This window comes from Nansenia antarctica, assembly GCF_963989245.1.
Source record: "Nansenia antarctica genome assembly, chromosome: 1".
Taxonomy (NCBI): Eukaryota; Metazoa; Chordata; class Actinopteri; order Argentiniformes; family Microstomatidae; genus Nansenia; species Nansenia antarctica.
The window spans coordinates 105821318-105965496 of NC_137674.1; the positions used below are offsets into that span (position 1 = coordinate 105821318).

The following is a 144179-nucleotide window of genomic DNA, read 5'->3' on the forward strand; positions in this document are numbered from 1 at the left end:
TTGATCTTCGACCAAGACAACACTAGGAAACCGAGATGACTGCTCCTTTCTCGTCAAACCCAGATTCTCTGTCCTTTTTCTATGGCCACAGTGTTATCATCCGTCAGGGGACACGGCACTTGATTAGCCTATTTGTTCTGTGCCACTTGGTTCGCAGGCTTCAATTGTGCCCTTCGTATCGTAATGGGACAGACCTTTGGCTCCTATTGTGTTTGCATGACTGGAGAGAGAGAGAGAGAGAGAGAGAGAGAGAGAGAGAGAGAGAGAGAGAGAGAGAGAGAGCCCTGCAGTACAGTGCTGACGTGCTAATCATATCGTGGCTCATCATCCTCAACTCGATGCAGAAGAAGGGCATCTACTGACTCTTTGTCCTGGCTCAGTGACGTTGTTCATTCTGACCTTAGATCCGTGAAACAAGGCTTTGTTTAGCCCATGTGTAGGTTATTTCCATTGTCTGAACATTGCTGTTATGTCATTCTTTCGAGCCCACCCAGGTTAACCTTGCAGATCTTCACCAGAGACAGCTGCAATATGCAGTCAGCTGAAACAGCCTCCAGCTGGCACCCCTGAGGTTACCTCAGGCCAGTGGAGGAGTAACATGCATCCAGGAGGCTCTATGCAACTTTGGGTCGTGGTTAGCCCGGTCAAGCAGAATGACAATATCATTTAGGGCCCTTTGTGTGGAAGCCTACAGTATGGGTCATATTATCAATTAGGATCAATTGTTATGGTTAGGGTCAGTTTACAAGCAGTAAGTGTGTGTGTGTGTGTGTGTGTGTGTGTGTGTGTGTGTGTGTGTGTGTGTGTGTGTGTGTGTGTGTGTGTGTGTGTGTGTGTGTGTAATGTACTCCCAGTATCAAATATGCATATTGTAGTAGTGACTGGCCTTGACAACAGCAGGCAGAGAGGGTTGGTGAACGTGTACTCTTTATGATGTGTGTGTGTGTGTGTGTGTGTGTGTGTGTGTGTGTGTGTCAAGTCTCTCTCTCTCTCTGTCTCTCAATCAATAGTTCCACAGTATCATGTTCTATCACACACAACAGGGCTGTGACATCAATATGACTGCGGGGCAGAGAATGCAATTAATAGTTGCAATTCTCATGAGCCTTTAGCTTTATTCATCTCAAATGTTGCGTTTTATTACCTTTCCATAGCACTTAAAGAAGGATGGGCTGTTTCCATAGCAACCATACTGTAGCACAGCTTTGACAGGCCCGCAAACATTAATTTTGTGCTATCTAAAGTATCGTCCTCTGGGGGGTGATTTCAACCACACCTTTACCCAGCATGCTTTGCAACGCCAACAGGAGCAAAAAGGACACGACAGATAGAGCCATGTTGGGGAACAAAAGCGAGAAATAGCCATCACCTGACTGACACAGATATGTCAATGCAATTAATCCTTTACCACAGGGCAATTAAGATGGAGGGACATTGCAATAACACTGGCCCGTGTCCCAGCTCATGAATAATATTCCTTTGATAGGAGAAACAAAATGGGCAAAATCAACCAGCTGTGGTTAATTCCCCCAGGAACGTCCCACATGCCCAGTATCTTTACCAGGCGTCGCTCAACCATCAGTGGAGCTGAGCCTCACATACACACTGCTTTAATGCCTACAACAATGTCCAGAATAATAAATGTGTTCCACGTCCCCCACTTTGAAATGATAAAGAGATCTCTAGTTAAAGGGGCTGCCGCTGATGTGTCGCCATATGTCTACACACATTATACAGACATCCGGGGGAGGGTTTTGTAGAGGCGTGATGCATAATTATCTAGCACCTGCGTTATTTCAACAGACAGCTTTGCTTATCAGTACGTGTAAATGTAGATAACAAGTGCAAAGGAATGCAAGTCGTGACGAAAAAAAATCCACCATCAGTGATCACCACTACCATTCCATTGTTATACCTCCCTCGTTATTTCTAACCCAATGGGTTTTCAAAATTGATTTGCCTGTATCTGAGTTAGATAGATTTTTCCAAGCTAGGGAATTGTCCTTTGCATAACACACTCTGTCTAGCCTTGACATGCATAGGCTTTGAATTAACAACCATCTGTTTGTTATTTTGTAATTGCGCTTTTGCCCTTTGAGTGAGGCTGTGCCTTTTGGTTCAGGCTGGTGTGTGGAGGAATACGGAAAGGGAACGCATAAAGACAGGAAAATCAAACTCATAATGCAGAAAGACCATACAGCTCCTGCACGGCACTATTATTAAAATCAAATTAGCTTTGATTCTTTTCGCCCGGTAAACAAATTCACCACATTACAAATATGCGACGATATGACACACAGTCAGTCATAATCTATTTCTGCATCATTTCATTTTAAACCAGTGAGGCTAGAAGGTGTGGATGAATGTGTCTCTTCTATATCATTTCAGCACATCAAATCGCCCTTATCTCTTGTCTGTCTTATTCCACTGTGAAGTCCCCAGAAGAGGGGAGGGGAGGGGAGGGGTAATGAAATGCAGCACCATTGCAGCTGAGGGGGTTGGCTGCACTGACATTGCCCAGCCCTGGAGGACCGTGGGTCGTCTCCTGACCTTTGTGACGAGGCAGCACTGTCTTTAAATGCCCTTGCCTGTAATAAAGCATTGGGCTGCATTGTGCTAACGTGTGCAGAAATGAGAATTCTCTCTCAGATGTCTGAGGCGTACACCTCCCCCACATCCTCCGTGCTACTGTTGTAGCAGAAATGGATCTCATCACAAGGCCCGAACAAAGCACTGGCTGGCGGCTGGGCTGAGGTCCCTTCGAGATTCGGGTGGCTGAACAATGCAGGAGTGAGGAGCCATTGAAATGGCATGGAAATATGTTATATGAAATCCTATTAAAATTCACTGGAAGGTTTTACATGGATGACCAACATAGTCCTAACTGTATATATTTTTATATGGTGTGAAAGAGACGTTTTTTTTTCAACATACCATTTCTAACAGATTTCTATACAGACTGCAGACTGTCTTTATGAGTTGCTTAATTCGCCAAATACCCATGCTTTATCTTAAAACTAAACATTCTAACATATTTACATATTTCACATTATCACATATCATCACCATTAAGCCTATGTTTCTTCCTGCTGTACATATCATGCAAGTCTCACTGCATGGTGATAATTACAGGCTCAGAGAAATCACTGGTGTGGCAGGTGTTGTCACCACTCAACGGAGCACGAAGGCGTTAATAACGCAAATCTGTCACTCTCTCCTCTATAAAATGCCACGCAAATGCAGGGATGAAGGATGCTTCTGTAGGCTGTATTTCATAGATCGTTTCATAGATGTCGAGGTGGCCAGGGGGCGATCTGGCTTCTGATATAATTAGATCAGAACCACCAGAAGTGAGATTGGAGTTAGGCTATATTAGATTTGTTGCATGGAGGCTTCAGGATTTACAATGCACATCAACTATGTCATGATGTAGCTCACTCCAGAGATGGCTGCCCGACTCTGATAGATCTTCAGTGTCTGTATGTTTCATAAAAACATAGACAGAATGATGTAGCCTGTCCATAATCTAGAAAATGATCTGCTACAATGTTACTGTTGCCATGTGTATTGTATTTGTATTATATACTCAACAAAAATAATCTACAGCGATATCACTTCGATATCAAACATATAATCCATAGATTATTGGGCAGATTAACCAGGTGTTTAAACAAACTGCTGAACATCTGTAATACTGGGTAAAGGCTTTCAAACCCTAGGGGATCATGGTGCAGTGATGCTTACTGCCTTTTCGGTCCTCTGTCTTAAGCCTTTTCGTGACGCATTGTCCATATTGAATGGCCACACAGCGAGCGAATTCAGGCTCGGCCAAGCGTGAACATTGATCAAAACAGAGCTAAACTCGATTTGACAGATGATTAAATTCACTGTATACCATCTGCTGCCAACGAAACACAGCAGATGAGAGAGTGATGGAGCGTGAGGAGCCCCGAACATCTCACTTTATACTGTGTCTATGTTGATAATTACTTTTTTTAACGATGCATAGATAAAAATAAAACAAATCTATGGAATGGAAAAATCCATTGTCAATGGGTTAATCCAATCGATTTTTTTAAATGGAAAAATCTATGTTTGCAATACTTCTATTGAGTATTTCTGATTGTGTACAACTTGTACACAACATAGCAAATTCGTAAGCAGTGAAAACACTTTTGGCGCCTTATCAGAAGAGTGACAGGTACTGTACTAACCTGCCAGAATAATTGAGATGCTGCTCTTGTTTATAAACCAACACAACTACGTTGTTTAGATATTGGTGACGTTGCTGTTTTTATTACTGCAGACCTTTCCCTTTTCTTTTATTATTATTATTCCTTTTAAAGACAGATACATTTGAAATTGACTCTAAAAACTGAAAATGTTCAATTGAACATTAACTCAAAACGAAATTCCATATTAATCCTTAAACCTCTTCATGAACAAGAAAGTGCAGGTTTGTACGGTTACTGGTAGCTACTAGCAAGCTACTTAAGCAATATCACACGAGAGGGAGTGCTGTTATACTGAATGTCAGCATGGCTGTGAACTGAACTTCAACTGTACTGTTGCCTAGTAACCCGAACACAAACATCCGCAGGCTAGCTACTTAAGCAATATCACACGAGAGGGAGTGTGTTATACTGAATATCAGCACGGCTGTGATTCGGTCATAGGTACGAGGCCGCAGGCCGAGTACCGAAGACAATCACAGCCGTGCTGATATTCAGTATAACACACGACCTCGAGTGTGATATTGCTTTTATACAACAGTTCTACAGCGCAGATTTATTAGTTAACAGTAATAAGTGACAACAGATTATGATTTGTTTGTTTATTTAATCATTTATTTTGGCTCCGTCAAGAAAAAATAGTTCCGCAACACCACAGAAGTGGGGAAAAAAACGTCAGATCAGATACATAAACGGGTTATTTTGATAAACTGGACACATTTTGTGAATATATATGGTTACTTTCTCGCCTGAAAACATATTAAAACTTCATAAAATGACATATTAACACTTGTAGAGCCAAATTACAGCTTTTAGCCAATGGCGGCCAAAATGGAGGATTTAAAAACGGAGGGTTTTGCTTTGCTTGCTGATTGGCTATAATGTTCTTCTTCTACGTTTTATGTGACAATGTCTTTTTAGTAACAACTTGCGCATTACTAAGTATTTACTAGCTAAGATTGACAAACGATTGGCGTGGTGCAACCGAAATTAGTAAACAACTAGTTTGAAACTAGCTAGTAACTACTAGGGGTTTAGTAACCACTAAATGCCTACATTTAGTAATGACTTACGCCAAATTGGTGCAACCCAGGCCAGAACACAAACTAGCATACTTTGTATCGTGGCTAGCTACTTTGTATCGTAATGTAGTCTAATTAACGGTCATTTAATAGAACACCTGTGCGGCGGAGTGATACATACTGTATAGTTAAAAGTCCCAGTGCTGTTATACTATATATCGTAACTCATGGAATGCCTCTTGTCCAATCAAATTACTTGGTCGGAACTAACTGTTGTATAATTTGTATTAACGGTCATTTAATAGAACACCTGTGCGGCGGAGTGATACATATAGTTAAAAGTCCCAGTGCTGTTATACTGTATATCGGCACTCTTGTCCAATCAAATGACTTGGTCGGAACTAACTGTTGTATAATGAGTTATCGATCCTGCTTTGTTGTGAAACTCTGCTCCCATGTTCCCGTGCTGCACTTCACTTCCACTCTCACTCCTCTTCCAACCTCTGCTCCCTCCTCCCCATACTAACACCCCAACTTGTTCCCCTGCTTTGTAGAGACCGGGACACTGCCTGAAGATGGCGAACTCTGTGGCTTCCTATGACCATCTGGCCCACCAGGTGGAGGCTCTCCGCAAGGAGAACTCCCATCTGCGTAGGGAGCTGGAGGACAACTCCAACCACCTGTCTAAGCTGGAGAACGAGACCTCCGACATGAAGGTGAGGAGAAGGACCACTGCAGGTCCCAAAAAAATAAAAGAAACAATAGACAAGATTCTATTAGTGTTACTTCAATAATAGTCCATAAATAACATTAGATTGTGTTGTTGTCCTCTAGGAAAAACAGAAACGGATTAAATGATTATGTTTGGACTACAGACAAGACAAGATCAAATGCATGATTAGATGAGTGTTGCTTCAATAAGAGTGCATAGAGGTGGAAGTTTAACTAAAAAGATTGAAGGTTATTTTGTGATTTTCCCTCTGGACCAAGTGAGTTTTCCCTCCATTTTGTCTGGCATGACTTAAAATTGGAACATTATTCAATTAAAAAACCATGCCCAGTAAAACTGTTATCAATGAGATGAGACTAGATAATGAGGTGCATTTCTCCAAGAAACAATGGCCTTTCCTCCCAAATGACCCAGTTTCTGTTGAATGACTGAAGAAGCCAATGATTTATGGTTAGCTAGTGTCTGACCTGGATAGGCAGAGACACTGGGAAACCCTTAAATCACCGCTCATCCTCCACAGCCAACCTTGTTCCTGTCATGAACTCAGCAGGGATTGAAAAAATCGGGGCAAAAGGAAACTATTAGACGGTTCTGCCCACTACAACCTTATTTTCATCCTTTTTTTTTTTTTTTTTTGCTATTTTAAATCATGCCGTGTCTGACAGGATATACGTATTTGATATATGGAGTCATTTGGAGTCCCTTGTGGCAAACTAAAGCCCTTGTGTTCCAGGAATTAAAAAGCTTCTGGTTTCTGTCAATACAGGCCTCCCTGTTACATCATGTGTCATTGTTTTGAGGGTTCCGGTAGTCTTTTATCGATTAAACTATTGACTTTTATATACATGCATGATAATAGGATTGCCTGCTGATTTGCCTGCTGCAATAAGACTCAGAGTCAGGCTGGGGGATGTTAAATCATACTGGACTGTTGTTACATATAATTTTTTCAGATGTCTATTTAATTCTATTATTCTACTGACACTTTATGTTGTTGTTTGGTAGTTTGTGCTGTGAGCTGCTGTAACGCATTAATTTCTCCTCGGGGATCAATAAAGTACCAACTAGTCATCTATCTGTCTATCTATATATGATCTAGATTAGTTAAATATGCATTAGTTGTCTCTTTTAATCTCCATCAGACTATCTGCGTTCTCCCAGGAATAAGTCATCTTGAACCTGCATAATCACACAATTCTCACAAGGCACGTTTACTTGAATCCATGCAGAAAAAAATTATTCTCTTTCTACAAAATGAGTGGGAAGACGATAAAAAGGCTTGTAAGAATTTCTCCCATGTGAAAGACCCAAGTGTCTACCAATAGGCCAAGAGGACATCCTCAAGGTTCAAGGGCGACAATTCAGTTGACATACAGCTTGCGGTGGATTTTGGATCATTTGGATTACTGACAGAATTATTGACCATTCCAGATGGAATCAGAGATGCAATCAGCATTTGCAATGTGCTACAAAGTGGCTTTAGCTCAATTTCGGTGTGCTGTGAACTACAGCATAATTTAAATACCAGCCCCCCTCCTCACCTTACAAAATGAAATACTTTTTACTCAAGAAATTATATAACAAACAATTATACTGAAACAGTCTTTCTCCACTCTATGGCTGTCGTCACCGACACCATATGATGGCCTTGAAGGCCACGATCTCAAGGCTGCTGCTGCATCTCAAAGGATACCAAAGATACAGGCTGGTGTAAGAGATGTAGATGTTGTGACACGGCAACGGTCATAGAGGAGGTTCCACCCCAGTGCATGCTGGTCACGTTTCACTAAATCACTCCCCTGTCTCACATGTGCAGATACTGAGCACAGCTGGATAATCCCCAGCCTAAACCATTATTCCTAGGATTATTCCTGAGATCTCAGCATAAAACCAGGACTCGCTGTGGAGAACTCACGTGGACACTGGTGGAGGATAGAGGATAGACAGGGTCTCACTTTAGCTGTCTGAAATTTAAAAATGTTCAGTGAAAGGCGGGGGCAATTTGGGGGGAAAGGCTTGGATGGTAATGCTGCAAAAGTTGGTCAGACTACTGTGTTTTAACCTCTTCTACTAGGCGTTGCATTTGTGTTTTTAATCGCTAGGTCATCGTAATCCCCGGCTGCAATAGCTGAGGTTGCAAGGGACTTCCTGCTTTGTTAAAAAAATATATTTAAAAACACAGTCGACAGGGTTTTCTATCAGAAGACACAAGCAGTGATTGTGAATTGCTGTCCCCATTTTAGGGGGTCCTGAAGCAGCTGCAGAGCAAACTGGAGCAGGAGGCTGGCACCCTGGCCTCCTCCGGGAGGACCGATGTGTTGGATCAGCTGAAAGGTTCGTCGACGTTTCCTGTCTGGCATTAGATTCGTATGCATAATTGATGACGTAAAATATCAGGCTTTTAAATGTGACTATCAGTATGCTCCTTGCAATGTTATCGGTTGATGGTTATAGTATGGTTATGTTAAGAGTTTCAAGAATTTAAACATACGAATGACCCAATTAGAGTCAGAGCCTTCCAGAGCTTGAATTAAAACAAGACCATGACCATAGCTCCGCCAAACAAACTCTCTCTCTCTCTCTCTCTCTCTCTCTCTCTCTCTCCCTTTCCCTCTCCCTCCCTGTATTCAGAATTGCACATGGACCTCACTAACTACTATGAGCTGAAGCACCAGCCTCACAATCTGCGAGTTTTCCCAGACAGCCTGTCTAGTCTGGCCCAGTCCGCCGACATGGACGACCGCCTGGCCTTACCTCCCTCCAGCAGCGTTGGGAGAGCCAGGAGCCCCCTCCGACCCTCATCCCGCCAGAGCTCCTCTTTCTCTGGGGAGGGCATGCACCCCCACCTCCTGGATGGAGCCCTGCCCAAATTAGCCATGATGATGGGGGTGGAAGGTCGCCTCACTGCCCAGCATCTGGAGGATCTCTACAAGGAGAGGTGAGGGGGAAGTGACAATGTTATGTTTTATATAAAGTGGCATACCATTCAAACATAATGTGGGTACAAGAATTACACACACTGTCTGCAAGTCAAATGGAACCATCAGATCCATGTTCCATAATGTACAGTATGTGGGGCTTGCCATTGTTTGTTTATATGTATTTAGATTTGTATACAAAACAAAAAACACTTTACAAATGTGAGTAATCAACCTTAAAAACATAATTGAAGGTCACTTTCATCGCTAGTCCCTCAAAAGAAAAAGAGTGACTAGAAACTCAAGACTAATGTGGCCGTGGATGGTGGTCAATGGGTTAAACGGCTGTGTGACTGTGTTACAGGACTATGCTGCTGAGTGAGATAGACAGAGAGGAGAGGGAGCGTTGCTGGTACTACACCCAGCTCCAGGGACTGTCTCAGCGACTTGCTGAACTGCCACGCATCGATACGGTGAGAGAGCACCTTCAACACCTTTAATTTGTTTAATTTAGCACACAGTAAAAAAAATACTTCATACATACAATAACCGTAATCCATCATAGGTAGAGTAGGTGCAAGGAAGATAAGAAATCCCGAGGGGCTTATCGAGCGTCTCCCTTGATCATAGAATTTGATTAACAGTTAATGAAAAAATAAATCGATCAAAGAGATCAATAAGGAACAAAACAAAGATCAATAAAGAACAAAACAAAAAACAAAAACAAACAAAAGAACGGGAGAAACATATGAGAAATTAAAGTAAAGATAAGTTTACATAGTAAACTTAACATAAGAGAAACAATTTAGGTAAATCAATACCCACAATACCCACATAGCGCAACCAGTCTGGAACATTCTGTCCTGCTCAGACACACTGGACCATAACAGATGGCACAGCAGTGCACTCAGCACTGAGTTAAGCAGGAAATAAGGCCTCATTCTTGGAAACGTTTGACACGGATAGACTCAAAATGTCCTCCAATGACGTCCAATGATTGGATGCTCATTGTTGGAAAATGCTTCTCAGGAAACTGTTAAAACAGATAAATACCAAATGTTCTCACATTGCTTTCCTGTATACCTTCTTTTTTTTAACTGTAAGCATTGTGAAACTCACTGCTTCATTGTATGCTGATTGGTGGAAAATCTCTCTAGGGAAACTGAGCAAATATGAGCATAAACAGAGAGGAATGCACCTATAAACATGAATATGTAACATAAACATGCCTGAAGTCTATTTACTGGCACAGGCTAATGTAACAAGGTTTGGTCCAGAAACGAATAGTCTAGTCAGGACACTTGGGAGATTTGGCATCACAATTTGACCTTTTTAAACATGTTGGCTGGAGTTTTACTGTTATCTATTGCCAGGGAGAGAGAGAGAGGGAGGGAGAGATAATTGTGACCAAGTGGATTCTGGCAATCATATTTGATTTAATCATATTTGCTGTATCATAAAATACAGAATAACTTAAGCAGGGAGCCCATTCTATCAACCCCCCGTAGGAAGGTAAATACTGAGCAACCAAGCGGGTGGAGGCTGGGGCGGTGGGTGGGACGACCCATAAGTAAACTCTCATAGCCAGTGGCGAGAACAGTGTTTAACCATGGTGGAGTGTTGCACACTCGGCTCTTTTAAGCCTCGTCCCTGAGACGTGATGATGAATTGCATACGTGTTAATCAGCTGTCTGTCATCGCACCGTTTAACTTAAAGTGTCCCACCTGAACTTGCGTAAACTTCATTCTCGTTTAAGAATGTCCCCAAAATGGCATCCTGTTTGGATTCTAACTTCCTCCTATTTGCCCTCATAGTTCTCCATCCAGATGGACCTCATTCGCCAGCAACTGGAGTTTGAAGCTCTGCAGGTGCGTTCTGTCATGGAGGAACGCTTCGGAACCAGCGACGAAATGGTCCAAAGGACCCAGGTGAGGAGGGGGACTAGCTACCAAAACAGACTCTGAAGTGGCAACACAGAGAATTACATATTGTATCACTAAAACAGCTACTGTTGTCAAAAACAGACCTCATGTAGATGAAGTGTGTCTAGAGTGTGTTTGTTTTATCAGTGTTCGAATCCTCTCTCTCTCTCTCTCTCACTCTTCTCAGATCCGTGTGGCTCGTCTGGAAGAACTGGAGCAAGAACTACAGGAGGCAGAGGAGTCAAGCAGAAGCCAGGAGATGTGTGAGCTTCAGGTGAGGGAGAATGCGGGGGCGCACACACACATACACCGATGCTTAGGTATAACACGGTGTCCTTTGTGAAGAGGAGACACTCACACACAAGGTTTCAATGGACTGGTGTGAACAAATACTACCCTGTATGGAGACAAACTAACAAAGTTTGTCTGTGACAGTGACAGTTAATCCTGTGCTCAGTGTTAGTAGAAATACTTGGCACTGTAAAACATGAAAGATGACAAGCATTATTCTCGCACGGAGGTGATTTATTTAACATTGTCCATTGTCTCAGCATCTATAGGGAAATTTATATCATGTTGTCAGTTTTCCCCATCGCACGGCTAGTTTAATATTCTCTCTCTACTTCCTCTCTCGCTCCTTGTCAGTGCTGCACTGAATGTTTTATGGATGCTTTGAAATATTGAGGCTATGCGATCACTGGGGAGGAGACGGGGGTGGGGGGTTTGGGGAGTGGGGGGGGGGGGGTACTGTACAGAAAAAAGCGCAGTGGCACACATCTGATGCTACACCGGCACATGGTGAAGATGACTGATGGGAGCTGTGATGTTTGAAGTGCTTTGAAGCCGCATCGTTACTGATCACTGGGAAACTGCAGAGCCACACAGTATTGCATTTTGAATTAATATTCAATGCTATGCCTGGAAAGTGGCTCCATCTCATATAACATTTATGAGAAACAAAGACTCTGAAAGGCAACACACAGTAACTGCCCATTTAAAAACTGGCGATTCACCGTACATGCCAGGCTAATAGATATTTAAGTTGGACATGATCATGTTTTATTGATTCACATGATCAGATATTCATCCGTTAGTTCAGGGGTCCCTTTTAGAATTAATAAAAGAACCAGTTTGAATAAATAATTGTGAGGTTTTTTGTGAGGTCAATTGAGGTCGTTTGATAATTGATTAGCCTTTGACCTTACTCAAGGAGTTGATTCTAATGTCTGTGATTCTCGCAAGCAGAGTTAAAAAAAATTGCCTCTAGTGCAGAAGCACCAGTCATGCTGCAGGATCTATAATCATGTGGTTCTGCACTATACTGTAATTCCTGTATTAGATTAACCTTGAGCTCACTGAGTTGAGCTGCTGCACTGCGCAGCTGTCTGGTCCACCCCTCTCTCTCCCTCTCTTTTCTTCTTTTCCTTTTGCTACTCCCAGACAGGCCCTATCCTCTCTCTTTCTCTCTCTCCCTCCCCCTCACTCTTTGCCTCTCCCTGTGCTACTCCCTCCCTGGACACGTCTGTATGTCTCTCTCCCTCCCTCACCTTGCACTACTCCCTAGCTGTCACTAGAGCGCTGCCATGTTGCTATGCAGAAAGCGGGATTTGCCCCACTCTAGCTTTGCTCTGATTGGTCGATCCGAGAGACAGAGTGTGGCGTTGCCTGGGTACTGCAAGCTTGGCACAGCAGAAGGGTATAATGTTCCTCTTTATAGAATAGCAATGAGCTTTCTGGTACCGGGATGCTGTGAGAATGAGAAGTGAGTGTAGCTACAATAGACACATTGTCACATATTTGTTATGGGCTGTTGTCATCCATCTTGTAGCAAGCAGCAGGTTTGCATGCATAATATGCATTGCATTGGTCTTTTGATTAATTATACGTTGTTTGAATTTAAACTAACGCCTAATAATTAATGAGTGAGATAAGACTTTACAGTTCACTTAGAGCTGTTCAGACAACTATGTCTATAGCCCTCCCCCCTTTGTCTGAAAATGTGCCTTTGGGATGATCCAGCAGGGGCAGGCACAGGCACACACACACACAGACACACACACACACACACACACACAGACACACACGCAGACACACACACACACACACACACACACACACACATACACACGTTGCCATGGCAATAGGCTGGGGTGGATGAAAGGGTTGATAGATGACTCTCTGAGGATTTGCGATGGAGCCAATTGGTTTGTCAAATGCAAATGGAGTATGCCATGCTCACAGTCTGTAGCTGATATCTGATGAAACAATGTAATTAATGGGACAGTGAAGCATTTTTTTCTTCTTTTGGCTCTATACTATACTGAAAGTTTACATTTGAAATCAATACTATGAGATTAAAGTAGAGTAGATATTGTCATTATTATTATTATTATTATTATTGTTTAATTATTTGTCTTAATCCATCTAGTGACTTAATGACAGCATAGGTTTGAAATACCTTGCTAGTTAGTCTTGGCTGCTAGGGAGAATCTACAGGAGAGTGGTGGGGCCAAAGTCACATTACACACCTTTATTGCTCCTTGTGCATGACAAGGACATTCATTAAGCCCACTAATTATTCACTTGACCCTCATCAACACAAAGCAGTTTTAAACCATGTCATCATCTATCCCTCTCTTTCTTCATAGATGGAAAAGACACCTATTTCTGAAACTGAAAATGTGTCATCTGCTCCTGCACCTGATCCACCAGGAGACGCAGGAGGCAAGGTGAGGCCCTCATGTATAATACCATATTACCATTGCCATACTGTTGGTGCTTTTTGATGGCTTTGTATTGTTACAGTACGTATGTCCACTGTTTATGTGGAAAATGAATTGTGTCCATCTGAGTGCAAGGATAATATCCTTAACAATAATAATGAGTATATATATATATATATATAATAAATATATAGTAAAACACAGATGTTACGAATTTACCAGGCACAATAAAAGCATATGCTCAAATTAAATAATGATTACATAAATTAATAAGAAGTTTTACTGTTTTACCCATTTTTAATATGCATCTCCATTAGGTGGACATGATGTTCTGGCTACTCTCCATGCTGGCTAACCGGGACAGAGAGGAGATGTCCCGCACTCTGCTGGCCATGTCCAGCTCCCAGGACAGCTGCATCGCCATGCGCAAGTCTGGCTGTGTCCCCCTGCTGGTGCAGATCCTGCATGACGGCCCAGAGGGCCCCGGCGGAGAGGCGTCTGGGAGCGCGGGGTGCAGCCGGGAGGCCAGGTCCAGAGCCAGCGCTGCGCTGCACAACATTGTGTACTCCCAGCAGGACGAGGGCCAGGCGCGACGCGAGATGAGGGTGCTGCACGTGCTCGAGCAGATCCGCTCCCACTGTGACAGCGGCTGGGACCGGATCGAGAGCCATGTTGGGACACACTCCCCCGGAGGAGATAAGACCTCGGGTACGTGGAGGGGAAGCAGAGCAAAGGGGACTGTTGAGATCTTCCTAAGACAGACCGTTACACTGTCAATGTTATCGTAATAGAGATGAAAGAAATAACAGATCCGTATAGATCCTTACGACCTTGTTGCGACTTGCTTTGTTTCTCTCTCTCTCGTGATATTCTATTCAGACATCCCTGAGCCAGTGGAGCCCCAAATCTGCCAGGCCATGTGTGCTGTAATGAAGCTGTCCTTTGAGGAGGAGTATCGTCGGGCTATGAATGAACTCGGTTAGTGAGCAACATGACCTTTTCCAATCTGTCGTCTGTCTCTGTCAATGGGAAATACCTCAACAGACTATAAAAGCATGAACTTTAAACCGAAAAAGCAGTGTATTTAGATGTCATTGTCAGTTGGTGATCTATGGGTGGTATGTATTCCTGTTCAGGGGGGTTGCAAGTGGTTTCGGGCCTTGTGCATCTAGACCAGGAGCTGTATGGCATGCAAAACGATCCAATCAACATGGCCCTCCGTCGCTACGCGGGCATGGCGCTGACAAACCTCACTTTTGGAGATGTCGCCAACAAGGTAAGGTCAAAACGGAAGGTATATCAGAAATCCATTGATCGAGTCACTGTGAGGAATACATTTCAAGCTAAACTGTACTAGTATAGGGAATTGGGAGTCAATAACTTATATCTGACCTCTCTCTCTTCTACGCAGGCAACTCTTTGCTCTAAGAAAAACGCCTTGCAGGCCATCGTAGCTCAACTTGCATCTGATAGTGAAGAACTACATCAGGTACGATTATGTTACTACTATCCGTGCTGCTTTTGCGTACACTAAAAGCCCACATTAGTAATTGTGCAATTGTTTTTGCTGATGATATCCTGGTGCTGTAAAATGTTATTTCACAAGGATTAAACTCCCAAAATTGCCATTTAGGTCAAAGTAGGTGCAATTTGAGTGATACATCCTTTTCGCTTAGCTCCTTCTAACATGATTTCCTATGTGCCTTGACTTATGTTATAGAGTCCAGGGAAAACTGTTGCGCCTTACTTTGTCCTTTCTCTCTTCCAGTAATTGGTTGCAGGTGCAGTAGTTTAAAAAATGATAGGGCAGACTCACACACTACATAAGCTTTATGGAAAACTCCTTAGACAGATTAGAAAAATATTTTTTTCTTTATTTTATCATGCTCTTAAAATGTTTTTTTATGTCATACAGCTATCCGCTTGTTAAGTCGTGACGTGTTTCTGGGTCCAACGTTGGCTGAGGCGCTGTCTTCGAAATGCTGAAATAATAATAAAAATAAATTATATTTATATAGCGCTTTTCCGAGGCTCAAATACCCTGACAATATGGAGAAAACGGGAAAGTGCCGCGTCCCTTGTTGTATGAATAGATCCGAGTCTAAAAAACGATTAAACTGTCATTCTCGCAACCTCGGCTTCATTCTGGACCCCACCCTCTCATTCGATCCCCACGTCAGTTCTATTGTCAAGACATCCTACTTCCACCTCCGAAACATTGCAAAAATCAGACACTGCCTCTCCCCCCCCGCTGCTGAATCCCTCATCCACGCCTTCATCTCCTCCCGCCTTGACTACTGCAACTCCCTACTCACCGGCATCACCTCCCGCTCCCTCCATAGACTCCAGATGGTCCAAAACTCTGCTGCACGCCTCCTCTCAAATACCCGCTCCCGTGACCACATCACTCCTGTCCTCCACTCTCTCCACTGGCTCCCCATCAAAGAACGTATACAATTCAAAGTCCTCATCCTCACATACAAAGCCCTCCATAGCCTGGCCCCCCCTTACCTGACTGACCTCCTTCTCCCCCACCGCCCTACCCGTACCCTCCGATCCTCATCCATTGTTCCCCTCACTGTCCCACCCTCAAAACTCAAAGGCTTCGGTCACCGTACCTTTTCACGAGCTGCACCCAGCCTCTGGAACTCTCTCCCTCAACCACTCAGAGACTCACCCTCACTCCTCACTTTTAAATCCCACCTCAAAACCTACCTGTTCTCCCATGCCTACAGCCTCCCCTACCCCTAGCCATCTCCCCCATCCCGGCCCCCCCCCCCCTGGACACGCATACAACCTCCCCTACCCCTAACCACCTCCCCCCCCGGCTACCACCCCCCCCCCCCCTCCCCGTTCGCTGATTCTGTGTTCCATGTGTCCATGTTGCTTGCTGTTTTTGTGTTTTCCGTATCTCCTGTATTGTCAGCGTCTTTGAGCCTCGGAAAAGCGCTATATAAATGTAATGAATTATTATTATTATTATTATTATTCTACCGCTGTAGTTCAGAGGTACTCTGGTGCGGGGAATTTCTGGTTTGGGCTCGGAAATGGCTAAACGTCACTTTTGACGTCAGACTTAACAAGCGGATAGAGCTCTGTGACGTGGCCTTTTTGTTTGTAAACTAAAAAAAACAGCTTTTTTGCAACCTAGCCAACACAACAACAACCTTTCAACACATTTTATTGAGAATTGCTCTGTTACTTTCCCAAATAGTCCTGTGAATGACGAAGTCAGGAAGAAAAGTTAGGCCTTGAAGGACCACAATAGTCATAGTATTCTGCTTTCTTAACAGTTTCCATTGTAAACAAACACATGTTTCCGGTGCTGTATGACAAGGTTAAATCTATTGTTCCCTCTGCTCACAGGTAGTGTCAAGTATTCTGAGAAATCTGTCATGGCGTGCAGACAACAACTGTAAGAGGGTCCTCAGAGACGTTGGGAGTGTGCCTGGCTTGATAACCTGTGCCCTTCAAGCCACAAAGGTAAACTCACACCCACAATATGTCATGTTTTGTTACAGTTGTAAAACACTAAAGGACCATTTGTAGAGATTAAATGTTTTCTACACTCAACATTACCGCAATAATTGTATGGTTGTATTGTTATCGCTTACGTTGTGTAATGCCATGCCAAAATCCCATTTCAGGAATCCACATTGAAGAGCCTCCTCAGTGCTCTTTGGAACTTATCAGCACACAGCATTGAGAATAAGGTCGCCATTTGCTCAGTGGATGGGGCTCTGGGCTTCCTGGTCAGCACACTCACCTACCGATGTCAGACCAACTCACTGGCCATCATTGAGAGCGGAGGTGGCATCCTGCGCAATGTGTCCAGTCTTGTGGCCACTCGAGATGATTACAGGTGTTTTCCTTGAATTTAAAGTCCAGATAAACACAACAGTACAATGCTCATCCCTGTATCTATCCACATGATTTGATTCGGACTGGGAGTGAGAGTATTAAATATTGTTTTTTTTCCTTCTTTCAATACAGGAAAATCCTCAGGGACCACAACTGCCTCCAGACTCTGCTGCAGCATCTGCGCTCTCACAGCCTGACCATTGTGAGCAACGCATGTGGGACTCTTTGGAACCTGTCTGCCCGCAGTCCCAAGGACCAGGAGTTGCTGTGGGACCTGGGAGCAGTCAGCATGCTGCGCAATCTCATCCACTCCAAGCACAAAATGATAGCCATGGGAAGCGCTGCGGCTCTAAGGAACCTCCTCGCCAACCGGCCCCTCAAGTATAAGGATGCCAATGTAATATCCCCTGGATCCTGCATGCCCTCTCTCTATATGAGGAAACAGAAAGCACTTGAGGCCGAACTAGATGCAAAACACCTTGCAGAGACCTTTGACTCCATTGAAAAACAAAGCCCGAAGCACCTAAGCATCAACAAGCCGCTGCGTCACATTGAGAGCTTGGCAAGGGATTACGCGTCAGACTCTGGCTGCTTTGATGATGATGAAGCCCCTAATGTCTCCAGTAGCCTGGATACTGGGAGTTTCTCCATGCTTTCCATGTTTCTGACCAATTCTAACTTCCTCCAGAACCAGCCTCGTAAGAAGGACAGTGAACCCGAGAGGGATGTCGAGCCACCACAGATAGAGGACAAGAGGTCTGCACCTCCTGTTGATGACGTGTCTCTTGCTGCAGAGAATTTAGCAAAAAAGATTACCAACACTGTGGCCAAGATTGATAAGCTTGTGGAGGACATCACCATGCATACGTCCTCAGAGGACAGCTTCAGCCTTAGTTCCGAGGACCATTTTGCAGACTGGCCTTACGGATCAGATGAACTTCACGAGGCCCGTGCCAAGTCATGCTCCCCTTGCCGCCTCTCCGATACCAGCAGCATGGCACACAGAGAACGTCTGAGCAGAGCCCATGCCCTCTTACGTCTCAAAACTACCCACACAAGTTTATCCACTGATAGTCTTAATAGTGGCAGCAGTGATGGATATTGTGGTAGCAAAGACCAGCTTCGACCCTCGGCAAGATCAGCAACAATGCAAAGACGGCCTAACAAGCTTGAGCTCAAGGTGGCCCACGAAGAATATCTCAACATAGGAGCTCATGGTCTTGAGATCAGTCAAATTGATGTGCCAGAAAGAGATTCTGTGGATAACAAAGAGGTGAAATTACCAGAGCCAAGTAGCACAGAGACAGAGCAGAGTCAAGAGCCAGCCCTACAAACACCAACCAGTGCATCAACAAAGGTCTCTTCTGACATCAGCATGTCTTCCATAAAGATGTCTCCTTCTTATCAACATGTCCCTCTGATTCAAAGTGTTGCTAAGTTTGGCGTTGCAAAGACCAGCATCAATGTTCAGGCAGCTCAAGCTATGAGAAGACAAGCCTGGGTACCTACTGTCATGACTGGTGGGAGCATAACCAAGTTTTCTCCAATGAGCTCTGCCAGAAGCCCAACACTTGGACCAATGGAGACACTGCAGAAATATTCAGTGGAGAATACACCAATCTGTTTCTCCCGCTGCAGTTCCTTGTCCTCCCTTTCCTCTGGCGACGGAGCACTTGATGGGCAGAGTCAAAGTGAAAATGAGTTGGAGAGTGACTCATCACTTGAGATACTTGAGGTAGAGGATGGTGATCTGGTAAAGAGAGAGGAAGAGGATGAGACCTTGGAGGATCTGAGTGATAGCCAACTACTAGTCACTGATTCAAAAACCTTTAGCGGGTCTGATCCTATTGAAATTCCCTGCCCTGCCAAACGTGAAAAGGTATTCCTCAGAGGAGTATCACCAGCTATACTTGAAGACAGGTCACCTTCAAGTTCTTCAGATAATTACATCCATGAGACCCCACTTGTCATGAGTCGTTGTAGCTCTGTTAGCTCTTTGGGTAGCTTTGAGTCTCATTCAATTGCCAGCTCCATACAAAGTGATCCATGCAGTGAAATGATCAGTGGCACCATAAGTCCGAGTGACCTTCCCGACAGTCCAGGGCAAACCATGCCTCCAAGCCGGAGCAAAACTCCATGCTGTGTCGAAGCAAGTGGGTTAGAAACACAGACCACAGGAATAGCGGGACAGTGGGAAAGCAGCCTGAGGAAGTTCATGGAAATTGCTGACTTCAAGGAAAGGTTTAACCTACCCCCAGATTTAGACACCATGATCTACTTCACTGTGGAAAAGCCCACAGAGAACTTTTCATGTGCTTCAAGCTTGAGCGCTCTACCTCTTCACGAGCACTACATTCAGAAGGACGTGGAACTTAAATTGACACCCTTGCTACAGCAAAAAGACAGTAATTCCGCATTGCCGGGGGCTCATGGAGAGGGAGATGATGGTGAATATTTAATGGACCAAGGGGAGAGATATAGTGAAGGCAATTCAGATGATGATATAGAAATTCTCAAAGAATGCATCAACTCAGCAATGCCCTCCAAGTTCAGGAAAGTAAGACCTTCCCTTATGTCTACCATACCCACTCATGTTTTAAATTCCCAGACACGAAAACCTATACCTGTGTACATGATGGTCCCTAATAATGCCAATCAAATGTCCTCAGGGAGAAAGGTTGTGATGTCACAAAAGGACTTATATCTTGATGACTCGTCATTCACTGATTCTGCGGAGGGCACTCCTGTAAATTTCTCCAGCACAACATCTTTAAGTGACGAAACACTTCAGTATCCAGTAAGAGACAAGGGGGCAAAAGATTGGAGGGCTAGAAATATGAACAGACAGGACATGTTAGATCACGAGGCAAAGAGAATTGAAGACTTACGGGTTTTTTCACACTTCCACAAGCCGACTAAAATAAACAGTCAGCCTGACATAACAGTCAATCAAATGAGCAGATCCATCAAACATGTTATTCCCACTCAAAGAGTGCTGATGCAGAGCAAAGAGGTAGCCGATAGAGTTGCTAATCAGAGAAATCGTGAGCAGTCACCTAATCATCAAAGACAAAAGCAGGGACAGGTCCCGACAAGGAAACTGGATTTACCTATCATAAAGCAAAATACAGAGGTAACACAAAATCAGAGAGCACACCAGGGAAATGTGGCTTTTCAGTCCATGCGCCATCACACTCCTACAGAGGAAGCCATCTACTGCTTCCATGATGACCAAACAGACAAAGAGGAGGGAATGATGAAAAGGACCGGCAGAAAACAGATGAGAGAAGCCAGCAAAAATACTCTCTCCCGAAGTATGACTAATATCGGTCGTATTGATAAGTCCCAAACGAGGCCCAGAGGCTTTAATAGGATTAAGCACAATCTAATTATGGATGAAACACCGCCGTGTTATTCGCTCAGCTCATCTCTTAGCTCTTTGAGTGATGCTGAATTTGATGAACACCAAACAAAAGCTCAGCAAGTATGGGTGAAAAACAGACATAACAAGCCATCTAATCAGATCCAACAACCAAAACCCATGCATATCCATAATCAGTACGAGGTACAAAGCTCACCAAGTTCAGTCAGTATGGATTCAGAAGATGACCTTCTACAGAAATGCATAACGTCTGCTATGCCCAAGCAAAGGAAGAAGCTCTCTGCGAGAAAGAAAGCCGAAAAGAAGCAGAAACAAAGGAACAACATGCAGAAAGCATCAGACGGATGGAACATTGAGCAAGACTTTGACAGTGACGAGATGGCATCCGATAAAGACTCAGATCTCAACAGTATTGAATGGAGAGCAATTCAAGAAGGGGCCAATTCTGTTGTCACAAGGTTGCAAGCATCAAAGTCTCAAGAGCCATCCTCTGAAGAAACTGAATCAGTCCTCTCGTTCATGTCTGGATCTAGCTTTACGCCCAAACCAGAAAAGGTCTTCAAGGACAAAAAAGCAAACAAACCCCTTGACTTTGCTCAACGTAAGCCGGTTCCAAATATGCCAATGGTGTTCAGAGGCAGAACAGTGATATACACACCCAAAAAAGAGACAAATCTTTCACAAAGGCCACCCACCAAGAAAGTGACAACCAAGACAGACGCTCCAAAGAATCCTAATCTTGCTCAACAGAGGTCAAGGAGCCTTCACAGATTGGGTCAACCCCAGGACTATACAGAGTGGTCTTTACCTAAAAGAAGCTCAACTCCACCTCCGAGGATACCAAAGAGCTCATCCTCTGGATCATCCCAAAGCTCTACACCACCAAGACAGTCACTGAAGAAGTTAACCTCCCCCTCTCAGATAAGTAAATCTGTTCCGAAAAAAGATACCACACCGGCTAGTAGTCCACCTGAGAGAAAGGGACGCTCCACTGTTCCCTCAAACCAGAGCCCAAAATCTCCAGCACACAAGACACAGAAGTCACCCGTCCGAATTCCATTTATGCAGAGTCCAGCAAGGAATCCCAGGACGATATCGCCACTGGTAACCAACCAACCCACAAGTATAAACAGACAAAACACTCAGGTGGCAGGAAAAACAATTCTTCCAGCCAATCGTTTTGATTTAGTCCGGATGACTTCTGTCCATTCAAGCAGCAGTGAGCCTGACCGCAATGGGTTCCTGAGACAATTGACCTTCATCAAGGAATCAAAGCCCATCATGAGACGTGGCAGCCCCTCCTCACACTCTGTGCCTACCTCACAGCATGGATCGCCTAGGAGAACATGTCCAGGTGCTCCTGCAGTGTTCCTCTGTTCGTCACGATGCCAAGAGCTTAAAGTATCCACGCAGGGACCAAGAAGGGTGCAAGGAAGGGGTCAAGGGCAAGGGCCAAGGCAGGAGCAGAGGCAAGAGCAAGGTCTTTTGAGGCAGACTTTGACTCTTTCCAGAGCCAGCTCTAGTGACCGAGACCTCTCCACGAGACGTCCAGCCAGGAGAACCAGCTCAGAAAGCCCCTGTAGGGTGCCTCAGAGAAAGGAGTCTGGGAGAATGACTGGAGCCAAACAGCAGGAGAGAGATACATTCAAGCGCTATTCCTCATCACCGAGCATAAACATACTGAGCAGAGTGACCAGTCGCTCCTCCCTCCGCTCTTCATCCTCTGACTCAAGTGGACGAGCAAAGAGTGAGGACGATACAAAGAAGAGGCAGCAGAGAACTACATCACGCCTCAATGATAAAGTCACCTGGAGGAGAATTCGCGATGAAGATGTGCCTCATATCTTGAAGAGCACTCTGCCATCTACCGCATTGCCTCTGGTTCCATCTCCTGATGGGGAAAAACCAAAACCGCTAGGGAAACTGCCAACCATTTTACTTAAGTCACGAAAGACAAGCGATGCCACAGTTCAAACTGAGGATTTCTCAACCAACAAGACCAACTCAAGCACGTCTCCAACCATCCAGACCGCTCCTGTCATGTCAGAGGAAGCAGCGAGACTAGCCCTTCTTAGAAAGATCAGCATTGCCTCCGGGAGCAACCTTCAAGATGGTGACTCTGATGGTTCTCTAAAGAGCTACAGCACAGCCTCCACTGCAACTTCTCACTCTGTGGAAAGTCACACAGGTGGCGTCGGCCATTTTCGTCAGAGCTCCCCCAGCAAGGCAGTCAGGGTAACCCCATTCAACTACATACCCAGCCCTATGACTTGCTGCCTACAAGATGCACAGAGCCGAGCAACCACAATCAATGAGAAGTCAGATGAAAAAACTGAGGCGTAATATGTGCAGTCTGTACCTTTGAACATTGATGACAAGGTGAAAATCCTACTGTGTTCCTGAAACTAACACTCAGGTGGATTAGTAGTGTATATCGATCCTTTTACCTCGGGTATTGAACCTTTCTTTTCCTCACTGCATCTATAATTTACCTTCAAAGCATCTGATTCAACATATCATTCATACAAGTTGGAGGTATGTATTGAGACAAGACTACTATGGATAAACTACCAATATCCTTGTGAGTTTCAGGACCTGAGCTCATACAAAATAGAGGTGCACCTTTTTTGTATTTTTTGTATTTGTATATAAACCATTGCCTGTTAGAGGTCTAGTATAAACATGAAAACACACACAAAAGACAATTGTCTGGACTGGACATGACATACAGCACCGTCGTCATAATGGAGGGGGAACTATTAATGAAAAACAATATGCAAATCATCGAGTGACAATGAAGCTGGAAGACGTGTTGTGTTTTTTTTTTCCGAAGGTACTACTGTGGCTCCAAACTTACATGAATACTGTTGGCATAAAAACTAAAAAAGATTGACACAAAAACGTTCAAATGTATAGTATTTCTTATGTACCCATATGTTAATGCTTCGCCTTTGCCACTCACTGCTGAGGATATGACACTGTTAGCCTTCACGTTTGAACCACTGCAGGAATTATTAATGCATAGTTAGCTTCAAACAATCAGCACTGCTGCAACTCTGTGTTATCTGTACTCTGTCTTTAGCAGTATTGTAAATACATGCAGGGCAGACATAGAACTCTATAAGCTTCCCAGTGAGCAAAAACAACTCTGTGTTGCTCCTTACAGCATGCTAAATATCCACCACCTGTATACACACCTGTTGATATTGTAACGTTGGATTAGAATTACCTTCTCCTCAGTGGCATTCTACATTAAAATATACTAACAAAAAACTAAGACAAATGGGAACAAACATGCATTTTTAGTAGTCCACCTGCAATCTGGATCAATAAAATGCCCGGTCCTTGCAGATGAACAGGCAAAAACGACTGTATTGCAACTTAATAGCCGTACTGTAAATGCCTATTGAATGCTATGACATTATATTTGTGTTTGCCTATAGAGTCAGGTATGCTTTAATGTAATCAGGAGCAGGAAGAAGTTGCTGTGAAGGCTATTGGTTGTTAAGAGAGAAACAACTGTTGGGTTCTACAGACGTTTGTTCACACAGAAATTGTAGAAGTCTTGACAAAAAATGTGTTAATATCTGCTTAAATGTCTTGCTGTAAAGTAGTGATAGGTCAAAGACGTCAAACATTAAGACCTTAGAAATGAAAATGAATATTCTCTGTAGTTGTAACATCACTTGTCCATATGTTCTCTGAGGGATGTACACAAAGACAATGTAATGGTGAACGGAGTGCTTGACAGATAACTAAGAAATCTAGTGAAATGTAGGGGCTGTTTATTCCAATTAAATGTATGGTTTTCAGTTGTGTCAGTAACATTTCCAAAGCATGTTAATTAATGCAATGAACCAAGACCCAACAAGACCTTCAAATGTGTCACTCAATGGCCATTTGTTAATAACAGCCCCTTGTGACTGGAGGTGAGTATTCAGTAAATAGGGAGGTCTCAAACATTGAAAGACTATGATTGAAAGTTTTGAAATGGATCAAACCAGAGACAAATAAATATTGTAAAACTTACAGTTGCCATTAGAAGGTCCAAGGAGGAAGTCCACCATCAATGTCATAGACCTTGTATACACCTGGTATTAAATTGTCCTATGATAAGATGGCCATTTTGGTTGGGGTTTAGTGAAATCACTTCACAAGGTGGCCTGGGAGGCGAAGATGTTTATGCATCGGCCCTGACTCACATTTTTTGCATTTTGGTATAATACAAGTACTCTACAATTAGTATAAACAAAGAGTTGATCCATAAGGAGTGTATGGAATGGAAGAAGATATGAGGGCGGACAAGAAATATAATGCCAGGTGTGAACAGGTCCATAGAGGCAAATGGTACCATGTGATATAGGCCATGGAATGAAAGTCATCATAATAAATGTTCTCATCAAATAAAAAGTGAAATGTGTTTCATTGACTTGATGTGGTTGACTTTATATCCCTACCCAATATGTTCTTATTGTAATCAATATGATATTGAGAACTTCATCATACAGATATACACAGAATGTGAACATTGATACATTTAACATATTTGTCACGTCATCAGTATTCTCCCATTAGCTAATCAAGACACAATTTGTATGTACATCTATTACTTTATTACAAAAATAGTCAACCCTTTATCCACAGTAAAGAGGGTGAATGCAGTATTTATGCCATGAAGTCAATTTATTTGTATTTTTTAATCCATGTCCACTAGGCTGGGTAGATCCGTAAGAAAACAATAATAACAATGGTATTTCAATTTCAGCATCTGCAATTCTGCAGCAACAAAATCAAAAAATTGTGTAGGGGAGTGAATACTTTTGCAAGGCACTGGTTGACCCTTCAGTCACACACTGTAACCCATCTGTCTGTGTGGCTGAAAATGAATTACATTTACTTACGCTATTCTAGTCCGGACATTTTTTAATCTAATGGATGGTAAGACTCATAGTGCCATCTATGAATCTGAGAGTAGTTACATTTCTCCAGCCCCCCCATCCCACAGCTGTTTACCAAATAATGTGGCTAGTTGACCACTATGTTTTTTGTTTGAACCAAAACCACATACATTTACCATGAGATCAGAAGTGATTCGATTTGAGAGTTCACACAATGAAAACATACACTCTTGTATTGCTAAATGATGCTTAGTTGGATGAAGGTTCAAGTAAGGGTTAAGGGTTGGAATTAAGGTTAGGGTCGTCCCAAGGCTCCCACTTATATATAATATACAGAATATATTATATTCTGCTGTATGGCATTCCTCTTCAAGTGTTGTGAGGAAACAGTGTTACTGTCCAAGCTGAGGTAAGTTTCTGACCCAGTTGTGAAGTGTGACAGACACCACATAGGGAAGACTGTGGTTAGAGTGCTCTCCCCTTGACCTCCGCCACACTGCGTTCCAACTGCTCACCGGCTGCCCTCAGTTCCTCCCTCCGCCTCACGAGTTCACCTTTGACCTCCTGAAGTAGCTCATTCAGCTCCAAGTACCTCCGGCTCTGCAGGTATTTGGTCTCCACCTCGTTGTCTGTTGACCCCTTCTTGGCATCTGGGGGAAAAAACTATTTAGTTAGTGTAGATTGTAGGCTATAGCATTTACACTATACTAATACAGGCATGTTGTTCAATAGAAGTGTTCTTGTTAACAATACTTGACATACAGATGACTACAGTAAAACGACATGGAGTACTTATGAGTTAAAAGTGTCCGACACAATTGAATGAGAAATATTAGGCTACTTAATACTGAATCATTATAAATGTACCAAATCTCAAAGGCTGTATGTGGATGTTTTTAATTACTAATTATTGAGATATTGAATTATTGTGTCGTTGTCATGTCGTATCATATAATATGCTTGGCATGACAACATGATAACGAGTCATGACAAAGAAGTTGGATAAAGCCAGATAATAGATCGATGTTTGCTCATTCAAAGCTTTGAGTAAACTACGTAAATGAACGTTTTCATCTAAAGGATAATTATAATACAACCATCAATAGATCTTTAACCTGTGTGAACCTGAGTCGTCTTTTGTAAACCTTGCTGGCTGGCATACCTTGGCTGGGATCCTCCAGGACACTGAAGACAGGGTCAGCAGGGAAGGCTCTGTTGATGTCCTCCAGAATCTGATCCACGCTAGGCGGTTCTGGTCGACTTGGAAGGACAACTCGCTTTTTGTTTTTAGAACCCATGTTCATTCTGGAGAGCAAGTCAGTGTGCAGGCCGACAACATCTGAAATACATATTGATAAACTAGCTACATGAGTGACGGTTCTGTGAGACATCTGACATAAGAGATAGGAAATTTTAGGATATTTATAGCATAGAGTACAGCACAGTGTTTTATTTGTATAGTATAGTAGTAGTAGTAGTAGTAGTAGTAGTAGTAGTAGTATAGTATAGTGTATATAGCCTTTATTTATGTAAACCAGCTCTTTTCCCCTCTTGTTTTTAGTAGTTCTTTTTTTTTTTTTTAAGCACCAGGGGAGCCCCCCCCCCCCTCCTAAATGTCGTTGTATGGTACCTGTACTGTATTAATGACAATAAAGACCATTCATTCATCATTCATTCATTCAAAGGCATATAATAGGCTTCCATTTTCAGTTGTTTACATGCCAGCGTAGCAATGCTAACTCGCCGTATAGCTGTTAACTAACACACTCTTTAGATCATCACGTCATTACATGTAGCTCAGATATTAGATACTCAGTGATATCCAGTTATGCTGCTGGCCAAATTGAGTTTGCCTAAAGCAACTCAGGTTCTCAGACTTACCAATTCAGTTGTTCACCAGGGAAGCCTGCTTCTGTCAACACAGTAGGCTATACCTTAGCTTAATTGATCTAACACGCTCGATGTCTACGTATGAATTAGTCAGTCAGCCAGAATGCATAGACCGAAACCATATGTGATTAATATGCTATCAAACTATGATAGATTAATATGCTATCACACTAAGTAGTGGCAGAAAACACTAAAAAGACTCTGCTAGCTTAGCTTGGTGGCTGATCTGTCACCTGATAGTGACGTCATCACAGTGAGACAGTGCTCTGCCTCCTTTCCCCCCTGTTACAAGCTAAGCTTTAGCATCCAGCTGCAGACTCGCAGAACAGCTCGAGGACGCGAAGGAATGTGCCTACTGTAACTTTATTATTTACGTTTACATGCAATCGGAATATGGTGTTCATGTAAACGTAGTCAGTCACTCGTACCAGTGTTACCAATTATTTACACAGTGTGTTGCAACTTATTTATTGAAGCACTCACATTGAAGTGTAACATTTGTGCAACTCATCGGGGGTGGATGGATCATGGATGAGCTTTCAAAGTAAACAAAACGTTCACTTTAAAGGCAGCAGGCACACAGGGCAGTTCCAGCTTGCACGTGTTTAGCACCAGCTTGTAGCTCAGCACTTGCCAGCTAGACCAGTTTGAGAAACTTCGCGAAGGAAGAAAGGACAAAGTAAGTAGCGTAACTAACACTTAACATTTAAAAAGCGATATAAATATAGGAGAATTTGACAACAAAATTAACAATATGAAGCCGCAAGGGATTGTGTAGGCTACTAACCAATAGTCAATGTAAACTTGAGCTACTGTGCCATTATTTTAAGTATTCACTTGCAGCCCTGCAAAACGAATTGTTAGCCCAACATTAGTTTAAAGTTCTGTTATATTTCAATTGCCTTAGTTATTAGATTAGATTCGATTCAAATGTATTGTCAATGTACAGTACAAGTACAAGCATGTAACCGGAGTGCAAATATAACTATTATGTTATATTAACTATTACTATTATAACATATACTATGTATATGCAGGTATGTACAGATGGTAAATAAGAGGAATGGTGAATATAAATATATGTATAGGTTAAATATGTGTATAGGATATGAACAGCAATTTTATACAGTATTATACATGACTATATTATATGCAGGTAGGCTATGTCTATAAGCTATTTTACCGTATTGTACATGAACTCTGCTATATGCAGGTATGACTACACCAACCGAGTATAAGAACATGGAAGGCATGGTGGAGTATATCCTAAAGCACAAGAAATTGCCTGCTGTTCTCCCTGAAGACGTACGCCTTCCATCAGTGGGAAAAGAGTATCCAAGGCACCTTATTCCACAGGAAATGGTATGCCAGCACTGCCCAGGCAACGTGCCCCTGAGTGACCCAGTCCTCATTACATGCAAGGCCAAAATCCTCACCACCACACAGGTTGTTCAAGGTAGGTCAGCGAAGGTTAATGTTGTTAATGAATTTATCTTATAACAATCTACTTTGGGGGATTTGTTTCTCTTGTGTTTATTATTCAATGTGTTGTAAACTGTGTTGTGATTCTTGTTGAATCTTTGGATTTCCAGATATCTCAACCTACTGTAAATCCTGCCCACAATGTGGAGCCTACTTCCGGTACCAAGAGTGGAAAGAAGGTTTACATAACTTTGATGACCACATCATACTCGCTCTCCCTTTATGCATCACCATAAGGAGCATGCTACAGGTAATGTTTGATAAAACTTTAATTGAAGTATTGGGTTAATTTACAAATGAATTGCTACATTACATTTGGTTTTTCCATAATATCTTTCTCTCTAAGGTCCATACTGCAGTGAGCCGAGTGGTCGGATATTTGGAGTTGACCACTGGTGTACAGTACCCCTCTGCTGATATGGTGCTCCATGGTTATCTCCACTTTGAAGCCCTCACAGCACATGATTACGAGTATTCTTGCGTAGACTGTGGTGATCATCCACCTATAGTAATCATGAACCTCCATAAGGGTGCCTTCAATTTGTCAGGTAAGAATGCTTTCATGGAATAGACAGATTTAGATGTTAATTGCAGACCGGGATTGCGCTCAGAATTTACTTACAATATTTCCTCCTTATTTGTTTAGTGAGTGACCTTCCCCAACCTCCTGAGGACTTCAATGGAGAGGTCGATATTGATCTTTTTTGGGAGGCACTTTCAAGGGAAAGGATCGGCCAAGGATTTGTAACAAGTAATGCAAGACAAGACTAATGGGCACTTAACATGCTGAACATTTTCCAATGACTGCAGAAATCTGACAACCACATGGAGATACATGTTGTGGTAGATGTTTATCAAGATGGCACTTCACTTTCAACTCTTGAATGTATTAACGTTTTTCTTTTTCTTTTATAAAGGTCAACAAAAAAAAACATTTACTCTTCCGCCAACTTTCGACTATTGGGCTCCTTGGATTGGAAAAAAAACACGACGCTCTAACCAAGTCATTAATACGGAATTTCAGAAAATCCGTCCAGCAAAACAAGCTGAGGTGCGGGAAATAACAGTCTCAGAAGACCGGCTGACAGAAGAACTGTACAAGCAGAAGGTAAAAATAACTGTTTATTTTTCCTTTTAGGAGTGAATTAAGGCCATCATTCCACCTGAAAATATGCAGCTCTCTATACATTTGAACATATTGTATTTTGTAGGTTGAAGTGATTCGCACATTATGTAAGGAGTGTGGACTGGATTCATCTGGATCACGCACTGATCTCCTCCAGAGATTGTCTCTTGAAATGAAGTCAAGGGAGGCATACGACAAGGTGTTCCAAAAGATCTGGGCTGCGTCAGGTAAGCTTAAAATTTAACACAGTACATGTCCAAGCTAATATTACTGATTAGTGATTACTTTCTTCTGATTAATATGATCTCTGAGGGTGAACCTTTTTAGCTGCATATCCTTTTTAAAACCGTTTCATTTGATGTCTTTTTAAAATATATTTCAGGTGGCTGGGCTGTGATTATGTGTCCATGTGGCATCGTTTACAGTATTAAATGTATCAATCGAGCGGAAAGCCCACGTGACTTCACAGATCTTCTCCTCTCTTGGAAACACATGCCAAACATTGTGATATGTGACTTTGCACACGGACTGGCAACACACATGAATCTAAGAGAACCACAAATATTGCCTTTCAAACCTTTTGAGGGACGGCTATCTGCTCCAACTCCAGACAACATAACGCAGGCCAAAGAGGGAAAGCTGAAGGTGTCACTACCTTGGCTGAACAGTAAGAAACTGGTCCCAGACAGTGGTGGCCATCCAATCACCGGTTCAGCAGAGCATTATGCTCTCTATGACAGATTCCATGAAGATAACACAAAGGATGACCGTGATGCTCTTCGGAAGCTTCGCCTGGTCCCGCAGCTTGCTGGAAAAATAAACAGTCAAGTAGCAAAACAGTGGTTTTCAAGGATGAAAAAAAACAACTACTTCCTAAACATGAGTTTACCATCAACCCATCTATTCCTCATGAGGAATATCATCCACCACGATAACATGAACAAAAACAAACGACGACTGGATGACCTCAAAAAGGCTTTTGGAACAAAGGATATAGCAATGAACATCCACGGCCAGGCAGTATTGGGTAACTTTCCAAATTTAGTTTTGCTATGCAATTATATCAAAATGCAACACATTAATCACAGTATTGTTGAAATATTTATTTTATTTTTAGGAAACCCAGTATTGTCAGACACATCTGCCACTGCTCCAATGGACACTGATGAACCACTTGGTGAGTAATGGGGTGGAGGTGGGGGTGTTCTTGTCCTGTCATCTTATTTTTTTTCTGTATGGCTGGAGGCTCACAGCATATCAGGATCAGGAATTTCTTGGAATTCATGATTTAGATTTTTCAAACATGCCTTAACATGAATGACTGGAAATCTCCATTATGTTTTTTAGTTGCAGCAGTGCCCCCAACAGCAGCCCCCACTGTGCCCTATCGCCCTATTTACTGTTGCATAATACCTTAAGAATTATGTATAATTATTGTTATTACTGTTGACAACGTTTCTGTCAACAAAGTTGTGATTTTTATGTCTACTATTTCAGTGAAACGGAGGAATTTGACCGGAAGATTGCCAAAGAAATGAAGCAAAAGGGAAGATATTGAAAGGTATTTTTTGGGTTGGTTTTTGGTGCCGGCTTTGCTGTGGTAAAAATGGTAGCGGGTGCGTGGGTCAAGGAGAAATCTGAAAAGAGTGAGGTCCTGCCAGACCTGCAGTTCATCGCCAGATCGTAGCCTTATGTTCACGGTACTATCTTGCTCCTTGTGTTTTTCTAGTAACCTGCCTTCTTTCCAAACCCTGCCTTACCCCGTTTGTGTTCTCTCCCAAGATTCCCACGGACCCTCCCTCGCGTCTCCCTGGCCCCGGCTCTCGCATTCCCGCGGATCCCTGCCCCGTCTCCACGGACCCTCAGAACCCCTCGAGCCACCCCCGAACCCCTGGACACCCTTGGACGGATCTCCCGGTACCACCCTCGCCTCCTCCCTTGGACATCCCCTTTTGGACCCTCGGACTGTACTGTTGCCAGGCGCACGCACATACTGACAACACCCTGCCCGCCTACGTCACCCCGCACCCACGGTAGACCACACACATAGTCTTGACTACGCATTACACATAGGTATCCACATATCCCATACTCCAAGACTATCAGCACACCACACATTCTCCCGCATACCCCCTCCCTAAATCCTGTGAATAAACACGCCCACGGGCTAACGGATTCTCGCTCTGTGCCGCCTCTTTGGTACCCCCGGGTCGTACCCCATAACACACACAGGTTGAGCCATTCCTCCACCTCGTTCTACAGCTGGTAAGACAGAGAGAAACGGTTGGTCCTCACAGTCACATAAACCTGACCCCCTCCAGACTCTTGAGCACAATCTTAATTAACCAGTCCAGGTGCGTTAGGATCCGTTAACGTCGGTACAGGCCAGGGTCTTGTCAACTTCTCTCTCTCTGTCTCTCTCTCTCTCTCTCTCTCCTGCAGGGGAAGGAGTCCAGCTGATAATGACAGCAGGCCTGTCAATACCTGAGCACCACGCCCGTCCCCCAGCTGTTCCTCCAGGGCCCTCGTCCGCCCTCCATCCATCCCTCTATCTATTCAACCCTACCTCCTTCCTAGCTGCCACGGATTGTCAATAAAAGAAATAAACAAATCAACCTGTTCCGTCCTCTGACCTTTTAAAAGTAGACAATCTGGTTTAGGCAACTTAGATTACAAGTCAGTTTTGGGAAAAGTAAGTGAACACAGAAGAGCACAGCTTGTGATAACGGCTGCAGTGACTACTTATGAGTTTTATATTGTTAATATATTGTGTGAGCAAAAAGAAAAGAAAAATACATTTTATGAAGTATAGTTAATTTACTCATATACAGTATGTATATCCTCTGGCTTGTTTGTAGAACTGCCCTGTATTGTTGACAAAGCTAAACCCTATTGATATGAAGTCTACTGGGAACACGAGAGGATGCCGTCAGTATTGCATTACTGAGTTAAGATTTGGTACTGAGGAAAGGTCAGAGTTTAGGGGTAACTGGATAGCACTTTTGGTTTGACTTTGTGTGTATATGTTCTGTTTGTAGTTCCTCATAGGTAACAATTGTGTGTTAACACTTTGCCATCTAACCCTAGGTTATGAGGGAATCAAGTACATGTGGTTGGTGTCACAATTATGTATAACTAATACACAATATATGCTGAGTCTTTCAGGCTTCATGTTAAGTATTGCATAAATCACAGATGTAACATTCATAAATGCTAGAGATCATCATTTGACTCACTTCATCAGTCAGTTCTACAAATCGGAATGTTAAACTCAATGGTTCAATGATAAACTCAATAGAATCCAACTGGATTCCCTCTTGTAAACAGTAGGTATTGGCTTTTTTTGGAGGAGTAAGCATTATGTCACACGTGAAATAGACTTAGCATTTCATGTCTTGGTGGTTTACAAAAACGTTCACTGATTGTGTGTATTGAATGTTCAGCCATGAGAGAGCGTCAATCGTTCATGAAGAACATAGGTATATAAAGGAGAATGCCAGTTGTTGGGTGTTTTCCGTCTAGGTGTTTCCCACGCATGATTGGCCATGAGGAAATGCATAAGATCTTAGGTGAGTTCCATAAAATGCTCTGGGTTCTTTCGTCTGCTAGGGGTTTACTGTGTAACCACGGGAATGGGAAAAGCCACATGGTAACATGTGGAGATATTCTATATTCACTGTGGGCATGTCATTTCGAGCAGAAAACCAGAAAAATGAGGTGGATAAGAAGTCAATCTTAAGCAGAAGCTTTTTGAGAAGTAAGCGAGAAATCAAGTTTCTATAACAATTGAGAAGCGAGAAAAATCAAGTTTCTAACAATTGAGGGCCTATGAGGAGTCATCCACTCATACAAGCCATCAGGGGCATAGTAGGAGGGAACATGGCCCACACATTATTATCTCAACAGATCAGAGCAAGTTTTAAATATCCATGGTAACAAGTTGTAAATATGGATTTCTGGAATTGTCATCAGAAGCCCTAATGCAGTTAGAGTAAGAACTAGCCTAGAACAAGTAGCCGGCATAATATAACGAAAGGGATAATGGCCACCCATGGCAGTAGAGGGGTTGGTATTACATAATGAGACCTTCAGATCTAGCCAGCAGTATAACCAATGACAGCTAGCAGAGGGAAACCCAGGTTACTAAGCAAACACACATACAGAGTAACCAGCAGTGGTGGCTAGCGCTGTGCTGTACACAGTGGTATGCTGGGGGGGGGGGCACTGTGGCAGAGCAGAAAAGCTCCTTTAGCAACAGACTACTACAACCACATTAAACTAAGGAGCGCTATAGGAGGATCTTCTGCCTGCCACAATAAGACAGTACAACTCTTCCTCTGGCTGGCTTGATCAGGGTGATCAGTCAGGCTGGGGGTTGTTAAACCATACTAGACTGCTGTTACTCAGGGCTGGACTGGGACAAAAATTAGGCCCTGGCATTTTTGGCCCAGACAGGCCCACCTCAATCGGTCGGACCACACCCACCAGCACACAAATACTTGCCTTATATACTCGTCTTATATCAGTGGTGTGCCGTCAGGGCCAGCAAGGCCTTCTCTGCTGGCCTAAACATCATCAGAATATACATTTTATTTTAATATATTTTTTCCACAAATATGTATTAATGATTCCCCATAGTCTATTCTCTTCATTTCATAGCTTTCCTCTTGGTTGCGCTGCTTCCAGTCTCCGATTGAGATTTGGAGGGCTGGCCTTTATGTTAGAGCTTTTATCCAATCAAAATGTGTTGCTAGGGGGCTCCAAAATCTGCCCGCCTGCACGTTAAACGGTGCCGCGAATCCGAACTGTAACTTAACGTTGGAACGAGAAAACCTGTGGCGTACCTAGTAAACCTACGTAGATGCGAGCAAAAGCAACAACGGCGCCTGCTGTAAGGCTCAATGATGTCAGCACCCAGCACGTCTTTTGATTGGATACGCACTATTGATACGCACTATTGATACGCACTATTGATATTCACTATTGAGATGCGTAACTATGCCGGTAGATGTGAAACTTTTGAAAGTGCGCAGGGAAACGGAGCTCCGTTGACTGATCGATAATACTGATCGATTGTGTCCTGTTTTTGGGTAAACAATAACTTTCATTTAGGGGACACGATAAAAGCGCCGAGTCCACAAACAGAGGAAACTACGTTGAGCTTCTTTCTTTTCTGGCTGAAAACAACCCAGATTTACATTACCACCTGTCCACAAACAAAGTGTTTACTGGGACGTCAGGCAAAATACAAAACGACCTAATTTTTGCTATTGCTGAAGTGATGGGAGAAGAGATCAAAATGGAGATTAAAAAGGCACCCTTTGTCGCTATTATGGTGGACGAGACGACAGACGTGGGTAATGTAGCGATCTTAAAGATGTTAGTTTAACACTCTTCATTGTAAATGCGGATTTATTGATTAAAAATGCTTCGGAAATATTAATATAACTCTGTTGTACTTGTCTGACTATGTTAAGGTGATGCAACGCCCGGTTATACTGTGTTTCTGTCTAGTTTCTAGAGCCATGGCGTCATAACGATGGTATTAAGAGTATGACGTGTATTAAGAATGTGTCGGACATCACTGAAGGCCTAGGTGTGAAATGCACCGCCCGCCACAGTCTTATATACTGTGCTGTACAGTCATATGACAAACTGTAGTATTCCCCCAAACCACTACAAAGACGACTACATACAGTAAGCAATGGTACCAGTGCAAGTAGACCAGTGTACTCACTCACTCTTGACTGGCGGTGGTGGCCATGGGGTACACAATCTCCATACTTGACTCAAATATAGTATAGTAGAAGTAAAATGTTATCAAAGAAAAAGCACCAGAAGTCAAAGAATAATTTCAAATGTTTTATTATATTAAATATTATATAATAAATTCAAATATTTAAGTACTAGTAATAAATACAGCATAGACTGTGAACTCACTGCAAATGGAAAAGAAAGACTGTGAAGTCCAGTGAAATTTTTCAAACAAACGGCAACGCCGACCTTTGAGAGAGAGAGAGAGAAACAGAGACAGAGACAAGGGTGAGACTAAGACATGATCATTTAGTAGTAGTAGTAATAATTGCATCATTATTAGTACCTTTTTACTTACTGTAGAACAATGTAGAGATAGCAGCATATCTGGAAAACAGCCACTTCAACAAACTATAACAATAATGCCATCTCATGATGGAGAGAGAGGGGGAGAGAGACAGATAATTAATTCAAAATTGTAAATTGTACATTATCATGTGACAGATTCAGATGATCAGAGCATCTTCCAGAAAATGGAGAAGAAAACCCTGACAGCTACTGTACTGTATACTCACTTAGTGGAAAAGGCTGCATGGCCCTCTGGATACTAGTCTCAACAACAATGGACAATGAACCATACAGGGCATCCTTAGAGAGGTGGGGAACTGGGGATAACAATGAGTGAGTCACATGATCAAATTATCTTCAGTCTAAAAAGCTGCTAAATTATTAGAATAATTGTATTTGAATATTCTCTAACCTTAGTACAACAGCAGTTTCCTCATGAGCTCACTCTTCTCTGCCACTTTGTCAATGACAGTGTCTGTGTCCAAAGTCACAAGGACATCTTTCTCAGTGGCCATCAACATGAAGGCTTCCAGTTTGCTGGAAGACAGGCTGCTCCTCAGTCTGCTTTTTATGTACTTAAGTGTTGAGAATGATCGCTCGCAGGCCACCTGGGTTATTGACAATGTCAGCAAGAACTTGTATGCAAGTCCAAGCAGGGGGTATGCATCTGTGAGCATGTTGAATCTCTGCAGAATTTGGTAGCAGCACAGCGGGCACTCTTTGCAGAAGGCACAACTTTTGGTGATGATCTCCATGTCCTCTTCCTTTCCTCCATCGGGTCCCTCTTCCACTGTCCTGGTCACATATTCTTCTAGTGGTGATGTTTCCAGCTTGTCCCACTGGCTTGCTAAGCTTTTCAGCTCCGACTGCAGGTTGTCCACCGTTGCCATGCTCTCAAATGTATTACTTATAAATGACCGCTGTTTCTTCATCGCATAGGCTAGCCAGGCTAACTAAATTTATTTTGCCGGCCGACTCGGCCCAAAACTACCGCGAAACTGAGACGGAGGTCTGGTGCTGCGTGCGTGCGTGACCCCTGACCCCCCCCCCACCCCCTTCTCTCTGTTGATTGGGCCAGCTCAGTGTCTGTATAGAAAATCGACCAATGGGCCGCTGTCCCCGATTTATGGGCCGTTCGATGGTAGCTTTCGGCCGAGCCGGCTGGTAAAAAAAAAAAAAACTTTATTTTTTATTTTTTTATTTTGCCGGTCGGCTCGGCCCAAAACTGCCCGGTATGCCAGATGGCCAGTCCAGCCCTGGTTCCCTGTACAGGCCGTCCTCACGTCCTGTAAACATGACCCCGAGGACGTCAGAGGCACCTCTATATAGATTATAGATATTATAATATAGATATAGACTATAGATATTCATATCCAGGCTAGATTAGATTTCTATAGTGGATAAAATGCCCGGTGGAGAGATTTGAATCTTTAACTTTAAAGGGAGGGAGGAATTATTCTTAATCATAGAATGAACATGTATTTCGTGGTGCAACATGGTGTTGTTGTCCTTGTAGCGGCATCTCTTGTCGCTCCAGCAGCGTGGCTCGTCAATGCAGCTTCGCCCATCGCATCAAGTTTGATCGATTTGCCGCAGGCTTTGCATCGGGCCATATGTAGGTTCAGTGAATCTTTAATAATCCATTGCTTGTAAATGTCTTTAGTGAGCCACACATCCTGAAATGTACATTTGCCAGGCATAACTACAGCTGCTTGCTGCCGCTTAACCTGCACCGGAATGTTCTTGAGGCGCGTGCGTGGTGCGACTCAGATAGCGGGAGAGACATGCAGACAGCGTAACGGAGCATATTTACTAACATTACGTTCACAAGAATTGAATTGAATTCCCCTCTCTCTCCCTCTCTAAAACAAAACAAAAATTGAGAGAGAGGGAAATTCAAGCACTTTCAAGGACCCATGTCTATTTTTCAAAACTTTCAAGGACCCGTGGGAACCCTGCATTTTGATCATGCTGATATTTTGATATCATATTATTTTCGAGGGCTTTAATGCTTTAATGATCAGAATGAGAGATGAATACATATGGGGCTTTTTAATATTATTATTTGTATTATTATCATTGTTTTTAATTATTTTCTTTGGTTAAAAATGGAGCTCCTGAGATCAGAATGTTCAGAAAACATGCATTATGACGTCATAATGACATTTGACGTCACAATCAAATGTCCGCTCCAGAAGCCACGCGCCAGTGTATCAGGCCAGTTGAACTTCGGTATGAGAAGGAGCAACACGCGTTACACAAGCAAGGTAAGCCTGTGTTAGCTACTTGTCAAAGTCTATGGGCTTGTGATATTAGTGATATTATTAATGTCTAGCTAGCTTGCCTGCCCTGTACTCATTGTGATATTAATGTGGAACATAGAAAGGAAGTGGGATGACCTTACTTTGCCTTTGTAGAATCCAATTGATAAATCTTCAAGCCTTAAGTTCAAGCCCTCAAACATGTGTATGAAGCATATGCATCTCTGTAACTGATGTGGCTATTGGAACTTGTATTCCACTCAGATGGGCAACGTCAGTCACTTTTGAAGTTCAAACAGCCTCACAGTCATCCATGAACTCATAGGGGACAAGTCATTCTATAATAATAATAATATATAAATATAAAATACGTAATTTCACATTCTCTTTCCTTGTTCAGAAATGGCAAATAAAAAGAAGAAGAGTCAGGGAGGTCAGGGAGCCTTAACCAAAGCCATGAATGCCGCCCCCAGGGACAACGACAAGGCCCAGACAGCAGCCAGCCTGGAGGACCAACTCAGTGGTGTGTGTGTGTGTGTGTGTGTGTGTGTGTGTGTGTGTGTGTGTGTGTGTGTGCGCTGAGTAGAGATCAACGTGGGTCTTGTGCGTAAATTACCAGAGAGTCTTGAATTACAGATTTGCACATAAAAAATGTGCCTTGACAAGTAAAAGTCTATGGGCTTGACGGCCTGACTGTATTCATAGGATTGTTGTAACTGTATAGGTTACATGATTAACTTTATAGGTTACATGATTGATTAATATGTTACATGATTGACAATTAAAAGAGATTGATTAATATATATAGTACATAACATAAAGAAGTACATTTCTGTTGTATTGGCTAAGAATAGGTAGAACTGCAGGTCCCAGAAGAACTTGCGGCAAGACGTCATGGAAGTTGACAGTTTAGTTTGTTGGTTTTGAGAAATGCAAATTGTAACGTCCAGAATTAAAGTGAATATCCAATAGCTCTTTTATTGTTTGAAAGTGATCAAAAGTGTAGGCCAACAGATTTTTTATATAAAGAAGCTTTCGCTTTACAACCCGACGTCCTAGCCATCATTTTTTAAGGTAGAAATACTACAAGGATATGGCTTTTTCCCACGTTGCACCTGTTGTCATGACAACTAATGCTTCAATCATAATGTCGCGCAATATCAACAGTCAGTCACTTTTGAAGTTCAAACAGCCTTACAGTCATCCATGAACTCATAGGGGACAAGTAATTATATAATATATACAGTACAGGACCAAAGTTTGGACACACCTTCTCATTCAATGTGTTTCCTTTATTTTCATGACTATTTACATTGTAGATTCTCACTGAAGGCATCAAAACTATGAATGAACACATGTGGAATGATGTACAAAAAAGTGTGAAATAACTCTAAATATGTCTTATATTTTAGATTCCTCAAAGTAGCCACCCTTTGCTTTTTTGTTGTTAATAAAATAAAAATTTGTTGTTGTTAATAAAATATATAATAATAATAATATTATATATATAATAACATATTATTATTAACACATATTATATTAAATATTATTATAATATATTTGATTAACAACAAAAAAGCAAAGGGTGGCTACTTTGAGGAATCTAAAATATAAGACATATTTAGAGTTATTTCACACTTTATTGTTAAATACATAATTCCTATGTGTTCATTCATAGTTTTGATGCCTTCAGTGAGAATCTACAATGTACCAAATAGTCATGAAAATAAAGGAAACGCATTGAATGAGAAGGTGTGTCCAAACTTTTGGCCTGTACTGTACATCTAAAATACTTAATTTCACATTCTCTTCCTTGTTTTTCATATTGTAGCCATGTGGCCACGGTTGTCTGTGGCCACGGTTGCCCCCATCATGGCCGCCCCCGAGGGCAACCAGGTCCAGGGAGCAGCCTCCCCCCTAGAGGTCCAGGCTGAACCCGAGGCCACCTCTGCCTCTATGGCCGTGGCTGCTCCCGGGGACAACCAACCCAAGGCTTCATATGCCAATGTGACCACGGTAAGAATCCCTCAGGTAGAGGCACGCCAGAGAGAAGCCAGCCAGGCCCAGAGAGCAGCCCTACAGGACCAGAGGGCCCACAGAGCGGCCCAGGACCAGATAGTAGCCAAGGCCCAGATAGCAGCCCACAGAGCAGCCCAGAAAGCAGCCCGTGCCCGGACAGCGGCCCAGAGTCCGACAGCAGCCCCGTGGGCCAAGGGAGCAGCCGAGAGAGCAGCCCTACAGGCCCAGAGAGCAGCCGAGAGACTGGCCCAGGCCCAGACAGCAGCCCAGGCCCAGACAGCAGCCCCACAGAGAGCAGCCTCACAGAGAGCAGCCCCAAAGGCCCAGACAGCAGACAGCCTGGAGGACCAACTCAGTGGTGTGTGTGTGTGTGTGTGTGTGTGTGTGTGTGTGTGTGTGTGTGTGTGTGTGTGTGCGCTGAGTAGAGATCAACGTGGGTCTTGTGCGTAAATTACCAGAGAGTCTTGAATTACAGATTTGCACATAAAAAATTTGCCTTGACAAGTAAAAGTCTATGGGCTTGACGGCCTGACTGTATTCATAGGATTGTTGTAACTGTATAGGTTACATGATTAACTTTATAGGTTACATGATTGACTTTATAGGTTACATGATTGATTAATATGTTACATGATTGACAATTAAAAGAGATTGATTAATATATATAGTACATAACATAAAGAAGTACAGTTCTGTTGTATTGGCTAAGAATAGGTAGAACTGCAGGTCCCAGAAGGCCTTGCGGCAAGACGTCATGGAAGTTGACAGTTTAGTTTGTTGGTTTTGAGAAATGCAAATTGTAACGTCCACAATTAAAGTGAATATCCAATAGCTCTTTTATTGTTTGAAAGTGATCAAAAGTGTAGGCCAACAGATTTTTTATATAAAGAAGCTTTCGCTTTACAACCCGACGTCCTAGCCATCATTTTTTAAGGTAGAAATACTACAAGGATATGGCTTTTTCCCACGTTGCACCTGTTGTCATGACAACTAATGCTTCAATCATAATGTCGCGCAATATCAACAGTCAGTCACTTATGAAGTTCAAACAGCCTCACAGTCATCCATGAACTCATAGGGGACAAGTAATTATATAATAATAATATATACATCTTAAAATACTTAATTTCACATTCTCTTCCTTGTTTTTCATATTGTAGCCATGTGGCCACGGTTGCCTGTGGCCACGGTTGCCCCCATCATGGCCGCCCCCGAGGGCAACCAGGTCCAGGGAGCAGCCTCCCCCCTAGAGGTCCAGGCTGAACCCGAGGCCACCTCTGCCTCTATGGCCGTGGCTGCTCCCGGGGACAACCAACCCAAGGCTTCATATGCCAATGTGATCAAGGTAAGCATCCCTCAGGTAGAGGCACGCCAGAGAGAAGCCAGCCAGGCCCAGAGAGCAGCCCTACAGGACCAGAGGGCCCACAGAGCGGCCCAGGACCAGATAGTAGCCAAGGCCCAGATAGCAGCCCACAGAGCAGCCCAGAAAGCAGCCCGTGCCCGGACAGCGGCCCAGAGTCCGACAGCAGCCCCGTGGGCCAAGGGAGCAGCCAAAAGAGCAGCCCTACATGCCCAGAGAGCAGCCGAGAGACTGGCCCAGGCCCAGACAGCAGCCCAGGCCCAGACAGCAGCCCCACAGAGAGCAGCCTCACAGAGAGCAGCCCCACAGGCCCAGGGAGCAGCTCAGAGAGCAGCCCCCCAGGTCCAGAGAGCGGCCCAGGGAGCAGCTCAGAGAGCAGCCCCCCAGGTCCAGAGAGCAGCCCAGAGAGCAGCCCCCCAGGTCCAGAGAGCAGCCCAGAGAGCAGCCCCACAGGTCCAGAGAGCAGCCCAGAGCGCAGCCCCACAGGTCCAGAGCGCAGCCCAGGCTTCATATGCTTCTGTGGAGAAGGTAAGACCCACCCAGTAGTGCAACGGTTATAGAGTGATCACATTAACCAGGGATGAGCAGCCATTATTAAGTATTGTCATTGTCATCATAGTGTAGGCATTTTCCATTGTCATATCTATAGTATCCCAAGGTGGGGGGCGGGGGGGGGGTGGTACTGAGAGTCATAGTCAAGTGTGTGTGTGTGCGAGCGGGGGGCAATAGTTCAGTGGGGTATGTGGAGGGGTGGATTGTTTATCAGAGTGATAGCTCTGTTATCTCCATCGGGAAGTTTCAAAAGACTATGGTACTGTATTTGATAACTGCCCACTCACCCTATTTAGGATTGCTAAAAATAGACAATGCACAAAGATGAGGGGAGACAACTTGCCAAATACATTTGAGATTGCACCTTTAGTGTGTTCACTGTCTGTCCACAGGAGTGTGAAGAGGCCCAGGCTGCCCTGCTGTTGGAGGCAAACCAAAGAAAGGCGGAGCAAGAGCTCTGGAAAAGGGAGTTAGAGGAAGCTCAGGCCAGGTACATGGCAGAGAAGGACAGAGTGTCAAAAGAAAGAAAGGAAGAGCGAATGATCTGGAATAAGGAGATGGAGAAGAGACAGAAAGAGGTGGAGCAAGCTCAAAAAGAGATGGCCAAAGTGGAAAAAGCAAGAAAGGCAGAGAAAGAGGAATGGAAGACGGAGATGGAGAAGAGAAAGAAAGAATGTCAGGAAGCCCAAAGCCTTCTGCAGAAGGAGAAGCAACACGGCGACGCAGAGAAGAAGAGGCTGAAGGAAGAGAGACAGAGGGTAGATAAGGACAGAGAAGAGGTGGAGAGGAATAAGAAAATAGTTAAGAATATTCAAGATGAATTGGAGAGGAGGAAGAAAGTGTTGGATAGAGACACTCAGATAGTGGAAAACAAGACAAAGGAGATGGAGGATAGGGGGAGAGAGAAAGGAGATGGAGGCGGGTCTGAAGAAGGTAGAAGAGAAGAGCGAGAGACAAAGAAAGAGGTGATGAAAAGGCCAGAGGAGGAGAGAGAGAGCAGCCCAGGACCAGAGAGCGGCCCAGAGTCCGACAGCAGCCCTACAGGCCCAGAGAGCAGCCAAGAGAGCAGCCCCACAGGCCCAGACAGCAGCCTCACAGAGAGCAGCCCCACAGGTCCAGGGAGCAGCCGAGAGACTGGCCCAGGCCCAGACAGCAGCCCCACAGAGAGCAGCCCCACAGAGAGCAGCCTCACAGGCCCAGACAGCAGCCTCACAGAGAGCAGCCCCACAGGCCCAGACAGCAGCCCCACAGAGAGCAGCCTCACAGGCCCAGACAGCAGCCCCACAGAGAGCAGCCTCACAGGCCCAGACAGCAGCCTCACAGAGAGCAGCCCCACAGGTCCAGACAGCAGCCTCACAGAGAGCAGCCTCACAGGTCCAGACAGCAGCCTCACAGAGAGCAGCCTCACAGGTCCAGACAGCAGCCTCACAGAGAGCAGCCTCACAGGTCCAGGGAGCAGCCTCACAGAGAGCAGCCCCACAGAGAGCAGCCCCACAGAGAGCAGCCCCACAGAGAGCAGCCCCACAGAGAGCAGCCTCACAGAGCAGCCTCACAGGCCCAGACAGCAGCCTCACAGGCCCAGACAGCAGCCTCACAGAGAGCAGCCCCACAGGCCCAGACAGCAGCCTCACAGAGAGCAGCCCCACAGGCACAGACAGCAGCCCCACAGAGAGCAGCCCCACAGGCACAGACAGCAGCCCCACAGAGAGCAGCCCCACAGAGAGCAGCCCCACAGAGAGCAGCCCCACAGGCACAGACAGCAGCCCCACAGAGAGCAGCCCCACAGAGAGCAGCCCCACAGAGAGCAGCCCCACAGGCCCAGACAGCAGCCTCACAGAGAGCAGCCCCACAGGTCCAGGGAGCAGCCCCACAGAGAGCAGCTCAGAGAGCAGCCCCACAGGAAAAGAAACATATTTTGGGAGGAAATGGATGGAGGGGATGAAAAGGGCAGAGGAGGAGAGAGAGAGAGTCGGTAAAGAACAGGAGGAGATGGAGGAAATTGAAAGGAAAAGAGTAAGCAGAGCAAAGCTGGCGTTGGGGTTGGGGTTAGGGTTAGTCGGTTTGTTGACCTTTTTGCGTTTTAGATAATTTAAAAAAATGTAAAAAGTGTCAAATCCTGAAGGAGATGAAAACAGAAAAGAGAGGGAGAAGATTGAAAAGAAAAGGAGAAAGGAGAAAATGAGAAAGACAAGGTTATCCATAGGATGAGAAAAGAGATGGAGGCGATGAAGAGGACAGAAAAGGTAGAGAGAGAGGGAGAGAGAAACCTAGAGATGAAGGAATGGAAAGAGAGGATGGAAGAGGCAAAGAGGGTAATTCTTGAGAGAGAGGGAGAAGTCTTGAGAGAGGGAGAAAATCCTGAAGGAGATTGAAAAGGAGAAAGGAGAAAGAAAAGGATATCGAAAGGATGAGAAAGGAGATGGAGGCGGGTCTGAAGAAGGTAGAAGAGAAGAGCGAGAGACAAAGAAAGATAAAGAAATGGAGGTGAAAGAAGTGAAAGAGGATGGAGGTGATGAAAAGGCCAGAGGAGGAGAAAGAGAGCAGCCCAGGACCAGAGAGCGGCCCAGAGTCCGACAGCAGCCCTACAGGCCCAGAGAGCAGCCCCACAGGCCCAGACAGCAGCCTCACAGAGAGCAGCCCCACAGGTCCAGGGAGCAGCCGAGAGACTGGCCCAGGCCCAGACAGCAGCACTACTTTCTTACCCTATAGGCAAAGTTTATCTAAGAAACACAATTGACATGAATAAAACATGTTGACATATCTGCTGTCTCAATCTCCTGTAGCTTGGCACTGAGTTGCTGTGCATATGAGACTGCAGTGTAGCTTTCATCCAGTAGAGGGTAATATATCCCAACCAGATGACTCTTTGGACATACTTCTTCTGCAACCTCTGGTGGTAATATTGTGCACTGCACATAGTGACCATTCATGACAAGCTATTATTCCATAGCTTTTATTCATTTATTACTATACAGTTATTTAATAACACATTCACCATGTTTGCAGATATGGTAACACTTAACATTGAGGTTATTAGGTAACACTTAACATTGAGGTTATTATTAACATGAGGTTTATTAAGGTGTTATAAGTAGTTTGTAGATAATCATCAATGTATTGATAGTTGATTGAATATAACTACATTATTGTTATAGAAGTAGTATGGAAGTCAATTAGTAATTTCCTTTGAGTGGTTTCAGCAGAAATAAACTATTATATATGGTCTTACTATAAAAACAAAAAAACGTTGAACGAAAACAAAATCAAATAGAAATAGAATACTAACAACTCCCCTTGCTTTTTGGAAGAATACAACGTTGATATATCTGTCTGTATTTCAGTTAGGGTACTATTTTATTTTTTACAAATGGTATTATCTCCCAAACACAAAACATTGCCTGATCATAACATATTGTTGTATTGTTCATGCTTTCAACTTTCCTGAACAAGAACCAACATAAAATCAGGATGACTACGGTTTGTATACAATGATCCAAGTCTCAGGATTCCTTTGCTACATGAATGGCTATTTGCATGTGGAAATGTTGCACAATGTGTTTTGCATTGCATCGTATTAAAGCTCACAGGTAGACCTAACCCTAACACCAACATGAAACTTTATTAAAACAACAAAACCATAATATTCTGTCTGAGATTAATATATTTCCAAATGAAAAAAATCTGTAGCTCTTCCATAGGAACTGTGACTGTCTGCTTGGTACTGATAGTAACGATTGCTTAAGTGAGATACTAATTCCATTGAAACACTTACATAAAGTACCTTTATAATTATCTATTGATATGGTGCATTTCATGTATTACTCTTATAATAACTGTTTCAGAATACAGACTCAGAGAGTAGGTTTTCGCTAATGGGTTATGGCAATGAAATTAATTGTATTGTTATTATGGCTTCGTTTGTCTCCCCCAAAAGGATTAAATCAGTAGGAATTAAAATGAGGATGCATTAAATGTACATTTTCATTACGGTAAATTAATTACATTTAATAGGTCAGCCACAGATCAGATACTGTATCTATGCCATATAATCATTGCTATGATGTATTTATACTGTGGATAGGTTGATAGGAGAAAACCGACAAGCAAAACGTTTCTCCCGAAACACGTGTCTCTCAATACCCTAAGCATTCCTCACAGTGACACAACCTTGAAACAAATAGTCTGTTATTATATTGGTTCCATCACTTCCATGTCATACAACTTAATGTTTTCAGATGTCTAGTTTTTTATATTATCACTTTATTTTGTTGTTGTTTCTTAAGTGAGCTGCTGTAACGCATTAATTTCCCCTCAGGGATCCCATTATGTACAGTATTGTACAGTATGTTTCTGCTGAAATCATAACCAAGGTACCATAGAACTCCTAGCATCTGCTATTGTAACCATGTACTTTAGTAACTTTGTCTCAATGATAATATAATAATAATAATAAATGTTATTTGTATAGCACACTTTAATAATATAATAATAATAATAATAGTAATAAATTGTATTTGTATAGCACACTACTGGAAACTGTTCTCCGCTGCAATACTCCAATTTATCACTGGGTGGCGCTAACTGCACATTCCTTCGCGTCCTGGAACTGCGGATTCCTTGGACTGAAAAAAGCATTGTTTCTAGACTGTATTATACAATGATGCTTTTGCAGTAGTAGTTGTTGTTGTTGTTGTCACTTTAAAGTCGTGTATTTATTAACTGTGGAGTGGTAAAATAAAATGGAAAATGTTAGAAGGTGGTTGCAAGGCAATATCCATATTGACGACCATAGAGGGCGCTGTAGTTCATATTGACGACCATAGAGGGCACTGTAGTTCATATTGACGACCATAGAGGGCACTGTAGTTCTTGCGCTTACCGTGCTGGGTTGTAACAGAGGCTTTGCTTGTAATGTGTATGACTCGTACAGAACGATAATAATGTGCAGGACTGACTGTATCTAACTGTTTTATTTTATATTACATACAAAATAAAGTCGTGTTAAATAGAGACACAACTCACTGTGTTGGATAGCTGGATAGAATCATTAGAAAAACAGACGACCTCTATGATTTTCAGGGAAATAAGAAAATGTGCTATAAAAGGACATGTGTTTATCGCTCAAATTAAATAAATTGGTTCAATTAATAAAGATGATTCACTTCCATTGTATGACTATATTGAACATTTGTAAAATAATAATTGCATCTCATAACTCCTACTTCCCACAGAGTACATTGCGGTGTAATGCAGTATAGCAAAGAACAATAGAGTATGTGCAAGTTTCATTCATTCATTCATTCATTCATTCATTCATTCATTAATGTGTAGGCCTACTGGCGAAATCTCAAGAGATATTTACCATTGGAAAACCATATCTTATCTGTGAATTGTCCCATTTCAATGTGCCCTTGATCTGACTGCTGCACTAAAAGAGACTACACTAATTTCAGCACCCAAACGGTACTTTTGAATAGATTTTAGTGATCATGTTGTTTCTATCATACACTAAAAAAAGAGACATTTTAATTTATTTTTTAACAAACAGGACAAAGGTGAATACATACTCAGTTGAACAAACAATGAAGTCTGTGAAAACAAACAAAAGCTAAGGCTGAAACACTGGGCTATTGTTAAAGTGCTAAGAGCCCACACACTCTTTTATTGGAAGGAAGAACACTCCACTGACTGTAAACCAAACACAGTTACTACTAAGCTTCAACAATTCGACAACTGACTGTCCACACTAAACACTGCCCACACTAATACTTACATAGAGAAATGTTCAGTTGCTATGGTTTGGTTGATATACAGTAGCCTATACTGTATGAGTAGCATTTTTACATTGGTTAGGTTTTTCTTGTGCTAGCATCTATTTATGTTATGGTAGGCCTACACCATTTGTGGCAGGTTCAGAACCAGATCTTCGTCTTCCAATTTCCCATTGTTGGTTCAGCCTTTTGCATAGTGATATAAAGACCTCCAGGTGGATCTGGCATGTTCTGTTCCTGTCTTCCTTATCGTCACTGAGACTTCGCACGATTGGATGTCTCTAATTGTTGGTCTGTAAAAAAAACAATGAGAGATATTGCTTAAGAGTAATAATAGTATACACTATATGGACAAAAGTATGTGGACACAATTATCGTCTGGGGCTGTTTTCATGGTTTGGGCTAGCCCCCTTAGTTCCAGTGAAGGGAAATCTTAATGCTACAGCATACAATGCATTTCTAGAGAATTGTATGTTTCCAACGTTGTGGCAATAGTTTGGGGAAGGCCCTTTCCAGTTTCAGCATGACAATGCCCCCATACACAAAGTGAGGTCCATAATGACATGGTTTGGTCTGGGAGAACTTGGCCTGCACACAGAGCTCTGACCTCAACCCCAATCGAACACCTTTTGGATGAATTGGAATGCTGACTGCAAGCCATGGTTCTCACCCCCTTCCATAGTCTTACACAGTAATTATGACGATGAACGTCCTCAACCTATCAGAGCTCTTGCAGACTGAGCTGAACATCTTGTCCATCCAATCTAATAATTAATTATATCAGAGAATTAATCTAGTAGCCTACTGAAAACATAAGCTACAGCTATAGCACTTGCAGTGCTCTCAGGACTTGCTACCTTTGAATGTTCCTGGGGTGTCTACAGAATTGGGGAAAACTGTTTTTAGTTACTGTGCTCATAGGACATGGAATGACCTATAGTTTTTTTTTTACAAATGGACACTGTGATGGCGTCATTTCAAAGGGATCTGTTTATGGAGGATTGTACAGGTAGGCAATGCTGTATTGTTGTTGACTTTTGGCTGACCCGATCGAGGTGTTATCGTGACACTCTGCGGTCACCGAGATTGGACTTCCGTCAAGAACATTGGACATGCACCCCCCCCCCCACCCCACCCCGCCGCCTTCGCCGCCGCCCCCCCCCCCTCCCCACAGTGACAGCACAGTGCGCCGATTAGATTAGACACACCATTTGTTATACAAGGCCGTAAGCTTGCAAGGTAGATGTTATACAAGTTATACAAGTTATTATTAGTGTAAGCTTGATGTAGTTATACAAGTTATTATTAGTGTAAGCTTGATGTAGTTATACAAGTTATTATTAGTGTAAGCTTGATGTAGTTATACAAGTTATTATTAGTGTAAGCTTGATGTAGTTATACAAGTTATTATTAGTGTAAGCTTGATGTAGTTATACAAGTTATTATTAGTGTAAGCTTGATGTAGTTATACAAGTTATTATTAGTGTTATTGACATGTATGCTTGTTTAGTGTAAGCAAAGATGTAACCCCTCCCTCCCCTCCCTTCCTGTTGTCTCGTGTCGCCTCCCCCCCATCTCTGTAATCTTGTTTTCAATCATTGTAAAGTGCTTTGAGTTGCATCTATGTACGAAAGGCGCTATATAAATAAAGTTTCACTTCACTTCACTGTATCTGTTAATTGAGGTGTTCTTAAATGGTTGTATTGTATTGTAAATGTCTTATATGTGTGTGTTCTCTGTAATAGCGTCCTGTATTAATAAAGTACAAATTAAATAGTAAATACATTGTCACTGTATATATCACTTACCGTTAGTCTACACTGGGCTGGATAGACATGAAACAGACACAGACAAAAGACACACAAGCAATAATTACTTTTGAAAGAGCATCACAAAGCAGATGGAATGAAAGGGAAACATGGAGTGCAGGGGTGCTGGGAGAAGCAGCAATGACAACTTTAGCAACATTGAAGTTTGAGACTACTCTGCTAATGTTTCCTCTCTTCACACAGATCAGGGAAGGTCAAGCCTTAAAAGCTGCGTTGTTGTTGGTGGTGGCGGTGGTGCTCTAGTGTTTCTCAACCCTCTCCTCGGGGCGCCCCAGCCGCACCACATATTTGATCTGTTCCACCACCAGCACACCTGATTCAACTAATCAAGTACAAAGCAATTATGGTTTGTACTTGATTAGTTGAATCAGGTGTGCTGGTGGTGGAACAGATCAAATATGTGGAGCGGCTGGGGCGCCCCGAGGAGAGGGTTGAGAAACACAAGTCTAGTCTACATAATAAATTGAGGAGAAAGAATTGCCTTCTTCAGCAAAAAGCATTAATCCCAGCGAGTGGCCGACGAGATATGCTGACAGACATTTATCCTTTTCTTTCCTGCAGTAAACAGTTGGTGGATCAGGGACATCCCCTCAATCCAGACCTCCCCATCTGGTGCTTCTCTAAAATATTCTGACTAACCACAATTGAAAGCATCTTTACTGTACGGGTAGTACTTGCTACAATAGAATACAATTGGTAAATAGACATTTTGTCCTCTGGATAGTGTTATAATTGCATGTTTCATTGATTACAATGGACAGGGATAATGCTCTGAAGTCAGTAATTCATACTGGTACTCCTGGAGTCTACAAATAACCACCTCAATAGCGATCACACACACAGCATCTTTTAGCACTTACAGGAGAGAAAACAGCCATGCTCAGTTTGAGTGAAAGGTACCACACTCTATCCATAGAACCATCATTTGCATTCAATTCTTCAATAATAGTGTGGATAGTGTTGAGCCAGTGTTATGCCTTTCACACAAGAAACAACATGCAGTATATACCAAATATGGCATCTTCACCTGTTCACCATTCTCATAGATAAGTGTAAAAAATAAAATAATTAAAAGATATGCTACGGGATAACTTGCATAATTGCAGCCTACAGTTCTAAAAGTAGCACTAATTGGGCGAAAAAGGGTCCCTGTTGTGTGCCCGCAGTGCCCGCATGCCTGCATGTCCGCAGTGCATTGAGTGTGTGTGGGGATTCCAATGAGCCCAATGCCACGTGCACTCTAGCCAAACATGAGATTAAACTGCTAAACTAAGGATTCCGTGGCTGAATGAGATAAAACTAGGATTACAATTCTTTATTATATTTGCAACTATACACTGATCATCCGGACCCAAAACAAGAGGTTTAAAAAAATAATTAAAAAAATACAGACAATGTTGCGATGATCCCGTAGCATCTCTTTAAGTAAACTAACTTGCTAGCATACTACAAGAGCAACAACACAGTGAAAATGGCAAAAGCAAACTAATATTGTGGGAATTCGTTAGCTGAGAAAGAGGGGTGTTGGGGGAACTATGGGACCAGAAGGAAAAGTGGATTTTGTACATACAGTTCTTTCTGTTGAGTTGGATCTCTCTGCGAGCTCTCTGGGAGCGTTCTGTGGCACTGGGATTTGGAAAACCTTGTTTCTCATCAGTACTTGAAGGACTGAGGTCAGAGGGGGGGAAAGGAAAAGAAGAGGCACATCGTGACGTTAGAATTATAAGGTTCTATCTCCAATTTTGGTCAAAATTTAGTTTTTTACATAATCTGATCCATTAGGTGTTTATTAATGCCTGTGTGGTGTTATTTTTTTAAATGTTGAAATGTTTTAGTTAGTAATTCATAAAATACAAAGGTTCCATCTCACAAAACATAGTGGAATGTAAAAACTTTGACGCTCAATATCTCTGAGCTCCTCTAAACGGAGATAGAACCTTATCATTCTAAGCTCACGACATGCAAACAAAGACATGAGTTCCCTCAGAAAGAGGTGAGCACTCGGTCGGAGCGTCCATGTGACTGCCTCTTGTCCAATCAAATGAAGGGACCAAGTCATTTGATTGGACAAGAGACAGTCACGTGGATGCTCCGGCGCTCTCAGAGCTAATTTACGAACGCGGCCGTAGTCTCTTACATGCTTATGATTACATGCATCCAAGAGGAACAATTGATTATGTAGGCCAGACCATGCTTTGAAGTGAAGGAGATTGGGTAAAAACACCCAAATTGCGGAACAGAGACTTAAGTCTAGCCTCTACTGACGTGTCTAGGAAGAAAGCAAAGAAATGGCTGCTTTTTGCATGTGAACCCGACTTATTTTACTCATCTAAAGTGGCGCATAGCTGAGTTTTTAAGCACCACAGGTCATTACAAAAGTGTTTTGCTTAGTGTCTGGGACCCTGACACAACACAGACAATGTTTACACCAACAATATTAATTGAGAAAGAAATTAATGTGAAATTTCTCTATGACATTTAAATGTATTTATTTTTATTTAAAGTCTGAATATAGTAATACTAACACCTAATGTATTCATCCTGTATGCTTTGCATTCTACTCATAGTATGTATTCTTTGAACCTGTAGCCTTCTCTATTTATATCTCCGATGACCTGGTTCCTGGAATGTTTACCTGCCATAAGCTCTTAATGACCTCAGCCAATAGTATCCCTATTAGGTCACACCACTGGTGTGGTCACTGGTGTGACCTCACAGAGAATGGAGTAGAGCAGAGAGTTTTTCAACTTATGTTGAAACCGTGGCTCCCAAACTTTGGAATGCTCTTCCCTTGGAACTTAGATCAGCGGTCTCGGTCGAAGCATTTTAAAAAACAGCTCAAGACTGTCCTGTACAGACCGGCTAACCCCAAAAGCCTGTCTTTTTGTGTCTTGTTATTATCTGTGGTACACTTGTTATTTGTTTCTTGTTTTTATTTTCACTTGTTTACCTATTTCTTTTAACCTGCTATTACTTTTGATCTTTAATTATGTTTTTATAGCCTATGTAAAGCACTTTGTGACCGTTGGCGTTGGTCTATGATAGGTGCTATATAAATGCACTTTACTTACTTTACTTACTTACTTACTTACTTATGTATATACTTTAAATTAAAGACTATCCAGATGTGCTACTCGGCGGTTCTGCTCATGACCCACAATCTGGATAATGGTGTGCAGCGTGTGTTATCTTTAAACAGACGTAGCTAACGATAGCACATTATAACATGTGCGTATGTCATATATAATAAAAGCTCAATGAAATACTATTTAGACTGTTCTCTCCTTTGAGAATTCTATGAACACACACACACACACACACACACACACAAACACATGACATGATTTGCTGATTTTATGATTACGGTAGCATTTTTTGACACAGCATCATAAATTGGCAGAACACCGGCACTAGCACCAGCCCATAGAACTAGTATATACACGTTGATGATAACGAGGTAACACAAGGGCAATTTGGAACCATTAAACAAGAACAGGGACACACACACATCCAATATTCTTTTGGCTGGTGCTGGAGTTCCAAGCATAAAGTCAGACAAGAAATGAACATTTCTCCAGACCTCTTCTCTTCTCATGTTCAAGATCGAACAATAACCATATTGCTCGTAACGTAACTAATCTCGTCCTCTAAGATCGAGGGTTTCCTCTAAGAAGAGTGGATTTTGAAATCAGCGTAGTCTCCATACCTTCTCTAGTGACATTCTCTGCTGCGTCCATCACCTTCCCAGTGAGGTCACTGACCAGGCTATCCAAGGAGGCCTCGTTGGCCAGGAAGATGGGTCGCACCAACCGGTTGTACAGGATCTGAGAGCCGTTCCATGCGACGGGGGCCATGCACCACACCAGGAAGATGCACTGCATGGGCAAAAGTGAGAGGACAAAGAGGGGTGGGGGAACAGTGTCAAATGTTCAGGGTCATAAGAGCCACATACCGAAACAGCTTCATAAGCAGCATGTCACCTTAATAAGCATTACAAAAGCATTCATGAATGTTTTCTACAGAGTAGAACATTCAACATGTGTTCGCTAATAAGCATTTAATATTCATGAATGATTGCTTATCACTGACATTGGTTTATTTCCTTCTTCTGAATGTGAACATGGTATGTAGTACTTGAGAGTCAATCACAATGAGTCAAGAAAGAGCTAGTTGCAGCAATATTTTAAAAATCAACTTGTTTTCTATCTGTCTATCTACACATATTTTTATCTTATCTTACCTTGAAGGCATAGTAGAAAGGAAACCAGTAAAGGAAGATGTCCGAAAAGAATTCGCCCACACTGAAGATTCCGTAGACCACCCAATAGGTCAGCCATTTTGTGTCATCTTCTTTATTCGAGCTTTCAATGGCTTTGATTCTACATGGAAAGAGTTAAAACAGTAAGTGTCTTGGCTCATTCTTGTAGTCTGGAATGAGATTGAGTTGTACTTAATTTAACTACCTTTTTTACAGTCTAGAGCACCTGACAGTGAAATTGCTCATGCCAACATCATAAATGAGGGGCATAAGGGCATTACATAAAACAAATGAGTTTATGGAAAGATGCTGACGCTGATTGGCTGCTGATTTGTGACTTTCTACCCAGTCCATGTGCCTCTGGATCAAATCCAAACAGACATTCAGTTTGGTTGTTCCAGGCTATCATTCATGTTCAGAATCTCAACCAGGAGGTCCCAGACATGATAAAGTTAGTAACAACACTATAACTATCATGAATTAGCATTTATAATTGATTATTCATGAATGCACATGTTACATACTGAACTGCTGAAGCAATCTATGGTTGCTACAATACTTTACTTTACATTGTCTGGACCCCAGGAAGAGTAGAGGGGATTCTAATAAATCAAATCAAATCAAATCTATCAATGTTACAGTACACTTACGAGTAATATGCAGGATACACAAAACCAATTAAGTTGCAGAGAAGGGAGGCACCATGCCCATATACCAAATACAGACCTAATAGAGTCACAGAACCTGTTGATAATACAAGAGACAAAGTGAGAGTTAAAACATGAGTATAGTGTGCAGACGCAATTCATTCTCTATAGGGAAATGACAGGGAAGTGCCTCAAATGCTGCTAAATGTGTGGGAAATGATTAACAGGATTTATGGGTATCATGAATTTCTAGCAAATAAACAAAATAATGCATAACTGTCCTGATAACTTCTGGAGAGAGAGGAACCCAACATAAGACTCTTTACAAGATTATTTACAAGAAAATGCTATTCTGTCATAAATATGATGTATGTATACATTATAAATACATAAGGATAAATAGATATAGACAAATAAATAATAATCATATTTTTAAATAAATAATATTATAGTCTCATTGCATTGAGGCTGAATTGGTGATCAGAATATTTGCTCTTTGGCATTATTGAGTTATATATGTTGAATATGAACACGGCATGAATTCCTCAAGAAATGTGGTCAAGTGCTGTATGGGAGCCATCGCGTGCCAAGCACAAGTGACAACATTGCCTGAGCCCACAGCAGCACACGGGGGACATAGCTTATGTATCAATGCGGTGCTGTCAACAGCAAGTGATACTGGCATGAATGCACTCCTGTCTCCCGCTTGGCCAATGCCCTCTGGAGAATCACTGTGATTCATTCAACATTATGGTATGAGAATTGGACAGCCAACTTGAGACATTGAACAGACCTGTCTACTCAATACCAAATGCGCATCAGTGCAGCAGGCATGTTTAGCTGCAGATAAACCTGCTCATACCATATGGCTGCCGTCCATGCTCACAGCCAGGATTAACCAAAGAGAGATCACCATTCTAGCAGCCTTCTCCAATGCATTAGGCTAGGCTACAACAGGTGTAATAATCAACACCGACACCAAAAATTATAGTCATGATTTGATTATATCAGACAACAAAGCAAACCACAATAGACACAACATTGACATACCAAAGGCAATAATCTTTTTCCTAACTCCCGTATGCTCCTCGAGTTTCCCAAGGATATCTGTCACAAAGTTTTTCTCATTTAAAAAGTTCTCCGCGCGTTCTTTAAGGTTGTTCAACAAATCTAAGATGCCCATGGTCCTGGGTTAGGCTGTTTATAACTAAGGTAGGCTATGATAATAAACATACACAATAAAAAATAATGTATTAAAATGTCTGTGGAGTCCCGGGCAGTGACGGGACGTCCTGTGGATGTCGCTCCTCGCTCAATCGGCTTTGCTGGTCCCGCGGTGCGAGGTGCGTCATTCTTCGGTGAAGACAGAACGGTCAAGGACCGTGACTGGCTGGAAATAGACCAATAGGAGTACAGATGAGCTGGAAATAGACCAATAGGAGTACAGATGAGAGCATTCTTTCATCTAGGCCTACATGGCCTACCTATGTACCAACAGGTGTATTGCATATTTTCATCTCATCGTGTAAAACGTAAACGTGTGCCATCATTTCGTGACGTTAGCATTATAAGGTTCTATCTCCATTTTTGTCAAAATTGAGTTTTTTACATAATCTGATCCATTAGGTGTTTATTAATGCCTGTGTGGTGTTATTTTTAAAATGTTGACATTTTTGAGTTAGAAATTAATAAAATACAAAGGTTCCATCTCACAAAACATAATGGAATGTAAAAACTTTGACGCTCAATATCTCTGAACTACCCTAAACGGAGATAGAACCTTATAATTCTAAGCTCACGATTTGTATATGCTAAGGCTATACAATTCTGTTTTACTCTTCAGGTACAATATTTTCACCTGCCATTATAATAAGCGTCCCAGCAGGTGTCAGTGTGTTTATGTCAGTGGGAATGTTGCTACAGACCAACTGTGTAATTAGAGTAAATTGTTATATGGCCTTCCATGGTGTTGTATTTGACCAGTGTGAGCAGCACTGACGAGTACACATGCGGAGGCACTGGAGCCTGCAGCTATTTCAACACAGTGAAGAATGCATCTTACTGCCGAGAAGGCAAGCCGACACACGCCTTGAGTAGTGAGAGACCGAAAGTGACACTTCGGAAAGGGGTTTTGCCGTAATGTCTGGCGATTTGGATCTACCACCACACCCGACTTTTCAAGAAATCAAGGAAAAATGGAGAAGACAGGTAGAATTAAAGGATATAGAACCATGAAATATACTTTATTCGTCTGTTGCTACATTTTCTGGGTAAGTTATTACAATCATGTCTAAGTAGGCCTATATACATTATATAGTCGTAAACATAGGCTTTGAAAAACAAATGATCTGTCATTAAGTGTCATTATGCACCATTGTTATGAAAAATGTCAGTTACATTTCAATATAATACATGTTATGAAGACGTACGGTATAAGAATATTATATGCTGTGGTATATTATATTATAACACAACACGTTTTTTCCTTTAGGTAGCGAGTGCTTTACTTATTGCTGTGGGAGTCTATGCCAAGATTGCCAAAGAGAAAGGTATCAGTAGGAGATACAATGCACATTATCAATGACTACATGTGGGCCACTGGAAATCAAATATGGAATGTGTGTGTGTGTGTGTGTGTGTGTGTGTGTGTGTGTGTGTGTGTGTGTGTGTGTGTGTGTGTGCGTGTGTGCGTGTGTGCAATATATATATGTGTGTGTGTGTGTGTGTGTGTGTGTGTGTGTGTGTGTATGCAATTATGCACATTATCAATGACTACATGTGGGCCACTGGAAATCAAATATGGAATGTGTGTGTGTGTGTGTGTGTGTGTGTGTGTGTGTGTGTGTGCGTGTGTGCAATATGTATGTGTGTGTGTGTGTGTGTGTGTGTGTGTATGCAATTATGCACATTATCAATGACTACATGTGGGCCACTGGAAATAAAATATGTAATGTGTGTGTGTGTGTGTGTGTGTGTGTGTGTGTGTGTGTGTCACAGATGTTGTGGATACACTGATGGCTGACCCAGCACTCTTGCTGATCGTCATTGGCTCCCTAATGTTCATGATCACCTTCTTGGGGTGCTGCGGGGCACTGCGCAATGTGACCTGGCTACTGAAAACGGTGAGTCTAGTCTCGCTTTATACCACCATGGACCAGAGGCCAACCCTGGTCCAGAAGATCCACAATATGTGCAGTCATTATTAGCTGATGATCAGGTGTAGTGGTAGTGCATATCTGAACTTTGTATTTATCATTATTAAGACAATAGAGAAGGTGTTATTGCTTTACAAATTGCAATGCTATGTTTCCTTAGTCTGTGATTAATGTGGATTATCTAAAAAAAGTATTTTTGCGGTTAGTTTTCAGCAATAATCCACAGTATTATTTGTAGCAATAGACTTGACATATACCACATCTTTTGTCACCAGTTTTTAGGAATATTGGTGGCAATCCTGCTACTACAGATTGCAGCTGCTGTGCTCGGATTCCTTTTCACTGAAAAGGTAATGTGACAGTAGAACTGTTGAAAGATGATTCAGTATTACAATATTCTCCATTTCAAATAATGGTACTTGAGCCAATCAGGCTCTGGATCATTTAAACCCTTTATAATATTATTGATGTCAAGTAAGTAAGTAAGTAAGTAAAGCTTTATTTATATAGCACCTTTCATACAAGAAATGCAGCTCAAAGTGCTTTACAACAGTCAAGGAAAAAGCGTAAGAATTTCACTCTCTTATAGTTGTATAATGGGATGTAACAATACACTTGAAATTTGAAACTAAATTGCTCAGGTCTTGGAGAGGACAGAGAAGTTGATGAACAAGGCCATAGTGCGCTATCGGGAGGATCCAGACTTGGAAAATGTCATTGACTTTGTTCAGAAAAAGGTAAATTTCTTTGCAAGAAATCACAATTGTAAGAGTTAGCAATTTACCATGAAACATCAATATTACATTTGTGTATAGTTAATGTGATGCTGATATTTCTCTTACCTACCTCTAGAGTTATGGGCTTGTTTTTTCTTTTATTCAGGGCCACAGGTCCTGTTTCAGATCTTAATAAGTTGCTTTGTATATAATCAAAGCAATAAGTACATTATTGCCCACCTTGCTGTTGGTGTATGTTGGTGCTGAATGTATTTCCTCCTTGTTTATATAGTTCCAGTGCTGTGGGGTGCATACTTATAAGGACTGGTCCCGCAACGTTTACTTCCAGTGCTCTGAGGCTAACCCCAGTCTAGAGGCCTGTGGGGTGCCCTTCTCCTGCTGCCTGCGACTGCGCAATGAGGTTATCCACATTTATTAACATTTATTAACATTAATGAATAAGCAATTTAGGTAATGATATCTAGTAGGGAGGAAAACAACTTCTATATGAAACAGACGTCAAGTTGTTGCAGTAGCCGTGTTTCTCCGACCGAGTCTCGAACTTGAGACCTCTGATTCGCCAACACACGTGACCATTTACACTCACCCTTCTAAACTCATGACCCCACAGCAAGCCCAGCCGTCAGGCTGAGCCCAACTGTGTATCCGGGTCACGGCACCAATGAAACAGACGTCAAGTTGTTGCAAACGGTAGCCCTGCAATTCAAGTTTCTCCCACCAAGTCTCGAATTTGAGACTTCTGACTTCTGCCAATGCATGTGACCGCCTCCTGAAATACCTGATGTAAACCAGCTTCAATATTGAAAAGCTAGCAATTCGACAGTGTGGGTGGGGGTATTTGATCTTGAGGAGTGAGTTTTACAATTGCAACTCGCTTACATATGGACCATATTTACCTTGCCTGCAGGTGTAAGCAAGGCATTTTGATATTCCCAATACTAACCAACATTTAAGTCTATTTCTGACATACCTCAAGACAAGGCTCATGTGTTATACCAATGCTACTCATATACCAATGCACTAACATCAGAATGTCAAACCACAAAGCATCTAGACTCTAGTCAAGTCAAGTCTATTTGTATAGCACATATTCCTACACAAGGCAACTCAAAGTGCTTTACATAAAACATTGAAAGACATTATAAATTAAAGTAAATTAGAATAATAAAATATTAGATTAGATAATAATAAAATAAAATAAAAACCGTAATAAGTTTAAGTTAAAAACAGTTTTAAAAAGCAAATAGAAGCAAATAGACTGACATGAATGGTAGAACTCATGCTTGTGTGCCTGTGTGCTATCTTTCCCACCCTCAGTCAGTTCTCAACACCATGTGTGGCTATGGGGCCCAGAGTATGGAGGAGACCTCGGCGGGGGAGAGCGTGTACACCGCTGGCTGCCTGGATAAGATCGTGAAGTGGGGGAAACAGAACCTGTTCTTAGTGGGGGGGTTGACCGTGGGACTGCTCTGTCTCGAGGTAAGTCATGTCACTAATAAAACATCTGGTCGTGCTTTATTTTTCAGTCCTATTCATGACTGGTATTTATATGGTATATTATGAGATGACTGGGGAACAATCGGTACTTACTGGTAATTACTTGGAATTAGTTAGTGACTTTTTCATAACAATTGATCTCTGGTATGTAAGGAAAAGTTTTAACTAAAACCAAAATGTAAATGTGTTAAAATATAATACTGTTTCAATAAATGTGCCAAGCAATCAAGAAAAACTTTAATCGGAAAGCTATTTGCATTACTTAGCTCTTCCTATGTTTTTGTGTTGACTCTGGCAGATTTGTATGATCTCCTTGGCTGTGATCCAGGTCTCTCGCATAAACAGGGTTCAACAGAGGAAGAAACAAAACAGTGCCAGGGAGCCATCCTTTACTAGAGAGAGAAAAGGCAGCTTTTGGTTTCCCTCTCACAGTGATTTCAGCGAAGAAGATGAGGGATGAGGGATGAGGGATGTCAAGGTAGAGGGTGCCCTCAACAAAGATCTTAGATCAGATTTCTTTACTCCCAACCCGTAACTTAGAGGAGGAAAACATATATCCAACCCTGTGTCAGTGGTTAGGGATAGGGGCTACTGTTCCTTCTCTCTAGAGCATTAGTTGTTGCATAAGCATCAGTTGTATACACTGTGAATCCATGTCCTTAACTGTAACTGTCATCTTTATGTGTGACAAAAAGCACTCTGCGGTCTATTGTAAATGTACATATTGCTGTGACGTTGTGATACTGTGATCAGGCCTTCCATTTGTGTTCTTCTATAATCTATTTGTATTTGTTTTTACATTGCAAATCAGGAAACTAAGGCATTAGTTTTTTCATTAATAAAAACATGATTTCCATTATCAGAGATCTCTCTCTTCATCAGATTCTGGTATCCTTCAAGCATCTTTATTTTGTTGGTATATGTGAAGTCTTTACAGTAGCTCTAGTACAGTAAGCGAAGCCATACAGTACAGATAGCATATTTACTAAACAGGTCTATGTTGTGAAAGAATTAAGAATGTATACAAATCCCCACATCCACCATGTTTATTCATGATAGAATTCAATATTCATAGCGGATTAAAATCAATCAAAATAAAGGGACAACCTTAGGCCCAGACATATAGGATCCCCTCTTGTAATAGCGATGCAGTACATGTGTGAAATTCAACCTTGTTTATAAATATCTCAATACACTTTATTTTTTAACTTATCATAACAGTGACATAATTGATAATATTACCTGCATTTGCCTCAAACACAGTTCCTTCTTGAAAAATATAAATACGCTCTGAAACAGAAGTTGCCCCTCTACTAATCTTAAAAATAACTGTAAACACTCGTAATTTTTGGAGATAGGCGTCAGTGTTATGATTGCTAGACAAAATTATGTCTGAGTGGTAACTAACAGTAAATATATTCTGATTTGCTTGCCAGGTAATAATAATAATACATTACATTTATATAGCGCTTTTCCGAGGCTCAAAGACGCTGACGCAGTAATAACTTTCACTCTGACCTGTAAGGTTGCCTGTCTCCAAAAAATCTCCAGTTTTGTTTACATTCTGCAATTTGTGACATATGGACTTTCATAGCGTATTGTAATGTTCTTAAAAATGACATAACAATGTCATAAGACTATACAGTTCAAAGTGCTGCCATGTTTGTTACTGATTACTGAGAGTGCATGCCAATACCCTTTATAAAAGTTGGCATGTGTGCGAGCCAGACGGTTTATTCTTAAGCATGAGGTTCATGAAGTTGAACTGAGCAGGGTTGTACTCTGGGGCTGTTGAGATGACGGTGTGAGGGCTCTCTGTATTCTTCTCCCTGGACGTGACCCTGTACTGGGCCTTGACGTACCGAAGCGGGTTGTATTCCGAGCTGATCTGATCTGGACACCGTAACATCTCCTTGATGACGTGACCGAGCTGGGAAATGGCCACAAAGCCGTTTTTGTACGTCAACATTCTGATGACGGGAGCATAAACGTACTGGACAAATAACAGATTCCCTATGACAAAAAAAAAAAGAAAGAAAGAAAGAGCGCATTGAATGTTTGTCCAAAACAAGATGTTTTAGATTGCGAGACTTGCATGTCGACATAGTGACGTTTTATTTTTAAACATTTGGAAACAATTAAGTAACATTTACTTTAAACTCTTTTATCAACAAAACATTTAAATATAGTTGGAAATGTAAATGAGAGCACCAACCTGTAGCGACATCCCAGACATTTATGGTTCTGTCCTGGGATCCGGTGAAGACGTACTTATCACTCTCAGAGAAAGCAGCGCATAAAACCCCTTCAAAGAAGAACCCCTGTACATAAAAGATAGAACAACAGCTACTGTATGTGTGTACAACCTGGGAGAGAACCATAGCTCACAACATTATTGTCGCATTCCAGATCGTCAAACATTACAGTCACACCGTGCAGATCAGTAGATTGCAATAAATGTTTAAAAAACGGACTGCATTTGATCTGCAGCGTGACTTTTTGCAATATTGTAATGATGATCTGGAATGCAGTCATTTGCTTTTGACCTTTAACCTCTGACCTTGTACTCCATGGTGTGATCCAACACCAGGGGAGTCAACCCCCACAACCTCTGCACTGCGTCCTCCGAGCCCACCAGCACGTGCTTCTCACAGTTGCTAGTGGTCACGCATGTCACCTTGCTGCGGTGGCCCTCCAGGGTCGTAGCCACCGCGCTCTTAAAGTCGTAGAGGGTGACCTCGCCGCAGCCCGTGCCGTAGAGCAGCCTGCAGTCGGAGAGCAGTGCCATGGAGGAGACGGGCGAGAGGAGCAGGGAGAGAGGGAACCTCTTGGAGGGCCCCTCCACGCTGGGGAAGCTGTCCCTGGCCGTAATCTCAAACAGACACACAGAGTCCTCGTACGCAGCCGCCAAGCGTTTCTCCTTGCCGCCGACGGCCAGGCAGCAGACCCTGGGCAGGGTCTCAGGAGGGGGGAGGCACAGGGTTTCCTGGGGGAAAGCCAGGGGGTAGATGAGGATAGTGCCTGTTTTGAGACCACAGAAGAGCAGGCGCTTGCGCTGGGCCAGCTCCAGGCAGCACACCTCGGCTGAGACAGGCATGGTTTCAGTAGCAGAACCTGAAACGAAACAACAGCGAGATTCTTTTTCAGGGTTCTCACACCTTCTGAAACATCAAATTCAAGCACCCGACATGGCATAGTGAGAGAGAGAGAGAGAGAGAGAGAGAGAGAGAGAGAGAGAGAGAGAGAGAGAGAGAGAGAGAGAGAGAGAGAGAGAGAGAGAGAGGGGAATTCAAGCACTTTCAATGACCCATGTCTATTTTCTATTTTAAGACCTTGATTTTTTTTGTTCAATTACATATTTACTTCATTTTATGGATGCCAACAAAGTAAGATGGTTTGGTACACATGAAGAGTACAAAGAGTCCACCTGTGAGACAGTTCCATGCGATAACCTCTTTCTGGCCACCTTCTGGTTTCACGTAGTACACCATATCGCTATCTTTAGCGAGGGCGACCTGAGAGCAGCATCCGGCGGACACGCAGGCTTTAGGTCTGTGCTGGGGGTTGTAGTTCAGCTGCCACAGCTTTAGGTAGTCAGCGCCACTGGATGCAGAGACTACAGTGCCCTCGAACAGTGCCAGGGCGGTGACGGGGGCATCCATGCCAGTGAAGGAGTCTAGGAGGTTGCCAGTGGTTACAGACCACACCTGTAAAAGACAGGGAGGGTCAGTGAGGATATATCGTTGGGATTTTATTTCTGCTAATCATCAATGATCACTTCAAAGGGCATGTTGCATACTGTACACCTCTATTACAGACAAATGTGGCATATATTTCCGACAACATAGAAGTGGTATACAAACAAAACAATATTGAATACATTGTATGTTGTAACTAGACATTAGCCGTACTGCTCAGCTCTGCTATATCGACATTGGATTACAACCACTTTCGCTGAACGAGTGAGTGAGTTCCATCCAGATGTACTGTAGGTAAGCACAATCTGTGGCCTAAGAAATAAGGTCTGAATGAGCACAGAGCTCAAGTGGGACAGATTTCAAGACTAACGCGTATAGTCTGGTCCTCTGAGCCGGTGACCACCGCCCTGCTATCCCTGGACACACGTGCACACAGCACCGCGTCGCTGTGCTGCAAATCCATGAATCTCTGCACTGAGTCCCTCTCTATGTTGAACAGGGCCAAGGTCTTCTCATGGCCTGGAAACACAGAGGATCACATACAATCAAAGAAAGATGAGGAGACGGTTATTACATACACTCAAAAGAGGCGAAGCTTTCATTGTATAGACAGTAAATAATGTGTTTTATGTTTCCCAATATTATCCTTTTCCACATTGTTTCCTTTGTGTGAATATAACAACGAGACTCAACTTGGAATCAAATCACACCTTAATTTAGAGCCATCAATCATAGTAACAAATGATCTGATATTTTCAGCATTATTTTCAATGAACTTGGCAATCTGTCATTGTAGGTTACACAGGGCAACTACCATTACTTTAGTCATCATTACAGCACTAATGAACTACTTTACGCATTACAGTGTTACCTGCCAAGAGTATCCTTTCATCATCAGAGACAGAGAGGAAGGAGGCATCGACTGGAAGCACAGTCTGTTTCCCACTGCTGAACACCTAAACAAGATACAGCAACACAGGATATGACATGAAACTATTGGCACACTCTCGTTCCAGATGCAAAAAGTGTATATTTATTGACAACAGTTTCGGCCAGAAGCCTTTGTCAAGTCTCCAAAGGCTTCTGGCCGAAACTGTTGTCAATAAATATACACTTTTTGCATCTGGAACGATAGTGTGCGGCTTCTACTTTATCCTTTAGTATTCTGCCCCTGTCGCCAGCACCTTGCCCAAGTTTTCTGCGGTGTCGTTCTCTTCTTTTTCAATGAAACTATTGGCAATCATATGATATCACTGGTATACCATGACTAGAATTTTCCTGACCACTCTGTCCAGGAAGGATTCCTGGCTCCTGTCTTATTATCTTTTGTCACTTATGTCCTGTATACGGTCACTTTTTTATCTTGAATTATGCCTATTGCCTTGTGCTGCAATGTCAGGAACCGAAGCCTAAGAATTTTACTCTCTTACACTTGTGTAATGTGATGTGACAATAAACTTGAAACTTGAAGATCAACATGGCCACATGTCAGCAGTACCTGATACAGGAAGCCTTCCTCAGATGCAATGATCAGTCTGCCACGTTTTGGCAATGTAAGGGCGCTGGTAAGGGTCACACTGTGCGAGGGGCTTTCTAAATGGGTCTGCACTGGTTTGGCCCCATTTGATGCGGGGGAAAGTGTGACAAGTCCCCCCGAAAGGGACGCAACTGCTCCGTCCAATACTCCAAGAATGGTGGAAACTGTGTCACTGACTTGGAATAGCAGCTCTGCTGTGTCAAGATGCCACACTTTCACCTGAAAGTAAAGTGCTTTAGACATACACTTTAAAGACCAGTATGAGACATTCGAAGAACAGTATTAGACATATATAGACAATATAATTAGTCCTTAATTTGGAGTCGCTATAAGATGGCATCATCCATGGCATCATACTTGGCCTCCTGAGTTGGTGAAGACGACACCCCTCTCCTCAGACAGGTTAATGTTTGCACCAAGAGGTGAGGGGTTAATAGACACAGCCTCTTGTATACAGTACTGCTGTCTGCCGTTCAGCAAGCTCCACCTCCTCAGAGTCCCGTCGACAGCCAATGAGAGACAGTGAGCGCCCATGTCAATGACTTTGACGGACAGGACTGTGGCTGCAGAGCACAGAGACACACACAAACACATAAACATACTGAATGAAACAACAACAAAAACACTAGGGCTGGGATCCAAACTGCTGCAATGCCGATGTGTAATTTGAACCTGTACCCAAGAATTTAACTCCTTGTATCCGTACATTGATGTAACAAAAGCAATTCTGAGTCTGATCTGATTCTGATAAACAATCATGGATTAGATTCATGTTTGCTGCTGTCTTTACACTGTATTCAGCTCTGTATATATACCCTATTACCCTAACCCTATGATTAAATTAAATGATAGAATGGTTGTGAGTACTGCAATAACTACTACTAATAGATAGTTGTACTGTTGTTGGCCTTTGCTCCAGGATGAGTAGCTGTACTCATAGCACAGTAGCTTCACATACATGCACACTTGTATGTAATACAAATGTTTGCACTCTGTTTAGATGCCAAACTACATTTCGTTGTCTCAGTATTTGTACCATGACAATCTAATCTAATCTAATCTAATCATGTTGTACTTTTTGACCTCACCTGTGTGTCCCACAAGCGTCTGGATGACCTCCATATCAGTCAGGTCCCAGGCGATGACCCTCCCATCCTCTGAGCCTGCCACCAAGACCCCCGTCTCAGGGCAAACATCCACAGCTGAGACTGCTTTAGAGAGAGAGGAGGGGGGGGGGGGGGGGGGGGAGAGAACATTGATTATGGTCCTTGGGTTTGATTCCCGCTGGGACCATATACAGTTAGGTCCGGAAATATTTGGACAGTGACACAATTTCCATAAGTTTTGCTCTGTATGCCACCACAATGGATTTTAAATGAAACAATTGAGATGTAATTGAAGTGCAGACCTTCAGCTTTAATTCAAGGGGTTGAACAAAAATGTTGATGTGAATACCCTTACCCTAAAGCTGAGAGTCTGCACTTTAACCCATGTACTGAAAAATGTATGCACTCACTGCAATGTAAGTGACTTTGGATAAAAGCATCTAAATGCAGCTAAATGGATAAACGGCATAATATTACGGCATATATTACTATCATTATTATTATTATTAGTAGTAGTAGTAGTAGTAGTAGTAGTAGTAGTAGTAGTAGTAGTAGTAGTAGTAGTAGTAGTAGTAGTAGTAGTAGTAGTAGTAGTAGTAGTAGTAGTAGTAGTAGTAGTAGTAGTAGTAGTAGTAGTAGTAGTAGTAGTAGTAGTAGTAGTAGTAGTAGTAGTAGTAGTAGTAGTAGTAGTAGTAGTAGTAGTAGTAGTAGTAGTAGTAGTAGTAGTAGTAGTAGTAGTAGTAGTAGTAGTAGTAGTAGTAGTAGTAGTAGTAGTAGTAGTAGTAGTAGTAGTAGTAGTAGTAGTAGTAGTAGTAGTAGTAGTAGTAGTAGTAGTAGTAGTAGTAGTAGTAGTAGTAGTAGTAGTAGTAGTAGTAGTAGTAGTAGTAGTAGTAGTAGTAGTAGTAGTAGTAGTAGTAGTAGTAGTAGTAGTAGTAGTAGTAGTAGTAGTAGTAGTAGTAGTAGTAGTAGTAGTAGTAGTAGTAGTAGCAGCAGCAGCAGCAGCAGCAGCAGCAGCAGCAGCAGCAGCAGCAGCAGCAGCAGCAGCAGCAGCAGTAGTAGTAGTAGTAGTAGTAGTAGTAGTAGTAGTAGTAGTAGTAGTAGTAGTAGTAGTAGTAGTAGTAGTGTAAAGAACCCCAAGAAAAGTTATTCTTTTATGTTGATTAACCTGCCATACATTTGTAAACTGCTTTGTTATGTGATTCATATGTTGTTTGAATAGGATATCGGTGACTTTTATTTGGAAGAGCTTTAGGCAAAATGTGTATGTATTTTTGGTTTGATTAGGCTTCCGTAGCCAGGAAGTTCACACAAGTTCGCCATTTGGTGCTGAACAAAAGAGATTGACGGTAAAGGAAGACAGTTTAATGGACCCGTAATGAGGCCATAAGTTCTTACGGTGCAATTTATGGTGCAATTTATGGTGCAATTTATTTGATTGTTTGATTATCACATGTGGACTTTCAAGGTTCAATTAAGGAAAGAAGAAGGAAATAAACACTTTAAGTTACAGCAGTAAGTCTCAAGCCTTTTCATATACGGGGATCCGTTACAAGTAGCACTGATTAAATGATGATATGATGATAGATGATGTGACCATAAATGATAGAGTTCTTCCAACCTTTCTCAAAACCAGTGAGTGTGGTCTTTAGCGCCCCCCCTGGACTCTGGAGAAAACTGCACTTGGGGATGAGGACGGGCTCGGGGCAGGACATGAGCCACTCCTGACACTGGGAGCAGAGACGTCCAATCAGTGAAGGATGTGTGTCGGTGAACGAGTAGAGTCTTGCATAGAGCTCAGTGTAGAAGAGGGAAAAGCCTTTGGAGAGGAGGAAGATGGAGTAACATGGTTGGATAGTCAGCTTGTCCTACACTATACTGTGTAGCTAGCGTATTACATTTTCTGATTCTAGACCACAGAGGGACATATCAAAATAAGTCTTTAAAGCCAAATAATCTACAATACAGGGAATTTTTCCGCAGCTCAATGTCAATAGTGCATGTCGACTAAAGAAATGTAAACAAAAAAAAACTAATATATTGGTTAATACCCATCTAAACACATGTAGAGTGTTCGACAATGCTACTGTGTTCTTGAGTATTGACAGTAATTAAAGTGGGGATGCTTGCGTTCGCCTTAAGCTTTACCTTTTGGGGACTATTCCTTGATTCCACTGTATATATATAGATATGTATTTTACATAATTATATATTTGACCCAGGTCTGGTGAATACTGACCCATGTGTCCATCCAGGAAGTCCAGGGTGGGCTTCAGGAGTATCAGAGCATCTCGTATCAGCTGTGTCTCAGGACAGTCAATGAGTTGGATACAGAGGGTCAGGTCCTGGATGACACTGGCCACTCCGCAGGTTAGGGTCTTGCTGTACAGCCACTCCATGCTGCCTACATGGGGATTAAAGAGAGAGCTGAACTACAAAACTACAATATTTTCAAAAAATGCCGATTGAGAGAGGACGCTGGCGTTGTTTGTTCGCCGCTTCTCTGCCCGAAATCGAGATATACTTGCAGTATACAGAGTAGATTGTCCTACAAAGACAGTTAGATTTAGTAATCTAAAAATGAATTAGACCCCTATACTTTTTTTTCCATTTTTTTATTTTTTATCCTTCCTGCTTTTCTTTCCTCATTGGTCTGGACATGGTCAGATACGTACGTGTAGGTGAAAGCGAGGATTTCAACAGACAAGGCCAGTCATGGTATCACATCAATGGTAACTCAAATGATAGAAAGGAATGAAGGTTGCATTTCAAGGTATTCAAACAGGGCCTTGCAGTATGAAATGGGAGCCGTAAACTCCTGATCTCACCAATGACCTCCTGGCGCAGCTCGTCCCAGAGGCCCGAGTGGAGGAGATGGTAGTGCAGCTCCTGCAACTTCCTGAGGTTAGCCACACCTTTAGTAAACCACAGGGGCTGGTGGGGCACCTGGGCAACACAACAGATGTGTAGGTTGTGTATTGAAAATGGGTTCTTTGAGACACTACTCTATTTCAATCAATCCTTGAAATGTATGAGCAAGCATAGCACATTTTTGTCACAAAGTGCTTTACAAAATGAACAATATAAACATAAACATGAACAGTATTAACATGAGAATGGAGTTGAAACATTGGAGAAGGAGATCTTAGGTTCCTCCTCTCAGAACCTTCCCCTCCACTGCATTTTGATTAGGAGACAAAGAGACAGACAGGATGTAGGAAAAGAGATTCCCTTCATTGTGAGGATACCTTTCTGTCAGCATTCACAGTAGCCTTCAGGGATGTCAGAGTGATGGGTTTGGGTCTGCCTTGGCTCCAGCGACCCAGGAAGTACTCAGCCAAGACCTTGTGTCTCCCAACGTGCTGCTCCGCACTCAGGTACCTCTCTCGCACCATCTCAGTCAACTGCCTACACACACACACAACAGATAGATAGATAGATAGATAGATAGATAGATAGATAGATAGAGAGAGAGAGAGATAGATAGATAGATGATAGAGAGAGAGAGAGATAGATAGATAGGACAGATAGATAGAGAGATAGAGAGACAGATAGATAGAGAGAGAGATAGAGAGAGAGAGAGATAGAGAGATAGATAGACAGACAGTTAGATAGATAGATAGATATTTTATTGATCCCTGAGGGGAAATTAAGGTGTTACAGCAGCTCACACCACAAACAACAACAACAAAACAAAGTGACAATTGAATAATAGAATAAAAATCTGAATAAAAAGGCATAAATAGATATCTGATGATGAACAAAATGTTAAAACTACAAAAATATGATCGTGGCAAACCGTATTTACCAACAAAAAGTCCTAGGTACCCACTGTGCACGCACTGTTTTCATACCCAGATCAGTTGGTTCCACTTTATTTTACATAACAGTTTCCACCGCTATTTACTTTCCATTGATAGAGTAAGTAGGTGAGTATGCTATCATCTGAGAGCTGTCATCTTTTTGTCCTTTGAAAAAGTAAATCTAAATCACTTGGTACCAAATCCATGTACACAGAGGGCCTTCAAACACATTCAAATTTAGATCAGTTTCAGATTTCATAATCTAATAATTTAGCATTCTTACCATATGACTCATATGAACGAGGTAGCATTCAATAGCAAGGAAGGACATCTTTACCTGTGGCGAAAGCTGAGCCCCCTCACACCATTGGCCTGTCTCTCTACTAGCTGTTCCCCCAGGTCGTGCCTGAGGTGGGCCCACAGCAGAGGTGGAAAGCGTATGAGCGAGGGGTTGGGCGGTAGACAGGACTGGTAGACTTCTGATATGACATCATCATCAAGAGACAACAGGTCACGCAGCTCTGCTTCTGACAGACCAGCCCTGGGTAGAGAGAAAATGTATTGATTATCCAATCAAAGGTCAACTAAGCTTGACTAACTCATCAAGTGCAATATCAATGTTATTCATTGATCAACCTCTAATTTATGCAATGTGAAGGCATACCAGGTGACAAATTGCACAATGCAGATACTACATGTTTTGCATTTAAGTTGGGACCTGTTGAAGTTACGTGTGTGTGTGTGTGTGTTTGTGTGTTTGTGTGTGTGTGTCTGACCCTACCTTGCTAAAACAATGTATCCTAAGGCAGCGCTAAGCAGCTGCTTCCCATGCCTCTGCTCCAGAGACAGAAGCAGCTGTGACATCACTTCCTGTGCACTGTTGCCCAGAGACGTCGTGTCCACCAGAGGGCTATAGGACGCCCATCGTTTGGCCATATGCAGAGTCAGCTTCAGCTGCAGAGGACTCCCACACTGCTCAAAGCTGCGCAGTACCACGCCACACTGTTCAGGGGTCAAAGTTCGTCGAGCTGTTCTCAAGCAGGCACCCATGATCTCTCTGCCCTGGTCAAGCGACAGGGGCTCCACCTCGAAGAAATGTTCAGGCGCCTTGACCATTCGGCGCAGGTGAGTAAAGACCTGAGACCTGGTATTCGCAGAGACCACCAAATGGACATTGGGCGGGATGTCTTTGGGCAGCCAATAGAGTTTCTGGGTGTGGTTCACCTCAGAGAGATGGTCCAGTGAGTCTAGAATGAGAAGTAGCGTGTCGCCGTTTTGGGAAACCTTATTTAAAATGCCGTGGAAGAACCTGACAAGTTCTGCGTGTGTGTTGGCGGTTAGCGGCGCGGGTGCCGGCAAGCCGAATGTGCCGCAGATCTGGAAACAGATGCCACGGATGACGTGATCTACGTCGGGGGGGCTCGTCGAAGGAGACACACCGAGCAACCTGAGCACCACTGTGGCCCTGGGGTCCAGGAGGCCCTGCATCTCCTGCGCCAGCTTGCACAGCAGCGCCGTCTTCCCCATGCCCGCCTCTCCATAGACCACCAGCGGCTCATGGTGGACATTGGTGGACTCCCACATGGCCAGGCACACCTTCAGAAAAGTTCAAACCAAAAGACTAAATAAGGTCTTGCAGAAAATACCTGACTTAACACTAGAACAGCCGTGCCTTTTTTGATGCTCTTTACAATGCTCAAGCTGCTATTTACACACAACGACCACTAGTTGGCAGCTTGTAAATTAGCCTGCTTCCTACACAGAAAAACATCAAAATAGCTTCATACTAGCTTATCCTGAAGTGATTTTGAAAATGTATGAGACAGATTCTGATTCTGATGTCTCATACCTTCCCCAGGAGGCCCTCCCTGCCGCAGAAGCCGACGCACTCGGCAACACTCAACACCGTCTGTTCCCTCAGCTCCTGTTGCAGCCAGTCACGGTCTCCCCCCTCCTCGCCTCCCGCCCTCATCCTCCCCGCACCAGCCGCCCCCGGGGACCCAGTAGCCCCCCTGGTGATCCTGGCTTTCATCTGGGACACAAACTGCTCACAGAGGCTCTCCAGGTACTGGGCGTGCTCGTTGCGTTCAGGGTCGACGAGCCCCTTGCTGAGCTCCACGCAGTGCAAGTTGAGGATGCCAGGCGAGGAGGCGTAGAGGCGGGACTTGAGGGCGGCCAGGAGCTCCTGGGCGTCCGTGTCCAGCAGTCCGTCCGCGGTGAGGTCCATGAACTGGACCAGGCGTTTGGCCGCCCGCCAGCCGTCCTTCTTGAGCATCCGGGGCAACTCCCTGACAAAGAGGATGGCCGACGGGTCGTTGTCATGTGCAGGTCGCAGGCCCTCCTCCATCTCCCACTCCATCACTGTGGACAAGGGAGAGACAAGAATCGCGTCGGTTGATCATTTCGGGCAAATGAGGGAGGGTGCATTGTGAGAGGTAGGCCAGGCGCTTGAAAATAGGATAGAATCATGACACATCACACCGTAAGCGCTTAACTAACATTCAATCTGGGTGGAAAGTGGAGAACGCAGTAAGTAGCGATTCAGGTCGTGATTCATCATGTGAGCTTAATAAATGTTTACAAGCCAGGTGATTTATATCAATAGTGTTTTTGCCCCTTTATCCTAGCATGTGCCCAAAAGTGAATGCTCAAAGACACTGAGAAGCTCTGACCAGATTTGAAGAACTGGTGTTTCTCCTCTGAGGTGAAATCTCCATCTTTTTCAGCCTGTGAGGCGGCAGTGCGTAGGAGCTCTAATAGTCGAGCCTCTGCGAAGCGCCAGGAAATGAAATCACAGTCACGTTGCGGCCCACTCTCGGGTCGGAGGTCTGCATAGTGGGGGAAGTGAGTGCTGATTGGCTGAAGGATATACGTGGGCGGGACGGCGTTGTTATCTTTCCAGAACCATCGGTTGAGTAGCTTTAGTCCCTCTTGGTCCTTTAAGATCTTGGACGAAAGCACGCCAAAGTGTTTTTCTGAGATGACTCGGGGGACAGGACGCTGGCCGTACCGATTCCCCAGCAGAGCCTAGAGGCATGAGGAAGTAAATAAACACACTGTTGACATAAACCAAAGCTGTTGGGATTCCTAGATACAGTTGCTATGAAGAATTCAAGTGACATAACAGCCAATTAACTCAAATCAGCTGTACTAGAGGAACAGAATGCTCACTTGTAGAAGTTGCCCTTTAACCACCAATCTAGGGTTATCCAGATACCCTCAAGCCTACTTTAGCCATTAGACGGACAGAAAAAAGTTACACTGCATCAGTGATAAAGCACAACTTCTGCCTATCCTGACAAAGTGTATGTGAATGACACTCACGATGAATGTTGGACCCACAGAAACTCTTCTGCAAGCCTCGATCTCTTTGAGACACAATTCTGTGGTCATGTGATCCACCGCAATTCTGTGGTCAAGTGGTCCACCGCAATCCCGGATGCCAAATCTCAAATCCACAACCTAAAATGTCAGAAAACAACGTTTGAACTTGTTACAGTTATTTAAAGACACTGACAGAAACTGAATTCTGGGGACCAGCATAAGAAAAAACTCATAATTGTATGATTCAGTGGGATAAAACAAAGTAAAATGAAGAAACATTTTGTCTTGCTCCAGCTAGGATGTAGCTTGTACCAAACTGATGAAATTAGTATTCTTGGCATTATATACAAGGCTACATACATACATGTTGGTTGATTTGGCCCTTCGTGTACTCACTCACCTCAAAGACCAAGCCCAGACTCTGGCAAAAAGTTTGGAGTTCAGGATAGGCTTTATCCAATAACACGTTCCTCTCACTGCTCATATCTGCCAACCATCACATCAGTTACAGTTTAAATACACACCAAGCTCACAGTCTAGCCTGACAACTCTATGCAAGAATATAATAATCATTCAAACGTATTGATCCCCATGGTAACGCAATAAGGTTACATTAATTAGCTTGATTAACTACGTTAAGTTAGTGCCTTTATTAGCGCTCACAAGCCAAAATTAACTCCATTAAGCTTACACCCACGTTAATAAACCAATGGCATAGTAACCATGTAACCATAGTAACCAACCAACCAACTTAACCTCTTAAAGGCCCACTCCAGTGATGTCAACATATCAAGGTGCGAAAGGAAGCCTTGTGCTTCACTATAGCTATCACTATAGTCTAGTTTGCCTTTAATGCATTCACAAAGCCTTGTGATTTCTTAATGAAAGCACTAAGAATTGTTTAAGTCATAATTAATGACCATAGGTATGCAGAAATGATGCAAATACTGGTGATTGCAAATGAATGCAATTACTCATTCTAGCCCCTAAAATGTTCAGCCTCTAGTACTAAAATGAGCGCTCACGAGCCAAAAACGGGTCCCAGTTTGACCTGATTGGACAGAGTGCATTGGACACACCTCCCCACTCCCATGATCAGAAGCTTATGTTGCTCAGGTCCTTAAACTGAGGACTGTGTGGTCTAATGAGAGAAGAAATCACCCCCAAGCAAGACGTTTCACTGGCTAGAGATTCTGTTGCTGTGATTTAAAATACTACCCAGGTCAGGTCTGCACATTTTATAGGACCTTTTTGGGGGTGAAATCACCATTAGCTGCCAGTCCCATGTACTTAATTGATGCCTGTGATTCCTTGGTTAACTTTTACCACTGAGGTAGACTATTTTATGGTTAGACTTTACAGTCAATGGTCCACTATGCCATTTTTTACACAAAACTCAACCCAAATTACATCTGATCCCCAACACACACACACACAGATGATACTGTATAATCATAATATCATATTGTATAACACCATGATTATAGCATGTGTTAATTATAAGTGTGTGTGTATGTGTGTATATATACAGTATACTGCATATACATATACTATAGTATAATAAAAAAAGACCACTGACCTGTGAAGGTGGAGCTGATGAAGACTCGGACCACATTGGATCTGAGCTCCGGCCCTTCAGTTGACTGGCCCTGCGCCGGTGGCTCCATCCCCAGCAGCACTCCTCTTAAGGACACTACCGTCACCAAACTCACTTTCACTCAAAGTCCCTCTCCAATCTCTCAGTGATCTGCAATAACACTTGCTCTGTTCCAGTCCAAGAAGGTGCAGAAAGAGGACAAGCATAGGGACCATTTGTCGTAAGAATATACTTGGTTAAGCAACAACAATAAAAAATGGGGGTTTAACCAGGCTGAACTAAATGAACAGAAGGTCAGTAGTACGTCTAGTACTCCTCGTTCTCCCAAATGGCAACTGTAGGCAGATACACCTAAATGGGTTTTTTCTCTCCCCTCTAATCCTATTTGTCAGCATCATCCTCAGAGATCCCTCCAAGACAACCTTTGTTTACCGAGCGCTGCTCAACGAGGACCAGAGGCCCATAGGGGCAAGGGCAAAGGAGGGGGGTGGTGAGGTGGGGGTTTACCGTGCAGCTGTGACTCGCCTTTAATTAACGGTGAGACTAATAACCTATAGTGCACTAACTGTTTCTTTTGCCAAGTGGTTTCATCATGGGGCTGAGAGGAGACACAATTTGTGTTTTGGTTCTGGGATATTCCAAGTAGCTTCCTCGAACATTGGTAGCTTTAAATTGTATATACAGGTGGCACCAATAGAAAGGCTAAAGCTCTAAGCAATCGTGAAATATCTAATGCTGTTTCCTTTTAAATGAAATCAGCAGTCTGAGAGTGCATCATCATCAAATCATTGTTGAACCATATACAGTACACGCAATTGGTCAGAACCGTCAAATAAATGTTAATTATATCCTGCCAATGTTCAGATTTTTTTGCACAAGTAGGCATTGAACTAGTTAACACTGTTTGTTCTCCAGTACTACCGTTGAGCTGTTTTGGCACCGTCAACATTGTGACTGGTACTGTTCCACCTAACGTAGTCCTGAAAACACCCTCAGTGTCTCCAGGTACTAGATCATGAGGGTATTGACAGTGACAACCATGGCTAAAAAAAGGCCTCTGGCTATGACTATGTAATGAATAGTTCAAAACAATGTGTGGTGCAATGTGGCTGCAACATGTGTAATATGTTTACTTGGGGTATATTACACCAGCATATGCCACTAAAGTGCAGGAATATGTTACTAGACTAAATCATTTGAGTTCAGACACTCAATCAATACACATGTTCTTTTTGTGTGTGCCCAGGCTCTCTGACTCAGTGGTAAACCAGGGGGGTATTCCATCAACGTCACTAAAGGAAAATCCGGACTTGTTTTCTTTTTTTATAAGTCTCTCGAGACAAAAATAAGCCTGGATTTTCCTTTAGCGACACTGATGAAATACCCCCGTGCCCTAATATCTAAGGTGTGATGTTTACGACCAAGGCACGTCAGGAAATCACATTCTCACAACCAGCACTCGAAATAAAAACGGTCAAAATCACCCCCCTTCTAAAACTGCCAGCCCCCCTTTCCATCCCTTATGTCCTTTTATCAATGAACGTGGTATTATTGCTATTTCAACATTTAGTTTTGCTCATGTTGAGTAAAATACTGTGGGCGAGGGGAAATGTACACATGCCACAAGTCACTGACGCTGTGGGGATGCTAAAATTGTCCCCATATGATAAAATCCATCATCCCCCCTGATTTTCTTTTACAAGTTGAGTACTGCTCAGAACAGCTTCTTAGGACAGGTTGAGATTGAGTCTATATGTTACGGTACATGTGGGAATACGGTACATGTGGGAAAACTAGGGTTAGGATTAGGTGCTAGGGTTCTACGGTTAGGGTTAGGGTTAGGGTTAGGATTAGACATGCCAGCATGTACCAAGTCGACGTAGCACCTAACCCTAACCCTAGTTTTCCCACATGTACCGTATTTCCACATGTACCATAACATATACAAGACACCTGTTTGCAGCTTGTCTGTTTCTGAAGCCTTCCCCTGAGGAACCACAAAAGTCAACAAAGTCAACAAACGGTAACAAAATGGAGTCAATTCATTGTTGATGTATTTTTGTTCAACCGGAATACAATCGCAGTTTTTGCATTTTAAAATAACAAAATTCCAAATTCATAAACACAGCAAATAGGGAACATGGTTTTATCATCATATAGAGCAGCAGGTTAACTTGAAATTCATGTTGTAGTGCTTTTTTTTTTATCAATTCTTTTTTTCCATCTTATTTTTCCCTAGAAAATCTCGGTCCCCAGTGCCCCGTCCTTAAGTGTATGATCGGTTGGGGGCGTTTACGCTTGGCTGAAGAGGATTTGGTCAACAAGCACAAGGAGTGCCTGCCTCCAGCTCGACCGTTAGTCCTTTACTCAGAAGGAAAGCTTCTTGTTTCGGCTCGCGCCCTAGGAAGTTCTTGAGCATATGGGTGGCGTCCACAGAGCCACCGGGCTTCAGGATGAAGTTCCTGTAGTCCAGTCCCACCTGGGAGAGACAGACAGATCATCATCATCAAATACCACCACCATACCACCATCTCCATCATTTCATTTCAGAAAACGTTCTGTAACCTTTCAATTCAACATCTTTATGTTTTTATACAGTACATTATTTAGCTGACGCTTTTTTAACCTAAATGACTTACATAGCAGTGAGTGCATAGTACATTTGTCAGCATATATACGGTCCCAGCGGGAATTTGCGCCATGCTCTACCAACTGAGCCACAGAGCCACATATGCCTCTTATATTACAGGTGTTGGAACACTCACTGAATATTTTCTGCACATAGCAGCATAGCAAGCTAGCAAAGCTAACATGGTGGACTAAGCTAACATACAGTTGAGAATGAACAAATTGCACACATTTGCTGAGGAACTATCCTGAATGGTTGATAGTTGATATCAAATAAGACTAAAAGTCTTAACAGTTAGCATGAAACCATGCACTGCCTGCTGGACCCATTATTAGCACCCCAACAACAAAAATATAACAAAATACATTAAGACATAACCCTACAAGAGTATTTGCTACAACACCACAGAACCTATAGATTTGACATCCAACTACCTACAACACACAAATGAGTGTAAACAGCAGAATGTGCCAACCTTGGGGTTCATGATGCCCTCCTCCTTGAAGCGGGCGTAGAACATGTCCATGGAGAAGACCTCACTCCAGAGATAACCGTAGTACTGGGCGTCATAACCACCCGCCAGGTGGCCGAAGGTGGCAGGCATGTTGGTTCCTACAGGGTACGATGGACAGAGAGAAGACTGTTTAACAACAATTGAGCTCCATTGGTTATACACCACAATCTATGCAATCATATCAGAGATCTGAGTCTTTAATGTTGTGTTTCCCTTAGGGATGGACGGTTTTTCGGTTAAACCGAAAACCGGGGTTTATAAAAATAGAAACGGTTTTTTATCAAAACCGTCTGAAACCGGATTTTTTTTTTTTTTTTTTTTCCTATGTTGTTCAAAGAATAAAACTGGAACATGTCACATGTTTGTCGTGTGTGAAAATAACAATGATACAGTCTGAATCTGCCGCGCAATGAGTGAGAGGTCTGGTCAGTTGTGAAGAATAACTGAGGATTAATATCTAATTGGGATTATATTTAAGGGTAACGAATCACTCTATGGGAAAGATAGTTGCCTTCAGTTATTGGTAGATAGGAAAGGTTTTTTACAATTAGTCGCTTACATTTAATAAGATAATTTTCGCTGCTCTCTGTAAAGCGCATTGGGTCACTTTTGTGAGAAATGCGCTATAGAAATAACATGTGATTTGATTTGATATCAATCAATCAATCAAACTTTATTTATGTTCTATAGCACAAATCATGCATTGAATGTAACTCCAAGTGCAGTATTTACTAAACCACAATATAATAAAACAAGAGCTATACGGATCAAGAGTGTTTGTGCACAGCACCACTGTGTGTGAAGGCGCTACTGAAAGTGATGACAGAACGCATGTCTCAGGAGATACGCGGTCACTTAGTGACGCAAAGGTAGTTCTGTATTTATCTCTATCTGTATTAGTACATTTATTTTGAAAGCTCTATTTTGACAGCTCTACCATGGGCACTTTTATTTTGATGGGGCATTCTTTGTTGATTGACTTACGACAGTTCAGGACGAGTCAGTCTCGCGGCATGTGGTTTTTATGAAAAGCTTTAAGTATGTTCACTGCATAATTCTAAGTCTAATATTTCAGTGATTATTGAGCAGTATTCAAATATTTCAATACATTGAGCAGCAGCTGAAACTTTGTCTAAGAACCAAGATATTGAGAAAGCAGTTCATTCAATGAAGACGCTGTTCCAAGAGATGATCTTCCGTGCAGGCGTGCACCCTGGATCAGCGGAGCTGGTGTGTTAAGTGTTCATGTGTTTTCATGTATGGTGTAGCTTACAAAAGTCTGCCTTTCCACTTATATTTGTGAAACTAAGTAGCCTAAATGTGTTGCGACTGTGCTTACGGCGTTTTAATGGTGTTCGACATGAGTGTATTGTAGCAGTAGGGCTCAATTATTTGAAATTGTCGCTCTCTTTTTTTTTTTTTTTTTTTTTTTTCGGTCGTTTTTCGGTTAACCGGAAAACCGCGGTTTTAGTCTTTGACGGTTTTTCGGTTTCAATAATTGGAAACCGTCCATCCCTAGTTTCCCTATATAACTAATTTTATTTAGTCATTAAAGTTTCAAAAATACAGTCCAACTAACAGATAGAATAGGGATGGCGTCATTGTTGTTCTAGACCAGCACTAACACATCAGATTAACAACTAATCAAGGGGCCTCGTGGTCAGTTGAATCTAGTGTGCTAATGCTGGGCTAGATCATATCATGTGCAACCCAAGGGGTGGATTGGCAGGACTAGAGTTGAGAAACTGGTTGTGAAACTGATCTAGAAGGTGGGTTTGGAGTAAAGAATAATGCTGGTGGGTGTGGGTGTGTGTGTTTGTGTGGGTGTGGGTGTTTGTGTGGGTGTGTGTTTGTGTGGATGTTTGTATGTGTAGGTGTGTGTGTGCCCTTCTCTTTCTGACCTGAGGATGCAGGCACGCCCAGGATCTCCTGACATAGCCTGGCGTACTCCTCTGCTGGGTCCAGGCCTGTCTTGGTGTGCAGGGCCTGGTCTACCTTAGCCAGCACGATCTGCCTCAGGTTGAACAGACCTAGAGAGGAGAGAGAGGGAGAGAGAGAGAGAGAGAGAGAGAGAGAATACATTTAAGAAAGAGAGAGAGAGAGAGAATACATTTAAGAAACCAGACAGAGAATGAGTTCTAAAATCGACCTCCATAGCCCAGACTGTGTAAAAGGATAACATACTGTAGGTTTAAGCAGTATGAAAATTGCTCATGCACACTACTAGGCTTGGAGGAAATAATAAATGTCTTTCATATCTAAGGGGGTGGGGGGTGGGGGTGGGGGATAGGGACTAGGGTTCTATTCTATTTGGTAATCAGCACTTGGGGGGGTGTGGTACGGGTGCCCCACCGGTGTTGGCCAGACGGGACTTGATGAGCTTGTCCAGCAGGTCGTCGGGGATGGGGCTGCCGGTCTTGTAATGTTTGGACATGCGCTGAAGGGGCTCCTTCTCCCAGACCCAGTTCTCCAGCATCTGAGAGGGCGCCTCCACAAAGTCCCGCTCCACATGCGTCCCGCTGAACATGGCAAAGTCTGTCTGCGGGCAGTGAGAGCGGAGAGGGTAAATAAGAATAAAGTGATGTGTGGAAATGGGCCGTGACCCATTCGTACTGCAAATTTTTGCAACATTTTCAGTATTTCAGTATTTTCAGTATGTGAAATTGACAAAAACATTAAAAAAAAATATACCAAGATGTCATACTGGATTTGTCTTTCCATACACTATTATTTCACTGTACACTTATTCAGGAAGTAAATAAAAATATTCGTCCCACAGAACAGGTAAGGGGGCGGGGCTTAGCTGTAGAGAAATCAGGCCACAACACCTCCCCAGGACGATGTGCTCAAGGAGATGATGGTGGACTACAGGAAGACACTCCCCCATCCACATCGATGGGGCTTAAGTGTCAGTACTAGTAGTGTGTACACATCACTGAGGACTTGACGTGGTCCCAACACACCGGCACAGTTCGAGAGCTTAGAATTATTATTATAATTATTATATTATTATTAAGGTTCTATCTCCATCTAGAGTAGTTCAGAGATATTGAGCGTCAAAGTTTTTACATTCCATTATGTTTTGTGAGATGGAACCTTTGTATTTTATGAATTACTAACTAAAAAATGTCAACATTTTAAAAATAACACCATACAGGCATTAATAAACACCTAATGGATCAGATTATGTAAAAAACTCAATTTTGAAAACTCAATCTTTTCAGTTTGTAAAGAGTCTTGGAGTGTTTAGAAAAGCGCTATATAAGTCTAATGTATTATTATTATTATTATTATATTTATCTGTATATATTTCACCATTCCAAGGCTAAACGGTATTGTTTGACTGTTATAACTATTGATTCTATAGTGAGTGTTGTGATTCAATCAAAATCATTAGATCAAAATAATTTCAGTGTACCGTTTACAGCTGTGCCCTCTCCTGTGCCTATGATAATTTTTGATTAAAAAAAAGTTTTTGATTTGATTTGACACGCAGTTGAGTTGCGGCTCCTCTGACCTGGGCGCAGAGCTGGTGCATGACGTGGCCGAACTCGTGGAAGTAGGTCTCCACCTCGTCGTGCTGCAGCAGGGACGGGGCGTCGGCGGTGGGTTTGCTGAAGTTGGCCACCATGGCTGCCACCGCCATCTGCCGCGTGCCGTCTGGGAGCAGGCAGCCCGGCTGCAGGCCGAAGCAGGCCGCGTGGCCGTACTTGCCCTCTCTGTGGGGGTCAGACATGGGGGACGCACATGAGAGGTTGCAAGGCCAAGCCATTGATTCTTGTTGAACAAGATTTTTTTTAAATAATATATATACCGTACTGTAATATATATATATATATATATATATATATATATATATATATATATATGTTACGGTACATGTGGGAATACGGTACATGTGGGAAAACTAGGGTTAGGGTTAGGTGCTAGGGTGCTAGGATTAGGGTTAGGGTTAAGATTAGGGTTAGGGTTAGACATGCCAGCAACAGACATCTACCAAGTCGACGTAGCACCTAACCCTAACCCTAGTTTTCCCACATGTACCGTATTCCCACATGTACCATAACATATATATATATAAATATATAATGTAAATAAATATATATATATTCGTGGTCAGTCCCTTGACTAGAGAACAGATGCTGCTAGAGGTGGTTTAAAGAGGCCAGTAAAGGACACTCTTTCCCCAGGTCTACAGAGACCCCAAAGCCCAAAGGCTGTGATTGGGGACGCAACCCCTCCAAAGGGTGCAGATTACTACGGAGGAGTGAAGAGTACTCAAGTATCCAAATAGAGATGGATGAAAAGGAAAAAATATACAATTTGATTACATTTAATAAGAGTACTTTCAACATCTTTGAAATGCACATACACATCTACTAACTACCAGATGGATTAATCATTAATAACACTACTTTACATATTACACGAACAACAAACTTTGGGCAAAACCATAAAATAAAATAAATCGTTTTGTCCTCCCCATTTCTTGTCCACTCTCTCACCTGGGGAAGAGGTCCAGGTAGAACTGGCCCACCACCTGTCCTGAGGTGCGGTCCTTGACGCAGTAGAGCGTGACGTCGGGGTGCCACGCCGGGGCGCCCTCCACCAGGTCGAAGGAGAGGCCCAGGAGCTCCTGGTAGATGTCCAGCAGGCCCCGCGTCACCACCTCCATGGGGAAGTACTCCTTCAGCTGGTTCTGGTCCACCGCGTACTGGCTCTCCTCAACCTGCGCGACAGAGAAGAGAGAAGATATTGGAGGATTCTGCTGCACACCCAACACATCAGGTAAAGTGCCGGATGATGAGTCTCCCCGAATCTGATTTTACTGTGTTAACCTTTCAGTAAAAAAAACAAAAACAAAAAAACAATAAGAAAGCTTAGGAAAATAAATCCTAAAATGTCCTTGAAAGAAAGGTTTTACCGCAACGTTATGCTTTAAACAGTGATTTGAGAGTAGAATACACACAAGGATCCCAATTGTAATTCAAATGTTATCCACAACATGTGTACCACAAGTACAAAAGAAGAGATTTGGTGAGGCTGCATTCTCATCTTATGCACCCAAATTGTGGAATGCACTGCCAGTTTACATTAAGGATGCAAATATGTTAAAGTTAAGATTAAAAACCCATCTTTTTAATATTGCCTTTAAATGACTAAATAATTAGATTATGTTTAGATAATGATTGGAGCACTTTGAGCTGCAACGTTGGCAGGAAAAGCGCTATACAAATAAACAAAATTATTATTATAAGAATAAAATAATTATTATTAATTATTATTATTATTATTATTATTATTATTATTATTATTATGTGTGACATCTCAGGGGAAATACACTCCTGTTTAGAGCAGAAATCAAGAGTTGCAGCCATTTTGTCTCGTTTCCGTCTCCTCCACCTGGGTCATGAAGTAGCGAGTGTCCCAGGCCTGCAGCTCTCCCGTGAAGGGGAAGCCTCTCTTCTGGCACTCCTTCTCCTTCAGCTTGAGGATGACCGCCCGCTCCTCCTCGCCCAGGGGCTTCAGCTTACGGGCCAGCTCCTCTGATAGGAGGGAAGGGAGTGGAAAGAGAGTTGGGGGTTCATCTTATGTTATCATTTCCTACACAGCTTCTACACTGGGATGCAGTCTGTGAAGTATCCGTCAGTCAGCGCAGTCATTTCCCCTCTGACTCCAGAAACGTGAACAGTTGGGACACGTTGGATGCAGAACAGATAGCCCTCCCAGTCCGTCTCTGCGAGGAACTTCAGATGTACTACAAATGTATCAGTTCCTGTCATTGAAATTCAGAGTCCTGTCATGTCTGAACGTCTTTATATTTACGCACGTGGATCATGACTCAAAGCCTAATGGACCTATCGCTAAGCCACGCCCCCTTTGAAAACTCGGGACAAACAAACAACGCTTCACTGACAGTGACTGACTGAATGACATTCAATGAGTTACAATGGCGGGAGTTGGCAAATTTCTGACTTCTGATTTACCACAGCAAGTACCGTAATAGCAGTGGTGTGCCGTCAGGGCCAGCAAGGCCTTCTCTGCTGGCCTAAACATCATCAGAATATACATTTTATTTTAATATATTTTTTCCACAAATATGTATTAATGATTCCCCATAGTCTATTCTCTTCATTTCATAGCTTTCCTCTTGGTTGCGCTGCTTCCAGTCTCCGATTGAGATTTGGAGGGCTGGCCTTTATGTTAGAGCTTTTATCCAATCAAAATGTGTTGCTAGGGGGCTCCAAAATCTGCCCGCCTGCACGCTAAACGGTGCCGCGGATACGACCTGTAACTTAACGTTGGAACGAGAAAACCTGTGGCGTACCTAGTAAACCTACGTAGATGCGAGCAAAAGCAACAACGGCGCCTGCTGTAAGGCTCAATGATGTCAGCACCCAGCACGTCTTTTGATTGGATACGCACTATTGATACGCACTATTGATACGCACTATTGATATTCACTATTGAGATGCGTAACTATGCCGGTAGATGTGAAACTTTTGAAAGTGCGCAGGGAAACGGAGCTCAACAACGAAAGCTTTCGTTGACTGATCGATAATACTGAACGATTGTGTCCTGTTTTTGGGTAAACAATAACTTTCATTTAGGGGACACGATAAAAGCGCCGAGTCCACAAACAGAGGAAACTACGTTGAGCTTCTTTATTTTCTGGCTGAAAACAACCCAGATTTACATTACCACCTGTCCACAAACAAAGTGTTTACTGGGACGTCAGGCAAAATACAAAACGACCTGATTTTTGCTATTGCTAAAGTGATGGGAGAAGAGATCAAAATGGAGATTAAAAAGGCACCCTTTGTCGCTATTATGGTGGACGAGACGACAGACGTGGGTAATGTAGCGATCTTAAAGATGTTAGTTTAACACTCTTCATTGTAAATGCGGATTTATTGATTAAAAATGCTTCGGAAATATTAATATAACTCTGTTATAGACTCTGTTTGTCTGACTATGTTAAGGTGATGCAACGCCCGGTTATACTGTGTTTCTGTCTAGTTTCTAGAGCCATGGCGTCATAACGATGGTATTAAGAGGTATAATAATTCAGGTAGGAATGTGTCGGACATCACTGAAGGCCTAGGTGTGAAATGCACCGCCCGCCACTGCGTAATAGACATGTTTTTTTTAAAGATGACAAGAATATTTCGTCTAGAAGCTTTTCACCATCAGATATTAGCAAGTTGTTTGTTGTTATCAAACTAGTCTCACAAACATGGATTTCACACGTGTGGTGTACCAGTGTTGTTGTTGCGACTTTGTTGTTATAGGGATACTTTGTAGTAGTATGTAACAGTATGAGGAAGCAGGGTGAGGTCAGATTTCGACAAAGAAACGATTTGAAGAAAAGCAGTTTCAGTTTCATGAATTCTGTATATGATCATCATCTCTCACAATGCCACACAAACCTAGGAAACCGGCCACCTTCTTGCCAGACTTGGCCATGTTCATTTCCAGTACAAAGTCGGCGTGGGTGTTGAAGCCCAGCAGAGTGCTCTTCTCGGCACGCAGCTGCACCAGCTCCTTCAGGATGACTGAGTTCTCCTACAACCAGAGGAAAAGAAGAAGAAAAAACAAGACATTGAATAATTCGTTTTAGACAAATTACAGGATATTTTAACCAGTAGACCTGGTTAAGATACATATAATACTGGCTCAAATCAAAGCAGGGAGATTTTGGGGACTATCCCATTGGTTCCTTTATACTAAATCAAAACCAGCGCAAATATTTCACGTATGTACAGTATCTGATCCAGGTCTGGCACTTGGGAGCTGCTTTGTAGCTGTTCTGTAGCTCTTCACTATTCTGGCCCCCCGCTGGTGGAATGAGCTCCCCACGGCTGTCAGAACTGCAGAGTCACTCCCCATCTTCCGCCGGAGACTGAAGACCCATCTCCTCAGGTTCCACCTTAACTGCTCCTCTTGAGACATCTACTACCCCCCAGCACTGCGTCTCCTGGGACACCTGCTTCCACCTATACTGTGTCTCCTAAGAGTTCTACTTCCCCCCCCCTTGTACTGTTTTTTTGTAGATTAAAAAAAAGAATCTCTGCATCCTTTTCACAATTCCAGCAAAAATAGATACCATATCGATAGTATGGCTGCTTAATATCTGTTAGAATATTCAAACTAGTTACTAATAGATCTATGTGCACACCTGGCGTGTTTCTGGCACGTAGACTTATTGCATGAGCCTGACACATGGGGGACACGCTTTCCTTCACTACAGAGATGTGGAAAAAACTGGACAAGAACAGATGGAGACAAACTCCCGGACGGCCTCCGACATGTTGCTTTCGGACCAATAACCCAGTGTCTCATAGCCCTTCTCACCTCTTTGCAGCGAGAGTTGAAGGCCTCCTCCAACTTCTGGCGGGTCTCAGGGACAAAGCACTTCTTCATGGTTGGGAAATAGTGGGGGTACTTCAGGGTGATCTTAAGCTTATCTTCCCCTTCGTCCTTCTCCAACGAACTGAGGAAGTCCTCTGGGAGACCGCCTGGAAATGGATTGTCATATATAAGATCTTTTACCTCAGAAAAAGTCCTCCAAAAACCTTCTTCACAAGGAAAGATTCATGATATGCATTTTATATTTCTCTCTGAAATTATTAGACAAAAATAATTGACCAAAGTTCAGATCATCATGGGTTTTCTGTTTTACTGGGTGTTTTACTGGGTGAAATCAGGTCAATATAGTATCCACACAAACTAGTACCTGGCTTGTAACTGTTCATGTTCTCTGTTTTGTTTTGTTTGTCATGTTTAATGTGTTTTAACTTTTGTATTACTTTCACCCCCTACCCCCCACCCCCATGCCAGGTTGGCATTGTAAACAAGAATCTGTTCTTAATTGTCTTACCTGGTTAAATACAAATTAAATTAAAAAGCCCCTCCACTCACCCAGCTCTTCTCTGGTGAAACACAGGCTGGTGGTGTCGTCGTTCAGGTGCTTGTTGAAGTCGATGCACAAGTTGCTCAGTTTCTTCTTGATCCTTTTGACCTCCTGTTAAGAGAGAAGCCGGAAAATGTAACGAACCTCTACTTACTAAAAATGATTATCATGTTAGCTTGTATTGACAAAATTATCCCTTTAAATGTCAAGACCATTCAATTTTGAATATGCCATGAAAGTCAATACGTCATAAACTGCCAACTGTAAACATAACTGGAGACAACTGGTACGTTATGGAGACAGGCAGCACTATGATTGCTAGCAAAAGAGTCGGACTGACCCTTTATTTGGGATAAATAGGTAGACAGTTTCGCCCTCAAAGTTAAAACTAAGTTTGACAGCTAAATAACTGTAATTAACTTGTATTCACAGACTCGCTTTTACAAGCAATGGTATAGATTACATCATGTGGTTTTTGACGTTTGTGATGTGATGGTCATTATGTGGCGTATTACGATTAAGTTACATTTCTACTGATGTCATTTCCTGTGGCTGTAGCTGCCTTTTATACTTACATCCTGTGTCTGTTTAGGCAGGTGGAGACCGTTCCTTTTGCCCAGTTTAATCAGTCTCTCCATGTATCTCTTGGACTCTGGAGAATAGGTCCCAGCATCAGGCTTTTTCTGTGAGAGGGGAAAGCATACTCAGGGTATGAGAATGACACCTATACCATCTACTTAGCCATGACAAAAATCCTCCCTATCACACAAAACAAAAATAATGGGGCAATTAATGGTTCATGAAAAGATGAGCTAGCTAACCCATAGAGATTCATCCCAATAGTCTAAAGTGTCTTACTCTACTCTACTCTACACCATTGCTTGATCTGCTTAACATGGTGAAAGCATAGTAAGCTGAATCCGCCAGATTTGTCCTTTTATCCCGTGCCTCAGATCCACACAGATAAAGAAAATGAGAAAAGGGTACAACGGGAGGTCTCCTAAAGGCCTCTTTCCTACGGCCTTCACCTCCAGCTCCACGATCCTCTGGTAGACGTCTTCCCTCATGCTCATCTCCACGTCAAACTCGGACAGCTTCTTGTCTGCGTCCGTGCTGGCCGTGCGCACGTCCTTGGAGGACGACACGTGCTGGGGGAAGTCCAGCATGTTGCGCTGGACTGAACCAAGAAAAAAATAACACAAGTGCACAAGTGAGTCACGGTCACCACCTGGTCAACGCAATGGCTTTGGACTGTCGTAAACACACACTAAACTGCATGGATGCAGATATCCCAGGTAGGCAGAATAAAAATAATGTTGGAAGGGGTGAAGTGCAATGAATCTAAACAGAGTTTGCACCAGAGTCACTGGTGGTATCATTATGCATGTGTGTGTTATTTTAAAGAGAATTTAAAAAAAAATTATGCACAGCAGACAACGTAAACATTCTTAAGAACAACGTCAAATCTTCCCACTTGAAATATGGGCTTAGGTTTCAAGGACGTTAGAGCATATAACTGTCATTTTTTTTTCTCACAAAGGCCTAAAATGGTCAGGGTAGGGGTCACGAAAATAACATACTTTTGTTTTGTAATGGATATCTATGTTGCCATTCTCTATAAAAAGCCTGCCAGAGAAAAACATGTACGGTCCATGCCCACTGCCTGTGCCCTGGCTTCGAACAAAGCCCAAAACACCATTGTAGGGAGCATAGGCTGGTCAGCTAGTCTTTATGTAAAAAGTGCTGATTTGTCTATAGCATTGCATACCTCTTTCCTGCCAACTCAGACTTTTTCCCCCCCATCACTTACAATAGCAGTGGAGTAGCTAGGAGTGGTTGCACTGGACTGAGCTGGACTGAACTGATTACATATCCCGAGGTCTGTTTTTGTGAAATGTTGCCCACAAAGCCAAGAGACTTGCCCTTTGACCACCGCTTTATGCAATATCTTACCATAATGTTAGTTACAGACCTACAAATGCATTGATGTTGATGATCTCTTTCACCTTTATTGCTACTTGAAAATGCCTTGAGTGGTTTCCACCATTGCTTTCTTTGGAGGGAGGGTCATGCTGGAAAAGGGGTTAGCGAGCAGATGCTATTAGGGTGTATTGGAGCACACACAGCCACACCCACCTGTGTACTCCACCTCCACATCAGCTAGGGCTTTCAGACAGTTCTCATAGGAGACGCTGGACAGCTCCAAGTCCCCAACGATATCGTACACCTTTTTGGTCTTGGCGATAAGCTCGTCAGCTACCTGGTGGATCTTTTCGGGGGTCAGGTCCCAGCTCAGGCGGTTGTCAGCACACACGCGTGCGGGACCGCTAAACGCCACCTCACCTAGGGGTCAAGAGAAAGGATGGTCAATGAACGATCGGTGATACAACCTGGAAGGCAGGCTTCTGAAGTAGGTTTATAGAGGGAATGGTTGTATTATGTATACAGGGGGTGATTCCTTGGCTTACAATATATAATGGCATGGGAAGTTATCTTACTTGAATTCGAGCACTGTTCATTGTGGGTACCACCTTGCACTGCAGTTATTTTGCAGTTCCAACTGCAGTAAGTTGCAATGTTAATAGTGCAGAGATAATAACAAAGATCAAGTACAACCGCAGTGAAGTTTGACTAGATTCACTGCACAGCTGCATCCAGAAACAATGAATATAACTGCAGTTCATGACATGAGTGCATTGTGCAATTATTTACAAGGCAGATGCTACTGTCATCAATCCTACTGTGGATGTACCATTCCTGTTCCCATGTGAACATACCACAGTGTCAGTCACACTAAAATAAACGATTACGAAAGAAAGACCGGCTAATGTTACGCAAGTGAGCTGCTTTTTGTGAAACATTTCGATCCAAAAAAGGTGTAGACGGAATCGCCTATCTGACGTGAAAGTACCCAAATATCGCGAGAACCCTGAAAAGACCTAAGCTAGCATTCTAATGCCTACCAACACTGGCCTCTGGCCAAATTACAATGACCAAGTATTGATTTCAGCACACCGATGATGAGTGTATGTGTGCGGCAACACAAAGTTAAAGTTATAGTTATAATATAGCCATTAAGAGGAGATGGTAGCTTAGCTAGCGAAAGAAATCTCGACCGCATTAAGCTGTATGATTATACATGCTAACCATCAACTGAACTACACATCACTTACTGTTATTAGCTAGCTAGCCCCCCCAAAAAACTGAAACATTAATAAGGCGATCGCGGATGTTATTTAGAAAATATTTTTTTAAAATGTGTGTATGGTTTTTAATGAACCTATTAGAAAAAAAAACAGCACAGAGACAAAATCCCGCGCCCACACACTTACCTGTCGGTGCCATATTTCAGAAAACTGAGTATCAACGTTGTCAGAGAGCTTCTCACAGATCAGTCCAGCACGGTAGGGGGCATGCTTTAGCTTGTCGTAGCCGTGATGACGTTTTACAACATGCGACAAAGCAGCAATACACACACACACGCACACACACACACACACACGTTCGTCAATTTGCTCTGAGAACGCCGGAGCGCACACTGCGTACGACGTCATACTAGGATCGGGTCGTTTGATTGGACGAGAGGCATTCCGTGAGTGCTGATCAGATTTCCAGAGAGAGTTTACGAACGCGGTTAGGATACGACCATCATCATCAGCAACTGCAAGAAGCCACGGAACGTCTGACAGGCTAACTGGTATGAGTAACTATTTTACCAAAAATATAATTTTCCCATCCTCTGTTAGTGTTTTGTGGCTGAATGTCCATATTATGGCCATGTGTCAATCAAGCGGTTTGGGCAAAAAAAAAAAGATCTCATTGCCTTTTGTTTATTAGCCTTAGCTAAGCTACGTTGGAGCTAAGCGAGCTAAGCTAGTGTAACTAGCCGATCATAGCCACTCGTTCGAGTCAAGTCAAGTTCAATCAACCCTGTTTCAAGTTTCAAGTTCAACCCCGGTTAGTTCATTTGACCAAAGAAAGGGTTGATGGAAAGACAATCAGCGATCGCTCAACTTTAGCTGGATTATAAAGCAATATGATCTCGTCGTAACTTGGCTAAAGCTAGCTAGTTTAAATGCCCTCGACATTCATCGCTTTTACTAGAATATTCTGGGGGCTAGATAGCCAATAGCTTAGCTAGCTGGGGTTGACAGGCAAGTTAGCAAAGTATTCAAATGTGCTGCTATCTAGCAAACGCATGCTGTCATCATGTTGGACAACAACGCCCTTTTAGCTGATCGTTGTATTGTCTTGTCTCTCCATGTACCCTGCCCCCTGCCCCTTCACTCCCATGTCAGCTGTTATAGTCAGGGAATAATCAATCACACAGTCTTTCATCGGCCACAGATTAAGGGTAGCTAAGACAATTCAACGTCAAGTAATACGTTGTTAACGTTGGTCACACTAGCTACTTCTACAATAGTTAAGGCTAGGTATGTCAGACTCTTTTGTTGACAGCCTCATCATGCATCTCAGCAATACTCTGTTATGAATAGAACTTAGCTAGTCATCAATATATCCCCAAGTTGCCCAGTCATTTAGCTAGCTATCAGCCATTGTGTTCTTCAAAATATGGCAAAATAAGGCCGATCTAATTCTTTGTCTTTCACACAGGGTCCCCTCACACAGCACATTCTATCGAGGGGTTTGGACCTCCCATCTAAAATGACCGACACAAAGCGTCTTGCCTTCTCCATCATCCGATTTCTCCATGATCAGCTCGGCTCTGGGAATCTATCATCAGATGCTCAGGAAAGTTTAGAAGGTAAATACATACAAAAAGACATATTGCAGCATTGACTAGTGGTAATTTGTGGCACAATTAAAGATCAGTTGCAATTTAATCACTTTTTAATACTAGAGTTTACCGGTAGAGTAAGTGTACCTCAAGTAATCTAGGTGAGGAGGGGTCTGGAATTGAGGAGCCAAAGTCTTTGACAGCTCCTGTATACACATTCTGCAGTTTCCTCCCCATGGATAATATCCTCCAATGGGTTTTTGAGAAGGTAGGGAGGATGTGAGGAATAGAGGAGATTGGGTCACAGCAACAGTGATGTGGTAGATGCTGCCTCCTATTCTAATCGTTGGGAAACATTTGTAGCCAGAGATGTCGTGAGGAGACTGTGTGTACAGCAGCGGCCAAACACAATTTGGCTGTGGAGAACAGACAGTTGTTTTTGCTCTATGTAGTATCAGTACCATTGCTTCATACTTTGCCGTACATATTTCCTAGTTGCTGTCCAATGCCTGGAAACAGCCTTCGATATCTCAACTGATGACCAGAGCCTAGCTGTCTCTCAAACGTTACCAGAGGTTTTTGCATCTGCAACACCCAAGGTAAAAACTCCAAAAGATATACACACATACTAATACGTGTAATGATACTACTGAATGTGAATATGGTCAGAAACTTTGTCATTTGCCATGTGTCATTTTTGGTTGACTGCGTTTTTGTTGCAGCTTCCAGACACCCCCCAGGTGGAAATAAACACAACCACAGACACCCCCACTGAGGAGGAACTAGCGGAGGCAGAGAGACTCAAAACTGATGGTAGGACCTCACCCGCAATAGAGCTTCCTTCGCAGTTACATTTACATTTTTCACAACCCACACTCATACTGGGAACCAAATCATAACCCACGGCCAGGACTGATTCAGCAACCCCACCTACTGAACATGTGTATCTGTCAAGCATTGCTCCTCATTGAGGCATTGATCTTCAGTTTGTAAATAATCGCATGGACGGATGAAGAGGGTCACCATGTTGTTACACACCCGAAGGTAGTAACAAATAAGGGAGTCCACACATGTGTTTAAATGATACAATTAAAGTTGTATTTAAGTAAAGAAACCAAAATAGACTAAATAACATGTATATGATTATGGATAAGAATCAGTAGTGTAGGCAATGAGTGAATGGTTGTATGTTGTAGGTGTAAGAGGTGTATCGATGTATGTAGTGTAAAACTGAAAGGCCCCAAAAACCAGGTACCCAGAGACCTTACCAACGGAACCCAAATCATATAGAAGGAAGAGAGAGAGAGAGAGCTGAGGACACCCATCTCCTATATATATCCCCAGCTCCCCAAACCCAGGTGACACCACTCAGCCTAACGACCCACCCACTCTGCCCAGGCTCCAGCCACAGCCCATATGGAGGCAGAGTGGGAGGCGTCACAATGTGCAGTTCAGATGGAGCCTATAGCAAAAGGTTTCGAAGGGTGTGGACTTGCATCCAACTTCAGACAGCACTTTTTACTCCCTGCACCCTCAGGAATCTGAGTTTTAGTGTTGTTAAATCTCACTCTTTGCTAATTCAGAAAGATGGCAACCCTGAAAATAGTGAACACATATTTTTGGGGGGAGGTGGAACTGCAACTACCAGATTCGATGCAGGATTCTACTTCCAAATTAATAGTTCACTCTTACATGAAAGTGTTTGATATTTCATACCAGTGTTTCCCCTACCATTGCCTTGGGGGGGCGGGCCGCCCCCACAACGGAACCACCCGCCCCCCCCAAGAAAGAGGAATTATTACGGACATAAACACCAAACATCTGACAAGCTAAAATATCCACGTTTTTTAAACGCACCCAACCCGAATCTGGCAAGTGGAAAGCCCATAGGCTCGTTGGTAACATTAGTCCGCCAGTAGTCTCGCATAGCCAGACCTATCTCTCCACACTTCGGTTCGCACTGTGCCGCGCTAGAGAATAATACAACATTGTGCGCGCGACGCGAGAGAGTTTTTGCCGGGTGAGATGTCAAAGTTCAGATAGAAAGTAAGCAAGTTGAAACGTTAGCAAATATAATTGCTGAGTGTTCTGACAGAGAAAGTTGGTTAAAATTGGTCGTTATTATTGTGACTAGAAAGTGTCTGACTGACACTTGACAATGACTATAATAGCTAGCTAGCTCAGAGGTGATGAGATGAGCTAGTCTGCTGCACACTTGCCAGCTAAAGAGCTAACTGGATGCACTTTATTATTTTACTTAAATTAGATATACAATCTTTCTTATTCTGCTAGAATTGGGCTTCATGGTAATACCATAATGGCATATTTACAGTACATGGACAGTGGATTGAAGCATTTGAAATTTCTGTTTTTTATAGTATAGTTGGACATGTTTTTTTCCCCAGGTGAGAGTAATGTCAAAATGACATTGCCCACAGCAATCCAAAATTCAATTATAATTATGTTATAAATTGATATGGATCAATTTATACCTCTTATTAGATTATAAATACTCTGGTTGTTATGTTTGCCTTTTGGTTGACAGCAAAATAGGGAGAGAGGAGGATAGGGAGGGAGAGAAGGAGAGAGAGCAGGATGGTGTCAGCACACCAGAGAGAGAGAGAGCAAGAACCAGGTGAGAAAGTGGACAGGTAGTCAAGACCACATAAGTAAGTAGCGTAGTAGAAGAACCGATGGTTCTCCAGCCTAATGGCCCATAGAGAAGGAGCCTATCTCCTGTTTCCGTAGCGTGAGGCGGCTTAATGTACACTAACATGGAACTGCAACTACCAGATTCGATGCAGGATTCTACTTCCAAATGAATAGTTCACTCTTACATGAAAGTGTTTGATATTTCATACCTCTAATAATATTTGAATGTTGGGACACATGGCTTCATCTTTACACAATCGACACGTGGGCACTTTTGAGGTCAAAATACATTTGACAAACTAATAAATCAGTCAAAAATGACTGAATTAATTTTAGATTAACTAATGTGTTTCTCTCTCCAGGCAATGACCAAATGAAAGTAGAGAACTTTGGGGCGGCAGTGGAGTTTTACTCCAAGGCGATTGTTCTAAACCCCCAGAATGCAGTGTACTACTGTAACAGGTATTGGCCAACACACACATGCACTTGTTCACATAATGTTATGTTTCCAAATCAATATTTGTTAAAGGCTTTTCTGTGCCGTTGTGTCATACGAATTCAATGTTGCTTGTAATACTTGTAGGGCCGCTGCGTATAGCAAACTGGGCAACTATGCCGGGGCAGTGCAAGACTGTGAACTTGCTATTGGAATTGACTCAAACTACAGCAAAGCCTATGGAAGAATGGGGTAGGAAAAAACATTGTTTTGTCTCTGACTCTGGATGACTGGATATATGAATGAATGAATGAATGGTCTTTATTGTCATTGCTATAGTACAGGTACCAAACAACGACATTTGGGAGGGGTGGCTCCCCTGGTGTTAGGAAAGAAAAAAAAAAAGAAGGGAAAGGAGCTGGTTTACATAAATAAAGGCTATGTACACTATCCACTGTACTATACTGTACAGATAAAACGACTAGGGTTGTCATATTGCACATAGTGTTATTGCACATTCATTTAAAGTGTCGCAGTTTGCAGGCTTGAAATGTACATGTAATCTGTGACTGACATTTAATTGACTTATGATTAAGTTTAGAGTTTACTTACCTTTTTTTTGTGTGTGTCAAGGTTGGCTCTTGCCAGTTTAAATAAACACACAGAAGCTGTAGGTTACTACAAGAAAGCACTGGAGTTGGACCCAGACAATGACACCTACAAATCAAATTTGAAAATAGCTGAGCAGAAAATGGAGACGACTAGCCCTGTAAGTTGTTAACATTTCAACTGCTATGGGGAGTAGATCTCTGCTGTACACACAAGTAAAGTGTGACATTGATACTGTTCTCTTTATCTCCTAGACAGGGGGAATGGGTGGAGTTGATTTGGCTGGTTTGCTCAGCAACCCTGGTTTCATGAACATGGTAAGTTCCATTAACTGAAAGGCTACTGACAATAACTGACAATTTTAGAGAAATGTTCTTGTTTTAAATGGTCTGCCTCTCTCTTTTTGTCTTAGGCATCTAATTTAATGACCAACCCCCAAGTGCAGCAACTGTAAGTTGTGCGATACCTATCTAAGTCAAATGTATTATTGCATCTTAATGCTCTACTTTAGATGCAATCATTGGAAAAGCCAAGAGGGGAAAATGGTCTCTGTCTCACTGTCAATGGTCTCACTGTCTCTGTTGTCTGTCTTGTCCAGGATGTCAGGGATGATGTCTGGGTCCTACGGAGCAGGGGGAGGCATGGGACCAGGAGTTGTACCAGGGATGGGAGCAGGGGGAGGCATGGGACCAGGAGTTGTACCAGGGTTACCAGGGATGGGAGCTATCCCAGGGATGGGAGCTATCCCAGGGATGGGAGCTGGAGCTGGAGTGGGTGGAGCGGGCCCCGGTGACATCTCTGGCCTCATCCAAGCGTACGTGTACCAGGTCTACCCAATGTAGACTCATGCTAATGAGTTAAAGGCCCACTCAGGGATTCATATAGGCCTATACAGAGTCGGCAACAAGGTGACTTATATGCTATCTGTAGTGCCCAAGATTTGACATTAGAGTAGCGTAACTTTTAACATGACTTGCTAATTATTTGTTTACAAAGTCTCCAATGACACATACATCCAACACATACATAACACAATCAAACATAAATAATTGAGTAAAATATTTCTGAAAATACAGCTGACAAAGAGGGCCTTTTCTATGGTCTTGGTCTGTAAATGATGTTTGATTTATTAGGATCCTCCATTAGCTGATGCGAAGGTCTTCCTGTTATATACTGTATTGTCTACTAAGTATTCATTTAATTAATAATAATTAATAAATAATTTTGCCATTTAGCAGACGCCTTTATCCAAAGCGACTTACAATTACGAATTACAGGGACATTCCCCCTGGAGTAACTGAGGGCTAAGTGCCTTACTCAAGGGCACACTAGTAGTGGTGTGGTTTCAGGCGGGATTTGAACTCACAACCTAGACCACCACTACCCCACCACTACCCCTTTTTAGGACAGTGCTTTCATGCTTTCCGTTTGTTATTTGCCTAGTAGAAGGTAACGGCCATTCCATGTCTGTTTAGGGGTCAACAATTTGCGCAGCAGATGCAACAACAGAACCCAGAGCTCATTGAGCAGCTGAGAAGTCAAATCCGCAGCCGGCCGCCAAGTTCTAGCAATGAAGAGCAACCTTGACACCCAAGATGGGTAAGTCCCTCCCTATTATGACATTCTGTGACATGAATAGGAGTCATATAAAACCATAGATAAAATTTTTACAATCTTATCAATTTATCCATTTAAAAAAAAATCTGTTTTTCTTTTCTTTCTTTTTTTACAGACGAAGATTTGCGTGTGGAAAAGTGAAGACAGGCTGTTCTTTTTATATGATTTGTATTATTCTCGCAACTCCAGGGACAAAAGCTTTCCGATCACCGAGTAATTATTGCATGTGTGGCCTCCCGGTTCTGACCTGTCTTCAAGGAAGCTGCTCAACGGAATCTTACAGAGATGTAACATTTGACCTAGTCAGAATGTCTGGATCTGGACATGGGCCCAGTCTTACTACAGTGTCACACCAGTGTAGCACATGGTTTAACTGTTTAATGTTACTAATCCTTGCCAGTGAACTACAGTCATGTGAAGAGATTAGGACACCCCATGAAATATGTTTTTCTTTTTTAAAGTATTATGGACATATCAATATTAGAACTGTTTTATTTGTTATTTTATTATTTTACCTCCATCTCTCAGTAATGTTAAAATGAAGATCAATCATGAATGGTCTTTATTGTCATTGATATAGTACAGGTACCATACAACGAAAATCATGTCCATATGTTGAAAATTATGTTGAAAAAGACAAATGTTTTCATGGGGTGTCTATGACTGTATGTCATGACTGAATCACTATCCAGTGCAGATTAAACACGTTACTTGAGCTTTGTCACTTGAGGCACTGTACACAACACCTCGAGATTACAGTGATACAGATGAGCAGCCACACCAATTTGCAAAGCATCTATTTGTACAGAGATGGTAGGGATGGTCTGTAGAGAACTGTCAATCATGTTATGGAAATTAAAAGGAGCATTTCAAATAGGACCTTATGTTTGTCATCTATTGTGATCCAGAAGTTGTTTCAGCGTTATTCTTGAGCATCCTGATACACCCTGTTAATTTTATTTAGATTTTTTTTTTTTTGACAAATGTGTCAAAACTGTCAGTGTCAGTGTCAAAACTGCTTCTTTGGTGTTTAATTCAAAACCATCTTTTGATTAAATCATTCTGGTATTACATGTTTGCTTGATTACAAATGTAGATTACAGACTTAGTCCATTGCATATAGCAGCTTTCCACACTGCACTTTCAGGTTTCACACTTGATTTAGAAATCTGCGGTTTTGTTGCGTGTAGGTGACTTACCAACCATTTAGCCATTACTAGTACCAAATGGGTCAGGTCACAGGACTGATGGTTTACAGAGTAAACTCCCTCCATCTGGGACATGCTACTGTCAAATCAATCACACTTTGTACCAGGTGGGAAGTTGGTATCTGCAATTCCGTTAAGGCCTTATCTAAACACAAGTTTTGTGAACAATTCCATTTCAAGTCAATTAACATTACCTCAAATGTTAAAAGCCACAGATATAGGAAGAGCCGGATAGTGCACTCAGCATCTATTTCCGTCCGCAGTTTGTGGACAAATTAAGTTTTTTCAATACTGGAAAACAATAGGAAGGCTGTGAACATTGGTGTTTTACTCATATTTGTACATGGTCCTTATAGGTTTTAGCTGAACCTGTGTAATGTCTAGACTTCGTCGCACAGGACGAAACATGTTAGCCTATCCATTATGTTGAAAAATACCCTTTAAATGGTGAGTGACTGCTACGCAATGTGAAGAGATGATCTGCCTACGCATAAACATGAATAAAAACATTCGTGACACAATTAAAAATATCTTCCCACTTACTTGCACTTTCAGATATTAAAATATCTACCTACTTACTTTCTTGTCCAGCTACATTCACAGACGTGAAATATAATAAAATAACAATTTGTATTTGACAGATAGACAGATATATAAAAATAAATAAATCATATGTCATAATATATTACGACGAAATATGAAACCTATCACTGACAAACCTGCGAAAGTGCAGTGGCTACGTTTCTAGTCCCGACGGCTACGGAATTTCGAGCCACTCAACCATCTTCTAATTATACAACATCTTTGTAAAGTCTCAACTCACTTACTTCCTGAAACGCGAGTAAACCCCAAACACAGACCAGAATGACCACGCCCCTTTTGACTTACATTTTTTAAATAATAATCTAAGATTCAAAAATGGTTTTTAGGCAATTTTTTAATAAATACAATATACATCCACGAAAATGATTACCTGAGAAGTGGTTATCTTTGTCGTCTTCCGGGCTTTATTATATCGAAGGAGTGCGCGCCTGCGCAGTACCCCTGTCCTCATTACTAAACGACCTGCACCCTTGACTTCATAACTCCTTCGCCAGTCATACAATAATGTAACTAAGAAATTCGCTGGAAAGAAACGTGACAATTATTTATGTTTTTTTTTCTTTATGTTGAGCGACTATTGACTATAGAAGTCGATTATTATGAGTGATCTGTATTCTAAATCTGTCTCAAATCGGATGAACAGGAAGTCATGAAAACGAGGAAAAGCCCAGATGGTCTTTTGGTGCTGAACATCACAGGTATTTTTTCGTATTTATATATTAGCGGTACACTAACTAACGAAAACCCGTCCATCTCTTGTATTTAATTGTTTGATCAATTGTCTTATTTAACTAACTTTCAGTGTGGACAACTTGATTGCTAAACCTAACTAGTTAGCCAGCTACCTCGAGCTGCCTGTGGGTCTGTGTTGCTGTGGTCAACTGGTCGATCTGACAGTAGGAGATGAATGAAGAGGCTTTATTTCCACTAGTTTCCCAACCATGCATGATTCTTCCCAGCTGCAAAGTGCAGAGCTAGTAGGAGTGTCATGTATTTGTGTCAGCTGCTTCATGCTGCTAGCTAGCTAACCAACCATAAACACACTGCTTAAACAGTCCCTGGCATGTAAGGTGACGTGGTTAGCTAACTGGATGATTCATAAAGGAACTGGAACTTATGGTAAACAATGTACACCTGGGGGGTATTCCATCAACCTTGCTAAAGGAAAATCCAGGCTTTTTTAGCCAGTCAGACAGCATGATACTCCTCTGAGAGTCAGAATGACAGATCAGGTTGGAGATCATCAGTCCTGGATCCAAAAATAAAAAATGGCCCCACCACCAAGTCATAATAGTGTGTTAATGAAATCCTTCTTTCAACGACTTAATGGTTATTCGGCTGATTTATTAACTCTAACTCGGGGATTTTGTCAAAGTTATAATCTCGCTAACTCCCTGAGGTCGCTATGACAACCACCCAACGAACCATTAAGAGTGAAAGAAGGATGTTTTTTTTGTTCCCCACCGTCGAAATCGGAGAGAAAATCACCAAAGGTCTCTGTCAAGATTATAAGATTTACGAAATGTACATTGATTGGGCAAATCGTGACGTTAGAATTATATTGGTCTATCTCCATTTTGGTCAAAATTGAGTTTTTTTTACATAATCTAATCCATTAGTTGTTTATTAATGCCTGTGTGGTGTTATTTTTTAAAATGTTGACATTTTTTAGTTAGTAATTAATAAAATACAAAGGTTCCATCTCACAAAACATAATGGAATGTAAAAACTTTGACGCTCAATATCTCTGAACTGCCCTAAACGGAGATAGAACCTTATAATTCTAAGCTCACGATATGATTAAACACATCATACTAGGGTGCCAAGTAGAGTGTAGCCTAATAATGCAGTAGGCATATAGAATTTGGGAATAATATTTTGACAAATCAACACAAAGATCTAGGAAGCAAGACTACCCCAAAGTATTAAATTAAAATTATTAAGACTTATAAACTCATCGAATAAGCAGGTTCCAATTACTTTTCATTCTGGCTACCAATGCAGCTGTAGGAGACTAAAAAAGTCTGTTATGCAGAATAAATACCAACACGTGGCCTATATCAATATGGAGTTTGTGTAACCTAGGTTTCTAACCAGTAGCATTTTTAAACAAATAATTTGGCTGTGCAAATATGTTGTCTTCGCCTATTGGTGAAATTTGTTTGAAGTAAAAGTGTCTTATATAGAGTTAGTATGATGGTGGCCAAACTCTATGGATATAAGACCTTATTATCTATCATGCCTATATATCTATTTGGTCACAAAAAGTGATTGTGAAACGTTTATGGATAAACATCTTGTTTTATTCACAGGCTTTATTCCATCACTCTCCTTTCATAGAGAGGGGAACTACATAATTGGGGACAACACATTTACTGTACACTTATTTTACATGTCTTGGTGGGGACATTTTTATTTCAGTACACGACCAGAGCTGCTTTATCTTACTTTGCAGTTTGCACGTTTCATCTGACTATGTTTCTGATTCTCTTGCAGTTGAAGCACAAGCTTGGAGTGTCATCCACGGGACCACGATGACGAGACAACTCGCCACTCTCAGACCCAACTGAGAGAGAGGAGCAGAGGCTTTCATGTGCAAGACATATTACTAACTGAGCATCTTCTCTAGCCAACTAAACAACATCAGGACATCATGGAGATTGTTGTGGCCAAGGTCCTTTGCCTCCTGGGGATGTTTGCCCTAATGTTGGCTGGGATTCTTGTCCCAGTGCGGGTCATGCAGGTGGATTACGAAAAAGCCCAAAAATACAGGAAGGTTCTTGCACTTTGCAACTCTTTTGGTGGCGGTGTATTCCTGGCCACTTGCTTCAATGCGCTGCTGCCGGCTGTAAGAGAAAAGGTACGTCTTGAAAACAATTACCAACTCACTACCACGTACATTTGTTGCCTCATAAGATAAACGGCCGTGCTCCCTCACCAGCAGTTTGTAAGGCTAGGCCAGCTTCTTTTGTAAAAGACTTGAGGCTTCGCTTCACCCTTTTACCTTTTTTGGTTTTAATTGAATGTTGAAAACAATGCAGATTATGCTGTCGTAATGTTCATGCTCATGTTTTACTTTTGCTTTCATTTAGGTGGAAGAGGTCCTTAAATTGGTGAACGTCACCACAGATTACCCCTTGGCGGAGACCATGATGATGATGGGCTTTTTCCTCACCGTGTTTGTAGAACAGGCCGTGCTTACCTTCCGGAAAGAGAAACCGTCGTTCATCGACCTGGAAACCTTCAATGCGGGAGGCTCTGAGGCCGGGAGTGACTCTGAATATGACACTCCTTTCATCTCACCCACACGGGGCTCGCCTGTCGTCGGCCACCACCACCACGGGCACCACCACCACCACCACGGGCACCTCAGCCCCACCGCGCTGGCCAGAGCTGGGCCTCTGCGGCTCGCCAGCCTGGTCCTGGCTCTCTCCGCCCACTCCGTTTTCGAGGGGCTCGCCCTGGGCCTCCAGGAGGAGGGGGTCAAACTGGGAAGTCTCTTTTTGGGGGTGTCCATTCACGAGACGCTAGCCGCCGTGGCGCTGGGGGTGAACGTGGCCAAAGCCGCCCTGCCCATGAGGGACGCCGTCAAACTCGGTGTCATGGTTAGCCTTATGATCCCTCTGGGCATCGGAGTGGGAATGGGCATCGAGAGCGCTCAGAATCTGGCCGGCAGTATCGTCTCTGTGGTGCTCCAAGGCATGGCTGCTGGTACTTTCCTCTTTGTCACCTTCTTTGAGATCCTGCCTCAGGAGCTGGAGGACAAGAATGACAGACTGCTCAAGGTGCTATTTCTCATACTGGGCTACGGGGTGTTGGCCGTCCTTGTGTTTATCAAATGGTGATAAGGGGAAGAAGGGAGGCCTATTTAACTGAATGTCAAAAGGGTATCACAATGTGTAAGTCTTTTGTTTTTATCTCTGTTGGTACTTTATCTAGTATCGTTGTTTTTTCCCCCCAAGTGATTTAAACCCCTATTGTGTGGGTAGTGAAACACTGGACCATGTTTGCTTACTAAGTAAAGCTGTGTTACTGTTTTAGTTTCTGCTATAGGGAATACTCCATGCTCCCACTATTGAGTAGTATTATGGTACATAGGTGTGATTATGTACCTCTGAAGACACTGGATTCAAACAGCTATAGAGATATCAGGAAAAGTGCTGCTCATTTAATGGAATGAAGTTGTTTCTGCTTTTTCTGGAACGGTAAATTAGTTGCCATAGTTTTATCCTGAAGTAAACCGTATGAAACTGTTAGATCCGGCCACACATTGATTGGTTAAGTGCATTCCAGCCATGCTGTTAATGACAATAGCCATATCATATTGATATTAATCCGCAAGCTGTTACAAACTGACAGTTACAGTTACATCAGTTTCCATGGTGACATGAAGCTGACGTGATGCCACGTGTGCTTGGCTGATCGTATCCTTGTGTCAGCATCGTGGGGTGCCAATGATGGCATTTGCAATAACGAGTCAGTGATATTTCACTGACAAACAGTCTGACTATGTTTTACTGTTCTGCCCTGTCAAGATGTTGTTGGTTTTCCATGTAGTGGTTATGTATAGTATATACTTAAATATATATTCTATAAGTAATGTTATTTCTAAAGTGCCAGTGGATACCATTGTTAGCTATGTAATACATCCTGGGTGTAATTTTGCACTGTGCTGCCCTCTGTGGCTGTAATGAAATTTTAAAAATTTAATATATTTAATGATCATAAAATGTGAGATGACCGCTATGAGTTTTGGTGTTATGAGTTGAGTTGTGGTTTAGACTTTGAGTGCTTTCTTGTACAGTTTCCTTGAAAACGTATTCACTCTCCTTTGCCTAATGTTTTGTTGCCTCAGTCAGAAAGTGAATGGACCTATCGCTAAGCCACGCCCCAAAAATAGAAATTGTCCAATCATATCACAGCAAAAGTCACTACAGGCAGAAAACTCGGACAAACAACTCTCTAATATCTGATGGTGAAAAGCTTCTAGACTAAAGATTCTTGTCATCTTTTAAAAAAAAAAAAAATGTCTATTACTTGCGCTGTGGTAAATCAGAAATCTGAAATTGGCCAACTCCCGTCATTGTAAGTCATTGAATGTCATTCAGTCACGGTCAGTCAGTCACTGTCAGTGAAGCGTTGTTTGTTTGTTGAGTTTTCAAAGGGGGCGTGACTTAGCGATGGGCCTAATCAGCCTTCTGGACGCTTTCAACATGAAGGGAAACATTCTACACATTTTAAAGATTTTTTTTTAATGAAAATTCAAATGAAGGAAATCAAGTTAAACAAGAAACAGCACAACTCTTGGTCCAGATACTGATCTCCCGTGTTGACTACTGCAATGCACTCCTTGCCGGGCTCGACATGAAATCTACATGATAAAGCTTTGCAAGCTTTACATACATTTTTGTTTTTCTTTTATTGATTAAAAATAACTATATGCATAACAATATAAACATTACAAATAAAAAACGGGAGTAGAAAATAATTAAGGTTTTTCTTTTTTTACCCATGAATTACATTTTATGCATGTACAATTTTTCCAATAATAAAAAAAAAAAGTTCACAATGTATTGGCAGTCACTGCATGTTTGTAAAATAAAAAAAGAATATCCAATTTAGTGATGCTTACAGGTGTACCCATCCTATCTAATATATTTTGTTTTAAATGCAAGCAATCCTAAAATAAATGTTCTACGTTTTCCAATTCACAAAAAAACGCATTAATTTCATAATTGGTTTACCAACAACATCCTAGTGGTTAGGCAACTTATAAATGATAATTGTGTAGTCTTTATACAACCTACATTGAGTTATTATTAGCCAAGGTTACTCTGCTGGGATTTTCCAGTGGGCATCTTCATTTTACATGAAATGCCAGCGTGCATGGACGCATCAATATTTGATCACTAATAAAGTGAGAGAAGTCTCTTACAATAATAATAATAATAATAACTTTATTTGTATAGAGCTTTTCCTGCAAACGTTGCAGCTCAAAGTGCTTTAATCATTATATAATCTTAATTTAATTATTTTGTAATTTAAAGGCAATATTAAAAGGATGGGTTTTTATCATCTTAATTAAATTATTTTGTAATTATTATTGTAATGATTGTAATTATTTACAATATCCTTCACAGCAGTGGAGGCTGGTCCATTGAGGAAGAAGAGAATGGTTCTCCCTTGAATGTTGATAAAATAAAATTAAAATAAAAACTGTAAATCTGCTCAATTCTGCTGCATAATATGCACTCAAACAGCTCACACCAATATAAAAAATCAATAAAATCAGCTCAGAAGTAGTCTCAAGCAGCGGTCCTAAATGGTTGAACATGTTGACTGCAGGTTGAATGGGAATAGAGGAAACTGAATTTGAGACTCTCTTGTTCCGTTAAGCCCCTTTCATTGTCCTTTCCCCCCCCCCCCTGTAAGTGATGAGCAACTTGATGGTTCTCAGACCAAATATGGCAACCTCACTTACTGAACTTTCGGTCAGAATCATAGGCTAGCTAGCTAGTTTACTGACTCAGTGACTGTGTTTACATGCAACGTAATATTCAGTTAGTCAAGATAAACGGAATAAAGTGTAAACATGTAAACACTTAAATCAGAATAGAGTGACCATTCAGAATTACATTTATGTATGAATGGAAGGGCTGGGTTATACCTTTGATAAACCGTTTGATAGGAGAATATTAGCTAATGCTAGGCTAGGCATGTGAATGCTCATTCGGCTTACTTGCGCAGTCAGACCACCCACGTGTTGAATGTGCATGTGTCGGTACTCGGCGCAGCTTCCAAAAGCATACAAAACAATTGTTAAACACATCAACGGGATAGGAGAACCAAACAGGAGTCATACACCACTAATTATGACGTTTTTAATGTTAACAACCTATTCAAGACTTCTGACGGTTTCATGGCAGTTGCAATATAGTATTATAGTATAGTACAGTATAGTATAGTGGATAGTGTACATAGCCTTTATTTATGTAAACCAGCTCTTTTCCCTTCTTGTTTTTAGTTATTATTATTTTTTCCTAGCACCAGGGGAGCCCCCCCTCCCAAATGTCGTTGTTTGGTACCTGTACTATATCAATGACAATAAAGACCATTCATTCATTCATTAATTCATTCAATAACAATGCAGCTCTTAGAATGTTGGCCTACAGTAAATCTGAGTTCATTTGAGTTACAACAATTATACGTATGAGTTTCAAAAAGGTGAATACAAGCACACCAAGTTAGATGTTGTACAGTAATGAACTATAATTGAAGCCCACTAACAAGTAAGAGAAATAACTCGAGTTGGACTTGCTGAAGCAAGCCCACTAATTAAGTGGAAATCTCATTAAGCTGTGACGTTAGCCAGGAAGGCATGGAAGCATTGCCTGTTCTAAGAATAGCAGGTTCACTATAGATACCCATTAGCATCAGGGCTAGTACACAGGCAAGGCACAGTTAATGAGGAAGGCGTTGGAAGAACATTGAACCAATCTGAGCACCAAACAGTCACCAAGCAGGTCCTACATTAGACAACATTACATGTTTGTCATCCTACTATTACCACAGGCTTGGCCACTGCCTTAATCATATGAGCCACATCCATTAACTTTCAGATCTCACCCTATAATCCCATTAAAAAGTGGTGGGTCTGCAAAAAGTGTTTCTGAAGCAGATGACAGACATCGACAATCCGACAGACATCAACAATGCACACAAATCCAAAAGCATGGCAACCAGCCACTGACAACAGAGACGTTTATCACACGGTCATAAGCCTTATTAGCCCCACTAAATCTCCCTAATCGTAGCCTGTGAATGCCTTTTGCCCTGGTGAAGCTATATGACTACTTCCTAATCCTTTTTGTGGAGAAGGTTACCAAGAATTGGCACCTCCAGAAGTTGATGGTCTGGCCAAAGGAGGACTTGGAGCCATGGAGGAGCTACTGCTGCCCACAGAAGGCGAGGACACACGCTCCAACAATAGTACTTATGTCCCTGGAGATTCTGGGACCACCATAATGGAACGTATCAAGACATGTCTCTCTGGGGCACGCTGTGTCAATGTGACTCAGGCACTGAAGAAGTACATCAAGCGCAATGGCTTGTTGACACTCTCAGTCGTTGCCGTGTTGACTGGCTGCATCCTGGGTTTTATGTTAAGAGGGAGCCATCTCTCTATCCAGGTATGTGGCTTTGAATTGTCCTACAGTTGTGAAGACAGTGAGAGAAAATTATGCGGTGTGTTATCTTTATCCAATGTGCCAGAGTCCATGTGTCTTTGTGTCTTGTCTCTTGGATTCAAAGACACATTTTGTGGTGTCTGGCCACCTCTCCCTCTTTTTGTATGCAGAGAGATGGAGGGTAAACATTGTTCACAAACCTTTTTAAATTATGAATAACATCAACCCACCTTCGAGGGATGAATGAAAATTGGTGTATTTTTATATTCATTCATTCATTCATTCATTCATTTACTCATTTAGCATTCATTTTCACTGGTATCCAGCAACATCTAGCAACATTACACATAGTGTTTTCTACCCCCATATCCCAGTTTGTACTGTACAGAGATCGATCTACCGTAGTTGTTTTTCCCCCCAACCACTTAACTAAATGACTGGAGCATGTCATCTTCTGTGTTCCGGGTTTTGTGGAAAATCTATAGAAAACATCAACATTTAGACTTAATCGAGTAAATCGACCATTCAGTGTGGCGTCTAGTGCACACTGTCAGCAAATGAAGGGATAACAGTACTGTCTGTAACCTGTAAAGTGGTGCACATTTGTTGCTTTAGGAACCAAGAGACCTCGTATCTGTGCAGCCACCAACTCATTAATCCTCTCCATTGAACAAGTGGTTGTTAGGGAAAAAGATAATGATCTCTGCTAAGCCATATAGATGTCCTCTCTATAGAGTAGTGATGAGGTGGATTGCAACACATCTCATTTACATAGAAACCATTGATGTTGCCGACATATCCGTCAGCTACTCTGCATGTTTGGATCGCACATAGAGGAAAGCACATTTAACATCTTACATGCAAGTCCTAGTCCCATGGTGACTTGCAGTCCATGATGGCTGCAGGAATGAATTCCGGAAGATAACAGTAATTGCACATAGATACAGTGGCCATGCGGTTGAGAACTAAATGTATTAAGGGAGAGGGTATTTGAGTTCTTTATGCACCGAATGATCTTAAATCTTGTGTCTTTTCTTCTTTTTTTTAACCTCAATTATTGGTGCATTTTCGGATGGAGGAAGACAAATGGACAGGAAATGGTTGAGGTCAATCCAGACTCAATCCTGTCAGTGGGGGGGATTATTTGGTCTCCAGGCTGACTTGACTTTCCAAAGCAAACATGGTCACAAGTGTGCAGGATAATCAGGTGTGACGCACGACCCGATGTTTGTAACAGAGCAAAGGTTTTACCTAGGAGAATTACAATGCTTGTCACGGTCTTGAATATATAGGCTATATTTAATGAAGATACTTTAGTGTTATTTGAAATATATTTCATCACTGCCAAAACGACATGTGAAGGACATGCAGCACGTGTATAGCACATGCACTGTATATTTTTAGAAACATGGAAGGATCAACCTTTCCAGGAACCGAGAGACCATTCATGTGAGAGAGAGAGAGTGCTGACGCAGCACTGACGCGCAGGTTTGTAAACGTGTCTTGTGGAACTGAAAGACAGGTAGTGGGTAGCTGCCTTGGTTGTTCCAATGATTGGAATATGTTTGAGAACAGTTTTTTGGAGGGATTCCTGCACACCAGACCTGTGTTCAAATTGTAATTTTCTTTGAAATACTTGAGCTTGCCTGATGCAATAACATCTATTTGCCTAGAAACCTAAAAACAATTTAAACCATGGTCTGCTGCGTACCTGCATGTTGAGATATGGCTTAGGTTATAGTTTTGTTTTTGTTTTTTTACTTTCCTTCCAGGCTAAAATCTATTTCTCCTTCCCGGGAGAGCTTCTCATGAGGATGCTCAAAATGCTCATCCTTCCTCTCATCACATCCAGGTGAAGAACCGTTCTGTCCTCCCCAGACCAGGTTCTACCTGCAGAAATGTTCATGTTTGAAATTTGATTGTTCAAGATCAAATCAAGTGATGCACTTTGTACTAAATCAAACCACATTTTAGACAAATCAGGCACCTGAGTAATAAAGGCCTAGTATTAAATCCTGTCTTTTCTCCCACTACAGTTTAATGTCAGGTTTGTCCTCCATGGAATCGAAAGCCTGCTGTCGTATGGGCGTTCTCACGGTAACATACTACCTGTGGACCACGTTCATCGCAGTTGTGGTCGGTATCCTACTGGTGATCGTCATCAAACCCGGGACGGGGACTGATATTGACAGTAACAGACTAGGAGGAGGACCCGTCATGACCTCCGCTGATGCCTTGCTTGACCTCATCAGGTGAGTAGTGACACACCGTCAGCCTATAGCTGATTGTTGGCCGTTTGACAACCAATTTCAACAATGTGTTTTATGAAGACAGTGGGCATATTATTATTCATATTTTGTATTTTTTTATTTCAGTTTAACAGGCCTTTACAGCCTGAATGGAGCATGTTTAAGATGCCTGCTAACTCAAAGACAGAATGAATGTAACATTAGTGAATCGTAACATTAGCTGCTGTTGGATATTAGAGGATACACAGAGACAGTATACGCAGAGACAGTAACCCAAGTCAATGGCACACTTGCAAGCCGTCAAGTTTAATTTACGCACCAATTGCGGGCGAATGGTTCTCTGCTCGCTCGACTGAGTTTATGCTCACTTGATAAGCAATGTCGTTGCTCGACAATGCCGTTTTGGATGTGCTCGACATTTGGCACTAATCTGAAGCCATACTAAACACCTCTTTATATTCCAGTCCTAATAACTATGTCTTTGAGGACATGTCTGAGTGCTTTAGTGCTTTTACATTATATTGAGTATATTGTTCAGCAAAAACACAGTACGTGACATGAATGTGTTTACCACTACCTACTGCACAGGTTCACCATACGTAGACTTGCGCAGAAGCAATGTCGCTTTCTCAGGCGTCAGGGCCAGAGCGCCCCCTCTGACACACATACACACACACACACACACACACACACACACACACACACATATCCAATCCAATTAAACTACAGGGGTGATTAGGATATTTTTAGTAATCCGTAAGGGATGACTTGCAGATTAACCAAGTCTTCAACGGTGGGGATACAATGATCTCTGTGGAGGATCCCCTCTCGGCCCGTGCCTGTCTGTAAATACCTCACGTTTTAAGGGCCTTCACGGACGAGCCTTCACGGACGAGTTTTAAGGGCCTTCACGGACGAGGCTGTGGCTCAGGAGGTAGAGCAGGCGAATGGAAACCAGCAGTGCTGTGACCGTCCTATAGTCCCAACATGGGGACTGTATTACATTTTCATTCATATAAAATGTAGATAGTTTGATAATGTACTAATGATGAGTAATGATAATGAATAAGAGCCATCTTTATCTACTTAAAATGTATTTCAAAAAGTACTATGACACACATACTGTATATTTATGTTAGAACATATCAAATCGTCTGAATATATGCCTGCTTGGGCCATAGGGTTAGGGTTAGGGGCCACCATAACTAGAACACACACAAAAAAAGGAAGCAGTTATAACATAATGAAATAATTGTAATTATGACACTCTAAAAATGACTCAATTGTCCCAATTGTCTTCATACCCACACCCTCACTCTATCTTATGCACCAAAAATAAACTTCCTAACATTCTATCTTTTTACAGGAATATGGTTCCCTCCAACCTTATTGAGGCAACGTTTCAACAGGTAAATAAAACACTCTGATATTAATACATTGCTGGGACAGTGAAGCATTTTTTTCTTTTGGCTCTACACTCTAAAAGTTTGGATTTGAAATCAAACGGTCACTATGAGGTTAAAGTGCCACTTTATTTCTCTTATCGCTGCAATGTCGAGGAACTGAAGCCTAAGAATTTTACTCTCTTATGTAACAATAAACTTGAAACTTGAAACTTGAAGTAGAGATTCTGAGCTTTTACTTGATGGCATTTCCTATCTTATCCTCAATGTCCATCTTTCTCTGTGCTTTATATTCCAGTACAAAACAGACCTGGTCCCCATCCTGAAAGTCCAAGTCAAGACGGTGGAGCCTAACTTTGTTTATGTCGTGCCGGATGATAGTGATCCCAAAGGTCGCACAGTGTTCCTGGACCTCACCCCTCCGCCTGAGATCCAGTACAAGACCAACCCCGGGCACAGCCAGCAGATGAACGTCCTGGGCATAGTCATCTTCTCTGCCACCATGGGTGAGGAGGACACTTTACTTCTCTTTTCTTACTACTACTTTTTTTCCGTCTGTCTTTCTATCTTTATTGTGTCTATCTGTCAGTGTCTGTCTGTCTATTCTAGGGTGTATCAATTAGAGCGCTATACTGTACATTTAGATACTGTAGATAGATAGATAGATAGATACGGATATTGTGAGAGAAATTGAACATGATTTTTGTTTTTGCTTCCCTAGGGCTCCTACTGGGAAAAATGGGTGAGAGAGGAGCTCCTCTAGTCAATGTGTGTCAGTGTGTCAATGAATGTGTCATGAAGATCATCAACGCTGCTGTTTGGTAAGTGAAGGACAAACCAGAGTGAACATAACAGCTAAACGTTTTAAATATTAGCATACCTGACAATGACCAAACATCTAAAATGCCTTTGATTATCATTATGCATCATTTTAGGGTCAGGGTTTAAGGGTCAGTTCCACTGCAATTCAGACGCTAAAATTGAATGTAATGTTAATGGGATTGAAATTCCAGTATAAGAATAGAAAGGGCAACATTTCAGATGCTTATTTAGATACTGTTTTCACAATGCATGAACATAACGTGAAATATGATAGTTGTGGATCTTTCTCTACCTCAAGCGTGGGAAACATTTATTTAAAAAAAACTAATCTTTTTTAAATGCATTTTGAGTTGTGTTCACCAGTAGTAAAACATACATTTGTAAATAAGTTCTCCTTTCTCCGTCTTATGGATAGGTATTTCCCATTCGGGATCATATTCCTGGTAGCTGGGAAAATCTTGGATATGCAGGACCCGACCACGCTTGGGAAGAAGCTGGGCTGGTACACTATAACGGTCCTGGCAGGGCTTTTCGTCCACGGCCTCATCCTCCTCCCCTTCTTCTACTACGTTCTGACTGGCAAGAACCCCTTCACTTATATCAGAGGCCTGCTGCAAGCTTTGGTCATCGCGCTAGCCACCTCCTCAAGGTAACAGACTAGTTTGTTACTATCTGTTCTCATGGAGCAGTAATCATCTCGTCTGTGGTGTTAGAGGAGAACAGTGTGTGCACCTGGGTGGGGCTCAATTCAAGAATAGCTTGTGTTACGACCCCTAGATGGTCTAGGCTAGGGAATAGGGGGGGGGAACAATTAAATAAAACCGGGGGGACAAGAAACAGAGGAGAAGGGCAATGTAAAATAAACAAGATTTATTATAGAATATAACATAAACAGATTTCCGTGAAACTCTTGAACTGAGAACTTTACTCTCTGTAAAAAGAAGAGCGACTGAATAATGTATAAATGAAGGATAGTAAATAGCTGACCAAGTGGTAGACAACTACCAGAGATCAAATACAAATAAGACTAAAGTGACACAAACATTAGATTAGCAAACACAACCTACAAAGCTACGCAATACAAAGCTACACAATACAAAACTACAGCTGTACTACACGCAACCAGCACAAAGCAACCTGTGCTCAATCAGGCCGTCACCATGGCAATTGGTAGGAGGAAGGACAATCACCTGGGAGGGAACACAAGAAACAAACAAAACACACTACGGACGTAACAGCTTGGAAATCCCATTCATGAATTGAATATTGTCTATTATTTTCCGATTTTATTTGTCAGTATTTTTAGCTCGGCAGGATTCCATTTCTTTTTTTAATAAAAATAGTGACGTGAAAGATAAGATAAGATGGAATCCTCCAGGATCAATCACAGTAAACGTCATTATCAGATCGTATCGTTCAAGCTTGAGATCATCATCATCATCATCATCATCATTAAAGGGACCATTTTTGTTTGACCTCATATTCATTATCTCCAGCACCATACTAGTGTCTACATAGGTGTCTGTAGTCAAAAAGATGAGAGAAAAAAAGAAAAAAAAATCTAGGGGGAATGTGTTCTTTTGGCTGTAGTTTTAGAATCACTTTGAACAGGTCACACTTGAAAATGAGCCCTTGGGGCTCAATGTGTTTTTTACCTGTATAAATAAAGGTAATATATAATAAAAAAAGAAGAAAAAAAAGATGAACTTTTAAAAAAAACTTTTTATTTCAACAATTCAGTTTGAGAAGCAACTGGGGGATTTGATTGAGAGCAAACGATGGTATCTCAATGTCTTGAATGTCTTGGCTTAAAAGAGACACACTCTTCTCTCTCTCTCTCTCTTTCTATCTCCCCCCCCCCTCCCTCCCTCCCAGTTCTGCCACTCTACCCATCACTATGAAGTGCTTGTTGGAGAACTGCAATGTGGACCGGCAAATTGCCCGTTTCGTACTGCCTGTGGGTGCAACCATCAACATGGACGGCACAGCTCTCTATGAGGCCGTGGCGGCCATCTTTATCGCCCAGGTCAATGACTATGAGCTGGACTTAGGGCAGCTGGTCACCATAAGGTATGTTTGGATTTACAACCAAATAGTTTTCTATACTCATATAAACATCCTCAAAAACCACACGATTATATCAGCTCACAAAATGTACAGCCAAAACATTTCAAGAAAACTTGAGGGCCATGTTAACTCGCTATGACAAAAATCATATTCTATTTTGAACATCGTTCACATCGTTTAACTACACATCTCTCACAGTAGAAGGTGAATGCTATATGACAGCGTGGCAGTGTTTTGAATCATTATTAACTTGTTACAAAGGAAAGGTAGAAGTAGAAAAAAATAATTAGTACGTCTGTTTCTCTTTGACAGTATAACGGCAACGGCAGCCAGCATTGGTGCAGCTGGGATCCCCCAAGCCGGCCTCGTTACCATGGTGATTGTGCTGACATCAGTAGGCTTGCCGCCAGACGACATCACACTCATTGTGGCCATTGACTGGGTGCTGTAAGTTGACCATGATTGTTGTAATTAATGTATAATTAATGTATAACATATTGCATCCAGCACACACCAAATATAGGTATAGGTAAAAAGGTACACTATACCATATCAAATTTAAATTAACTTTATTTCCCTTTTGAAGATCATTTTTTTAATCACCTTCAGGTAATTGGTCATCAATATGGCAGAAAGGACAGGTTTACAGTAGTTGGGGCATTATTCTACTTCACAGAAAGACTGGGGCAGATATTGAGGCAAAGGGTTTTTGATTTGAGAAGGTGACTGGTGTCATGTTGCCTTGCATCTCCTATTTTCTTTCAGAGACAGATTCCGTACCATGATCAATGTGTTGGGGGACGCCCTGGCTGCAGGAATCATCGCCCACTTATGTCGAAAAGACTTCCCGATTGGTGGAAGTGGACAGGTAGGCCACTGTTCAGCTGTAACCTCTTGATAACTATAATCTTAGAATAGCAATTTTTTAAAGATGCCATTGGACTATTTTACTAAATAATGTATATGATGCTTTCATAGCCTTGAGTTTCATACGCTTGTCTGAAACTGAGTCACCAACCACAGTGAAATTGATTTCTGATTGTGTGTGTGTGTGTGTGTGTGTGTGTGTGTGTGTTTGTTCCTTCCCAGTCATGCTATGGCACTCAATATGGCACTCAACAGCCCTATGGCAACCAACCCTATGTCAACCAACTCTATGGCAACCAACCCTATGGCAACCAGCCCTATGGCAACCAACCCTATGGCAATCAACCCTATGGGAATCAACCCTATGGCAACCAACCCTATGGCAACCAGCCCTATGGCAACCAACCCTATGGCAATCAACCCTATGGCAACCAACCCTATGGCACTCAGAAATGCCACGACTCGCACCACGTGAACGTACCTATGACAGAGGTCAATCGCAAAGACTGTATCTTCGAGGCGATGGGGGATACAAACCCCGAGAGACACACTGTCTACTACAACATCTGTCAAGTCTAACACCTGGGATGACTTATGATTTACCTCAAATGCTGGACATTTTGGGAGCCAGACCCCCCCACCACCACCATCATCACCTCTGTTGTGCCATTGATACAGTACTGAAATGAACATTCTTTCCGGTTCCTCCTCTTGCTTTCACTTATACAGTCTTTTTGTGACTGACTCTTCACTGCTTCACTGGTGATGGACTGCAAAGGAGTTATTTTCCACGGAAGACAACTTTTTAAAGCAGTAACATGTGCATGATCACAGGAGTTTTGAATCGTGACTTAAGACACATGCACGCACTCAACTCAATAGGACAAATTTTGTGTGAACATTTTGTGTTGTGTGTATGAATGATTAGCCCACTATCGGCCCACTGCACTCTATCATTAACCATATGGCCTGTGGCTCATTTGTAATAATAATAATAGCATGCAGGCATGCATTTGGAACAACTTCATTTGAAGTTGTAGGCGATGTGCATTATATTTCTCATGTTTCACTTGATGTTTTTTTTTACAAGCAAAGTAAAGTGCTGTAGGGACATATTGGAGATTGGGTCAATTACAATGAACATTATCAGGTTTATTATTTTAGGGATGGTTAAAAGACTAGTTTACCTGTAATTAAAATGTGACCTATTTTTCCTTCTTGAAAGCAGTCTATGTCTACAAGGGGAGACTGAACAGAGATGTTCTATATTATTAGGAGATACTCAAGACAGTCCAATGTGGGGATTATATTTCTGACCAAATATCACGCAGCAGTAGATTAGCGTCCCTAACAGAGCGTCCTTGTTCAGTCCTTGACTGTGTTCCAAAATGTGTTCTTGCCCTCTATCTAGAGTGTATACAGATATGCGCAGCCACTGAAATCCGTTAAATGTCAAGTACACACTGTAGCGAACGGCGGGGGAGAGTAGCTTGCCCTAAGTGGGTATCAAACTCACGAAACTTCCACTTACAAACACCAAGAGAGTTGCCTCCCTTGGTGGAGCTGCTAACGGGCCTTATACAGGGCGGTTACACTATCCCCTCCGTTCGGGAGAGCGTTCCCTCACGCTTCACTGGATACCAAGTGCCTCGCGTCCCTCACACGCCTCTCCGATGGCCCTCATGTTGGAGCGCCATCCAACTCCTGTCACCAACGTAATGAACGGCGGGGTAGAGTAGCTTGCCCTAAGTGGGTATCGAACTTGCTACTCTCCCGCTTACCAACCGGCCGCGCTAGCTATGACACCAAGACGGGTTAACTCCCTTGGCGGAGCTGCTAACAGGCCTTAACGGAGTTCTCCTGGTCGTGTGTGGGAGGTTTGAATAGCGAAGCATGGTGACCAGTATACTTTCCCATACTTTCCGTTCGCTGTGATCATTGCGATTTGTTTTGGCGTGAGAGGGCTGAAAGTGAAAGTGAGAGTCATGGCAGAAGCCTGAGAGTTGGCAACCCTGATATGTGACCAGTGATAGACACATTTTGACACCTCTATTGAAAATAAGCAGGCGAGTGGGGTTCCCAATGGCGGCACTATTTCCCAGGTTCCTTCCATCTTTGGTTTTGTTTACCTTGCCACCGCCATCTATGACTAACTTTAGCGGTTTGTTTTTCAAAGACAAATAGATGTCAAAGCTTCTCTGTCTCTAACATGCATCAGAACCATATAATAGAAAGAGGTGTCTACAAATTCTAGCCCTTAACTCTTTTTCTGTGCTACAAAGTATGCAGTAGTTGGGATAAATCCCATAACAGAAAATGACTTGTAGTCTTTAGACTAGCAGGAACTAGAAGGTTAATTAGACCATTTTCATATAAATCAGACTTCATTTACAAATAGTAATTCCATTGAATTGTTGTAGCTATATTCACACATCAAGCAACTAGCAGGATAAAGTACAAAGAGAAATGCATAAAACTAGAAAGCGTCTTGAATCCAGAATCATTCAGTCATTCCCTGATCATGTTCTTTGTAGTTGACGCCACTTCTTTTGCATTGTTAGATCAAAATGTGGTGTTGCCTTAAATCATAAGCTCACTCACTCATACTGTAACTAGGTCATTCACCTACACAGAAACTAACTGTGCCAACGCACATCTCAGGCAAACTAACTAGACATACCTTTCCTCCCTTAATATAGCAATATAGTACGTTGTTTTCAAGCTGTTTCTTTGGAAGCATATACTGTCTATTTTTTTTATATATTTGAAAATGAAAACATGATTGTTTGATTGTCTCTTTGAAGTTCAATGATTATTGTTTCTTTATATTTTGCAATAAAAGACAACGTTGATATACATGCCTTTCCATTATTAATACAGTTAGGAGGCTTATTCGAGTTGTAGGGACATATTTTTCTAGTTGTTTTTCCGTCCAGCTGAGCCAGTCGGATGTGCGTCATATAGGTTAGTTTAACTGTATTTCCTGTTCCATTAATCCAGTTAAGAGAGCACAAGGAGACACGAGACTGAATACCCCAGACACCTTGCACACGCAGGTGGCTCTGGTGTTAGCTGGAGATTTGGAGTCACGATTAGGACCCGGGTAACAACAAGGACTTAATGTCACTTAAAGTCTTTTGGCTTTAGGTGGTTGACCTGTCAGTGTAGTCATCTTCAAGGACGTTACTGACAAACTAGCTATGAATTTGGTTATGATATCATTATGTCTAGAAATAAGTTATGACTAGTCTATACTGTAAGCTATTGTTTTTTTGGATTTATATACATGTCCTTTAAAAAACATTAACAAGCAGTTATAAAGTAGTCATAACTTTATAGTACACACAGTTATAACTGCTTGAAAATGGTTTGAAAATGTATAAATGATTCATTAACAAATAATCAATAGTTTATAAACTAGTTATAAACCATTTCTTAAGTCATTCAAGTATATTTGAATCTTTTGAGTTTTTCTTTCTTTTATGCACACCCTATGTCCAACCATGTCCACAACTGAATTGTTATTAGTCTATTTAGGCTACTGCCAGAGGATGTGGGAATGCATTTTGGTGATTGATTGAGTTAGCCTGCCTATATGCCAATACTAGTTTAACGTAACCTTCCTGTTGTCTAGGACCATTAGATAGCCCTGTTCTGTATTCTACTGTTTGCCTCTGCATCTTTTAAGATTTTTTTTTATAAATGAGTGGACAGATGCTCTGAGAAATGATAATGACAAATTGCTTTCAATCGGCTTACCTTTTCTTATAAGTCATATAAGTTACTCCTGTGTATTTAGAACTATTAACTATTTAAAAGCAATATTAAAAAGATGGGTTTTTAGTCTCGACTTGAACATATTTGCTGAGGTTGCATCCCTAACGTAAACTGGCAGTGCATTCCACAATTTGGGTGCATAAAATGAGAATGCAGTGTGGCAACTTTGTAGTTGATACGTGTAATCACTGCAGATGGCCAGCAGAGGGCGTACAAACCTAACATAATGATCAGAATAGACAGAGACACATTCATTACCAATGATGTCCCCTTCTTACACCAATTATTTGGTACCTAGGCCGTTGAGACAATTTTGATTTAGCAGACATGGGCAGATAGGAGATATAAGGTTCTGCTACTTGAAGAATAGGTTAAAAACGACATAAAAGCACCCCCCACCTACCCCACATACTGACCGGACAGCCCCCCCCCCCCCCAGCCCCCCCCCCCCCCAGTAACCACATGAAGACTAGTGAACCCTGCTGCAGCCAAACTAGACCAGTAAGACATCTTCTGAACATAATTTGTTACAAAATAATGCAGCAATAACTTGTTTGTAATTATCAAAATCAATGAGTTCAGTTTTAGATTCCAGCAGTGAATATGCAAAGTGCAAACGTATACCATCCATTAATGGTAATTAACCACAGCTTAATGCGCATACACAGGGAAGCCTACCTGGCTTCTGTGATTGTCTTTGGTTGCGGGTCCAGAAGTAGTAATATGCTGACAGGTTCCGTGATTTATCTCCAATGGTCACTTAGTTAATCTCCTTCCATATGATCCTTCCTCCGATGTTATTGCAAGCTTTCATATACCTTCTTCAGGCATATGCGCTACCAAAAACAATTCGTATTGTATCCTACAGACTGCAGCTTTCTGCAATGTACCACAGTATCACAGTGGGCATGAAAGTTGCATCAAGACTAGCCTATTTAGTCCGTAAGGCTATTCTAGGTTTTTTTGCCAGAAAAACAAGGTTGTTCAGTCTTTAGAAGGGCTTGTAACACGCGCTCTTTTTTTTAAGGGACCATCGCCTCAAACAACATCCTGTCTAATATGCAGTCTGGGTTCCGGCCTGGCCACGGGTGCATCACAGCTACCTTGAAAGTTATGGATGACATTCTCACTTCCTTGGACTCCAAGCAGGTCTGCATCGCTGCCTTTATCGACCTAGCTAAGGCCTTTGATTCTGTCATCCATTCCATCCTTCTACAGAGGCTCTCCAACATTGGTCTCTCGACAAACTCTTGCAACTGGTTTGCCAGCTATCTAACTGACGAGTTCAGCAAGTGAAGACTGAAAATATCTTGTCAGACCATCTCACCATCTCTAAAGGGGTGCCTCAAGGCTCCATCTTGGGACCAACGTTGTTCTCAATCTACATCAATGATGTAGCAAAAGATGCTGGCAAATCCCAGATCCATCTTTATGCTGACGACACCATCTTGTATTGTGCAGGCCCTTCACTCCACTCTGCGGCTTCCACTCTACAACTCAGCCTCACCTCCATTGAGCAGTCTTTTCATCGCCTCCATCTTCTCCTCAACACCAAAAAAACAAAGTGCATTATTTTCGACTGGAGACCTCGTGTCAGCAGCCCCCCTAAGATCTTCTGTGTTGACGGTTCCGAGCTGGAGTTTGTCTCCTGTTACAAATACCTTGGCCTTTGGCTGGACTCATCCCTTTCCTTCATCACCCACATAAAGCACCTGCAGACAAAAGTCAAAGCTCGCCTAAGCTTTTTATACCGGAACAAGGCCTCCTTCACCCGTGCAGCCAAACATACCCTTGTCAAGATGACCATCCTGCCCATATTTGACTATGGCGATACCATCTATAGGATGGCATCTCAGTCTGCCCTCAGGAAACTCGACACACTCCATCACTCCGCCATTCGTTTTGCCACTGGTGCGCCTTTCACAACTCACCACTGTGATCTGTACACCCTTGTAGACTGGACATCTCTTCACAGCAGACGGCTCTGTCACTGGCTTCATATTATCTACAAATCCATACTTTGCAAAACACCATAACCCATCACTGCCTCATTTTAAGTACCCCTGCTCCACTCCCCCCTCTATCCCTCACCTCCGCTCTTCCTCTCCCCTACCTCCTCCGTCTCTCTCCCCTCTCTCTGACTGTTAGTATTTTAATGCATCTGTATTTGCCATTGTTTTATTGTTTATTGTATTACTTGACCTTGTTTTATTTCTAGCTTCCCACCCCCCCCCCCCCCCCCCACCCCAAAGAGCCACTGCTTTATGGTCAGGCTGCATTTGCAAATAAGAATTTGTTCTTACATGTTTGCCTGGTTAAATAAAGGTTAAATAAAAAATTGAAATAAATCTCGCTTCCCTAACAGTGTTGCCAGATGGAATTGTTTTCCAGCCTAACCACAGTCTAAAAGCCACCCAGTGTGATCATAAGTAGCCCAATTGGGCGGGAATACCCCCAGCCTGGCAACACTGTTCCCTTATTCTCTGTTCTGAGGAGAAGCTGTCACGTGACACGTCTTTTTAGACAGTTAATTTATTGACAATGTTTACAAAAATCACTTCCATAGCATCTTCAACCACACTCTTTTATGGTGTTTATTAAATATAACAGTTAAATGTAACAGTCTCGAGCACAGAGGCAGGTCGACACAGAGGAACGGAGTACAACCAGCTGGACGTTTCAGCAACAAAAAAAAATGTCAAACGTAAAACGCGTAGGTTACAAGTTTCGTCAGGAACATTCAAATATCACAAATTTTAAAAACATTAAACATTTAAAAAGTTAAAGTGCAATGCACATTATATGCTTCAGGAACAACACAGAGGAACGGTGTACAACCAGCTGGACGTTTCAGCAAACTCAACCATCTCGCTCGCGCAAACCTCGCCTAAGGAGGAGGTACGCCTGTCCTGGACACGGGGGAGGGACGACGCGGACCACCTGGCCCACCTCCATCACGGGGCCCACCTCCATCACGGGGCACTCCCGGGCCACCTGGCCCACCTCCATCACGGGGCACTCCCGGGCCACCTGGCCCACCTCCATCACGGGGCCCACCTCCATCACGGGGCACTCCCGGGCCACCTGGCCCACCTCCATCACGGGGCACTCCCGGGCCACCTGGCCCACCTCCATCACGGGGCCTACCTCCATCACGGGGCACTCCCGGCGGAAGTGGCCCGGCTGCCCGCACCGCCAGCACCCCTCCTCCGTCTGCGGGTCGGAAGTTGGCCGGATGTCTGCCACCCGTACTCATCATGGCGCAGTACCGGCGTCGGGGTAGGGCGCGTGACCGGGGTTGCCAGAGGAGACAGCGTCCAGCCCACTTGTCGGCGGGCCGGCGGCAGGAGACCCCGGCGGAGGTGCGTGCCGGTAGACCCAGGATAAATCGTTCGAGTACCGGCAACTCCACCACCTCCGCCCCCGGAGGCCTCCAAGGCCACAGCTCCTCTTCCCTCTGCTGCTGGGCACGTAGCGACGGGCGGCCGTCGTCTAGCTCCCCCATCTTCTGGGGCCGGACCTGGTGACCTGTGCCCGCTCGTTGGGCGCCAGATGTAACAGTCTCGAGCACAGAGGCAGGTCGACACAGAGGAACGGAGTACAACCAGCTCGACGTTTATTGTTTCTGTAATAGCTCAACACCCCGTGCGCCGGCAGAGACAGCGTCAGTGTTCGCTTCTAGATTTTTTGCAAGTATATCCAACTGCGCGCATCAAATCTATCACCCGGAAATGTGATGTACCATTTTTGGACCACGTCATCGTAAGCGCGTCGGTAAAAGTAACCGCGAGAAACCGCGAGATTTTGAAGGATCTTAAATGGATTTTAAAAACACGGCGACATTGTATAGGACATTTAACGAACAATAATTTGAACACGCAATTGATAAGAAGAAGAAGAATTACAAATACAATGGCAAATGCAGCTCAGGTGAGAATTTCGAAATATTATTCATGAACATGTTATAGTTTTCAGATGTGTATTTATTATTTAGGTTGTTGCATGTGTTACGCGGCTGTTTCGCACGTAGTTTTGTTCATCTGGCTTGGCTAATTGGGTAATCCTATGTGGTTTAGCGTTATCAGAGATATTAGAGAGATATTAGATTAGATTCAACTTTATTGTCATTGCTGAGTACAAGTACCAACAACAAAATGCAGTTATGCATATAAGATGTACAGCTGGCAGGGCTAAAAAACGCTGCGTTGTCTTCAACCACTTAATGTAATTTAAAAGTTCACAATAGCTACATTCTCAGATGTCTACCGATTACTTATCCCCCTATTTTTATTGCTTGTTTTCTTGTTTTTGAGAGCTGACTTTTTGCAGGCGCCGAGCTGTGGTCCCGAGCAGAGGGACGACTGGCCACCAACGGAGCTGTCCGTGTCTGACCACTGGGGGTTGGACACAACACTGAACACTACACTACACTGGACACTGGACACAACACTGAACACTACACTGGACACTGGACACAACACTGAACACTACACTGGACACAACACTGAACACTACACTGGACACTGGACACAACACTGAACACTACACTGGACACTGGACACAACACTGAACACTACACTACACTGGACACAACACTGAACACTACACTACACTGGACACAACACTGAACACTACACTACACTACACACAACACTGAACACTACACTGGACACTGGACACAACACTGAACACTACACTGAACACTGGACACAACACTGAACACTACACTACACTGGACACAACACTGAACACTACACTACACTGGACACAACACTGAACACTACACTACACTACACTGGACACTGGACACAACACTGAACACTACACTGGACACAACACTGAACACTACACTACACTGAACACTACACTGGACACTGGACACAACACTGAACACTACACTACACTGGACACTGGACACAACACTGAACACTACACTGGACACAACACTGAACACTACACTACACTGGACACTGGATACAACACTGAACACTACACTACACTGGACACTGGACACAACACTGAACACTACACTACACTGGACACAACACTGAACACTACACTACACTGGACACTGGACACAACACGGAACACTACACTGGACACTGGACACAACACTGAACACTACACTACACTGGACACTGGACACAACACTGAACACTACACTGGACACTGGACACAACACTGAACACAACACTGGACACTGGACACAACACTGAACACTACTGGACACTGGACACAACACTGAACACTACACTGGACACTGGACACAACACTGAACACTACACTGGACACTGGACACAACACTGAACACTACACTGGACACTGAACATCTGTCATTACGTGAAGCGCATTGAGTCGCATCTTGTAAGAAATGCGCTATACAAATAAAACTTGTATATACAATTGATTTGATCCCTTGTACACTTTTTTGGGCATTTGTGTTGCTTGCAACACACCTATACATTGTGTTTGACCTAATAAAGTCCCACACCTGGGGTCATTGACATTCTTTTATTTATATACAGTTAGGTCTGGAAGTATTTGGACAGTGACACAATTTCCATAATTTTGTCTCTGTATGCCACCACAAAGGATTTGAAATGAAACAATCAAGATGTAATTGAAGTGCATACTTTCAGCTTTAATTCAAGGGGTTGAACAAAAATATTGTATGAAACATTTAGGAATTGCAACCATTTTTATACACAGTCTCCTATTTTCAGGAGCTCAAAAGTAATTGGACAAATTAACAATCATACAGTAAGTAAAATGTTCATTTTTAATACTTAGTCGAGAATCCTTTGCAGGCAATGACTGCCTGAAGTCTGGAACACATGGACATCACCAAATGCTGGGTTTCCTCCTTTGTGATGCTTTGTCAGGCCTTTACTGCAGCAGTCTTCAGTTGTTGTTTGTTCGTGGGTCTTTCTGCCTTTAGTTTTGTCTTCAGCAAGTGAAATGCATGCTTGATTGGGTTGAGATCAGGTGATTGACTCTGGCCATTGCAGAATATTCCACTTCTTTGCCTTAAAAAAGTCCCGGGTTGCTTACACACTATATTTTGGGTCATTGTCCATCTGTATTGTGAAGCACCATCCAATCAACTTTGCTGAATTTGTCTGAATCTGAGCAGACAGAATATCCCTAAACACTTCAGAATTCATCTGTCTGCTTCTGTCTTCACATCATCAATAAACACTAGTGACCCTAACCCAATTAAAGGATAAGCTGTACTCATTGCAATCAATGAGCGTAATGTCACTGGCGACACTGCTTGATCCACGTTTTAAAAAGATAGGATTCTTTAGCCCCAATAAAGCAGCAGAGGCCGAAAGGAGGCTCACTTTCGAATGTGCTACCGTTATACGAAACAGCGCCGCCTCCGCCTCCTCCTCCTCCTCCTCCTCCTCCTCCTCCTCCTCCGCCTCCTCCTCCTCCTCCTCCTCGTCATCACAACCCCCCATATCAGAAGCTTCGCAGCCTGTGACTCAAGGTAATGTATACTGGATACATTCTAATTGTCTTATTGTATATATTCACTGACACTGACAGCCTGTTTGTCTGTCTTAGGTAACAAACTGTGGCGTCGTTTAGACACCACAGTCCTGCAGGCGAGGACCCAAAATGGAACTGCAGACGCAACAGTGGAGGTCCATACCTACCTGGCTGAACCAAACATCGAAAGGATGCAGAACCCCCTACAGTATTGGGAAGAACACAAAAATGTGTATCCTAATTTGTATAAACTTGCCGTTAATTTTCTATGTACCCCAGCTTCATCTGTGCCCTGTGAAAGGATATTTTCAAAAGCAGGTGAAATCGTCTAAAAAAAAAAGAAACCGCCTGAAGCCCAGCACTGTGGAGAAATTGTTATTTTTAAATAAAAATGAATAAATGAATAAAATGTTGTTGTTCCTAGTAACACAAGCACATTTATTCAATTCAAAGCTTCACACACCAAAGCCACGGTGTCATTATCACTCTGCCTGCTATACATTTATTGTCCACTTGATGGCGCAGTACAGCAGATAAAGCAACACGAAGCTTCGGTCCATGTGTGACGCAATTGGATGGAAAGCTTCAACAGTTCAAGAAGCTTCATCTCGCCATCACTATTCGCTTCGCCTCTTTCTCTCGAGTGTTCGCTCGGCTGGGATTCGCTCGTCTCGTTCCTCGCCACCATTCCTTCCTGCCAGGGGGACAAACACACACAGGTTATAAGACCGGTGTAGGTACCGGATTTTCCGACCCTGGAGGTTTTTCCTACCCTACCAGATCCGGTCATAGGTTCTGCCCTTTCCGGCCATAGGTAGCGCTATGATTCACTGACGACGATGACTTACGATCACATGATGACCGCCATTTTTACCCATCAGTAATTTTGGCTGTTTATAGATCTAATCTCTGTAGCTACCTTAAGATACATGGATGTTGCGCGCGGATGTTGCGCGCGACAGAGAGAGACTTGATGCATGATATGTATCCTCCTGGCATGCCCAAGGTTGGAAACCTTAAATCAAGGATTCGAAAGGCGTCCAAGAATTACTTGATGAAAGGTAAGTCAGTGTGAATAACTATGTTATATCCACTCTTGAAGCCACTGCTTGAAATGACGAAAATGCATAGGCCTATATCAAAATTGAGTATCTCATTAAGCATCTGCTAACTATTGTGTGCATAAAACCTGTTTCCAGTGGCTTTATATTTGCACTTCTAAATGAATGCTGTATTTTTCTGCTGCATCAGGTGAGGAGTTGTACTATAAGTGCAAGGACAAACTTCGCTTGGTGGTGTGCAACAAAGATGGAGTTCGTGATGTCCTGATGGTAACTTTCATATCTGACTTGAGTTCTTGTCCATCATCTTTCCCAATTATGACAAGATTATCATTGTTGGAGACCTCAAAACCTACTTATTCAATCTCGCCTTTTAAATGTCTGTCTTTATTGTTGTTTCATCTGTTCTATTGTTGTTTTATCTTCTTTGCTCTCTGTGAAGCACATTGTGTCACATTTTTGTGAGAAATGGGCTATACAAATGAAGTTTGATTTGATCTGAAGGAGTGCCACGACAACCATGAGACTGGGGGTCATCCAGGGAGACGCCGAACGCTGGAGAAGGTGATGGCGTCCTACCACTGGTCCACCTTGCGGGAGGATGTCACAAAATGGGTGAGTTTTTGATGTTATTAGTGCATGGTGTGTGTGAACATTGTAATTTATACACTGCCCGTTAGCAATGATCTTTTACTCAAAGATCTCCAACTCTTGTGTAATTCTCATACCGACCACAATCTGATTCTGCACTGGAACACCCAGACCATCATACAGGCCGCGGCCCCTCAACCACAGCGGTTCTGCACCTAAGGCACTAAGCCCAGCAGCTGACCACCACCACCAACATGACGCCTCAACCACATCAAGAATTCTCTGACTCTAGATAATTTCCTCTGAAATGTCACTGTTTTAAAGGTTGATGAGTGCCCCCGCTGTCAACATCATGAGAAAATAAAGACAGTTGCACCTGTACTCCATCCCATCCAAGTGAAAGAGGCATGGAGTGTCCTGGGGATTGATCTCATTGGTCCACTTCCCACCACTGCAAAGGGCAAAAGGTAGCTACTGAATGTTGGACAGAAGTATGTGTAACCCCTTTTAGTTAAAGCTAGTGAGATAAGCTGACATCATGTATTGGATAAGTCAATAAAAGTTATGAAGCAAGTTTTTGGTGGACCCCATGGAATAGCTGCTGCAATGCTGTAGCTAATGGAGAACAATCTGCATTTTTCATTGCAGATACATTCTGACTGCAACCGACCTCTTCACCAAGTGGGTTGTGGCAAAAACCCTCTACACCAAAACAGCCAATGAGGTGTCCAGGAAGATAGTCAACATTCTTCTTGACTTTGGACTGGTAGAGAGGATCATTAACGACCAAGGACGGGAATTTGTGAATGAGGTACAGTTATGTATATAAGACACAGTGTATGTGATGTGTGACATTTGATAATTGTAATTTAATCTAATTTAATTGCATACACTAATGCATCTGCAGGTCAACCGTGGTGTTTTTGAGGCTCTGGGTGTCAAACACTGCATCACGTCAGCCTACCACCCCCAGGCCAATGGACAGGACGAGCGCACAAACCGCAACGTGAAGACTGCGCTTGCCAAGTACTGTGGGGAGGGACAGAACGACTGGGATGCCCATTTGAGGGGCGTCGTAATGAGCATCAACACCTCTAAGCAGGTAGACTACTATTGTGTAACAACTGCATATGTAAACAATTCAAACAAACATAGAAAGAAACAAAAAACAATTCAAACAATATAGAAAGATGGTGAAATGCTATTGATTGTACTTTTGTTTTGTTTTACAGCGATCAACCAAGTACACCCCGTACTTGGCACTGTTCGGACGGCACCCTCGCAGCCCAGGTGTCATCAACACAACACAGACTGAGGAGGGTGACGACTCAGCTGTGGTTGTGGTTGATTTGCCAGAGGAGGATGTACAGGCGAAGACTGTCGAAGTTACAGATCTACATGCAAAGGTGATGTAAAAATGGCAATTTATGCATAATAATATCTAATAATAACAAATATGCATACAATGGCAATATATGCTACAAAATATGAATATGTTTCAAGGGACAATTAATTAAATGATAACAATTTTTCAGATTTACCAGAACAGCCAAATTGCCCAGGCAAGGCAGAAAAAGGCCTACGAGGCCGGAACAAAAAGGGGGTCAAATCCTTTGACTTCAAAGTTGGGGATGAGGTCCTACGGGCAAACAAGCGGAAGGAGGGACGGAAAGGAGGGTGACTGGAGGCCAATTGGTTTGGGCCGCACATCATATCCTCCATCTCACCCAAGGGTGTGGTGATGCTGTCCAGCACCAAAGGGCCTCAGCTAAAGCAGGGTGTGAACGTTGCCCAGCTGAAGCCGTTCATCAGGCCTAATTTGAGAGGTATTATTATTGTTAATACAAGGACACACACTAAGTGTGTATGTGCAGTAACTGTATGTATGTGACGTATGTGGTTAGATGTGTAGACTGAAGCTCAGCTTCTACCCTAGGGCCATTCAGGCCCTGAACACAGCAAAGACCTAGGTTCTAGGCCCTGGACAATCTAGACAATTTGATGGCAGCTACTAGATTGTAATCATAAGTGCAATATTGAAATACAACTGTGTACATTTCAAACCTGCAAACTGCAACACTTTAAATGAATGTGCAATAATACCATGTGCAATATGACAACCCTTGTGTACATAAGGTCCAGAGATAGGAAATGTTAGGATATTTATAGCATAGCATAGAGTACAGCACAGTGTTTTATTTGTATAGTATAGTAGTATAGTATAGTGGATAGTGTATATAGCCTTTATTTATGTAAACCAGCTCTTCTCCCCTCTTGTTTTTAGTAAAAAAAAATCCAAGCACCAGGGGAGCCCCCCCTCCTAAATTTCGTTGTATGGTACCTGTACTGTATTAATGACAATATTCATTCATTCATTCATGTGGCTACAGGCCCCACGCTTTCAACTGCCAGGCTCTCCCTCCGTCTCTCTGGGGCCTACGTCCAGGATCGGCCTGGTGACAGACTAGACAGCATTATTAACATTGGCCATGGAATTGTCCTGCCGGAGACCGGCTGTTACCCATTGACGCATCCTGTCTGTCCATAGCTCCCGCTCTGTAGCATCTCCACTCCTTATGGTGGTGACAATACCCGGTCCCTTGTGGGGGTCACAACACTCCTCATTGGTGTGGTTAATCTCATGGTTCTGCTTGTTTGAGGTTTTCCCAAATAAGATATAGTATGTATATGTACACATGCTATATTTCGGTTAACCTACACAATGTTTTTACTTGATTCCAGCTAATTTGTGAATGAATACGTTTTTGTTTGTGTATGGTCAATCCATGTTTATGTAAATATGGTTTCATGCTGTATTGATTTACAATAAATTCATTGCATTTCATTCAATCGTGTTGCTTTACTACAAAAAACACATCTGATTGAGGAAGACTACAAAACATTGAGAAAGGATTTGGTAAACCAAGTATTTCATGCGTCATATGGTAAGAAGAGGGGTGTGGCCATAGTAATTAATACATCTCTACCATTCTATTACATTAACCATAGCTAAAGGTAATTAATCTTTTTTTCATTTCATACCTATTAGTTTACTCTAACGAATTAAAATGATTAACAAGCATAATGGCACAGAGAATGCAGAGATGTGTATATATACAAAGGGTTGAAATATATGTTATTATTATTATACTCAGAAAAAGTGAAATACATTCTTAGAAATGTCTACCGTGTCATGATTACAAAGATACCACTTGAACACACACACTGTGACACATTGGTCACACGCGCGATGCGCGCGAAACACACACACACAACACACAGTTTCAGATCTACTAACGGGTCTTCGTCGTCATCGTTGGCATCGCGAATCATAGCGAATCATAGCGAATCATAGCGCTACCTATGGCCGGAAAGGGCAGAACCTATGACCAGAACCGAAAAAGTGGGAAACTCTGTTAGGGTGGGAAAATCCTGTACCTACACCGGCTGGATGCTGAGGCTGATTACTGACACCTGTCCGCAATCAGCACAGACACCCATCTCCCACCGACAGTCTGGCTCCCTCTGCAGGCCAGAACGCGCCATGCTCCCCACAAACAGTTTATGACGTTGTGATTAAATGTTAAAAATAATAATGAAAAAAATAAACGGTTTTCTGACGGTTTAACCCTAAAACCGTCCAACCCTAATCTAGCCCACACAAGCTTCACTCTTTGCAAGACATGGGCCCCTATAAACTGTTCAAAATAGTTTGTTATGTTCATATAGCGTAAGGAATCTCATGTGTCCCAGTTACAGTAGGAGCATACAGTGATGTGTTTTATGATTTAGGGGCCCTGTTCAGACAGATCAGGGGTGGATAACAACTTATAATGGGGTCTTCATGAACCACTCAAAAGAAATGCCATATAAACAGCTACTTTGTGTGTGTGAAAGAGCTTATAATGCTATCATAAGGTCTAGTTTTGGTAGGGCCCAATACTATATTCTTTCATAGGGCTCATAATTCTACCGACGTCCCTAAGACAAGAAATGCAAAGGGCTCCTTCAGCTCTTGGGCCCCTGGGCCTGGGCCCGGTAGGCCCGTTCGGTCATATGTATTTGGGTGCAGTGAACAAAAACCTAGCAATGCTGCTGGTGACTCAAACCCTTAACTGCCAACAACAGAATACGTTTTGGGGGGGTCGTTTCTGCAGACCAAGAAAATGCGGTCTGTGTGCACGTATTATCTGGCTATACCAGCGTTTGACCACCTGTTGTGCTGTAAGATACATAAAGATAAAAAAAAGAAAAAAAGAAAGATACGTTGCGTAACGTATACGCTTTTGGCTTTTAAGAGTTACGTGAATTACGACTTGCGGTTAGGCAGTAGTAGGCCTATTAGGCATTTTAACCTCGAGCGGTTAAGTTTAGGGTAAGTTGTCAGGGGAAGGCAGTTATATCATAAGAGATTGACTACTTCTTAAAACAGACATAAATACCCCACAAGGCACACCACTATGCTGTCTTCATGGTACCGAAACCAAAAACGGATTCATTGCACCGCTCAGTCATGTCATCATGCTCTGCCACCAGAGGTGCAAAAAACACGTTTTTTACATTTATTTTTTATTTTAAAAAAACTATTAATTATTAACTGAACTGCGTATAAGACTCTGATAGGCTAGAGTGTAAAGGTGCAGGTTTCGTCGCATTTGTGAGTTGGGGCTCTAGGTGGTTAAGCTCTATGGTGTAGTCGTGACCATGGAGCTCTGAGATGAGCTGATAAAGAACAGAAGTCGTGACAGGAGAACATGTCAGCAACGTGTTATTCTAGATTTGTCTTTTGACACATTTTCTCAAGTAATAAAAACTATAGAAATGTAAGCCTATCTCACATCTCTCACTTGCATCCATCCTATTATTCAACTGTTTAGATAAATACATAGCCTATAGCATGTGTATGTCTTATTTATGCTATATATATATATATGCTTGAGAGATTAAGAGTTACTGAAATATAAAATATATATATATACCCTGATTTACTATACGCTCAAAAAACAGGCATGAACATATAGGTCCACGTGTGATAGACCGACGTCAGACTAATCAGCCTTTGCAAAGCAAGAGCTACTGTAAGCTATGCCATTACATCACTTCACACATTGTCTTTTTCAGTTGAACTGAATTTCGAATAAAACATCTTCCCCTCGAATAGGCAAGACATTGTAGGACAATACCCATGTTGGGTGGCCGCTTTGAAGGATGAACCTGAGGTCGTTGGCCCACTGATACCGTCTTATCTCTCCCTGCAAGGTGGCTCTTGGAGCTCTACACGAAATGATGCCAAGTCTCCCAAGGCATCCGAAATCGCTCGAACCAGAAAAGCGATCAAACATAAGAGTTGGATTATTTTTTCTTTATTTTCTTATGGCTGTGTTTATTTCATGCATATCCACCTGCTCATCTAATAGATAAACAAGTATGCTAGTAGTAATAACAACAACAACATCAACAACAACAACAACAACAACAACAACAACAACAACAACCCTCAAGTGCTTATGACGATTGGTTTTGTGGGCTACTCGAAATCCTTGTCTAATCATGATGGTATATCCACATTTCTATTTAGCTGGTCGTGGATTAATATACCGGGATACTGTAATAATTAGCCTTGAGAGAACTGCAGCGTTTCCAAATCCATTAAGTTCGATCTTGGACAAATAGGCCTATACCTCTTAAACAACTAATTCATCAATTTGGAGGAAGAGATGTGTGGATTGCCTTTGGAGGATGGGGGCAACACTTCAATCACATGATGTTCTTGAGACAATTTAGTTGCATAATGATCCTAGAATATTAAGAGAGTTGAGGGGAGACCACTGGAGAGCCATTGGATTGCTGGTGTTTCATTTAGGCCTATTAACTGTACAAAATACCGCATTGCCGTTCATAAATGAAAGGATTTAATTTTCTTCACAAATCTGAAATGTGAGTCTGCAGCCCTGCACGTGTTGATCACAGGTTATACTTGATCAATTTCGTTACGTCACGTGCACTCACAGTTTGTTTTAATTCACCAGCGAAGACGGTTATAGTTTTAGCAGCACCTTCACTGTTGTTACAACCGGCGTCCTTCATAAAATGCTGAAATTGTGTGTATTTTTTAAAAGACATCCTTCCTCACTGATATCATGTGGGCCTACATTTGAGATATTTTATTAAATATCAGTTCATTCATATTTGATTAAGAATCCTCAAGTAGCCTTCTAAGGCTTCTATAAACCCATGGATTTTTATTTTTCAAATTCCCCGCTGTTATTTCATTGCATGACATGTCCATTCACAATATAAGGCAAAAAAAAAAAAAATCTTCGCGCTTGCCCTCGATAAAAAGCCAAATAATAATGAATCATTTCATAAATAATGGGTTTAGGGGCTTATCGAATGCGGAGTGGTCTCAACTGCACGCTTATCTTTCCTGGCCACATTGCGCCCCCCGTGTTCCGCTCCCCATACTGAGGCGCACTGGACGTGATGTGGAATTATATTATAGCCCTCCCTTCCCAGCTCCACACAGTGGATCTGAAACCTCAGACATGGATGACCCTCGACAAAATGGCTCCACACATATTCTATCAACAACATTCTTTATCAACAACACTCTGGCAACGGTAAGAAGATATAGGCTAATTTCGCATATTTGTTGTTTTGGATGTACTATACCATCTGTACCCTATAATGGAAATGTAGCCTATTCTTTGAAAATCCTATTGTTTTCCGTTCATTATAGGCTATGGTTGACAAAGTAAGGCCCATGCATGATGCATTCGATCCGTAAAAGCGGTTAGACTATCGAATAAACATGTGTTATATCTATTGCTATACCAGAAAGAAACATAGAACTGAACACGATACAGTAGCCTAATCAAAATCCAAAGATGATCGATGCTTTTATTTGAAAATGGGCATCAAGTGAACATCCACACAGACAATTAATGCTACATGTACTAGGCAACACATATTTGTTGTAGATTATGACACCTTATATCCATAATGAACAATTGACACTTCTTAAATGTAGGCTAGTATAATGGAAGTTATAGTATTGACCGTCGTTATGTTTCTGTTAAGCAAACAATCAGGCCTGTTAAACCTGATTCTGTTATTGCTAAAAATGTGTTGAGGCTAATACATTGTTAAGCTATATAATAAGAGAGAGATTTTCTTTCATTCTTAGGATGTTTTTTAGTTTAGATAATAACTCTATGCTACTTATTGCATGATGATGTTTCAAAATCAACGGCCAAAACGCTGTATAATGTCCGTGTAGCGACAAACCACTTTACTTGTTCTAAACGGTTATATCAAAGGCCTGTGATGTATAGGTTATCATATCAGCATGACATTGTTTTCGTCGAGAAGAAACATAATGTAAAGGGAACTATTTTAATTAGGAGCGATGATAGTGCTGATGGGTTCCTTTAAAAAAAAAAAATATATAAGCACATGAAATAAATGGAATGTAACGAAACACATCAAATGAACCGCGAATTATGCAATCAATCCAAAGTTCTATAACATCATGCAATTTAAAATACACAAGCTTACTACATAGTTATCATAAGTCTATAATGTGATTAGGCCCGAATGATTAGATACCTAGCCTATGAGAATAGTGCAATGGAAATCGACACGTTTATAGGCTAATAATGCATCGCTCAACCTCATTACAATGTGACGCATTGCTGTATTGAAGATGCCAGCAGATATCATAGTTCAGTTAAACGGTAGGCCTTGCGTTCGTTGAACAGAAGCAACACTGCGTGAGCCTATTTGATAGGTTCTATCTCCGTTTAGGATAGTTCAGAGATATTGAGCGTCAAAGTTTTTACATTCCATTATGTTCTGTGAGATGGAACCTTTGTATTTTATTAATTACTAACTCAAAAATGTCAACATTTTAAAAAATAACACCACACAGGCATTAATAAACACCTAATGGATCAGATTATGTAAAAAAACCTCAATTTTGATAAAAATGGAGATAGAACCTTATAATTCTAACGTCACGACAAGTCTATAATGTGATTAGGCCCGAATGATTAGATACTTAGCCTATGAGAATAGTGCAATGGAAATCGACACGTTTATGGCTAATGCATCGCTCAACCTCATTAAAATGTTAGGCATTGCTGTATTGAAGATGCCATCAGAGATAATACTTCAGTTAAACAAGCAACACTGTTTAAAAACGATTAGCGGCTCCTCCCTGTTGAGACTCGTATATGATCTGAACTGATACGCCCCGTCAGTTATTGTAAAAGGTCAAGGTCAGGGGGATATATAGAGCACAAGAACAAAGCGGGGCCTATATCTTGCTATTTTTTAAAGGTCATTATGGCTTTCCAATACAAAAACAACATCGTTGCTAACCAAGGCCTCGAGATAGATCATATTCTCGAAGGCTATAGCTGCAAATGATTATTGTTCTTGATTGATGACGTATGTTCATTTTAAGCCTATATAGCCTAATTGAATTGCCAACAATAAATCTGCCACAATCCCATAGTTTCACATAATTATGACTATTCCAAAGAGGGATTGACCATGGGCTAATTGAGTCAGTGCAAGGGCGTGCGTTTGTACAGACACAGTATAGCCTTACCCCCATCAAAAGGGATGTAGTGAGAAAATGAATGTGCTGCACATTAAAGCCTAAATACTTCTGAATGAGTCCATGTGGAGGTAGCGTGCGCGGTAACTAGCCTATTGACAGTAGTACAGTGTCGCGCGCACAGAGGGACGAGGCTGATTACCCTCGTCCTGGACTATTAAAAACCGTTAACCCTTTATATCATTGAAATACTTTGAAATTCTACATTTCAACCCAGAGTGTTATTGGAGGACATAAGAAGACTTTTTTACTTGAGTGACATTTTAAAAAATATTTTTCATCTTCAAAATCAAGGTCAGCGACGTTACCATATATGGTTCCTTGCCCGTTCGTGGTAAAAAAAAAAAATCATCAATCAACACATCTGAACTCTCATTTAAGCTCATTTTGAAATACATAAGCCTGATGCACCGTGTCTGTACGTTTTTATTTTCAGGTGACACCCAGGATTATTATTGCTGGATGAGATCGTTTCGATGCTCTGTTGTGCGTGCGTGCGTTTTATAAGAATTTGAATCATACGCCTATTTTACGCACGAATTAATCTTATGCCTATAGGCCCACAATTGAATAGCCGAAATGATGGAAACATTTAAACGAGAGCTTGGGACGTTCAGCCCACCAGACAAGGATTGCAAGTCTCCGCAGGATGATGATGACAGGCCAACTTCCCTAGAGGGTCGTGCGGGGGGCGAGGAGGGGGCTGGGGAGGGGGCTGGGGAGGGGGGGGCTGGGGGGGAGACACAGGAAGACACGACGCCTGCGTCGGAGGAGGATGCGGGGAGCCGGCGGAGGGGGGGGGGAGGCGTCCCCGGGGAGCACTGCAACGGGACTGTCATCATTAACGGTGTTACCAAGGAAACGGCTTACCACAGGGAGTTAAGGAAGGAGGTGCCGGTTATTGAGTTGACCAGGAGAGGAGGATCAGCGGATATAAAAGCCAGAGAGTCCACGGCAGCCTGCAGCCAGAGAGTGCAGACCACCGAGTTGTGCAGACCACCACTACCCCTGCCACAGCCTCCCCGGGACCCGCTGAGCGACACTCGAATGGTGCAGTTGAGTCCTCCCGCGTTCCCTCTCCCTGCTCGGGCCATGCTGTACAGTAACGTTGCGCAACCGCTCCCCACCCTAAACAGGTAAGGCACATTTGCTTTGGATGAGAAAATGTTGTTGTTTTTATTGTCGTAAAATAGGCTACGTTTTGATATGCGTTGCATTGGAATACTTCTGCATCAGTGTAACCACTGGCTGGCAAATGCTAATATCTCTCACATGTCTGAGATGCAAGATAAAACAAGTGCATGGGTTCAGCCAGGCATTCCGATTAAATCTTTAAATACATTGTATTTAATTTAGACATTTTTATATTCAATATAATGAACATATTTTAAACCATTTTGCCTCCTAACCTATATGATTGACAATATGTGATAAAAATCGAAATTGGACATAAGGTCTCATCTGTCTTTTTCACCTAGTCATAGCCATACATAAACTGTAGGATACTGTTATTGTGCAAAGCTTGAAACTAAATCATACAGGGAAACATGGTTTGAATCGAAAGGCCTGTGGACAGATCAGAATATTTCCTCATATTCTGGTGTTGGTATTGGGAGGGGACATGACGTGGATTGAAAGCCCCTTTACTCGGACTTTTATGTATGCGATTTCGTTACCATAATTAATCTGCTTAATTCCGTTCCTTCTACAGTGGCTTCGGAGGCGAACCGGAACAATATGGAATGTTTCCCAACAATCGGATGAAACGTCGCCCAGCGCCATACGAGGTTGAAATCATCGAGGGTAACGGTAAGAGCGTTTTAGATCGTGGTGCTAAGCCAATATTGGCTTTGCTCTTAAAAAAAAAAAAAAAAGTAGCCATATTAATGACATTCATTAAGGACTTTATAACAAAGTTGACAGCCTTTATTGAAAAAGAGATGCCAAAGATAAACAGAGACAGGGTGGGCAGTTTATACACCAACTAGCCTCTATACAAAATCACAATGTGCAAAAGCAGGTTTGAGTTTCCATCATACACTTCCACATTGAGCAATTGTTTGGCTTTTAGGGGGAGTAGCCCTGTAATATTTGCAACGATAGTATTCATGCTTTAAAATGATTGTCCTTGAAATATTCTGCATTATTATCTAGCCTGCTGAATTAAAAATGAAGATTCTTTTAAACCACCATCCTATGTGAGGACAAATTAAATAACTACTTAGACCATATGACAATGTACTGTCTTAGAAAAAAAAAGCTAGATATTAATTTGTTGCAAGAAAGATATTTATTTTATTAAATAACATTACTATTACAACACATTTATTTGGCCAGTACAGAGCGCATACTACTGTTGACTATTATGGCCAGTAAATGTAGATGCAGCATCTTTAGATATAGGGGAATGACTTGAGCTTCTTTCCATCACAACCCACTCAATAAGCATCTGCTTGACATCTTCTTATCCCCCTCTCCAGGCTCGCAACCCAAAATCGTACGTCGGATCTTCACAAACAGCCGCGAGCGTTGGCGTCAGCAGAATGTGAACGGGGCCTTCTCCGAGCTCCGCGGCCTCATCCCGACCCACCCCCCCGACAAGAAGCTCAGCAAGAACGAGATCCTCCGCTTGACCATGAAGTACATCGACTTCCTGGCCAAGCTCTTAGACGACCAGGACGACATGGGTGGGGTGGTGGGGGGTGATGGCGGTGGTGGCACCCCCGGGGGGCCGCGGGGGACCCTGGATGGCCGGGAGGAGCGTCTGGTCCAGGAGGAGCTCCTCCAGGGGATGCTGTCGTCCAACTCCAGCTGCGGGAGTCTTCTGGACGGGGACGGGAGCCCTGAGAGCTTCATCGAGGACCAGGACTTGTCTGTGGAGTCCTGTCCCCCGACCGCCAGGACGGGGGGGAACCACAGATGACTTGCCATTTTGTCTGTGGAGAGAGGGGAGGGAGGGAGGAGGGGAGGGAGGGAGGAGGGTAGAGGGAGCAAATACATGATTGAAGTAGCCAGGTTGGATTGATGATGGTTACTTACCTGGAGTGGATGTGCGTCAAAATTGCTGCCGACACCTTCGTGCCATGTACACATTCGCTCTTTTTCTCCTCCCTGTTCTGTTTTGTTCGGTTGCTCCGCTGTTAGTGGCCTTCCCAGAGGAGAGTCAGTTGACCTGTGGAAGGCTTCAGTCCCAGCTGCTGTTGTAAGCAGGTGAATGGATTGGTGACTCGTGACAAAGTGAACTATAATGGAGCTACGGACATTAGGAACAGAGGAGTGTATACAATAACAATGAAAGGATTTTCTGAAAAAAAGGCATGAGTTTTCGAAAATGGTACCTTTTCTTACTGGTCAGAATTCAGAATTTCTTTAGGTACACTGCTTGAAAATCTGAGACTATTCGAAAACTATGATCTTGAATGAGGAGTATACTAAGTGTTCTTTGAGCCGCCCCAAGTCAGATTTAGATTATCCTTTAGTTCACAAAGGTATCAAATTATAATGTTCAGCGACAGTTTTCTCATAAGTTGTTTTGATTTTTTTTTTTGAAGAAAACTGTTTTGCTTAGAGGTATGTTAAAATAACCGATAATCGGTTGTGATGAAACAGTGGAAGATCTCTTTATTGCTGTTCATGTTTATGTTGGGAGAGGAACGATGTATAAAAATGTACAAGTTAATGTGATATTCACATAAACCATATGTTACAATACTTACAGTGCAACTCAAAATTGAATTGAAGAAAATGTAAATGTTTACCGTTTTAGGTGGCACATCTGTGTAACACACGCACACACACACACATATACAAACACACACACACAGTTTGCATTACATAGGCGCACACAAACTCTCTCTCTCACACACAAACTCTCTCTCTCTCACACACACACACACACACACACACACACACACACACACACACACACACACACACACACCCATGACTGAAGAGCACAAAATTAATGTCAAGAGATACATAAATATTAGTCCCAAAAAAAGACATCTGTATCAATAAACATTAGAAGAGATCTGTGTAAGAAGGTACAAGCATTCCGCTCTGAGTGTACATAATAAACAGACTTGTCCATCTCTAATAATGAAGCCAGCCTACTGCTACCGTTCATTGTGATCATGGTACATTGAGTTGATCTTTTTCACATTCCATCATCATTTTCTCCCACATCCCTCTATTTCACGATGATAAGTCTACAGTCTACATGTTTTTTCAATGTCACATAATGGATCTCTGCTTTTTCAGCATAATTTGGAGTAACCATAATTGGTACCTTTAATTCTTTGATGTAAAAAAGGGTTATTTTATTGTGATACAGTGTGTGGTAGGAGAACCTTTGTTGTAAGGTGATGTATACATATATACAGCGTTATATCTCACATCATTTTACAAAAACACAAATAAAAAACCCTAAAATAAATATGTGTTGTTGTGCTTGTATATTGAAATGTAACATTTCCACCATCAATGAGTTCAGTGGATGTTTTCTTTGGCAAATGCCATATGCCAGCATCCTCTGTTAATAAGTAAGACTTGACAAAGGCTAGGGCCGAAACCGTTGTCAATTAAAATCTACACTTCTGCATCTGGAACTAGAATGTGTGGCTTCTACTTCATTCAATAACATGGAGTACAATACCACAGTTTACTTTTCACAATCACCCATAAAAACATAAGAATTTATAATGTACAAATCCCAACTTGATGTCCAAAATTAGCAAGAGAACAGATAAGTTTACCAACACACATTGAAGACACTATTTTAAATTAGTTTATATTCCTCTCTTCCTTATTCAAAGTCATACCAACAATTGTTGACATATCAATCAATGATCCGTACAGTTATATAATAAATACCATAGCACTGGTTCCCAGAGGATATTGAACTGAAGGAATAGGTTCAGAGGCAGGGGATGTGAAAACAGATAACCACGGTGAAGGAGGAGACTGGTGTACCTGCGTAGAAATAAAAACCTCTCAGAGCTGAGAAATGTTACCCAACCCTGGCATTGACCATCGGAAGAATCCATTCTAAGCTCTCAAACCATTTTAGGGCAGCTAAAGGCACCATCTGGGATCTGGGAATTCATTCAATGGTCATTTCAATTCATGACATATACCTATTATACCTATTATACCTATACCTATCTATCCTTATATAATATACCTTTGAAATGCATCATGACTTAAGCAAAACCGCCTTACCTTTTCATAACCCAAAATATATTTTTATCCTACTCCATTGTTTGCCATCACAAGAACATAAACAAACAATGCATATGGAAATGTACGTACACATACTATATGAACAAAATGTGCTCATTCCCCATCTCTCAGTTTTAAACCTAAACAAGTGATTGGCCAGCCAGCCAGCCATTTTCCTAAAAAACAAAACAAATCCCAGATTGCGGCTTTAAGGTAACCAATATCATTAAACACAGAGGCGCCTTTAAAGATGAGGCCTAGGAGCAGAATAACCTGGATGTTCCCATCACACAGAGCCTGTAGATACCATCTAATGCACTAACAAGCTGAGGTGAGATAGTGAGTATTTGAGGGCCAGCAGGGGAGCCGTTTGTCATGGTTAGAGGTGGATGATGAGGGGAGATGAGCCTGACGACTGATAACCATCACAGCCAGTGAAGAAGCCACTGGAGAGGCTGGGTCCCTCAGGGATGGGGGGCGTATGTGTGAAACACTGGCAGATCACCAGTTCCCACAGTAAAGCCAAACAGGCTAGAAGACACACACACACAGACACACATAGACAGACAGACAGACAGACACAGACACAGACACAGACACAGACACACAGACACAGACACAGACACAGACACACCCACACCCACCCACCCACCCACACACACACACACACACACACACACACACACACACACACCCACACACACACACACACACACACACACACACACACACACACACACACACACACACACACACACACACACACACACACACACACACACACTGCACCCCCCCCCCCCCGAAGAGAAGTTCTATATGGTAGTACTATACAGACATTCTTAATACACACAAGAGAACATAGCCCCACTTCATTTAAAAGATGAGGCTGAATTGAGACCCTCTTTGTAACAACAGGGGTCACTGTTCTACTGAAGTAAGAGTTAGTTTGATCAGAGGAGCGCTGCTATGATCAAGTGCTATTGTTGTTCTGAGGGGGTGCCTATACAGAAGTTCAAGTGCTCTGTCTCAAGCATTGTTGCTGGTAGGGACTCCACAAGGTCTGGCTGGGCTTTGATAAGACTACACAACCCACAACTCCCGACACTTATGGCTGACTGTCAATCTCTGCATGACATCAACAAAAAGAAACATATTTATAATCATTATATAATGATGAGTTATGTTTATGGTGATTGACTCATTCAGTACTTTTTTACACATCTGACTGCAATAACCTCACATATTCAATTCAATTCACATATTCTATTCAAGTAATAGTAATAAAGAGTCTGTTCAAGACATGCAGTGTATGTGGAAAGTATTCAGACCACTTCACTTTTTCCTCATTTTGTTGGGGTAGTGGTGTTAGGGGTAGTGGTGGCCTAGATAGTGAGTTGGACTGGTGATCAGAAGGTAGCCAGAAGGTACTCAAAGGCACACTAGTGGTGGTGTTCCCAGGTGGGATTTTGCTAAATGGTTAAAATGTAAGGTAAATGTTGTGTTATAAACTCAATTTAAAAATTGATTAAATTAAAAGAATCTACCTCATTTAACATGAGGTATTTCTGTATTTTAATTTGAATAAATGTACTGACATTTTAAAAAGAAACGTGTTTTTCGCTTTGTCATTCTGGGGTATTGTGTGTGGATTGATATACAACAAAATAAGAACACAACAAAATGTGGAAAAAGTCAAGTTGTCTGAATACTTTCCGAAAGCACTGTATCTACCAATTATGGATGACTTCTGTCAAATTAGAAGTCACAATTAAGCATTCCAAATATGAACACACCATGCGGAAGAAACACATTAATGTATATCTATCTACGGATAAAACATGTTAATTTCACATTCATATCATTATGTCCACTCAAGCGTATTGAATAGGGGAAGAGTTTCCTCTTGAAATAACAAATTAAATCAGACAAGTCAACCACATAGCCGCGTGACAAGGGCTCATCCCTTTTTAATTAACTCCAGTATCAATCTCCCATGTTCCCATAAGAACTCACTGGGAGAGGTTAGACAGAGGCCAGACCTTGATCTCAGGGCAATACCTTTTGAACAAAAGCCAGCCTCACAGACAGATAACCAAAACACATCTTTATGGACAGAGATAACGAGAAGGGGGGTGGGCTGGAGGGGGGTGGTTGGAGTATTGAATTAAGGGGCCCATCCCTCTCTCTTTCTCTCTCTCCCTCGTCCCCTCCCTCCATGATGGCAGAATGGCCCATAGGGGAGGTCCTCGGGTCCCAGAGAACAGGGGAGAGGGGAGGTTCTCAGCGGGTAGCGGGGCAGTGGGGAGAGAGACTGCTACTGGCTCTCAGGGCTGCTATCTGGACCCTCCATCACAACTCCCCAGAGGTGTGTATATGTGTGTGTGTGTGTGAGAGAGAGTGAGTCTGAGAGCGAGAGAAAGAGTGAGTGGACAAGGGTCTGTGTTAATGAGGGGGCGGGGCTGGCTGAAAAGGCCTGCTAATTTGGCTGATGCTGACTACACAGAGAGAGAGAGAGAGAGAGAGTGTGATGCTCATGAGTCCAGAAGGGGCGTGGCCCTTGCCCTTCAAACACCTCTCTCTCTCTTTCTCTGCACCGCTAATCAAGCTTGCTATTTATGTTCCCTCTCTCCCTCTCACCCCCTAAATGTTTCTATAAAACGACCAATACCAGGTTACTAACAGCACATTGTTCATTTGTTTTTCTGGCTAAATAGTAACCTCTTGTGGAAACCCCGCCCCCCAGAACTCAATAGATGACTATTTAAACCAGATGACATACTTACGCTGCCACTGGAATGTACTGACATAGTCTTGGACTTCCTGACCACAGCAACATGTTATAGTGGTCCAACTTCAAATGCCCACAAGTTATTTATGCACAAATGCTTTTTATTTAGGGTGTTATAATTGGTCCTTAGTATAGATCTGGCCAGTAGCCAAATGTGGCATCAATCCTTTGCCACCCTTTATTTACTGATAAAACTAGACTAGCTTTAACTATAATGCATTTTAAGTATCACCATTTGAGTTGCAGTAGATGATGGTGGAAAATCCACATTTTAGGAAAAGCAATATAATTGTCATATCTGAAAGAGATGACAGAAAAAGAAACGTGGTCTACATACTAGGGGGGGTACAGAGACGTCATTATCTGTATAACCAACACAATTATCTGTATCTGACATACTATGTCAATCACCACACAAAATGGGTAAAATGATGTGCATTCAAATCAACACATAGAAGCTCGGAAAGCTGTTATCACTGTTGCTATTGAATCCCGATTTGTTTGTCTAAGTAGATTTGGGTAAATCATTAACTGCAGGCACCAGGATGTCAAATACAATCCTGTCTTGTCAGTTGTAAGACACGTCTTTGACAGGCTTGACGCGCAGCTAGAAAGGTCTGCTGTTTAACTCTTGCTGTTTTTTTGCAGCTTACTGGACATCCAAACATCATCA

General features: G+C 42.3%; 10 protein-coding genes and 1 long non-coding RNA gene across 11 annotated transcripts; 7 read left to right on the top strand and 4 right to left on the bottom strand.

Annotated features, from left to right (window-relative positions):
• Nucleotides 1-5829: 5829 nt before the first annotated feature.
• On the top strand, nucleotides 5830-23134 carry apc2 (APC regulator of WNT signaling pathway 2; the record flags this gene model as incomplete). The annotated part of the gene is made up of 14 exons (XM_080529343.1): nucleotides 5830-5970; nucleotides 8228-8318; nucleotides 8616-8922; nucleotides 9267-9375; nucleotides 10718-10831; nucleotides 11013-11099; nucleotides 13474-13554; nucleotides 13866-14256; nucleotides 14428-14526; nucleotides 14685-14824; nucleotides 14960-15037; nucleotides 16915-17031; nucleotides 17196-17410; nucleotides 17542-23134. The coding sequence occupies 14 exons, from the start codon at nucleotides 5830-5832 to the stop codon at nucleotides 23132-23134; spliced, it is 7563 nt and encodes a 2520-aa protein (XP_080385469.1).
• Nucleotides 23135-25467: 2333 nt separating this feature from the next.
• Nucleotides 25468-27788, bottom strand: cUnh19orf25 (chromosome Un C19orf25 homolog). Its single transcript, XM_080541977.1, has 3 exons — nucleotides 27571-27788; nucleotides 26852-27028; nucleotides 25468-26339 (listed from the first exon to the last, which is right to left on the bottom strand). The coding sequence occupies exons 2-3, from the start codon at nucleotides 26991-26993 to the stop codon at nucleotides 26155-26157; spliced, it is 327 nt and encodes a 108-aa protein (XP_080398103.1). The 5' UTR covers nucleotides 26994-27028; nucleotides 27571-27788; the 3' UTR covers nucleotides 25468-26154.
• Nucleotides 27789-29990: 2202 nt separating this feature from the next.
• LOC308167696 lies at nucleotides 29991-32705 on the top strand. The gene is made up of 6 exons (XR_013937721.1): nucleotides 29991-30169; nucleotides 30273-30414; nucleotides 30570-31214; nucleotides 31305-31364; nucleotides 31685-31748; nucleotides 31970-32705. It is a non-coding gene; the product is annotated as an uncharacterized lncRNA (long non-coding RNA).
• A 20052-nt stretch (nucleotides 32706-52757) lies between these two features.
• reep6 (receptor accessory protein 6) lies at nucleotides 52758-56169 on the bottom strand (the record flags this gene model as incomplete). Its single annotated transcript, XM_080529352.1, has 5 exons — nucleotides 52758-52792; nucleotides 53788-53956; nucleotides 54322-54460; nucleotides 54990-55083; nucleotides 56037-56169. 5 exons carry the CDS (start codon nucleotides 56167-56169, stop codon nucleotides 52758-52760), a joined length of 570 nt encoding a protein of 189 aa, XP_080385478.1.
• A 1012-nt stretch (nucleotides 56170-57181) lies between these two features.
• LOC308155997 (tetraspanin-33) lies at nucleotides 57182-60835 on the top strand (the record flags this gene model as incomplete). The annotated part of the gene is made up of 8 exons (XM_080529360.1): nucleotides 57182-57256; nucleotides 57478-57535; nucleotides 57984-58108; nucleotides 58417-58491; nucleotides 58783-58878; nucleotides 59150-59278; nucleotides 60196-60357; nucleotides 60674-60835. 8 exons carry the CDS (start codon nucleotides 57182-57184, stop codon nucleotides 60833-60835), a joined length of 882 nt encoding a protein of 293 aa, XP_080385486.1.
• A 1239-nt stretch (nucleotides 60836-62074) lies between these two features.
• Nucleotides 62075-75507, bottom strand: nwd1 (NACHT and WD repeat domain containing 1; the record flags this gene model as incomplete). The annotated part of the gene is made up of 20 exons (XM_080529369.1): nucleotides 62075-62388; nucleotides 62591-62696; nucleotides 62936-63489; nucleotides 63803-64082; nucleotides 64444-64592; nucleotides 64945-65029; nucleotides 65572-65829; nucleotides 65968-66173; nucleotides 66699-66773; nucleotides 68335-68532; nucleotides 68953-69117; nucleotides 69542-69659; nucleotides 69962-70121; nucleotides 70854-71057; nucleotides 71298-72112; nucleotides 72366-72877; nucleotides 73189-73543; nucleotides 73841-73978; nucleotides 74241-74326; nucleotides 75420-75507. The coding sequence occupies 20 exons, from the start codon at nucleotides 75505-75507 to the stop codon at nucleotides 62075-62077; spliced, it is 4866 nt and encodes a 1621-aa protein (XP_080385495.1).
• Nucleotides 75508-77473: 1966 nt separating this feature from the next.
• Nucleotides 77474-90908, bottom strand: thop1 (thimet oligopeptidase 1). Its single transcript, XM_080541507.1, has 14 exons — nucleotides 90827-90908; nucleotides 89631-89837; nucleotides 88523-88671; nucleotides 88070-88177; nucleotides 87503-87605; nucleotides 86936-87099; nucleotides 86011-86146; nucleotides 83984-84126; nucleotides 83086-83309; nucleotides 82098-82299; nucleotides 80933-81119; nucleotides 80482-80610; nucleotides 78542-78678; nucleotides 77474-77916 (listed from the first exon to the last, which is right to left on the bottom strand). The coding sequence occupies exons 1-14, from the start codon at nucleotides 90837-90839 to the stop codon at nucleotides 77755-77757; spliced, it is 2064 nt and encodes a 687-aa protein (XP_080397633.1). The 5' UTR covers nucleotides 90840-90908; the 3' UTR covers nucleotides 77474-77754.
• Nucleotides 90909-91129: 221 nt separating this feature from the next.
• Nucleotides 91130-99247, top strand: sgta (small glutamine rich tetratricopeptide repeat co-chaperone alpha). The gene is made up of 12 exons (XM_080541515.1): nucleotides 91130-91191; nucleotides 92109-92259; nucleotides 92728-92831; nucleotides 92955-93045; nucleotides 95247-95346; nucleotides 95468-95572; nucleotides 95954-96089; nucleotides 96184-96246; nucleotides 96342-96379; nucleotides 96528-96743; nucleotides 97405-97528; nucleotides 97662-99247. The coding sequence occupies exons 2-11, from the start codon at nucleotides 92160-92162 to the stop codon at nucleotides 97514-97516; spliced, it is 1065 nt and encodes a 354-aa protein (XP_080397641.1). The 5' UTR covers nucleotides 91130-91191; nucleotides 92109-92159; the 3' UTR covers nucleotides 97517-97528; nucleotides 97662-99247.
• A 2751-nt stretch (nucleotides 99248-101998) lies between these two features.
• On the top strand, nucleotides 101999-103558 carry LOC308167168 (zinc transporter ZIP3-like). Its single transcript, XM_080541546.1, has 2 exons — nucleotides 101999-102217; nucleotides 102450-103558. Exons 1-2 carry the CDS (start codon nucleotides 102011-102013, stop codon nucleotides 103200-103202), a joined length of 960 nt encoding a protein of 319 aa, XP_080397672.1. The 5' UTR covers nucleotides 101999-102010; the 3' UTR covers nucleotides 103203-103558.
• Nucleotides 103559-107294: 3736 nt separating this feature from the next.
• On the top strand, nucleotides 107295-115530 carry slc1a8a (solute carrier family 1 member 8a; the record flags this gene model as incomplete). Its single annotated transcript, XM_080529379.1, has 11 exons — nucleotides 107295-107546; nucleotides 109316-109395; nucleotides 109580-109795; nucleotides 111159-111201; nucleotides 111494-111701; nucleotides 111917-112016; nucleotides 112433-112666; nucleotides 113893-114087; nucleotides 114397-114531; nucleotides 114850-114952; nucleotides 115207-115530. 11 exons carry the CDS (start codon nucleotides 107295-107297, stop codon nucleotides 115528-115530), a joined length of 1890 nt encoding a protein of 629 aa, XP_080385505.1.
• Nucleotides 115531-136080: 20550 nt separating this feature from the next.
• Nucleotides 136081-138421, top strand: tal1 (T-cell acute lymphocytic leukemia 1; the record flags this gene model as incomplete). Its single annotated transcript, XM_080529390.1, has 3 exons — nucleotides 136081-136634; nucleotides 137210-137307; nucleotides 137979-138421. 3 exons carry the CDS (start codon nucleotides 136081-136083, stop codon nucleotides 138419-138421), a joined length of 1095 nt encoding a protein of 364 aa, XP_080385516.1.
• Nucleotides 138422-144179: the final 5758 nt, after the last annotated feature.

Bases quoted from the DNA above. Each gene is read 5' to 3' on its own strand.
- cUnh19orf25 (XM_080541977.1), bottom strand. From the start codon at position 26,993: ATGAACATGGGTTCTAAAAACAAAAAGCGAGTTGTCCTTCCAAGTCGA. The intron at 26,340-26,851 runs GTATGCCAGCCA...TTTTTCCCCCAG, and splicing joins CCTGGAGGATCCCAGCCAAG to ATGCCAAGAAGGGGTCAACA.
- thop1 (XM_080541507.1), bottom strand. The intron at 88,178-88,522 runs GTGAAGGCCGTA...CCCCTCTCACAG, and splicing joins AGAGGATCGTGGAGCTGGAG to AAAAAGCCTGATGCTGGGAC. The intron at 80,611-80,932 runs GTGGGGCACCCG...TCTCCTCTCTAG, and splicing joins GTCCCGTCTGGCCAACACCG to GTCTGTTCAACCTGAGGCAG.
- sgta (XM_080541515.1), top strand. From the start codon at position 92,160: ATGACCGACACAAAGCGTCTTGCCTTCTCCATCATCCGATTTCTCCAT. The intron at 95,573-95,953 runs GTAGGAAAAAAC...GTGTGTGTCAAG, and splicing joins AAAGCCTATGGAAGAATGGG to GTTGGCTCTTGCCAGTTTAA. The intron at 96,380-96,527 runs GTAAGTTGTGCG...TGTCTTGTCCAG, and splicing joins AACCCCCAAGTGCAGCAACT to GATGTCAGGGATGATGTCTG.
- LOC308167168 (XM_080541546.1), top strand. From the start codon at position 102,011: ATGGAGATTGTTGTGGCCAAGGTCCTTTGCCTCCTGGGGATGTTTGCC. The intron at 102,218-102,449 runs GTACGTCTTGAA...GCTTTCATTTAG, and splicing joins TGCCGGCTGTAAGAGAAAAG to GTGGAAGAGGTCCTTAAATT.